Genomic DNA, 108,862 nt, shown 5'->3' on the forward strand with positions numbered 1-108,862 from the left:
GCTAAGGTGTTATGCAGAGAACGTTTTTCACGAAAATTATAACTTTAATGCAAACAAATACATTGTTTTTAAAGAACTCATTGTGTACATCTTTCTGGACGAACACTTTTACGTGATAAACCATCAACTTCGGATGCAACCTTCACGTTAATGTGTTTCTTAGATGTCCAATCATTTTTATTTGGTTGAATACTGTTATGGTTTTACTATCCAACTCTGATGGCTTATGATCAGGTTGAAACCAGTTTCGTTTTTATTTTAGGAGTTATACCATTACATATGTATTTTCACATACTTATGATCACCACAACCTTTTAAATTTTGGACGAACACGTAGACAACTTACACATATGGTGCGCAAAAGATCGCTGCTCGGAACACACTGACCGTTTTTCAGCATTGGTGTAACAAAATGTATCCGTGTATCATAATTTCACCTAAATGGTGATCACAATAGTTGGTGTAACAAAATGTATCCGCATATCATAATTTCACCTAAATGATGATCACAATATTGGTGCTACATTGTTTAGGTTATAGAATAGAACCTAATCTTTTTCGAAGTTAATGATTTATCACGTAAACGTGTTCTGCTCATGTGTAAATGTGTAAATGCAACTGACGCTGAATTTGCGTAGCCATTCTATAGAGTTTTGTTACAGTTTTTATGATAAACTCTGAACTGTTATGAAACAGATTGTGGATAGCTCATAACCAAGAGATTATGATTTGTAATCTTTCCATTTATCTATGACGGTCTAATCTCCTATATAAGGAACCTCTATGTTATGAATAAAGATAGACTTTTCTATTACTTTTATAACACGTTATCAGCACGATGCTCTAACCAACTGAGCTAAAACCAAATCGAAAAAAACCCTAACCCTAGCCGTGACCCGACGAACCCTAAACCCCGATCGCGTCTCTTGTTCCCGCGTCTGTTCCAGCTCGCGTCCCCGATCAGCTTTAGCCCAAGGCGTTCCTGATCCTAGCTCAGACGTTCGCGGCCCGAGAGTAGCTCCAGCACGCGACCTCTTCCTCGTTCGCGACAACATTAGACAGCTCGCGTCCGACGATCAAGGCGTTCCCAATCAAGCAACAAAGGACGTCCGCGACCCGATAGAAGCGACTCGATCCATTCCAGCTCGCGTCCCGTTCGTGTCCAGCTCGCGGCTCAACTCCTTTGGTGGTCCGATTCAACAATCATCTAATGTTAAAAGGTAATTCAAAACCTAAGAACCAATAATCGAACATGGATTGATTGATAAAGAATGAAACCCTAAAACCCTAATCTTTATGAATTAAAACCATAGGGTAATAGATCAAAAATCCTAATTGAGTAAATCGAAGCTCTAAAAGTTCGATACCCCAAACCCTAAATGATGTTCATACATGATTAAAACCCCAAATCGGTTTTTACAAGTTAAAATCCGATAAACCCTAACCTTATATCAATAAACCCTAAATAATATAGTATCAGAATTAATTATACTATAATTATCAAATCACATATTAAAACCCTAATCGAATATTTTGAAATCAAAACAGTTTTCGGATTTGATCATTGAGGTTTTAAATCTGATTGAATCTGATGTTATGTTGCTAGAATTGTTTGACCGTTAAATTGATAGATTTATTTTCTCATCCTGCTTGGTTAATTGTTCATCTGATTTAAAATTGTTTAAACCGACCAGCCTGTTAAAACATTGATTGAATCCGATAGGTTGTTAGCTTGCTTTTCTTATATAATCCGATAGGTTGATAGATTGATTGAGGTTTACTTGTTTAAAATCCGAATGATCTAATTGCATGATTTTTGAGGTTTAATATCATCTGCTAGGATTGATAGTTTTGTAATCTGATATGTTTTAAATAGAAACCCTAAATAATCCGTATGATAGGTTATATTGATCTGATTTGGATGTCTTTGAGAATTGAGAATCCGTATGCTAGGTTGATAGATTCATGAATAAAATCTAATGTCTTGAGGTTTAAGATTGTATGCTAAGTTCGATTAAATTGATTGATCTGATTATATGTTTTTGAGGTTTGATAAATTCGGATACTAGATAAATTATTTACACATGGTTTATGCTAAATACCAATCAGCCTTGAAACTGATTCATTGAAATTCATGCTTGAAATCTATATTCTACTATTGCTAAAATCAACCTTAAAACTGATTCATTGAAATTCATGCTTGAAATCTATATTCTAGTATTGCTAAAATCAGTCTTGAAACTGATTGAGTGATTAATAAATCTTTTTACTAGTCTTGCTAAAATCCATTGACTGTTAAACCTTAATTGCATGATTAATTGAATATGTTTTTGCTAGTCTTGATAAACCATAATATTATGAGCACATAGAAATAGTTTGCTGAGACTTACTAGAAATTGACTGATTGATTAAATGCCTTTAAGATTGATAGTCTCATTGTCCTCACAAGATTGAAATCCAAATTGATTGTTTTTAAGAGTAAGGCCGCATGAAAATTATACCTAAATATTAAGTGATATATGATTTGAGATGTCGAAAATCAACCTGGATTTTGTTGTCCTAAATCTCTCTGGAGATAATTATTTACGGTGGGCATTGGATACAAAAATTATCCTAAAGTCAAAAAGACTTGGTGAATGTATCATAGAATGCAATAATGCCAATGAGAAAGATTGATACATGTCAATATTAATTATTAGCCATCATCTTATTAAGAGTCTCAAAGATCAGTATCTGACTATAGAGAATCCTCTAGACCTTTGGACAGAGTTAAAAATCGAGATATGATCACCAAAGAACGGTGTTATTACCAAAGGTCCTATTTGATTGGAGGAATCCCAAAATCAAGGACTATAAGTCCCTGGATGAGTCTATTGCTAGATGGACAAAATAATGGATTACTGATGATAAAAGTGAATTGAGACCTCCTGGATTAACCCCATTACCTGATACCAATAAGGCCGCAGAAGAAAAAAAAAAAGGGTAACCACGTCCAGAATGATAGACCACACGGTCATGGCCGTGGAGGGTGGAAAGGACGTGGCCATGGCCACTATAACACATTTGGCCGTGGGAATCACTATGGCAGAGGCCGTGGGTATCAACCCAATTTGAGCTATGGTCAAGGCAGTGGTTGTGGTATATCCTTTAAACCACAAAGCTCGACCAAATCAGTGTGTCATAGATGTGAAATGGGGAACCATTGGGCTAAGATATGAAGGACTCCCAAACATTTTTGTGACCTCTATCAAAGAGAGTCTGAAAGGGAAGAATACTGAAACCGACTTGGTCTATAATGATGGTGAAAATAATTTCGAACATGATCAAGATGATCTTATGGAATATGAGACTTATGATTGCCTAAAAGAATCAAGTTGATAATCTGATTTCGACATCAAACTTGTGTGATTGCTTTGCTTGTATGCTTTCTCTGATTTTTATCTCCTTGACTTTATTTCTATTACATTGTCTGCTTATATTAAATGAATGAATGATTTTTCTATATGAGTACACTGAAAAACACCAATATAAGTACTAAAGCAGGTATCGCCAGTTTGAAAGAAGACTATGGCTAGGCTAATATATTATTGCCTAAGGGTATGCATCTAGAAATCAGTGATACCTTATATTCACCCAGCTCTAAGAGCAAGAGCAGCCTATTGAGTTTTAACGATATAAGAATGAATGGTTTCCATATTGAAACAATGGGCGAAGGAAACAAAGAGTTCCTTCAGATATATGTATAAAATCGCCCAAGGCCATAATAAGTCCTAAAGACTATACATGCATTCTCTACTGACCTAGATTATGCATAGATCAGTATGATAGATGCTAAAAGCCTGCGAAAATATACACTTTATGGCACGACCGGATTGGCCATCCTGGTTCAAACATGATGCAAAAATTGATATTCAAAAGGCACACATTAAAAGATAAGAAGAGTTATCCCAAAGAATCTCACGTGTGTAGCATGTACACAAGGGAAACTCATTAGGCCATCACCAGTAAAATGGCTACGAGCCCCTTTTTCATAATAAAGACTATATGTCTAGATAATAATGGTGAATACATGTCCCAAGCGTTTAAATGATTATGGTATGTCCTTGGGGGGGTAAGTGTGGACAATTCTGTGATACATGTCCATACCAAGAACGGATAGACCATAACTTATGAGGTCAAAACTCCCATTCACAGCTTGAGCCACACGAAATTTACATGCACCTAAGTTAATACCCATCAGGCAATTTAGTGAGTACAGATATCCCCTATCACAATTATTAAAGGGTCAAGAGCCAGACATACCCCATCATAAGACATTTGGATGTGCTGTCTATGTACTAATTGCTCCACCACAGAAAACTAAGATGGGACCTCAAAAGGAGGATGGAGATATATGTTGGATATGATTCTCGCACAATAATAAAGTACTTTGAGCCAACTATGAGTGATTATATTTGAGGCCAGGTACACAGATTATTTTAAGACCAGGAGGAGAAAACAAAAATAAAGCTGGTAAAAGAATGATAAAAGAAATAGAATGGAATCAACCATCAATGTCTTGGCAAGATCCTCGGACTAAAGAATGTGAAATAGACGTCCAAAGATTATACATTTACAAAGGTAGCTAATCAAATGCCAGACACATTTGCTGACCCGAAAAAGAATTACTAAGTCATATATAAACCATCTTGTAAAGCACCAACGAATTTGATGTCCAAGAAGAGACACAGTCAAGTTGCTACAGAGTCTAGACAACGTATGAAACGTGGTAGACCAAATAGGTTCCAAAAGATAAGACTCCTCGGAAACAAAAGAAAGGTGCAGAGAATGATAATCAAAATCCAAATCTGAGGTTACTAAGGAAACCATCCACTACAAATCTGACGGACATTCCGACGGAAAATGAAATCCTCAGAATATCCCGAGGAATTTCCGAGGAAATTCCGAGGAAACACAAAATTTGGTTTCCTCGGAATTTCCTCGGAATATACCGACGGAATTCCGAGGAAATATCAATCCGTCGGAATATTCCGAGGAAATTCCAAGGAAAAATGTGTTCCTCAGAAAAAACCAATGAATTCCGAGGAAATATTATAGCCGGTTGAGAGCCGTTGGGGGATTTTACAAAATTCCAAAGAAATTCCGACGAACTAGCCTTTTCCGTCGGAATTTACTCGGTCTGTCGGCAGGATTTAAACTATAAATACAAGCAGTCCTCTTCCTCTTCATTCACTCCATATCTTCATCCTCCCTCTTACTCTATTTACACACGAATTTGATTCATAAAAAATATGTCTTCTTCAAATTATTTTCGTTCTTGGATCGATCGACCTCATTTGGATCCGAACACGAGATTGCTTACGGAAGAATACCAACGAGGTATAACCGAATTCATGGGGTTAGTTCACCGACAACCGGAAGCAAAAACATGTATGTTAAGATGTCCTTGCTCTAGTTGTAAAAATAGAAAGGTTATTAAAGAGTGGGATGTTTGGACTCATCTATATTTGAGTGGGTTTACACGAAGTTACAAAATTTGGTATCATCATGGGGAAACTGATTATGAACATGGTAGTACTAGCGAACCTCAGCCAGCGGTTAGATTAGAAGAACCAATTAGAACGGATGTAGATTATGGTGTAGGTACTGAGCAGATGGTAAATGATCATTTTAGAGGGGAAGATTTACCCAATGCACAAGCTAGGAGATTTTATGATATGTTGGATGCTGGAAAGCAACCATTGTACGAAGGTTGCAGAGATGGTCATTCAGCTTTATCATCTGCTACAAGATTGATGGGCATTAAAACAGATTATAATTTGGCTGAAGACTGTGTGGATGCGATTGCTGATTTTGTAAAAGGTATTCTACCCGAGGATAATGTAGCTCCTGGTTCATACTACGAGGTTCAGAAACTCGTAGCTGGTCTTGGTTTATCGTATCAGGTAATAGATGTATGCAGCGACAACTGCATGATTTATTGGAGGGCGGATGAACAGCGGGTTACATGCAAATTTTGTGGAAAGCCTCGTTATAAAGATACGAGTGGAAGAGTTCCAGTGCCATATAAAAGGATGTGGTATTTACCTTTGACGGAAAGGTTGCAGAGGTTGTATCTGTCTGAACGCACAGCGCAACCAATGAGATGGCATGCGGAGCACTCAACAGATGGTGAGATCAGACATCCTTCAGATGCAAAAGCGTGGAAGCATTTCCAATCAAAGTATCCCGACTTTGCGTATGAGAGAAGAAATGTCTACCTTGGATTATGTACTGATGGTTTCAGTCCGTTTGGCAAGAGTGGAAGACAGTATTCTCTATGGCCCGTCATTCTTACACCATACAACCTACCCCCAAACTTGTGCTTGCGACGAGAGTTTTTGTTTCTCTCGATTCTCGTTCCCGGACCAGAGCATCCTAAGAGATCACTTGATGTGTTTCTTCAGCCACTAATATATGAGTTGCAACAACTATGGGCTCAAGGTGCTGAAACATACGATGTTTCGTGTAAAGAAAACTTTCAAATGCGGGCAGTACTAATGTGGACAATAAGTGATTTTCCAGCATATGGTATGTTGTCTGGATGGACAACGCATGGAAGGCTATCATGTCCATATTGTCAAGATAACACTGATGCTTTCCAACTAAAACACGGAAGGAAAACGTGTTGGTTTGACTGTCACAGGAGATTCCTACCACCTGATCATCCATATCGTAGGAGTAGGAATTTGTTTACGAAGAACAAGAGGGTGTTTGACAGTCCACCTCCGGAAATTTGTGGGAAAGATTTGAAGATACAACTAAGAGATTTTGGTGCAGAAAGGACGCCAGACGTCGGTGGACATGAGCGTTTTCCGGTAGATGCTGTTGGAGAACTACATAACTGGCACAAAAAAAGTATTTTCTGGGATCTGCCATACTGGGAGGATCATCTGCTAAGGCATAATTTAGATGTCATGCATATTGAGAAGAACTTTTTTGACAATCTCATGAACACGATCCTTAATGTTCAAGGTAAAACAAAGGATAATTTGAAGTCAAGACTGGATTTAGTCGATATATGTGCTCGTTCAGAACTTCATGTTGATGAGAATGGTAGGGCTCCTTTTCCCATATACCGACTTGATGCAGAGGGAAAGATGCGTTCTTTGATTGGATTTCAAACGATGTGGAATTTCCAGACGGTTACGCATCAAATTTGCGTAACTGTATCGACAGAAAGGAAGGAAAGTTTACTGGCTTGAAAAGCCACGATTGCCATGTAATGATGCAGCGCCTCCTTCCGTTCGCCTTCAAGGAACTATTAGCCCGAAATGTTCATGAAGCAATTGCAGGGATAAGTGGTTTCTTCCGCGATTTATGCACGAGATCAGTGACTCTTGAAGGTATTGAAAATTTGAAGACTAACATAGCCGTGATTCAGTGCAACCTTGAGAAGATATTTCCTCCCTCATTTTTTGATGTTATGGAGCATCTTGTTATTCACCTGGCAAGAGAATTGGAACTTGGTGGTCCTGTGCAGTATAGATGGATGTATCTGTATGAGCGGTATATGTTCCATTTGAAGAAGATGGTGAAAAATTTAAGTAGGGTGGAAGGTTCTATAGTCGCACAGATGATCAATGAAGAAACTTCAAACTTTCCGAGTACTACTTTCCAGCAGAAGTTCAGACCAAAAACAGAAGACCTGCTCGGCATGATGATAGAGGCGAACGGGCAACATATCATGTTACGGTTCCAGACATTTTCACAGACGTTGGACGACTTAGCGGAAAACCAAAGGACCGTCGACTTACTGAGCAGGAGCGCAGTCATTTGCAAACATATTTGCTCACCAACTGCGAAGACGTTCTTCAATATGAGAGGTAAATAAATGACCTTACAAAAAAATTTTTAACAAGTTGAAATTTAAATCTTAATTAATTACATTATTATCATCATATACAGGATTTTCATGGCAGAAAAGTGGTTCGAGTATAGATACGCCACAGAGGACGAACTAGAAGAAATGAAGCAGAGAGAATTTACTGGATGGATGTTTACTTATGTGAGTGCTTTAAACAAATTAAAATATATTTTATCACATATTTATACTAATTCACATTTAGTGATATAACATATATATATGTGCTATTAATAGGTGTCTGCTGGTTTGGCCAGAGGTGAAACATTTGACGATTGGATACGTGAGATGGTCGTTGGACCAAACTTTGTTGTGAAGTCATATCCGAGATTTTGTACTCGAGGATATGCATTCACAACTCAGAAGAGGAGACGTTCGAGTACGACTTATGATGCTGGCGTTTGTTCTGCATCAGGAGATGATGTATACTACGGACACATACATGAGATTTTGGAAATCAAGTATTTGGGCATGGTTGGATTGCGCTGTACTGTTTTCTATTGTGATTGGCACGACAACACTCCAGATCGAGGTGTGAGAACAGATGCATTTGGTGTTACATCAGTAAATTCGAGGCGAAAGCTGCAATATTATGATCATTTCATTCTTGCTTCTCAGGCCGATCAGGTAATTAAATGTTAATTATTCCGAATGATTCATCATCATGTGTATTAATTTATAATTTTTCTAAATGTTACAGGTTTGTTATATCAAGTACCCCCGGGTAAGGAACAGAGATGATCCATGGGTTACTGTTACAAGACTCAACCGAGAGGCCGAGTTCAGGGAAGTTCTGAGCTGGAAGACCCACTACAACCAAGCACATCCGGCAACTTAAGTGCAGCAGAAGATTTAGCTGGAGTTGGCCTTGTAGTCGATTTAACCGACTTCGGAGAGGAAGCCGTCGTTCACGTAGAGGATGAACCAGTGATTGGAGAGTTTCACCAAGATCCAGATTCAGATTCATCTGGTGATGATGACTCGGAAACAGACTACCATTGATTTTTTTTTTTTTTTTTAAGAAATACCGAGGAACACTTGATATAACCTCTTTCCTCGGATATTAGTTATTTGGTTTATCTAGCAAGGCAAAGCTGAATACGAATTAAAAACTACTCAAAACACAACCAAATAAAACGAAGAAACCATGTAAAAGAAATATGAACTCATAATTAAGAAAGAAATAAAAAAAACTAAGTTCAAAATTAACAGAAAATAAGACCATAAAACGTTAGAATAGAAAAGAAAATAAAATAGCGCGGTCGGAAATCAAATGGCAACACTGGCCGGTGATAGCTCCTACTCCTCGTCTCCTGCTCCAGATGTTCCTGCATCTTTGGGTCTCTTGGACCTCTTTCTTACCCTGTGTGTACCACTCGAACCCGAACCAGAGCTGGATGGAGAGTTGTCCCGATGAACTACATCATCCTTTTGGCAACAACACGGCCTGATACGTGAAATGGCAGCCCAGATCTTGTGTAGCATGTCGTTGTTTGTCTTTATGCTCTGATCTCTCCAATGTTGTTGCTGGCGCAAAGTGGCGTTCGGTGGAAGCTCTGGAAGCTCTTGCAGCTTGTACTGGCTGGAGTCTGATGGGAGTAGCTGATGGGGTTGTGAATCATCTGGAATGGCTTGTGCAGCCTCATCTTCTCCTTCTTCATCAACCACGGCCTTGCCTTTGGTCTGATATTTTGGCGTGAAGAAGGATGGCTTGTCTACTAGTGCAGTAGCAGGGGGTAGGAACTCAACTGCAGCCTCTGAAAGTAGAGCAGTCAGGCCGATCTGAGGCAGGTGGCAGTAGAGTGTTTTCTTCGCTTGGTCCTGGAATACGTAGACGTAAGGACCATCCCGATCGAACTTCGAGTGGGGACCAGCTATGAACTCCTTACTTACTAGAGAAATGACATCCAGGTAGTTCCAAGCAATGTTGTTCGATCTGTCCAGTGCTACCTGATGGTTCTCGCAGTCTACACCCACATGTGTAAGGATCCGAGTAATCACTGCACCAAATCCACATGCACTGCTCTTGGATTTGGTTACTTTCCCCTTGTATCCTGCTAAGTTTGCGGCCAGCACCGCTCCCATGTTGAAGGCAGTAGCAGGTGGGAATGTAGAGTTTCCAAATGCCGGTAGCAAATGCCTCACACCTTGGTACAGGAGGCACAACTCCCATTGCGTGACTGATGCGGCTGTGGTTGTCCCGTATAGCAATGAGCCAATGAGGCGTGTGGCATATCTCAGTACTGGGCTCCGGATAAGTGACTCCTTTGCCTGAGAAGATCTATAAACCCCTGTGCCAATCGTTTCCCAGAAGTTCAACAGCTCTGAAGTCCAATAAAGACCAGATGTCCTCTCCCCTGCACTCAATCCAAATAGTCCGCAGAGGTCTGTGAAAGATACCTCAAAGTATACTTTCTGCACTACGAATGCCAGAAAACCTTCCTGATGGCTATCATCGGGATGGCTGACGTATGCGGATGCTATGAACTGGCGTACCAACTCCGGATAAGTGGGTTCGTTGAGGTTGCATAGTTGGCCTAGACCCATGTTCTGGAATAGCCCTTCAATGTCTGATTTGATTCCCAATATTGTCATCGTCTCAGGACATGCTAAGTGTGTAGCCGGAACGGCTACCTTCTTCATGTTGTTGTAGTGGGTGGTATCAGACTTATCCCACTTCTTTGGCCTTTGCTTCTCTCGCTGAGACGAACCCTCTTCTTGTGTGTTCTTCTTTGCTGATGTTTTCGTGCGCTTCATTCTCTACAAAATAGAATCATTGCTCTCAACATGGTTATAATCAATTAAGAACTCAAATCAACATGAAAATGAAAGGCGAAATCGAGTTGTGATAAAAAAAAACCAAATTGAAAAAAATTCTCAATCCCTAAATCATCTCAAATCCTGTTCCAAACTCGTTGATCACAGACAATTGTGTTCTATTCCATGTTTAAACATCTGTTTCATGCATATTTGATCAAGGAATCAACACGGAAATAAGAAATTCACAAAACCCAAAAATTGCTCAAGAACACGATTTCAGAATGTGGAGATTCGCGGAGTATACCTGTCTTAGGGTGAAAACGAGTGTAGGAATCAGGTAGAGCTCAAAAATCAAGGGGAATAGAGCCCAAAATTGTTCAAATCGGATGATTATAGAGAGAGAAAAAGGGGGGGGGGTCGAATTATAGGGGAAATCGGAGGGGATGAGAGTTCTGAGGTTTTGATCCAAAAAGTTCGGGTTTTACCTTATAATTATGTTTCCCGCACACGCATCGATCGATGCGTTTTTGTACAAATACGGATCGATCGATCCGTTTAAAAAAAGGCTCCCGAGATTTTGTTCGATCCATCGATGGGATAATCTAATCGATCGATCACATTGTTACGCTTTGGTCCATCTTAGTGATCGATCGATGCGTTTTCGGACATATATCCATCGATCGATCCGTTTATAAAAAAACTTACACGATTTTCCGAGGACATTCCGAGGAACGTTTGAGATTCTCGATCGATCGATGGGATAATCTAATCGATCGATCACATTGTTACGCTTTGGTCCATCTTAGTGATCGATCGATGCGTTTTTGGATATATATACATCGATCGATCCGTTTATAAAAAAACGTACGAGATTTTCCGAGGACATTCCGAGGAACGCTTGATATTCTCGATCGATCGATGGGATAATCTAATCGATCGATCACATTGTTACGCTTTGGTCCATCTTAGTGATCGATCGATGCGTTTTTGGATATATATACATCGATCGATCCGTTTATAAAAAAAAAGACATATTGAAACCCCAAACACTAGTTCCTCGGAATTTCCTCGGAATATTCTGACGGAATTCCGAGGAAGAAGAGGGTTTCCTCGGAATTCCCTCGGAATAATTCGAGGAAATAGGGTTTTTAAACCGAAAACAACGTTTTGCGGTTTGAATAACACCTATATAACCCTTATTAAGTGTCTTACGTTCATTATGAAGTCAAAAATTTGTTCCTTACCGTATAATTAACACTTTTCCGATTGTATGAACGAAATCCCACAACATAAGAGAAACACTTATACCTTTTAATGAACGGTAAAGGGAATACTTTCAATTAGTTTTGAAATTTGTTATTTCATGGTTTATGCTCATCTATACAAAGAATCCTCAATGGTATGCATTACAATTGTATAAGAAATGAAATACGGCAAAAAAAATTGATGTTTTGAAACCCCAAACACTAGTTCCTCGGTATTTCCTCGGTATTTCCTCGGAATATTCCGAGGAAATTCCGACGGATATTTTACTATCCGTCGAAATTTCCTCGGAATATTTTCATTTTACCGGGCAAATATTTCGCGAAAATTGAAATTAGAATTCCGACGGATAATGTCCGTCGGACCCTAGGTTTTATAACCACGAGCCCCTTCTTCTTCCCCATTTCTCTCTTCTTCCTCTGCGCGACTCCTCTCTTCTCTCCGGCGATTTCCCCCTGAAATCCGACGATACCTCCGGCGATCTCCCCCTTCTCTTACACAAATCATGTAAGGACCCTATCCCACTCTCTTAGGTTCTATTTGTTAGGTTTTTGTGTAGTTTTGATAGATTTTTGTTAGGGTGATTGGTTAGGATTGTGATTTGGTTGTATAATAGGTTTAGAATTGTGATTTGGTTGAATAATTTGTTTTGTTGAATTGATTTAGAATTTTTTTATAATTTTTTTATTTTTTTTGTATTTATAAAATCGATTTTTGTATATAAAATCGATTTTTGTATTTTACAAAACGATTTTTCTATATAAATTCGATTTTTTGGATTTTACAAAATCTTTTTGTATATAAATTCGATTTTTTGGATTTTACAAAACATTTTTAATATCTATAAAACTTTTTTTGTGATTAAAAACTATTATTTGGGATTTAAAAATATTTTTAATATATATATATATATTATTAAAACTATTTTTTGTAATTATTAAACTATTTTTTATTTATTAAAACTATTTTTTGTTTATTAGAACTATTTTTATATATTTATTAAATATTTTTAATTTCTATAAATCTTTTTTGTGATTAAATTATTTGGGATTTTAAAAAAAAAATTAATTATTTTATATATTTCTGTATTTATTAAATATATTTTTTTAATTTACAGGTCTCATGATGATCAGACCCGGCCTCGACAGCGTCGTGGTCGTGGTGGTATGGGGAGCCAGTCTCGGGATTCCAGCCATTTACAGGATTCTCCTTCGCCCCACAGCTCCAACCATACATCTCCCTCTGCTGCACCCGCTCCTGCTCCTCTCGCTCCCGCTGCTGCATCCGCTCCTGGTCCTCCGGGTCCTCCGGGAGTGATGAGTGTTGCGGAGTTGGTTCAACAGCCCGGTCATGACCATCTTCCGTATCTCACTCCGTATCCACATGGACGGGGTCAAACATGGTAATTAAACATTTTTTTTCTTTAAATTTGGATTCATTATTAACTGTTTGTTCTTTTTATTAGGTTCAACCGATCCGGGAACGGGATCAGCGCATGGATCAACCGTATGATGTACTCGGCCCTCGACAGGGGACATCCGACTTTCACTCACTTCCCTACCGACAAGCAGGTTCTGTGGTTTCGTCAGTTTGCGGTAAGTATTCTAATTTTTTACTTATATTTTTAATCTTTAATATAAATTTTCTACTAATTGTGTTTTTTTTTCAGCAAGAGTTCAACTGGAATTCCGATGAGACGCTCTTTATCTATCACCACTTCGTCCATAAAGTTATGGACAACTATGGGAAGCAGATCCACGAGTGGAAGAAGAAGTGGGAAATCAATAAGGTTCGATTTAATTTATTAAACAATTTTTTAATTTATTAAACTATTTTTTAATTTATTAAACTATTTTTTTTTTTTATTAAAAGGTCCCAAAGTCGATGAACGACACGGTCTGGAAGGAGTTGTGTGCGCATTGGGATAAGGAAGAGACGAAAGAAACTTCTTCCACCAACTCCACCAACCGCAGGAGCGACCGTAAAGGGAAGGGCATCTACAAGCATAACTTGGGTGCTCAATCTATTGCCACTCTGGGAGATCGCATGGTAAGTTCAACCGCTTTTTCTTCAATTATTTGAGTTTCAGAATTTTAATTTATTGTGCATTTCTTCTAATTTCTAATGTTTCTTTAATTTATGTTTTTTTTCAAGGCGGAAGAAAATGATGGCGAGCCGGTTGATGATCTCGCCCTAATGAGGAGGGCGTATACCAACAAGAAGACCGGCCAGATTGATGACGGTCTTGTGAGGGACGTGGTCGACCTGGTCCAAACTCAGGTGGTAGACGAAGTGTCTCAGCTTCAAACCGAGGATGACGCTTCGACGGCTTCGACCAACTTGTCCCGGTTTCGAATCAACGAAATCGTTGAATCCGTAAGTTCTTTTTTTTTAAAGTTCAATTCATTTATTTCTTGGTTTAAATTTGTAAATTTGGCTATTTTCTATTCAGTCGGTTTCAAAGAAGAAGGGACGTTTGGTCGGTTTGGGTCGTCGCACCCGGTCGGTTCCTCCTTCTTCTGCACCACCGCCCTTTGTTGATCCAGAAGTACTTCCGGCTCAGTTGAAGGACAAGGATGATCGGATATCTTTGTTGGAGATCCAGATGGCGGCTCAACAGGCGGGCTATGAGGCACAGAGGAGGCTGAACCAGCAAATGATGGAGATGATGCAGAGGATGTACCCGAACGAGGTGTTCCCGGACGTGCCAGACCCGTAGTTTTTTTTTTTCCAAAAACTCGGAATGTTTTATTTTTATTTGTGAAACTTTGAATATTAATTAATATGATTTCAATTTTAATTTTAATTTTATTTTTGAATTTAAATTTCAAAAATTTTATTTTTTTAAAAAATTAATATTTTTTACATTCCGAGTAAATTAATTATATTTTTTACTTGATCGATCGATGCGTTTTTGGACATAAATTCATCGATCGATCTGTTTATAAAAAACGTTCGGAATATACCGAGGGACATCTTCCTCGGAATATACTGAGGGACATGTTCCTCGGAATATTCCGAGGAAGATTTCCCTCGGTATATTCCGATCGATCGATGGATATATGTCCAAAAACGCATCGATCGATGAACTTCCGAGGAAATATCCCGACGAAGTTCTCCCTCGATATATTCCGAGGAGATTTCCGAGAAACTAGTGATCCTCGGAATTTCCTCGGAAATTTGTTTCCTCAGAATTCCGTCGGAAAATTCCGAGGGATTTCCGAGGAAAGAAGAAATTCCGAGGAATTATTTCTGAGGACTTGTTTTGTCGGTATGTCGTCGGAATAAGGTTATTCCGACGAAATTCCGATGATTTTTTCCCTCAGTATCCTTGCTGTTTTCTTGTAGTGATCCTCGACATGGAGATAAGGCCGGCCGGCTCTAAGGTACAGGTACCAAACAATGTAGCTTGGGACGTCAAGCTGCAAAGTATTAAAGGTCCTGATAATAATGAATCTCAATCGATTATATCATGTCTGAAACATAATGGAACCAATAAGGAATGTCGACATAAGATGATTTATTTGCATACAAGGTAGCACTTGAATTTATGAATATAAGCGAGGATCATGAACCCACGTCAATATAAGAGTGCGCACTCGTAGAACAGATTGGATTGAATGAAAACGTGAGGTTAAATAGTTTAAAGAAGAAAATCGTATTTGGCCATATGATTAAGACGCCATATGATGTTAAAACCAGTGGATATAAATGGGTCTTGTGAGGAATAGAAATCGTGAGATATAAAGCTGATGTTGCACAAGGATTCTCACAAAGACCAATAATAGATTATGAGGAGACATACTCCCATGTGGTGGATACAACTACTTTTAGATTTCTTATAAGTCTGGCTATATAAGGGAGAAAATTAGACTTGTAGCAAATTGATGTAGTGACTGCATATTTATATGGTCCACTGGATAATGAAAGTACTAGAGGGTATTGAGCTGAAAGAACAGCAAGTTCTCGAGAACAATATTGATAATCATCAAAGTATATGATCTGAATATCCTAGGAACCTCTGAATACAATTTCTCAAACAGTTGAATATCTCAAGAAAGAGTTTGAGATGAAAGATCTTGGAAAAAAAAGTTTTGTTTGGGATTACAGCTTGAGTACATTAACAATGAAATCTTTGTGCATCAAATAGTATATACAGAAAAGGGTACTCAAGAGATTTAATATGGACCAGTCTCACCCATTATCTAGTACATGGCGTGAGATCACTTGTTTTGGACACTGATCCATTCAGTCCAAAGGTGGACGATAAAGAAGTCCATTTAGTCCTGAGATGGACGATGCAGAAGTCTTGTTTTAGACACTGATCTGATTGATCCATAAGAAGAACGATGAAGAAGCCTATTTTATTCTAACCAGCCCAAAGAGGGGTTATTTGGTTTTGTTGATTTGTTTTCAGACAGATTATGTTTTACACATGGTGGTACACACATATCACAGCAACATCATCCAAGATTTCGTGTGTGTGTATTTGAGGTCGATGACTCAATATGTTCGATCAGATTGTGGCATGGTCGATGGTAAAGAAGAACCAACTATCATGTTCGAGGACGAAGCATATTCTGCCCAAGATCTTCATCACCCACGGATTGCAGAAAATTGGAGAGGTCCAAGGGACCTTCAGTAATGTCCAAATCAGGGGGAGTAATGTGTGTTGTACTCTTTTTCCTTCACCATGGTTTTGTCCCAATTGGGTTTTCCTGGTAAGGTTTTAATGAGGCAACATTAGAGCACATTACAAGCTCTAAATGGTTATGGCATCCAACGGGAGTGTTATGAACCAGATTGTGGATGGCTCATAACCAAGAAGTTATGATTTGTAATATTTCCATTTATCTATGACGGTGTAATCTTCTATATAAGTAACCTATGTGTTATGAATAAAGATAGACTTTTCCATTATTCTTATAACATGAACACATTATTTTATTTTGGTGTTTGATATTTGATCGACCATTATGTTAGCTATATATGCTATTTATACGATCGAGTTTGAAATACTCATGTGCCTTCCTTCTGTCGTTTCGGTGGAGGATTATCCACACCATTTTCCTTGTCAGACTTATGTCTCTTTCGATTCATGATGGCTTTCATATTTTTTAAGATATCTTTATATATAAAGAAAAGTTTTTTCTCTCCTGGTGCTGCCACCTAGAATTCCAAGTCAGAAAGTCGTTTCTTGACGTTGCGACATGTGTCCGTCTTGCCAAAACGTATCACTTCATTAAACTATTTGTTACGTGGGTTTGTTTTATTTGACTTGGACCTTTCTTTTGTTTGATTATGCCAGCCCATCGAAGTGTTTTTCAGTTGGAAACGCGGCGTTGAACGTCTTTACGTATTAGGGTTTATTTTTTCTTCGTCTCTGTCTCAGTCATTCGAGAATGCGATAGAACCAGAGTTCTGAGAGATGTTTCAGCTTCTTATTATCAATCTCTACCAGTTCAAGTCCAAGTCCTGATGCTCCATTTCTGGGAGGCAGAAACGTACGATGCAGTGGCGAACTCATGGAAGTGGATATTCTTCTACTGGATTTTCTGGTTACTTTTAAATCTCTGCTTCAGTTCATATTGTTTTAAGTATCGGATCCTAATTGTTACGATCCCGTCGTGTTGAATCCTTATTACCAACATTTCCTGTTTAGATCTTTGTCTGACATAGATTTTTTTTCTTGATTAAGTCTCTGTCCTCTTCCCTTAATAAGTTTCATGAAATTTGGAATACTGGATATATGCGTTTATTAAACAGGAACGAAGATAGAGGTTTGGAAAAACTTCTAGCTCAATCTATAGTTGTTTACACATCGATTTGATTTATAATTTTGTGCATCTTTTTTGGTTGTTGGTGTTTGCTTGATTTATTAGTTTTTTTTTCTCCTAGGATGCATATAAAGATCAAGACTTAGTGGAAGCACACACTGAGATTTAAGCGTTTAATTTATCTGAGAGATAGGGAGAAAGAGCTCTTGAAGAGGTTTGCTGTTGTTGATGTATGTAAAACATTTTATTTTTGTCCTTCTCATGGTCAAACTAATAATAGCCTTATTCTGCAGGCTGCTGAAGGGGTTCCAAAGATCAAGGATGGATACAGTTGATGCTTGACGTCGCTACTTCTTCAATGGAGTCACAAATGAGTGTGATCTTTGCTCAACTATTCACTAACCCCTCTCTTCATCGGTATGTTAAAGTCAAACGTTAATATTAATATTAGACCAGAGTGTTACTTGACTTTCCTAACCTCAACATCGATGTCTACTTCAGGAGAAACCAGGAACTCATCAAAGAGCTCAATACTACACCACCATGATCAAAAGATCTCTACTTCCAAGCTAAGTACTCATAGCCATTTTGACTCAAATCATATCTTGCTTCTTGAAACAGTATTGGTCTAACTGGAGATATCTTCAGTACAATGCTATCCGGTTTCTCATGACAATATTAGCGTCATGTTTGGTTTAATTTTCTAGAAACTGGAACGAAAATGTAAGCTTGCTTCCATATGTTCCATTTTATTAAACTATCATCTTATTAAACCGTGAGTGATTCATCCCAAAACCACAGCAGAGAGAAGGAGCAGGACCTGAATAACTTCTTTGGAGTCATCAGTCATGTATGCTGATACACTTTTCCTCGGTGCCACTAACGCTGCAAACCGCTATTGCTCAATGGCGTACTGTATCTGCCGTGAAAAAGCTGCTGGAATGTCAAGTAGGAAAAAAAGATTTGATAGTGCAGATGCTGGTGTCGGAGACATGAGCCTTATAATGTTGCCGACAAATGGGTTCTCGAACATGACTTCTTACGAGTTGCAGCTGCTGTCCACATAGGATGGATACTACTCTTTGACTTTGTCTTTGTTTATTGTAACAAGTTCCTGAAATTTCAAAAGAAGGTGAAGGAGAAGAACCTTTGTGGCATAGTGTTTTGAAGGTGTTGGATTCATGTAATTTTCCTGTTATTATATGTACTGTTTCTATTTAATTAGTAACAACAACAATAATAACAGTTTATGTTAACGATATGATTTTTTTCCAAACCATTTAAACGTAGTATGTACTAATGTTATCTATATGCAAAGTTATACCTTTTTTTCAGAACAATTTATGTTTTCTCAGACAACATGAGCACGACACATTAATTTAGGTTTAACATATTTATTAATCTATCTTATTTTTTATACCAAATCTTTTAAAAAACGTTAAATAATTCATAAATAATTTTTATAATTGATTCGTTAATTTACTGACATCAATATATTAGCAAATATCATTTTTTCTAAATTTATAAAAAAATGCATAAATGTATCGAATTATTTTATATTATCGTGACATCATATTTACATTTAAAAAATTAAATTTATAAAGACCATTAAAAATCTAAATAAGAAATTAAAAATATTATAATAAACAAAAAAATATACCACATCCAAAATTAAAAATAAGTGGAGTTCAACTACATGATAAAATAATTTATATCTATCTTTATCGTTTTTATTGTTACTTGCGTATCTTTGGTTCCATAAAATATAACCTTATTTTAAATATAAAAAATTAACTACATTGAACAAAAAATAAAACATTAAAAGTAATAGTATTCATTTACAAAAAAAACTATAAAATATTAAATTAAAACTGTATAAATTAAGAAACTAATAGAAAAATAAAACCAAAATGTTTACATAATAGTAAACACATATAACTTAGCTTCAAAAATCGTAAATTACTTAAGCATCAAAATGTATTTTCTTTACAACTAGACAATGACCTTAAACGAATTGAAATATTTGAAATAGAATATTATAAATATACATTTAAGTGTTAATTTATAATATAGACAATTGACTTACATTTTCAATATTTTACTCAGGTCTTCATTATAATATTCAGCCTAGCATAAAACGTAACAATATGCAATCATCTTATGCTCAATCCTTTCATACAAATGATAATCATGAGAACCACAAATCTATTCTTGAGAGCCTAAAATATAAATTCACAATTAACCAACCAGTTATGGATTCATAATTATCAAAAAAAAACAAACAACAAGAACACCACCTACACCTCATCCACCCAATATAATATGTTATACGCCGCAACCTATTAATATAGACACAAACATCAAAATCAAATATAATTAATTTTAAAATTAATTTAATATAACATATTATAAATTTAGCAATCACTTGAACTATCTGTTGCAAAAATGTAACATTAGTCTGGTAAAACAATTATTAGAGCTTCATTCTACCTTTAGAAACTTATTTCCATATATATAAATCGGCTTAGAGCATAATTTTAATCTTTTTCTTTTTCCATGTTTATAGATTTTGTTACTTCTTAAAGTGACGATTTGACCATGTCCCCTCTCAAATTCATTTTTCTGGATCAAATTAACAATTCTTCGTATTAAATGCATAAATGTTTTCTTGAAAGAACATTCTTGCATTCATAGTACTAATAATGTAACCCCAATAAATGAAAGAAAAAAACATCATTTTTCTTGAAATCGTCACAACTGACTCCATAATTAACAACATCAAACAAACAGTAACAAAAAAACATACATAATATGTTCACATAAGAGTTCAAAATTGACAATCATTCATAACAGAACAAAACATCCTAACAAATAAAATATTTAGAAAACATGCCCAAAAGAAAATAAATCCACCCACTTAACAAAATCACCTTATAAACAGTAGTGATGGACTAATTACATGATGTGTCAAAGAAACGGGAAAAAAAATTCACTGATGAGAGAATAGTCACCTTGGTTTGGTCTTGGTGAGACACCTGAACAAACGCTGGAGCTGCTCTCAGAAACAAGTCTCAAAAACAAATATTTATGGATAGAAAAATAGTCAAATAAAATAAATCTACCATATATAATCCCTCATCCAATGAAACCATCCACCTAATCCATATCTTATGACATAAACCATTATCACCCATATCAATTCCATTCGCAATCTAATCACACATATAACAAAATATAACAAAAATAATACAAACCATAATAGATGGAAATTCACATGACCCCTAGTTTACTATATATTTATTTAAAATATGAAGATGATCACATTAAATCTAACAGAAGCCACGTTATGTAGATAACAAGTTATAATCCTTGGTTTACAAGTTTTCAATAAGTAATCAAAAAAAAAATATCAAAACTCAATGTAGATTCCTTATAGAATAGCATATTTAACATATTTTAGCTTTTGATTTATTATGTTCTTTCCTAATTAACAAAGTTGTAATATTCTAACCTAATGTTAAGAGGATACTATAAATTGATTAACCCGCACCTCTCTTAATCTCCATCCCAAAACAAAATACCCTAGAATATTGATAATAAAGAAGGTGGCAGCAATTTTTGACCACATTATCGAATTGAAACCTTGGAAAATGACGTGAAAAATTAAGGTCAAGATCATTCGTCTATGGAGAGAATACTCCGCACAAGGTATTGAGAATATGGAGATGGTGCCACTCGATTCAAGTGTAAGTTTTTTTGAGTGAGGCTTTATAGCAATAAGACTTATTTTTATTATGCGTTTGATGCTCAAACAGATAGGTAATTATACGGTTATAATTATATATTTGTCAGGGTGATACGATTCATGTGTTCCTCTTTTTGAACCATTCCTCCAAGAAGGTGACTCGAAGATTATGATTAATTTTTTACTTTCTCAATCATGTGGCTCCTATCCATCAACAAAACATCCTTACAAAATTTGGTTCAAAGCCACCACTCGGGTTCAATTTTGTGACGATTTGTCATTCAGATTGATTGGTTTCCATTTTAACCCCCTTTTTTATTTTAGGAGTCATATCATCCCTTACATATTAGCTGAGGAGCATTACAACATTGGTTGTAGCCATGTGTCATCGCTACGATGATTATTAGAGTCCTTAGAAAAATTAATTAGTCCATTTAAACATATATTATACTTTTTATTAAACTAATTATCAAATTGATTAATAGTGTACACAAGAATAATCTCATTTGTTGAAGCCTCCTTGGTCTAGTGGTTTGACTAAGGGTTCATTAATACTTCTATACCAGGAGGTATGAGTTTCGATCCCTAGAGAAGACAGAATTATGCGAATTAATGGAGAGAATGCTTACAAGAGATCTGCAGCATGGCGCAAGAAGTACCGTCAAGCGTGGATCCCATATGGCAGCTCAGGTGATGCAGGGTCTTCACCTAGTTTATCTTAATATGCATGATAATAAATTGCACTTTCTGAAATTTAAAATCTACATCTTTTGATGTAAAAACAATTATAAACTTTTAATCAACAATTTGGCCAAAAAATATTCTACTAACACCATTTTGTTTGATTCGAGCTTGTAACTGAAATTTGAATTCCCACCTTCGGCTTGATTGATAAAGTAATTTTTTTTAAGTGTTCTACTAACACATCTAAGCCATAACACATAATTTAGTAAAATAAGTTAATGAAAGTTGTAATTTAAACAAAAAACATAAACGAATTGTAAAAACAAAGAAGTGACTAGGGTTTTATTAAACCTTCTACAGTAGAAGATCTTAATTTTGAATCCCAACGAAAATGGAATTATGCAGATTAATGGAGAAAAGTTTATGGAGATCTTTAATATGGTGCAAGGAATACGGTCAAGGGTGGATTCGTAGGATGGCTTATGATGGTGCAGTCAAACATGAATACTCGAAAAACATGTAGAATTGTCATATGTTGAATCATTTGTAATATTTCTCATAGTTTTTAATAACATAATTATTCAGCTTTTTTGAAAAGACAAAGAAGTAACTTTTATATTCAAATTTGTACTCTAACCAAATATGTAATGTTTATGATATTTCAAATTTTTTGAAGACAACAAATATGAAAACCAGAAAAAAAGGAACCTAAATTCAGACGAAGAAAAAAACTAAAAACAAACTGAACATCCCTAAATGACGGATCTCATATTGGATTAAAAGACCTACTTTACGGCCCAGATCCAAAACTCTTCTTCCTACCTCTCTATTGAGGAAAATGACACTTGAAAATCAATAAATCAAGAGGTTATTTATTAGGGTTTTAGAGCATCATTATCTCTGAAACCTTAAATGGGGTTTCTTGATTTTTTTTTTTTTTTTTACTTTTTCTAATTTAGAGAAAAAAAAAATGAACCAATCGTGAGCCGCCACGTGTTAGTGGAGCCCGCGAACAGTGTAAAAAACCCTTAAAAACCGACTACTATTTAGTAGTTTTTGTAACCGGTTTCTTAAAAAAATGTGGACCCACACGCTAAGAAACCCTCTACTGTACCCAGATAAAGATGCTCTTAGAATCTTAGCCATGTTTTCTGGAATGTTCATGAAGAAGCCAGACAAAGGTTTAGCCCATAAGCAGCTACGGACCCACGTTCCTTTGTTCGGAAGCTGAGTTGTCGTTATCCGTGTTGTTCCATACATCCTCTCCTATTTCTCTGATTCCAAAGATGAGCTCAAGATCGACTTCTAAGACTCCATCCCACTTTTTCCATTTTCTGGTCAGCCATAGAGTTCGATTCTCCAATTCCGATCGCACCTTTTTTTTTATTCCGTTGACATGATTTTGCTTTCTCGATTCGGAAAGTTTTGAGCTTTGTATTAGCTATCGAATTTGTTTAGTAATCTTCGCTGATACTCGATTACGTTTGTAATTTAATAGAATATATTTTTGTTTGATGTAAATGCTCTAGGATCGAGCTCAGGTCTTGTTTGATGTTGCATCTTTTTGGGGCATACAATATCTTTCTTGTCTGTTGTTGGCTAGGTTTCACGAGAATGTGTTCTGACATAAAAGCATGATATGTTGAGTATTGAATATAGATATACTTAGGGAAGCTAGTTTACCCCCTTTTCTGTGCTGGCATGTGAGTCCTCTCTCTTGAAAAAATCTTCAAGTTTCAATATTCAGAACATGATAGAACGAACCATGTGTTATGAATTTGAGAGGTAGTCAAATTGGAGAACGTGTTAAAATGTTTATGTCATATAAATCAAATGTATATGATTTTTTTTTTTTAAATGGATTAAGCTTTGCTAAAAAGCCAATATCTTCTTTCATCTTTGTGCAGTGTTGAAGTGGTGGTGGTATAATAGATGCACTATGAGGCTGTGGAAACACTTTTTCCTACTTTACCAATTTTTAGGACCTGAAATAACACCAAGTTGTTAGACGTGAGGTTATATTATAGTGATGTGCTTTTGTTTGCTATTCGTTTTTAAATGTTCTCTTAAAGCCTTTCTTCTCATGCCTCTATATTTGCTCTTCTCGTTCTGATGAATACCTATCACAGCTCTTCCAACATGAACAGACTTCTCTTTTTCACGACCATTCATAACTCTCAGAAATAACGTGCGAACAAGAAACTCAAAATCTGATTTTAGTAATGATCTTTAATAAAGCATCGTGGTTTTCTCTGTTATTACTTACATGTGTGCAAGTAGTACTTAAGATCAATCTACAGGAGGAGAGATTCCTCATCTAAAACAAAATAATTGCAAAACACATGAGAGTCACCCACATATAACCAAATTCTTAAGACGACTCATGCACTGCATCACAATGTCTTCTCAATGAGGTCTGCACAATATGCAAACATATGTCCGCTATATCTAACAACTTACAAGTGAGAAGATGATATTTGATATTGCATGAAAGCTACACTTTAGTGTCAGCTTTGTTTGTTTCATATGTTTCGGAAGTAAGTAGACCAAGACGTGACAGTTATTTCACTGAAACCTCAGATGAGACAGAGTGGGGTGTTGGGTATAGTGATTTAGAGGAGAGTAAGTCGTGTCGGGTGTTTCACTGGAATCTCAGGTCCACTCCTGCTTAAGTTCTATCCAACCATATCTCGGCCACAAAGATATGGGAGGCAATGTCCCACCATGTATGGTACTTGATAACAAGACATTCCATAGAAAAAAAATCAATTCTATAGAGTACAAATGTTTAATATGGTTTAAGACTTTTAAGTGATCTAATAACAAGATTCATATTTTCATAGAAGAATGCTTATAATTTTATGACCCACAAAATGTCTTATTAAAAGAAAATAAATACAAAACAAAACGTGCATCCAAGTCAATTGTCATTGTAGACACATAGTGGTAAAGCTTGCATAGCTACAACATCCGCACTGATGTTTGCACAAGATGAGATTAAATGCATGTTGAACAAAGTGTTGGATGAAACTCTTACTTAATGAGAATATGTTCATACGAAGCCACTAACACAAATACCAAAATCTACTAGATTGTTAGAACAAGACTTTCGACTCCGATAGTTACTTAAACATGTCAATGCGATACAAGTAATTGATTCACGTTGTTAGTGATCCCACCATATCTCAAGGGACCATTAACGCTAAGTCTCTTTCTAAGAACATCTTTCCGAATTAGTTAACGTAGTGAAAGTTCAGAGAGAAACAATGAGACCTTCAAATAAATAAACCAAGAGTTGTAATTTAATAGTGTCTAGTCATAGTATATATATATATATATATATAATCACTAATCAAAAAGTGTGAATGTTTGTCGGGTTCCCTTGTTCACGAGCTGAAATGGATAGGGCCGAACTCCAGATCTGCCTCACCAACCGGGCCGAACTCCAGATCTGCCTCACCAAACCGGGCAAATCGGGACAATGTCCCATCACCTTATTGTCTCCACTTGGTTCACAAGCTTGTGTTACTAAGCTTAACATTAAATTCTTGTCAACTAAACTTATCTATCTATTACAATAAAATAGGCTTGCGTCTCTCCACAGCTCTCCACCTCAGCAAGTGAGCATGGGGCAAAAACCTCCACGTGGCATTCTTAAAAATTCTTCTATCAATTTGTTTTTGAAAATTTTTATCGGCTGGATCATTCGTTTTTATTATTATGTGCTGGGCCATTTGCCCATTTGTTTTGTATATTTGTTGGCACATTAAAATATAGGGTTAGCATCACCTTCTGAATTTCTGAGAAACATTTGCAGGAAACCTCTTCAGTCGATCATCTCAACGTAACGTTTCCAGTTTTGCATTAATAAGTCTTTCATCCTGAGCTTTAAATTCATTACCCCACTCTCAGTCGGACTCATCCTAACCGACGGAAGGTCTGACTATAAATCTCCGATCTCCCAGCGATAAACAACAAAACTTCAACCAAATCGAGAAGAGTATACTTGATAATTAGAAACTCCAATGATGAGCATGAAGAAAGGCGGTGAACTAATGACTCTTGACATGCTACTTATTGACGAGAAGGTAATCACATTAGTCTCCTACTAATCCTGACCATGATAACAGATATTCCATATGTCCGATCTTTTGTTTTAGTCCTTTTGAACCGTCAATTCTCATGCAAGGATCTGTTAGTGTGAATCTTCTTCTCTAAAATGGCAACCAAAATAAGAGGCCTTAGCTCATCATTTGGTCTCTTTATCTTCTTCTCTTATCGAAATCTTCTAAAATGGCGAATCTTCAATTGCTTCTGTTTGAGTTGAAGGCTGGTCGGTGTAAGGAGACTATTGTTACCCGTCTCTTCCGTTTCTTGGAAGCTAGGAATGTCAAGAAAAGTGGGGAGCTTATGGAGAACAATATGGTTTAGGTAGGCGATAAGGTGATTTGATTCTGCTGAATCTGTGTTTCTTTTAACTTATGAAGAAATTTTGCTTTCTAACGCTACAGTGTCTTAATCTTTTGATTCTTTAGCTCATTGGATAAAAGTCGATGTTTAACGTTTGATTGTTTTTTATGGTTGCAGTCCCTGATGATCCAGAGGCCCAGCTGTTTGTGTCAGTGATTTTGATGGTTTAGCAACTCTCCTTCATAACAAATTGGTGGTCTCAGGTGTTGAGCCAAAAGTGTTCGTCGCAACTAACCTCAATCCTAAGTTGGTCGGAGGATCTGGTTTCTCTGACAAATTTTCCAAATAAACCAATTCCACTTAGCAACTCCTGATGTGCTTATTTTTTCCATTCAGACAGGTCGTCTTTTCCTAAACACTACGACAAGAACCCATTTTTACTTTACTATTTTTCAAGTACGAAGGTGTTTAGAAGATAGAGACTGTGACGGCTGCTGAGCTTAATGCATATGTTCTGAACTCGGGCCCAAAGGTGCACACGTTAACTTATGTCCTCCTCTATTACTGCTTGATGTTTGTATTTCTAAAATGGTAACCAATCTAAAATTACGACAGTTGGTGGAGTTCTCCTGCACTGAAGTTTATAGTATTGACACTGAAAATGGGTGGTGCTACACCTCCTGCTCCAAATGCTATAGGAAGCTTCAACGTGTATTCTCTTCATTCACATGTGCAGCATGCCACAATGAAAATATAGTTGGGTGTTTGTCTGCATAAACTGAAATATTTTCATTTATAATACTGCAATGGTAAGCATTATTTAACTCAATAAACCTAAACAATGAACATGCTGTTACTTATGCAAGTGAAGTGTGTAGTTTTCGGTCTCAGATGGTACAGACTCGGGTGGGTTTGTTGCCTTTGATGGAGAAATGACTAAGCTAACAAATGCACATGCTTCAGAGGTTGCACAACTAATGGTAAATCTATGCATACCCTCTTAAATAATTGTGTTATTATTTCAAAAAAAAAAAATTCATAAACACTACTTAATATGTAAATGCTTTCTTGGTGCAGGACCCTGGTGGGGAGGACCCCGAGCAAAGATCCCTGCTACAGTGCTTGAAGGATATGGTTGGATGCACTTTCACTTTCCAGTTGAAGCTTTCCCCATCCAAATTCTCCCCAAAACATCAGTCCTTTACCATATCAAGGATCTTTGACCGGCAATCAGCGTCCATCACTTCCAAACTTTGCTCCACCTGTAGGCTTTACCACTTTCTAAACTTGCTCTCAAATTATAGTTCTGTTGTTCATCCTCTTATATGGGTTTATGCGCAGGGTGATGATAATAACCTTGGAGATGGCAGGCCTAGAGTAGTTACATCTAAGCCCTCCAGTAATGTCACCAAGGTCTCCCTTGCGAACGAAGCTTTGCTGGCGAGCTGTGGAGTGCTTGGGAAAGCTACAGCCGCTAGCAGTGTTGTCTACTATGAACATGTCATGTGGTTGGTGAAAGCACAGCCGAGGGAGCAGCCGAGCAGGACTTGAGGACGATGGGCGGACCATGAGAAAGGCTCGCAATGCTTAGCTTAGGGGAGTAGCCAAGACCAATGCCTACTACTACTTACATTAAGATTTTATATTTTTCTAAGCTTAAATTAACAGTTTCGGACCTCATTTGTTCTACGAGTCATTTCGTTTTTGTTTTCCTCACTTATTATTTCCTAGGCTTGGTCAGTAATAAATCTAATGAGCTCAAATATAATTTTAAAGGAAACAATTAAGAAAGTTTCTCATAAATTTCTAATTTGATATACAAACAAATAAGACCAAGTTTTAAAAAAAAGCAGTAACTATCTTCTCCCTTTGCCAACAAGCTTAGACCAACTCCACCCATTAGGAGTCCTAATGATTAAATTAGTGGGTTTTATGGTGATTTGATTAGTTAAGAATCTTGGGTATTGGAATTAATTTTTTCTTTCTCCAATGGGAGAACCCCATAGGAGTTCTTAATTTTTATTTTTTAATTTTTTTTTAATTAGAAACATATGAAAAATACAAATACAAATTGAAACATAAAACATATGAAAAATACAAATACAAATTGAAAACGAAAAAAAGCCAATTAGTCGAAATCTTGATTTGTTCCAAATTTTTGCCAAATATGCTCAACCAAATCAGCTTTCAATTGTTGATGTATTGTTTTATCACGAACTCGATTCCGCATGCTCATCATATTGCCGAGATTTGAAGGCATATCTGTAGAATACGTGAAATCCACATGGGAACTTCGGTTTGATTCCGGTTGTGTGAAAACTGATACATCAAACTGAGTGTACCCATCTCGTTCGTCTTCTACGATCGTATTATGTAGAATGATACATGCTCTCATTATCTTACCAATTTTTATTTTATCCCACAAAAGAGCCAGATTTTTGACTATGGCAAATCAAGCTTGCAAGACCCAAAAGCACGCTCGACATCTTTATGCACAGCTTCTTGATGTGTAGCGAATAAGGATGCATTCGGACCTTGCGGAAGTGGAATAGATTGTACAAAAGTTGCCCATTTTGGATAAATACCATCTGTGAGATAGTAAGCCAAATGGTACTCGTGTCCATTGACAATGTAATTAACTTTTAGAGCTCGGCCTTGTAATATATCATCAAAAACCGGTGATCGATCAAGAACATTAATATCGTTTAATGTACCTGGAGGTCCGAAAAAGGCATGTCATATCCAGAGATCTTGTGAAGCTACCGCCTCTAAAACAATTGTTGGCTTTCCCGATCCACGTGTATATTGACCTTTCCATGCGGTTGGACAATTCTTCCACTCCCAATGCATACAATCGATGCTTCCTATCATCCCGGGAAATCCGCGTATCTCGCCAATATCGAGTAGTCGTTAAAGATCTTCTGGAGTCGGGCTTCTTAGATACTCATCTCCAAATAAATCTATGATTCCTTCAACAAAATGTTCCAAGCATAAAAGTGCGGTGGACTCACCAAGTCGGAGGTATTCGTCGACCGCATCAGCTGGGCAACCATATGCCATCATACGAATTGCTGTCGTTGCCTTTTGTAACGGAGAGTGACCCAACCTTCCAGTAGCATCTCTTCTTTGTTGAAAGTATGGGATTTCAGCGGAGAGTCGTTCAACAATACGCATGAACAAGGGCTTGTTCATTCGAAACCGGCGTCGAAATATGTGAGAAGGATATGTTGCATCTTCACTAAAATAATCGTTCCATAACTGCATGTGTCCTTGTTCTCGTTGTCTTTCAATGTAGGCTCGTTTCTTCTTTGACCTTGATGCTTCTTGGCGATTCTCATGACAACCGAGGAGATGTTCGTAGTGTTGATAAAAAATTTGATCGAATTTTTCATCCATTTCATCATCGAAAGCATCGAAATTATTTGAAGAAGAAGACGCCATTATAAAATTGTGAAGAAAGAAATGTGAAAAATATCTTGATTATTTGGAGAGGAATAAAAAAGAAAGTTGTATTTTGGGTTTCGTTTATTTGGAGAAGAAAAAGAAAGAATCAAGGGTTTTGGATTTGGTTTTCTAATTTAAAGAAGCTCTCGACTTTGTAATTAAAAGAAGCAGTGAGAATGAGTTGAGAATGAGTTGCTCTCTCTCGAGGTTTTAAAAGAAGCGTTGAGAATGAAAGCTACAATCTCGGTTTTGGTTCAATATATAAAGAGTGACAACAACATTAACAAGAATATATGAAAATACATTGTCTTCTTGTGTCACAAGCAACAACAAGAAATGAGACTTGTCACGAGACTAGCGGCATCTTGTGTCACGAGAACTGAAACTTGAGACTTGTGTCACGAGAACTGAGACTTGTGTCACAAAAACTGAGACTTCAGAATTGTGTCACGAGAACTGAGACTTGAGACTTTCGGATTCTTCTGTCACGAGACTTGAGACTTGAGACTTGTGTCTTCTTTTGTCACGAGCTTCTGCAACACAAACATAAAGGCAATGCAAACATCAAACACTGCGACAGCAACAAAGACAATACAAACATAAAAAGAAACATCAAACGAGGAGACACCATCAAATATTCATGGAACCAAGAGAAACAACACTGATTACATTAAGGGAAATATTTTACACAACAAGACAACATCAGATATTTTACACAACAAGACAACATCAAAGACTGATACAGAGAGAAACAAAGACCGCTACTGAAGAGAAACATTAACCGCTACTAAAGAGAAACAAAGACCATCATACTAGATTGCCAACATGTCGGTTATAAGCTTATTTTTCAAAGCTATTTCTAGTTCCGAAAGTGGCTCAGTCTTGGCAATTAGACTATCAAGCAATTTCTGCTTGTTAAGCTTATCTTTCAAATCAAAGTCTCTCTGTTTAATCTCCCAGATACTCTTGAACTCCTTTCCTTCTTCTTCCAGAGACGCTGGCTTACTCACACCTTTTTTTCCTCTAGCCTTTGCAGCTTTAACACCTTCTGGCCGAGCCATTGCTTCATCATCTCCTGCAACAGAAGTTGATGACTGAGCCGATAGATCGTCTAACTTCCTCCTCTTGGATTGAACTTTATCTTTTGTAGTTTGTGTTCCACACCACTTCTGGTCATGGCGAAGCTCCAACCATGCGTGCTCCATGGTGAACTTGGACTTGTAATCATTGAAGAAAATCTCGTGAGCCATCTTCAAAACGTCATCCTCGTTCTGTCCACTCGATCTCTGTTTTGTTGCCGCTTCATAACATCCAACGAACTTACATACCCCCTCGTTAATCTTGGCCCACCTCTGTTTACAGTGCATTCCCTCTCTCTTCTGCATACCAGCCATCTTAGGACTCGCACCAAAGTATGCAGCAATGCGTTTCCAAAAGGCCATTGCTTTCTGCTCATTCCCGACCACTGCATCTTTGGAGGTGTTCAGCCATGCGCTTATCAGCACAACATCCTCTGTTGGAGACCATTTGCGCCTCTCTTTGCGGTCAGACACAGCCTCAACCTCTTCATCCGAGGCAGATAGTTCTACACTAGGGATTTGAGCAGACACAAAGGAGAAGGAGGTGTTTCGGTGTTGGTTGTTTAAGAGATTTTGAAAGCTACAATCTAGGCTAAAAGGATCCATAGCAAGAAGCAGGAGATACAAAGGAGAAGGAATACGAAGAAGAAGGAGATACAAAGAAGAAGGAATTAACTTGTTGAACCAAGTTAGACAGCTTTTATTAAGGATTTAACTTATTGAAACAAGTTAGATAGATTTGAAAAGGGAATTAAAGTCCCTTTACTACCACAACCACCAAACGTTAAACACATCAACCCAACTAACAAACACCATCAGACTTAATTCCATTAAATTACAAACCTATCTAACAAAGCATTAAAAGCGACTCAAATCTATCAGACTTGAATTACAACTCCATCAAATCTATCATTGCATTGAACCTACATTAAACCGGTGCAACCAACTCAAGCAAACTAAACCTAAAAACTAAGTAAAGTTATGCCACATTATCTCATCGTTGTTGTCTCTGCTGTGGTTATTGGCATCTCGTTTCACTATAAATGGCGCTATACGAGAGCCTCCTTCCACAAAAAAAGAACCAAGATTAAGCAAAGGCTAAACTAAATGTTCAAAAATTAAATACACTAACTAAGCGAAGGACCACACGAACCTTTGTTGAGTTGCTTGAGAGGACCATCAAGCAGAGAAGTTCTCGCTACTGTGTTTAAAACCTATCAGAGAACAAAATATTTAAAAGTGAGATTAGAACCATTAAGAACAGAGCAAAATGTATGTAAATTTAGAGAAAACTATATCGAATGAAACACACACAAGAACAGAGCAAAATGTGTGTCAATTTTACTGTGATCCGAGAGAACCACATTCCAATTAGAGGTAAAACTAGTTCAATACGGTTCACATACATCAATGTCATGAATCATGTGTCATGTTTGCGAGAAAACAATCAAACATGGATCAAACCGACAAAAGATTCTAAACCATTACTCTGATCTAAACAAGGATCAAACACACACAAAATCGTAAAAAAACTCTCATAACGATCCCACCTTTGCCGAGAAAACAGTGAGATCACAACAATTTCAGAAAAAACAAATCGCAATATATATTTTACATGCAAAATATATACACTTACAGATGAGAGACGGCGAGGAGAAGATCCGTAAAAGGGGAGGACTCCTTCTGGAAGAGCTTGCGGAAGATCAGCTTCGTCGAGGAATTGGGACTGAAGAGATCACCGCTTCACGGAGAACACAATGGGACAGAGCGAGAGAGAAGACGGCGAGACGGAGAAGGAGGACCGATCGAGACATAAAACCTAGTCAGACACACGGCGGAGGGAAAGAGAAGCCGGCGACGAAGGGAAAGAGAAGCTGGCGACGTCGAGAGAGAAGATGGAGTGAGAGAGAAGTCGGACAGTTCAAAAGAGAGGACAAGCTTTGGTTTCGTCGAAACCCCGTCGAAGAAGAGAGAGACACAAAAAATTACGGTCCAATACCACGCTTCCACGTAAGGGATCCTTACCCTCTCTTAAAATGCCATAATTAGAGGTGGTCCCAAGCTTAATTAGCCTTTTTCATTTATTTTTAATGTTTTTTTCTAAAGATCCCATGCATAAGATCCATTGATGGACCTGCTCTTAAGAATATGTATTTTAATGGAAACCAACTTGCAACCATTAAGCTGGGAACCAGCTATTAAACCATGATTTCATGAAAATCTACTATATGCCAACTTCTATTTCTATTTAACTCAAGTTGTTTCATAGACAAAAAATACAGTAGCACCACGCCATAGCAAAGGACGTTGGACTGACTTTGACGGCATTGACATTGAGATTCATAAGGTGAACAAAGCAGTTGAATAATTCTTAATGGACCCCCAGTAAGATAGTCAGTTTGATTAAAATATTCAGAGAACAGAAGGATATGGTCAGATACTCCTACGTTCTTCAATACTTTTTTCGACGAGTTGTGTATCCGGTTATGTATTTAGTTGGTTGTCTTGACCTAAATTAAGAGTCAGTCATGTTTCTCTTCCATAGGGTTGCATGCATACGTAACTTGCCAAATCCAGTCCGTAACCAAGAACATTGCTTTCGATTAAAGATATGAAACTTTTAAAAAATTATACTATATACTTATACATATTCGTGAGAAAACATTAAATGTAGAGCGTATTATAACTGAAGTCCTCAATTATAAAATGTCACATACTCTAGATTGTATGATCAATAAGCCATAGTAAATTTATAATGGCAAATAAATAGAGAGAAACATGCAATTTATCTATACGGTAAAACCATGTTATGTAAGGGAGATAAAAATGTTGGAGAAACATACGTTGATAAAATTGGTTGGAAACACGTCCATAAAGTGAGTGATCAGTGTGGGAACCGCATAAAAGCTCGACTGTTACTTCACCACTCTACAAGCAATGAATGCTAAATTATGCCACTTACACAACACTAACGGGCCACTTTCCAAACCGGATTAATGGGTCAAGATGTGGGTCTTCTCCTATACCATGATAATTTTTCTCGACTTCCAGCTTAAAACCAATTGGCGATAAATGGATTTGCCGATCTATCTTATATATTGTTTAAGATTTCTTACAATTACCGATGTGGACACTTTTTATTTAATATATGACAAGACCAGGCCACCAAAAGAGATATAGGATTAAGTGATAGAAAATAACATATTCTGCCATTGAAGAAGCTAAAATGTTACAGGAAGCTGTGACATAATCAGTGGACCAACAACCCAATTTTGGGAGGAGATTGGTGATACTGAAAATTAGATCCTGCAGTTCTGTGAAACGCTCCGGATGTAAACATATATTATAAGACATCATTTGTTGTTAAATAATATAGATTAATTGTTATTTGTGACATTATTGAAACTATTCATATATTACTTTAAGATATAATTTTTATAATTTTATCACATTACGTTATATTTTCAATTGATTTAGCTTGGAAGTGGATTAATTTATAATCGGGAGACAATTAATTATTGTAATAGTATTAAAATTATATTCTTAGAAATTAAAAAAAAAGTTATTCTTACTTTAGATTTTCTTCAACTATATCAAAGTGAAATAGAAGTAAAATAAGAAATATAAATCTTTACATTTTCTTAACTTTTTAATTTCAAAATTTTGTATTTTATAACCAAAAAATGGTAGTGGTCCTTTCAACTCAACCAACAAATTTTAATAAATACAATTTGATTTTAAAACAAAAACATATTATTATTATTTTTAACTCGAAAATTCATTTCATTCACTGAAAAGATACAAGGTGAAGTACAGAAGCCGGCAGAATATGAATAAATCTCCGGAGACAATAGCCCAAAAAAGGGAGACATAATACTAATCAAAACAACCGACATATTTTAAAACAGTAGACAATGGAACTATAGCTGGCACTGATGATCCAATAATTACTCACTACCTTTCTATAGAACACGATAACACTGAGCTGAACTAAGGAGCAAATGTCTTGAGCGATTCCAATCCTTTAGGGAACATCACCAAGCCAAACTAGAACATCAACATCAGAAACAATCGCAAGGTCAAATCTACATCAACTCCAGCAGGTACTATTCATCTGAAACTTGCATGACCAAATTCTCTCGCTAAAACTAAAGTACAAGAACCAAAGAACTTGAAACGTCTGAGAAAACGTCAAAGAAGACCACCATCTCTTACACGCGGACACTCGCAAGATAGCCAAGTGACGTATAGAACAAAAGCAGCCCACAAAACAAAAACATATTATATTTATTATTTTATTTTAAAGTAAATTTTCAAAAAAAAAATATAGAATTAAGATATATTTTCATATACAATAGTTTTAGCGAAAACTTCCCCGCCCGTAGGGCGGACCAACTACTAGTATATACGTGATGTAAAAACTTGTTTTTTCCGATGTGAGATTCGGTAATTGTAAAAAAAAAAAAAGCTAAACTCAGATTAAAACTCTACCAGATTAGGCCAAACTCAAAACTGGTTAAGTTCTGGTTTTATAAATGACAGTTTGATGAGAGAAGAGATTGACTTCTCTTTACAAAATGGTCGGTAAAGAGTGAGACTATGAGACCTTCATAATTTAACTGTGTTTAGTAATAAGCAGAGCAAAAACAAAACTCACAACTGTCATAATAGAAGAATGACCAGGGCCGGCGCAAAAACCTGGTCTTCTTTGAAGCCGAGGTCCCAAGGTCGTCTTCTGCTCTTCCTTCTCGCGTTCCAGATATCCATGAGTTGTACCAATAAATATTCCCGACTCCTTTGTAATGGATTTGGGTCCAAACAGTGACGTAAAAACTGGTTTCTTGCGATGTGTCACTTTGGTCATTCTAAAAAACCTAGACTGATATTAAAAGTGTACTAGATTTTATATACCAAATTCAAAACCGGTTAAAATTCTGGTTTTCATTTTACATCCATTTTCTAATACGACTATTTTTATAACCATCGATGGTTGGATGAGAAAAGAGATTGACTGAACGTGTTACTACTACAAAGACATGTAAGAAATGATCTCTCTCATAAACTGATTTAGTAATAATACTAATAGAGAAACAGAGTGGTTTCTCTGTTATTACCTGGTGCAGTAAGCCCTACTAAACAAATGGTCTAAGTTTATCTATTTGACAGTTCACTTATTGATGGAATAGTACACAAACGATAAACAAAAACCAAGCCAAATAAAGAACAAACAAGATCATTCTTCACAGCATTGACTGATGAGCCAACAACATCCTGGCGCCACTGTAAACCAACTCCGCATCATCTGTATCCAAAAGAGTAAACCGGCTCAGACCCAACCAAAACATAATTCAGACAAGAATTGTTAGTCCATACCAGTAAGAAGATCGAGGTTGAACTCAGGAGGCACATTATCACCTGACTCAACCGCAGCTTTAGCAGAAGCAATGCCAACCGCTAAACTCTGGAACAGATCTAAACCATCGCTCAGCGACGCAACCGTACCGCCTACTAGGCAATCCCCTGCACCAGTAAGCTTCTTGACTTTGGCTGGGACGGTTGGGAAATGCATTGCAAAAAGACTCGAGCCGTGACTCAATCCCGGTTCAGAAAACCGGTTCGGCGAACATATAAGTTGTACCCTTCTGAAAATCTCTCCACTAAACTTCCGGTTTATGTTGAGAGCCTTATTCGGGTTGCCCTTTGAGCACAAGAGAGCTCCATTGGAGCCAAGGGTTACAATAACAACTTTAATACCACTTTCAAGAAGAACCAAAATAGCTGGCCTCAACGCACAGAATACATCTTCTGGTAAAAGCTTGTTGTCTTCTGGTTTAAGGGTTTTGAACATGTTCCTTGCGCAGAGAGTGTTGGCCATCGCTATGAGCTCGTGTTGGTTTGGTGATACTACAGTTACCTATTCAGAAAACAAAACATAAATCCTTTTTTATTTCAAGTTAACATTGACGAGTATGGAGACATAACACTCACATACATGGCGATTGAGGCGATTCTCCGGGACTTTGTGACTGAGACGGGCTCAAACCATACAGGAACATTGAACTCTGCAGCCACTTCAAGAAAAAATCATCGTTAGGAAGAGAGACAATCAAACGGAGGAAGTATAAGAAGTACATTTGCAAGATGCTTCCAAAGCAAGAGTGCTAAGATTTGCATCAATCACAAGGACAGGAGCGGAGCTTATGTTTGGTTCAAACCGCTGGATCCACTCAGGTGTCAGAAACTTCTCCTGCCAGAGGAAACATTGTAAGCGAACGATAAAGTCATAACTGGCTGAGAATGAGAAGATACGTACAACAGCATCCACACGGGCAACGCCAGCAGAAACTTCTCCGTGAATGTCATATACAAGAGATACAATGGGAGTAGTGATGTCTTCACGTCTCAAGATTCCTGGAAAGGTCAAAAGACTTTTCAACTAAATCATGCATCAATCGATTTGCTTATTTAATCTAACCTTCAGTAGAGAGTTTCCAGTCTTTCAATAATACATTGGCTGTGAAAAGAAGCCATGTTAAGCTCTCAGAAGAAACAGTTCAATGAAGAGAAGAAAAGAAGAGAGTGCTCAAACAGACCTGGGCCACCGATCCCCAAAGCACCAATCATGAAGGGTCTTATTCCAAGCTTGTAGATGCATTCAGCTACATTTCTCGCTACACCACCAGGTGTAAACAACACCTTTTACAAAACATAAGAAGCATATATATAAACAACTATAGTCACACACATGAGGTTCGCAAGATCATTGACTTATGATTTGTTTTTCTTCCTTCAGATTCAATCATATGCATGATTGGATATTTGATTGCACACGAGAAATGAATCAAGAGAGACAGAGAGACTTATGAGAACCCAACCTGGCCTGGGACGGTGGTTCCGGAGATTGGTGCGGTTGAAGAAGGCTTTGCGTGAACATCCAGAATCAGAGCACCGACTACGACTGGCGAACCCACATCATCTCCCCCTCCCATTTTCCTCAGATTCTCTCGCTAATTGTTAGTATTCAGTACTCAGTAGCCTCTTCCAACAAAACTGATCTCCTTTTTTTTTCTTCTGTCTTTTTCTATTTGTCTCTCTTGTAAAAATGTTATGCTAGAAATGCCCAGCATACTTCTTGAGGCCGTTGAATTCGGCTTCATACTCCCTAACATTCATAGATCCCTGTTCCACTCTGAGAAAAGTTCCCTCGAGCTGGTCAAATGCTTCCGGCGGAAAATACTTCCCACGGAATTCGGTCTTAAAATTGGCCCACGTGCAATGCTCAGCACCAATCCGAGCCGCTACACCTCGCCACCAGAGGTGCGCATCACCGTCCAAGTAGTGGACAACAATGTCCTTCTTGTAAGCAAGAGGACAACGGATCGACTTAAAATTCTGCCCTATTCTGTCAATCCATTGATCTGCTTCCTTTGGTTTGGAACCACCGGAAACGAACTTAGTTTCTAGTTTCTGCATGTGGTCCATAACCTTTAGGTAAGACGGATTCCTAACAACGTGTGCCTCTTCTCCATCAGGCACCACGTTCTCCACTTCCTCCGCAACAGGTGGAGCCACTGGAGGTGCCGCCGCAGCAGGCAATCTTGCCAAGACTTGCGCCAAGATAGCCAAAACGGCTTCCAATCCAACCGGAGCAGCAACAGCTCCAGCAGCAGCACCAGCCGCTGCAGCATTGTTCAAATTCGCTGCATTCTGAGCAGCATTCCGAGCCTCTTCCGTACCAGCTTCATTCATGGCCACGTTGCTCGCAGACCCCTCAGCGGTCTCATTCACAGTCCTTCTTGTGTTACGGTTACTTTTTGCCATCTGCAACAAGATCACAGGCAGGTTAGTCAAAACTAACTTGGGATCAGGACTCGAAACACAGAATTTACCGCGAAACGTCAGGCTTGGAAGGATGGTTTGCCCCAGTAACCCACCATACTTAGATTGTCCTAGAACTCGACTCCGCTCTGATACCACTTGAAAGGACCCGACCCATTTTTTCGTAACATCAGTACGAGTCTGGCTCGACTTCCTCGATCAGACTTGGGCCGTTTTCATATTTTTCCATACTTAGAATTATTTCAGAGTGTTAGTTCTTTTTCAGACAGTCAAGTAAAGCATAATACGATTTGAATAGATAATCTGAGGTTCGAGTTAACAAGTCAGTTCGCTATAGGCCATTACATGTTAATCTCGTCCTATATCTACCCAAACCCACCATCCTTCCTTCCTGCCCTTGTCCCGCGTTCAAGCTATGTGTTTACCCTTTCGGGTCTGGTCCTGATCTGCATCCAAACAAGGAGGCATAAGCAAACAATATGCTTAGTGAGAGCGGTCATTCCGTCCCACTCAGCCAAGTAAAGAAATCGAGTCAATCAGTCAATAAACAGACATGCTTATCATCAGTCAGTTACTTAGCCGACCCAATAATTCCAAGCCAGCGCGCCATCAGATTTAGTCAAGCCCTAGCAAGCCAATACGGCTCTAGGCGCATGATCTGATCCAGATGCGTCGATGGAAGGAACCGACTGTTTGGACCAAGCCAGAACTTAGCAGATAATTCGAATTAGACAAGCAATCAGTAAATAGAACATTCCTATCAATCAGACTACGATTCAGTACGATAGGCTACGGTCACGCACTCACCTTTGTCTTAGAGTCGGTTTGTTCTGTTTGATTCGGTCTCTTCTGACACCTCTTGAGCGGTTTTCGTCGGATCTTCAAACGTTCTGACAGTCGGATTCACCCCACAGACGATCGTTCTTGACTCGGACTTGATCAATCCAGCCAAATATCGAAAACTCTCTCTTAATCGGACTTTTCTCTTTCTGAGTTTCTCTCTGGTTCTTTCTTTCTGTTTCACGTACAGAAATGTCGAAATAAGACAAAGGAGACGATTAAATTGGGCAGTTGGTCGGTTTAGGCCCGAGAAACTGCCAAGTTAACAATTCCCGCTTATTTTACACGCGGCTCTTAATCCGTAACCGCCACCCCGCGCTCCAAAGCGTTCCAGCGCGATTTTTCCCCTTTTCGGACTTTAACTGTTCCCGCCACTTTTACTTAGACGAAACTCGAGCTAGAGCTGACTGATCCAGTCGACAACTCTAACCGCCTTGTCTGAATCAGACTGATACTACTGAATCAGCTCATCTCAGCTTAGCCGACAGTCTTAACTGTCTTGTCAGATTTCAGACAATCGCTGTCTAGCCGACCAGTTCAACTGTATTGTCCGAATCCAACAACACTTGTCCGGATCCAACCATCGCTGTCCGAAAATTCCGCTTTGCCTGGATTTTCATTGAGTTGTCCAAACATCCTGAGTTTCAACAAACCGAACGGCCTGTCCAATAACCCGAGCGTAAGACCGACTGATGGAGCTTTGTTTGGCTCAAAAACAGATCCGTTCCTAGCTTTAATCGGGTACATGGTTCCGCTCTAGTCGCTACTAATCAGGCACCGATCCAAGTTCTCCCATCCACCCACGGAAAGTCCTTTGAACTCTGATCAGCTCTTTCTAGCATCATCCAATCCATTCAGTACGTTCTCACAGTTCGGCCAGTCAGTCCTCAGATCATCCTAACATCGATCTTCGGAACACGGTCGCTACAAGTTCTCCCCCACTTGGCTTAGACTCGTCCTCGAGTCTTTCTTCCTGAATCTTCCGTGAGTTTGTCAAACCACTTTGGAAATTCAGCTTTCATTCTCGCCTCTGGCTCCCAGGTCGTTTCTTCCTCTCCATCGCCGTCCCAAACGACTTGGATCATTTTGATATTCTTTTTGCCTTCAGGTTTGGTTTTTCTTCCAATGATCCGGACTAGTCGTCCCTCTACAGTAAGGTTCTCTCCCAAGTCAGATGGTGGTTCAGGAACCACGTTGTCTTGATTCCTTATGCATTTTTGCAGCAAAGATACATGGAACACGTTATGGAACTGAGCCATCGATGAAGACAGCTCCAGTTGGTAGGCGACCTTTCCAATCCTTTCCAGGATCTTGTACGGCCCCATGTATCTTGGACTCAGCTTGGCATTCTTTGAGGATCGGTCCTTGCCTTTGTAGGTGACGGTTTTGAGATATACCATGTCTCCTACTTTGAACTCAAGGTCTTTTCTGCGTCTGTCTGCATAACTCTTCTGTCTGTCCTGAGACTTTTTCATCTTCAGTTTCAAGACTCGGATTCTTTCAATTGTCTTTTCTACAAAACTCGGCCAAATATGTTGCGCTCCCCCACTTAGGTCCAGCATAACGGTGTCCTACACGGACGTCCGTACAATGCCTCGTAAGGCGACATTCCAATGCTTGCATGATAGCTGTTGTTGTAAGAAAACTCAGCCAGATGCAAGTACTGATCCCATTTGTCTCCCCAATCCAGAACACAAGATCACAGTAAGTCTTCAAGTGTTCGGATTGTCCTCTCTGACTGTCCATCCGTTTGCGGATGATATGCTATACTCATATGGACCTTGGTCCCCATCGACTTCTGCATAGCTCTCCAGAAGGCCGAATAAAACTTGGAGTCTCGGTCTGACACTATGCTTACCGGAACTCCATGAAGTCTGACGATCTGTTCCACGTACAACTTGGCTAGCACCGCTGCATTGTCTGTTTTGTTGATAGCCAAGAAGTGTGCGGACTTGGTCAATCTGTCCACTATCACCCAGATAGCGTCCTTGCCATTCCTGATTGGCAAGCCAGTCACGAAGTCCATCGTGATCTTATCCCAAGGCCATTCTGGGATGGGTAAAATCTGAAGTAGTCCACTCGGAACTTGATTTTCTGCCTTAACCTTTTGGCAGATTGGGCACCCAGCTACCCATTTTGCAACATCACGCTTCATTCCAATCCAATGATAGTATCTCTTCAAGTCTTGGTACATCTTATTGGCTCCTGGATGTATCGAAAACTTTGACTGATGTGCCTCCTTTAGGATCTCATTCCGCAATCCTTTGTCGTTAGGAACACACACTCGGCCGTTAACCAGAATCGTCCCATTGTTTGAAGTCTGATACTCCGCTTTCTCGTTCTTGGAAGCTTTGATCAGATTTTCATCCTTTTCATGTGCAAGGCGAACTCGGGACAACAAGTCTGCCTGATCCGCTGCATCAAGACCCAACGGTTCCACTTCGTCAGTCAAGGCAGCTAGTCGTAAGGTTCCAACCATGTGAACTAGTTCCTCCATGTCTTTCTCTGAAGCTGAAGCTACTCTCTTCTGCCTCAAGGTATCCGCGAGAAGATTTGCCTTTCCCGGATGGTAGGCAATATCCAAGTCGTAATCCGCAACCAGTTCCATCCAACGCCTCTGTCTAAGGTTCAGCTCTGGTTGAGTAAAGATATACTTCAAGCTCTTATGGTCCGTGAAGACTTGGACCTTAGCACCATAGAAATAAGACCGCCATATCTTCAGGGCAAACACGACAGCAGCCATCTCTAAGTCGTGTGTTGGATAGTTCCCTTCGTGTTTCCTTAGCTGTCTAGACGCATACGCGATCACTTTGCCTTGCTGCATCAATACGCACCCAAGTCCAACTTTGGATGCATCTGTGTACACCACGTATGGCTCGTTGTCCATTGGAAGAGCCAATACTGGAGTAGTCGTCAACATCATCTTGAGTTTGCTGAAACTCACATCACAGCCTTCTGTCCACACGAACTGAACATCTTTCCCAGTCAACTTTGTCAACGGTTGAGCCATGCTGGCAAATTCCTTAACAAACCATCGGTAGTATCCAGCCAGTTCGAGAAAGCTCCTGATCTCTGTTGCGTTCCTTGGTCTGGGCTAGTCCGCAATGGCCTTGATCTTCTCTTGGTCCACGGACACTCCCTTGTCCGAGACCACATGACCCAACAAACCAATTTCTCTTTGCCAAAAGCTGCATTTGCTGAGCTTGGCGAACAACTTATGTTCCCGCAGCTTATCCAAAACTATTCTCAGATGGTCCTTGTGCTCTTCCTGATTCTTTGAGTAGATCAAGATGTCGTCTATGAAGACCATAACGAATTCATCCAGGTAGTCTCTGAAAACGTTATTCATCATCTTCATAAAGGCTGCAGGGGCGTTGGTCAATCCGAAGGGCATGACCACAAACTCGTAGTGGCCGTATCTCGATCTGAAGGTTGTCTTACGAACATCCTCTTCAGCAATCGGAATCTCATGGTATCTCGAAGCTAAATCAATCTTGGAGAAACAAGTAGCACCTCGGAGTTGGTCAAATAACTCGTCAATCCTTAGAAGAGGGTACTTGTTCTTCACTGTGACTCTGTTAATCCCCATGTAATCAATGCATAGCCTGAAGCTACCATCTTTCTTCTTCACGAACAGAACCGGTGCGCCCCAAGGTGAACTGCTTGGGCACACAAACCCTTTCTCCATCAGTTCATCTAACTGTTTCTTAAGTTCTGTCATTTCAGTCGGAGCCATCCGGTACGGAGCTTTCGAGATTGGCTTTGTGCCCGGCTCAAGCTCAATTGTGAAAGGATCAGAACGGTCCGATGGTAATCTTGTCAAGGATTCGAACACGTCATCATACTCCTTTACAATCGGAATCCCTTCCAACTCAGCATCAGGTCCGACTTCCACAGTTGTGATTGAATCCAGATAAGCCTCACATCATTTTTCCAGCATTCTTTCTGCTTGAAGTGCTGAAATGATCAGACTCCCATTGGTCGGTCTGACCCCTTGATAGACAAGCTTTCCATTGCCTATCTCAAACTGAACTCGGCCACGATGACAATCAAGATGTGCCTTGTATTTGCTCAGCCAATCCATTCCAAGGATCACATCGTATGATTTCACTGGGCAAACGACCAAGTCGGCTGGCATGTTCACTCCTCCGATCATCACAGAGACGTTTCGGATTTTCCCTGAAGTGTACATGATCTGACCACCAGCTGCCCGAACCACTCTTACTTCTTCTTCTGGTTCTTTCTGAAATTCCCCAATTCCAATCATCTCGGGTTGCACAAAGCAGTGAGATGCACCAGAATCAAACAGAACATGGGTTGCCACTCCACCCATGACTAAGGTCCCTACATATTCACCCGGAACACTAAGGACAGACTCCACAAGCAAGCAATTTCACACAGAAATTCTTAAGGCAAAGGTGAGAGATAGGATGACTCACCAGTGATCGGACGAGACGTGCTTGGGTCCATTGACTCATTACCGATTGTGTACACCTGCGGCATGATGGCCTGCCTCTTTGCCGCCGGCTGAGGCCCATCACTCGGACGCTTCCCAGCAGATTGCGCGTCCTTCGGACACTGATTCTTGTAGTGTCCCGTTTTGCCGCAGTTGTAGCACACACGTTCCCCATCACCCTTGTTCTGGCTCTTCGGCCTTAGATCTTCCTCAGGGCAATCACGCACCATGTGATCTTTACTTCCGCAACGGTGACAAGCTCCCGTAGCAGCACGGCAGACACCAGAGTGCATCTTCCCGCAAATCGAACATGCACTGCGACCTGTTGCATTCGGCTTCTGGAAGAGCCAGCCTTCACCGGCTTTTGATTCTTTCCCGCATGCTTACCAGGATGGACATGCGCCACTGTGCCAAACACCTTGGCTTCCTCACTGATTCCAGCTTCCTGTTCTGCGGCCTTTTCCACCAGTTCGGCCACAGTATCATAGTTGCGGATCTTACAACGAGTTCGGAGATCAACCTTGAGTCCGCGCATGAATTTGCAGACCAAGGAGATTTCCGACTCAGCCTCGCGCCCAGCATACTTCTTGAGGCTGTTGAATTCCGCTTCATACTCCATAACAGTCATAGATCCCTGTTCCAGTCTGAGAAAAGCTCCCTCGAGCTGGTCAAATGCTTCCGGCGGAAAATACGTCCCACGGAATTCGGTCTTAAAGTTGGCCCACGTGCAATGCTCAGCACCAATCCGAGCCGCTACACCTCGCCACCAGAGGTGCGCATCACCGTCCAAGTAGTGGACAGCAATGTCCTTCTTGTAAGCAAGAGGACAACAGATCGACTTAAAGTTCCGCCCTATCCTGTCAATCAATTGGTCTGCTTCCTTTGGTTTGGAACCACCGGAAAAGAACTTTGTTCCCAGTTTCTGCATGTGGTCCATAACCTTGAGGTAAGATGGATTCCTAACAACGTGTGCCTCTTCTCCATCAGGCACCACGTTCTCCACTTCCTCCGCAACAGGTGGAGTCACTGGAGGTGCCGCCGCAGCAGACAATCTTGCCAAGACTTGCGCCAAGATAGCCAAAACGGCTTCCAATCCAACCGGAGCAGCAGCAGCTCCAGCAGCACCACCAGCCGCTGCAGCATTGTTCAAATTCGCTGCATTCTGAGCAGCATTCTGAGCCTCTTCCGTACAAGCTTCATTCCTGGCCACGTTGCTCGCAGACCCCTCAGCGGTCTCATTCACAGTCCTTCTTGTGTTATGGTTACTTTTTGCCATCTGCAACAAGATCACAAGCAAGTTAGTCAAAACTAACTTGGGATCAGGACTCGGAACACATAATTTACCGCGAGACGTCAGGCTTGGAAGGATGGTTTGCCCCAATAACCCACCATACTTAGATTGTCGTAGAACTCGACTCCACTCTGATACCACTTGAAAGGACCCGACCCATTTTTTCGTAACATCAGTACGAGTCTGGCTCGACTTCCTCGATCAGACTTGGGCCGTTTTCATATTTTTCCTTACTTAGAATTATTTCAGAGTGTTAGTTCTTTTACAGACAGTCAAGTAAAGCATAATACGATTTGAATAGATAATCTGAGGTTCGAGTTAACAAGTCAGTTCGCTATAGGCTATTACATGTTAATCTCGTCCTATATCTACCCAAACCCACCATCCTTCCTTCCTGCCCTTGTCCCGCGTTCAAGCTATGTCTTTACTCTTTCGGGTCTGGTCCTGATCTGCATCCAAACAAGGAGGCATAAGCAAACAGTATGCTTAGTGAGAGCGGTCATTCTGTCTCACTCAGCCAAGTAAAGCAATCGAGTCAATCCGTCAATAAACGGACATGCTTATCATGATTCAGTTACTTAGCCGACCCAATCGTTCCAAGCCAGTGCGCCATCAGATTCAGTCAAGCCCTAGCAGGCCAATACGGCTCTAGGCGCATGATCTGATCCAGATGCGTCGATGGAAGGAACCGACTGTTCGAACCAAGCCAGAACTTAGCAGATAATTCGAATTAGACAAGCAATCAGTACATAGAACATTCCTATCAATCAGACTACGATTCATTACGACAGGCTTCGGTCACGCACTCACCTTTGTCTTAGAGTCGGTTTGTTCTGTTTGATTCAGTCTCTTTTGACACCTCTTGAGCGGTTTCCGTCGGATCTTCAAACGTTCAGACAGTCGGAGTCACCCCACAGACGATCGTTCTTGACTCGGACTTGATCAATCCAGCCAAATATCGAAAACTCTCTCTTAATCGGACTTCTCTCTTTCTGAGTTTCTCTCTGGTTCTTTCTTTCTGTTTCCCGTACAGAAATGACGAAATAAGACAAAGGAGATGATTAAATTGGGCAGTTGGGCGGTTTAGGCCCGAGAAACTGCCAAGTTAACCATTCCCGCTTATTTTACACGCGGCTCTTAATCCGTAACCGCCACCCCGCGCTCCAAAGCGTTCCAGCGCGAGTTTTTCCCCTTTTCGGACTTTAACTGTTCCCGCCAGTGTTACTTAGACGAAACTCGAGCTAGAGCTGACTGGTCCAGTCGACAACTCTAACCGCCTTGTCCGAATCAGACTGATACTACTGAATCAGCTCATCTCAGCTTAGCCGACAGTCTTAAGTGTCTTGTCGGATTTCAGACAATCGCTGTCTAGCCGACCAGTTCAACCGTATTGTCCGAATCCAACAACACTTGTCCGGATTCGACCATCACTGTCCGAAAATTCCGCTTTGCCTGGATTTTCATCGAGTTGTCCGAACATCCTGAGTTTCAACAAACCGAACGGCCTATCCAATAACCCGAGCGTAAGACCGACTGATGGAGCTTTGTTTGGCTCAAAAACAGATCCGTTCCTAGCTTTAATCGGGTACATGGTTCCGCTCTAGTCGCTACTAATCAGGCGCCGATCCAAGTTCTCCCATCCACCCACGGAAAGTCCTTTGAACTCTGATCAGCTCTTTCTAGCATCATCCAATCCATTCAGTACGTTCTCACAGTTCGGCCAGTCAATCCTCAGATCATCCTAACATCGATCTTCGGAACACGGTCGCTACACTGAACCTATAACCAACCTAGCTAAGATCAATTACAAAAACAGGCTTACAAACCTAAATTTTATATTTAACCTGTGTCAATTGCACCCCCTTCTTTGTATGTAGGTCCGCCTCTGGATATACCAAAACACACAGAGATTTGGTTTGCCCTTGCAAATTGGAAACTATATGGCGTGACCATTTTACCCCTTCAGACTATACTCCCCTAGGGCGTGCAGCAAAACTGGCGTGTGTCAGTTACTCTCTCACACCCGTTGGGTAATTCCTAGCATCCTCCATTTTTCGAATGAAAACCGAACAGTCTCACTCCACGCTTCCTCTCTCTTTTTCGGAAAGAAGTCAGAGACATGAACCAGCCCATTTAATTTCGTCTTTCCAACTAACAATCGCTTCTTAAAGCACCGTTTCGCCTCTTTCAAGCCCTAAATCTCTCATATTTCACAGCTAACTTACTTCATCTCCCCTCGCGATGGATCCAATCGTTCTACCACCGAGAATGTTCGCCGCCAGCGAGGAACCATTGGGCGAGCGTAGCAACTCTTACCACAAAATCAAGAAGACGGAGATGATTATTGACGCTCTCGAACCAGAGGAGTTAGAGTTCTTGCGAAACTCCACCTTCGGGAAGATCCTTGCCATTGACGAGAATCCTCCATTCTCTGGTACGTTTGGTCAGTACATTATTGTGAGGCTCTTGAAAGTTAACAAAAAGTACGAGATCTGGATCTTGTTTGCCGGAACCCCTGGTAGGATGTCTCTGTGGGAGTTTGCGATAGTGACTGGTCTGAATTGTGATAAGAAGAAGAAGAAGAAAAACCCACTCAACGAGAAGCTCTATTGGAACGAGCTTTTTGGTTCTCTGAATTCTTGTACCGTCGACACTGTTATTGATATGCTGAAGAAAATGATTGTCAAAGACAGAGACACTAGGATTAAATTCGCATGCCTTGCCATCACGTCTTCAGTCTTGTTTCCCTCCTCGCATACTCCTCGTATATTACCGGAGCATGTTGAAATGATCAGAGACCTCAATGAATTTCTTGCATACCCATGGGGCAGAGCTTCATATCTGACGCTCATCACATCTATTATATCGAATGATGAGATAGCTCTATCTCAGATGTCTGTAGCTATAAGGGGTTATGTCGATGCTATCCAACTTGTGCTACTTGCAGCCACACCACAATTGAAGGAAGAAATTACATAGAACGGGCCGGTTGTAATTGTTGACTCCGATAGCGATGGCGAGACGCCTGACGAAGTGGCGGCTCCTGTTGAAGCTAATGTCTCGAGGGCTGATAAACCACTACATGCTAACAAGTACTGTCTAATTCCCGGGCATGCAAAAACCATTGATACCGAATGTCAGGTTTGTGTTGTCCTACTTTTCATTTCTCATAACTAAAGATGTGTCTGATAACAGAATAGTTAGACGATATCCCTGGTTTGTACGTTCGTAATTAAAGATGTAATTGCAAACATAATGTATAGATGGTATAACTACTAACTGGTGTTGCATACTAGATCATTTTATGATATCTTTTACTGTTATCTGTTAAAACATGCTATAACGCTCAAAGTTAACTTAGATTTGATACCATCGATGTTACCGTTTATGTTATTGAGTACCCACCGGGATATTTATTTTAGATTGGATACATTTGTAGTTTTCTGTTTAATCTATCTTTAACGGGTAACCTACACCATTATCCGCTAATATCACTGATATCTTGTTGATTACTCGTTAAGACTGTAGTTATATAATATCTCACTTATTTATCCGCTAAACTGCTAGTTAACCATTGTGGCTATATACTTGACGCCAACCTAACCTCATTTGTTTTTATTCAGCTCCCCGTGATGTCCCTTATTGAAGAACCGTACGAAGAATGGTCCACTGGTGCAGATTTTGATATGGTTGATGAAACGGATGACTTGGCTGTTGATCAGATGGTTGGCTTGATCGAAGAGGGATTTAAGTTCCGCATGGAGATGTTCAAAGGTGGGCTGACCGGGAATGATCTTTCACGCATGAGGTTGGTGAAGAAACCAAAAGAGAAAGAGCCGAGAGACAAGTTTGACAAGGAAAACGTTGTGGAGATGACAGATGTAGAGTCTTCCGACCGAGAAGCAATCGTTCAGCTGTTTGCCTCGCAGATTTCTGACAAGTTAAGTTCATCATCCCGCGACATTTGCCAGGAGATTAGCTTATTTGAGATTCGTTTAGAGAAGGCTATCCACGCTAGGGGTGGGCGTTCGGGTACCCGTTCGGGTTTGGGTCGGGTATTTCAGATTTTCGGGTATTTTGGTATAGAGGTATAGAACCCGTTCGGGTATTTCTGTACTTTGGGTCGGGTTCGGGTATTTCTAGTTCGGGTTCGGTTATTTTGGATCGGGTTCGGATATTTAGATTTTGAAAAAAAATTAAAATTTTTCATTTCTCAAATTTCTTGTATTTAAAAATATAACTTTCACTTAACTAATTTTTTATTTTTAATAGATTGAATGGTTATTAGATTTGGACGTAACATTTTGAAACTAAAAAGACATTAATTTGGTTATTGTTTTAAAAATTTTGGATGTAACTTTTTGTTAATTCTTGAAATAAAAAGTTTGACATGCATTTTAAGTGAGTAGCAAATCATTTTCTCTGTAATTCTATGTATGAACTTAAAGTATCTGTAGTATCAATATAAATACTTTATATAAAATGAGAGATGTAAAGTAGAAATATATGGTTAATTATACATATGTTCGGTTATCTTCGGATATCCATTCGGGTTCGGATATTACCCGTTCGGGTACGGATATCCAATCTCTCCTAATTCAATATCCGTTCGGATTTCGGTTCGGGTTTTTCGGATCGGATTCGGGTGTGGCTTCGGATATCGGGTAAAGTGCCCACACCAAGATGAAAAAAATTGAGAGGAAGCTCGCTACTGTTGTTGTTGACAATCTGATGCAGAGCGCAATAATCAAGGCGGTAACTGACTCTATTGGCATTCCAAAACCCAGCGGTGTCTCTTTTGGGGAGCCTAGTGGTGTTGATATAAGGAAGGAACTCCCCCCTATTGGAATAAATAACCCGGTTCAACCCAACCCCAACAACAACACTCCTTCTGAACTTGCTGACTCTCGTATCAACGAAGTGCTGGTGGAGTTGAACGGATTGTCTGATGCGCATCAAGCTACGGTGCAGGAGAAAGAATTGCTTGTACCCGTTAACACGAGCGTTGACAAGGTAAGTATAGCTGTATCAGGTATACATACTTCTATTTCGTTCAATATATCTCCTTGGTGATTATGCATGCTAACTACATTATCATGTCAATATTTGCCAGGACGCCTTCAACCCCAATCCCCAACCGCCATCAAACGCAGATTAATCACGACTTCCTGCTGAGCAGTTACAGTCAGCCGTCGAGGGCAACAACGCTGTGGATCAGGTAAATCTTTTAATTAGCGGCCAAGTTCGAGCATGTAATTGGCGAACTGTAAACTATATGGACTTGCTAATTTGTAATAATTTGAAGGTGCTCAATGACACTATATCCGTTGATTCGACACCGTCTGACCCCACATCAGAGGAACTGGAGATGGATGAGGTAAACCTTTTGCTTTATGCCACGCTAATTACCCCCGTCTTTCGTATCTTGCTGAGTTGTTACGCCTGTCAACACCCGATCAGATGCAAATACCTTATTATCTTCTCGATATGCCGTCTTTCTCACTCGGACTCTCGCAGGAGGATGCACCCGTAGCTGCCACAGAGAAAATTACCCCGCTAAGCTATGTCTCACCTGCTAAGGAACCGATTGAAGAGGCACCCGAGCTACGCAAGAGTAAAAGTTCGCGGATAATGCCCGATGGTCTTCAAGACTACAAGTGTGATCTGAAAGTAACAGAAAACCTCCCCTTGATCCCGGATCTTGAGGTTCGCTTCAAGCTCATGGAAGAAACTGTTCTTAATGGACCGTAAGTTGTCCATTTACTCTTGTCAAGTTTAAATAATATATTATCCCTACACACCATTCGTTAACGACTAACGTTATATCTTATAGGGTCGTAATTTTACGTAACGGGTATGGTGTGACTCCTGGAGAGATCTGTGATATTGCCCACCGCTCCTCAAGCTTGCCTTCTTGGGTAAGTAATGTTAGATCCCAAGTCACAATTCCTTTTTATGTTTTTGGTTAGTCTATGGTTATACTGAAACTCACATTTTATGTTATCTAATAGGTCATGGACACCCTGATTGAACTTGTTTCTCGGGGACAAGCTAATGCTCCCAATGTTGGTATCTACGACACCAGGCTTCCAGCAGCTCTAATGAACCACCACTCCCGCTTCCTCAATACGGCGTTGAAAGACCGTGTCAAACTTAAGTTCACTGACGTCCCGCTAGAGAAAGCCAAGAAGAAGTTGCCTGAGAGGATATATTTTCAATTCAACATGGACAAGCAACACTGGGTTGGTGTTTGCATCGACACCAAAGCATACAGTCTCCAAGTACTGGATTGCAACACCTCTTTTCATACAGACAGCTTGTTGAAGAAGGAGCTTAATCCCATTGCTAATCTAATCCCGTATGTCCTTAAATCCCTTGGTTACTTAGAAAATAATGCGGGCGTCAAGGCTTTTACGGTATCCAGATGCAAGGGAATCCCGCAAATCTCTAGTCAGACTGATGCAGCGGTCATGACTGTTTTGTTGATTCAAGCTCACATCTGTGAGGGTATCTGTGGCTGTAAGGCAATCACTCCTCATTTTCTTCCTGATGCCGCCAAGCAACTGGCTGTGAAACTACACGAGAATATCACCATGTAACGGTGTTGTCGTCGCACTACATTCAATCTTAGCACTTTCGCATCAGTTTAATTTTTTTTATAAAAAAATCAGACTCATGTACGAATAATCCAAACTTTATATTTCTATTTAGTCTACAAGAAGACCACAATTTCGATTTAGTTCGATTACAATAATCCAAACTTTATATATGTTAACTGATATACGTTACTGATAATGCTTACACTTATCAAGATAACAATAATGATATCAGTACAACAATTAAGTTATTCTATAGGCTCTTATATAACCTTTCATAATGCATTTGAAAATGTTTTCTTATATAAACTGCTTTTACTTTGAGTATGAGAAGTTCCCAATTTCCATATCTTATCTCTTAACTGTCTCACGTTATTTCCACCACTTATACTTATCAAGGATAACATAAATGATGTTAATACAACAAATAAGTTAGGCTGTAGGATTTTATATACCCTTCCAGAAAGCATTTTAAAACTATAGGATCTTATATTACCTTTCTCCTATATATTGCATTTAGTTTGGTTATGAGAAGTTCATAATTTCCATATCTTATCGATAAAATTAGTCACGTAACTGCTAACACTTACACTTATACTGAAACTCACATGATATCAGTACATTACATAAATTGCTTTCTAACACAACAAATTATGAAACAAGTTCTTACATAAAATGGGAGAGTCCTTATTCAGACCATCCATTGCACATACACTTGTGTCAATGTTTGCTTCTTAGGGGAACTTAGTTTTAACACATCATAACAAAAGAAGGTCGCCCCAGATCTGACCATTACAAAAGAAACACATATCCACTCACCCCTACATACTTAGTCTTGACCCCCAACTTCAGATAGGCATCTTACAGGTGACCCTGTTGTGGTTAGCCCCCCCACACATGCTGCATGACCGACGACGCTTGAAAGCCTTCCTCAGCCACATGTAATGTTTAAAATATATGTTAACCATTGTATTACATAGTAATAAAACTGGTGGCTGTTAAAATCATAAATTTTATTTGAAGATGGTACTAACCGTAAATTCACCACGCGATGGGATTCTTGCTTTCCTTGGCCTTCCAGATGGGCGGCGAGTGGCTGGAGGGTGAAGGTGTCTGTTTTTGCCATTCACACCAAACCTAAAAGGAACAACGTTGTTTTGATCCACTAGGCTGATGCTCCCACCATAAGCTGACGCCCAATAAGCGTTGCTGTAGAAGGCGTCAACCTTACTCTCCACCGACTGCTTTGCATATATAGCAGCAGCCACCGCATGAGTGCAAGGAATGGCCAGTGCCTCAAATTCTTTTCACGAGCAAGTCTTCCTCTCAAGGTCGACACGGTAATACATTCCATTGCCATCCACAACCTTGTACTCTTCGTTTATGATGACTTTCACCGCATATCCTGTCGAATCTGTGAAGTTCTTTGAGAGAATTTCAGCTACCTTCGGAGTTAGCGCTCCCACATTTCTTGCTGCTGCTTCCCGCCTTGTAGCGAACCATCCCATCATCATTGATCTGACATACTCCAGCAGTGGCACAATTGGATACTCCCTTGCTTCAGATAGCGCTGCATTCAGTGACTCTGCCAGGTTACTTGTCATTATGTTGTATCTAGCTCCCTCAAATAGCGACCTCGCCAAGTGTTCAAGCCCTACCCTGATCAGATAGTCTGCACAGGCGATGATGTCAACAACCTTTATCTCGTTGAAGTGCCTGTAGAAATCCTCCATCTTGTACGCTCTTGCTGCTTTTCTCAGCAGGTAAAGCAAATGTCTCTTCTTGAAGATTGTCTGCACGTTTCTCTGTAGATGTAGCAAGCAAGCACAATGCTTGGCCATCGGATAAACCTGCATAAAGATAAGCAACTCGTTAGCGGTTACATATAAGACGTTGTCGTTATCACACATTCATTATATTAACTGCTAAGTTATCTGTTACCAATATAAGTCTACTTTTATCTGTCAAGCTAACTGCTTAAGTTACATGGAATTTAATTCATTTAACTACTTTCGAATAGATGTTTACCCTCAGTATTCCCGAGTAAATGGCGGTGTGCCTGTCTAAGATGAAGACTAGGTCCTCAGCATCCGGAACCACCGCAAGTAGTTTGTTGAAGAACCATGACCATGCCTGGTTGTTCTCGCTGTCAACTACCCCAAAAGCGATGGGAAATATCTGGTAGTTCCCATCATGTGCACTTGCTGTCAGCAAGCACCCAACAAACTTTCCCTTCACGTGGGTCCCATCAATTATTATCACCTTCCTCATGTAAGGTAGCCCATGGATGCTTGCCCCAAACGAAAGAAAGAGGTACTTGAAACGCTGGACCCCTCCATAACCTTGGCTCGTCTCCAAGGCTACCAGTCAACCGGGGTTCGAAACCGCTAGCTGCTGCAAGTAGGAAGGCAAATTAGTATATGCTTCTTCTGCATTTCCCCTCCCATTCTCGATAGCAATCTCTCTTGATTTCCAAGCAGTCCAGTAAGAGATTGGTACACTGTGTTCTGTCCTCATCATCTCTCTTATACCTCCGGGGCGCGGGCCACTCCCTGTTCCAACGTATTTGTTCCTCATCATTCCTCCCACAATGGATGATGTCGCGTGTTTCATGAATTGACCTCTCTCATCCACTGTGCAGTGGTGTTTGTTTTCCATTGTCTTGATTTCAAGCTGCGCGCACCAAGGTATCTTAGCGGCGTACACCCTCCAGGAGCAGCTAATCCCACTGCACTCGAGTACCACCTTTCCGGGTTCTGACTTTCTGACGAAGTACTTAAACTTGTTAGCCAATGCATAGAGTGACATGTGTGTCTTGAGGGCGTCTCTGTCGACAAACACTTGCCCCACATAGAGATGATCGTTTCTTGACATGTCTTTACCATCTGTATTTTTGAGCCAAAACGAGGGTTAGCAAATGATAATATATTTAACTGCTAACTAACTAATTTTATATTTAAATAATTATTTATCGCTACACCTCCACAATATTGAAACATACACTGTTTACCAACCATGATGGATTTACCGTCTACATAACTACATGTCCTCTAAACAATTATTTATCGAAGGTAAAATTACTGCCTAGGAGCTGGCAGTCGTCATCCTCATTTCCCGCATCAGCCAAGCCGAAACGTGCATCACCGGAATCCGGACCAGTATGCAGATTCAAGGATTGGGTTCCATGTGTGTCAGGTTCCGTCGCTATCCCCTTGCCTTTGTCTTTTGCAGCGTGAAGATGTCCAACAACCCCACCAGTAGCTGCAAAAAGCAGAAAATTACAACTAAACTTTTAGTTTTCTGCTAACGCAACAACTACTTTCATACTTAAGGATGATGAACTTATTGTTTAGCAATACAAACCTATCGCTAATGTCAGGTTCTCCTTTTCCGGTGATGCAGTTGGCATCTGTGTCAGCCTGATAATCCCTTCACCACCTTCGGTGAACACATCCATTTAATCAGATGAGTCCGTTACTGACTCATTTCCATCCTCATCGACGATTGGCTGGTCAATCTCAGTTCTCACCACAGACACAGCGTCCTTTTTGATTTTTTCCATTTGCTCACTGCTGCAGATCCTCATGAGCTTTTCTTCGCTAATTTGCAGATATCCTCTGCGACGCATACCTGTAGTTGATACAAATATTAGTACCCGCTACAAAAAAGGTTAACGTGTACAAATTTTTAAAGAGTGTTTCTCCTCCTGGGGCATAGCTTACTTCTCCAAGGGATTGGTTTCGCCGGAACCACATCTCTCCCGTCTTCCGCGACGCCGTACTCTTCCCGGCGCATACTCATGTACCTGTCAACGTTCTGGTGGCCATAAGCCACGCATAGATGGAGGTCCACGAAATCCATCCTCACTGCCATGAAGAGCTCCACATCCCCGTCCTCGTGTATGTCGACAGGTGGAGTTGTGTAGTCTCCAAGGATCTTCATCCAGTCGAGGAAGTCATATGTCAGAGCAACTGGTTCAGAAGGGAGCACACGATACTTGTCCCTCACCATCTCCACTACAGATTCGTAAGTCTCATTCTCCTTCACAACCGCATCGTATTTCACTTCAACGTGGATCTCGAACTTCCATGTTCCCTGAGCAAGTCTTTGCCAGTCCCCAACAACTACTCTCACCAGATGTCCCATCTTTCATGCACAACATGCAAATATAAAGCTTGTCAATCTTTCAGACTTTTGGATATTTTAGATTAAATTGACTACAATTTGAGATAACAAAACAAAGCTCAGATCTTTGATAAAGTTTACCTTTCCTCTAAGAGAGAACGAACACTGTCAACGGAGTCCCTAGCCTCCAAACTCTCAATCACAGTTTTTCGTTTTCACTTTACCTCTCTCTGAAATCTCTTCCCCCTGCTAAGGTTTTATATTCTTCTCTATGAACCCTAGTACCAATCTCTTCTCCCGATACACACTCAAAATAACATTTACCGACACAATCACCATCATAACGATGAGGATTCACTTATTTATCCAGGAGTCCGTCGTCTGCCCCGCCGTCCATCGTCTGACCCAATTTTCTGAACATTTCCCCACCAAATCTGAGGTTTTAAGCAGTCTAACACACGCCTTGTACTACCGCCAAAGCTACCATCAATAAAGGAAGGGTATTTTGGTCCGTACGGGCACAAAAGGTCAGTAGCTTTTGGGGTTTTCGAGAGCAATGGTTATTTCGCCAATATGGGCCATTCTTGGGTATATTACGCCCATTGACCCTTGTATGGAAAAAAAAGACTTTTTAGATTTAATGTTAAGGCTTCAAAATAAGGAACATGAACATAAGAACACAAGATTGTTTTGGGTAGAAAAGTCTACCTCTTTTTTGACTTTTCATTGATTTAAATAGAAAACAACAGAAGCAAATGGAGTCATGGACTCCTTACAAACTGGAATAATGGAAAGTGGAGTTTAACAACTCCTAACAAAACGGTAACGTGAACAAAGTGGTGAACTACCTTCCTAAAGAATAGTTCTTATTATTGAAATAGTAAATCCCATGAACTAAAGAAGTCATGTGTCCTTCCTTAATTCAAATACTTCTTGTTTGAAAATCTTTGGCGGCTTGATCTCTTTCCCTCCACCTCTGTCTCAGTCGAACTCTTCACTGCAGTGATGTCTTTGTCTTGTGACATCCTATCAATACTCCCACGGTCCAAAAGAACCTTGCCCTCAAGGTTCGCATTTAAGTGAGGAAAGCTAACCTTGAGTTGATGATAATCTTCCCATGTTGCTTCTTTTATAGTAAGCGCTTTTTATTGCACCAACGCTTCAGTGATATGTTCCTCTGCAGTTTGCACCTTGCGCACCGATAGTATCTCCTCCGGCTCCAACGAAAAAGCACCGTTGCTTCGTAAGGGTGGTAGCTCAGCTGACACTGGGTCATCATCGACAACACGTTTCTTGAGTAAGGAGACATGGAAGACCGGATGAATTCTGACTCCTTCTAGTAACTTGAGAGGATAAGCAACCTGCCCAATACGCTTCTGAACTTGGAAAGGACCGAAGAAACGGTTTGCTAGCTTCTGTTAAGACCTTTTGAACACCGACTTCTGTCTGTAAGGTTGTAAGCGCAAGAAAACCCATTCGTCTACTGCAAATTCCACATCACGGTGCTTACGATCTGCTTGTTGCTTCATTCTGTTACTAGCTGTTTCCAGATGATGCTTCAGCTCAGTCAACAACTCATCTCTTGTCTGCAACTGTTCGTCAATCTCTTCAACCAAAGAGGAAGTGGAAGCTTGTGTTGTCCATTGAGAGCATGAAATGGGGTTGTACAGGTACTGGAGTGGAAGCTTGTGTTGTACCAATACTTGGCCCATGGAAGGAAAGAGCTCCACTGCTTCGGTTTGTGCTGCACAAAACATCGCAAGAACTGTACGATGCACCTGTTAACCACCTCGGTTTGACCGTCTGTTTGTGGGTGGTATGCAGAAGACATGCGAAGTGTTGTGCCCTGCCTTTTCCATAGTTCCTTCCAGAAGTTTCTGAGTAAGATAGGATCACGATCACTGAGAATAGACCTTGGCAGACCATGGAGTTTGACAACATACTCCACAAAGTTTGTAGCGACCACTGCAACTGTGTAAGGATGCAAGAGAGGGACTAAGTGAGCTGATTTTGTTAAGTGATCGACGATGACCATGATAGACGTGTAACTCAGTGATTTTGGGAGGCCATCGACGAAGTCCATAGAGACATCCTCCCAAAGCTGTTCGGGTATTGGTAATAGCTGGAGGAGGCTGGCTGGAGACATGGTTTAAGACTTTGCCCGTTGACACGTATCACATTGAGCCACATATGCTGCAACAGTTTTATGCATAAAAGGCCAATAGAATTGGCGAGACAGCCTCTTGAAAGTTCGTAAGATACCTGAGTGTCCTCCCATAGTGGTGTTGTGGTGCTCGTGAAGGAGTTGCTGTACCAATGGTGAGTTTGGTGGGATGACGACGCGGTTGCTGTAACGTACGAGACCGTCTTTCCAGGAGTACGGCCGGCCTGGAGCTGATTTTTCTGCTGCTCCTAGACGTAGCAGATATGGATCGGTTTGTGAGAGTGAACGAAGATCATCCCAAAATATGACTTGCGGTAGTGAGATGGCGTTAAGGATTGGACTGTCTGAAACTCGTGACAAAGCATCTGCAGCTGAGTTGGTGCGGCCTGGCTTGTAGATGATGTCGTAGTCATAACCAACCAGCTTACTCATCCATTTTTGTTGTTCTGGATTGAGGATGCGTTGCTAGAGCATGTACCTGAGGCTTCGTTGATCGGTCTGTATAGTGAACTTGCACCCAAGTAAGTAAGGTCTCCATGTCCTTATCGCCACGATAATACCCAGCATCTCACGAGCGTATGTAGACCAAGACTTCTTCCTAGGCCCGAGAGATCTGCTCATAAAAGCAATGGGCTGATGATTCTGAGAAAGGATAGCACAAATACCTTCTCCTGAAGCATCGGTTTCGATCACAAATGGCTGAGAGAAGTTGGGAAGCACCAATGTTGGGGTTGTAGTCATCGCAACCTTCAGTTTCTGGAAAGCTTCTTCAGCTGTAGCATCCCACACGAACTTTCCTTTGCATAAGAGGTTTGTTAGTGGTCTAGCTATGATTCCATAATCCCACACAAATTTGCGATAATAGCCAGTGAGGCCTAGGAAGCCTCTGAGGTCTGTTACTGATGTGGGAACTGGCCAATCCGTCATAGCTTTGATCTTGGAGCAGTCCACCTTTACGCCAGTGTGCGTGATGATATGGCCAAGATAATCCAGCTCCTGCTTTTCGAACTCACACTTCTTCAGTTTAACCGAGAGCTGGTGTTGGCGAATGATACTGAGAACCTCACGAACATGCCGAAAGTGTGTTGCCCAAGTTGGACGGTAGATTAGTATATCGTCAAGAATACCAATACTGAATTTCGCATCAGCGGCCAGAAGATGTCATTCATGAGAGATTGAAAGGTGGAAGGCGCGTTGCAAAGCCCAAAGGGCATCTCCAGATACTCGTAATGGCCGCTATGTGTGCGAAACGCCATTTTGTGTACATCTTGTGGGTGCTTTCGGACTTGGTGACATCCAGCAGTCAGATCGAGCTTAGTGAAGAAAGATGCACCGTGTAATTCGTCGAGAATGTCCTTCACTGTGGAAATACGGAAGCAGTCTTTGACTGTTGCATCGTTGAGAGCTCTGTAGTCTGTGCAAAACTGCCAAGAACCATCTTTCTTTTTAACCAGCAGTACTGGGGAGGAGAAGGGGCTCGAGCTAGGGCGAATGATAACAGTAGTAAGCATGGCATTAACTTGCCGTTCGATCTCATCTTTCTGGAAATACGCATAGCGATAAGGTTGGACGTTGATAGCATTTGTGCCTTCCTTAAGATTGATGTGGTGTTCAATTGATCGCTGAGGTGGAAGACCATCAGGAACACGAAAAATATCATCGAAGTCGTGTAAGATGACTCGCATATCATCGTTGAGAGGCGGCAGCTCCGGTGCGTCGAGAACAGAGCAAACGGCGAAGAGCATCTGTTCTTGTCGGCCCTCTTTTTCAATGTCTTGTTGCGTCGTGGGCTTAATTGCCGGAGGAGAGAGCCCAGTAAGAGTTATTGGGCCGTCCTTCCAAGTAAATTGTAGTGTTTTTGCCGTCCAATCACACAACACAGGCCCAAGGCTTGCCAACCAGTGGACTCCGAAAACCAAATCCAGGCCCGATAACGGAAGAGCATACAGTGTAATCGGGAATTGTGTGTCGCCGATTCCGATTACGACCCCGTGAACGTACGCCGACATCGAAAAGGGCTTCCGTCAGCCACTCTGACAGTGAATTGTTTCATTGGTGTCTCTGCCAGTCGCAAACCCTGAGCTATCTTCTCATTGATAAAATTGTGAGTGGAACCGCTATCAACCAAGGCAAGAAGGGATTTATGTTTGATACTGGTGTGGAGACCGATCGTCGTCGGTGAGTCCCAACCGGTGAGCGCATTGAGCTTAATTTCAGGAGTCGGTGCTTCGTCTTCAAGATCGTTAGTGTCTGAATCGTCATCATCCGCTCCTTCCATGATGAAAAGTTGTGGTTGCTTGCATTTATGGCCCGGTGAGTACCGCTCGTCACAGCTAAAACAGAGACCGAGACTGCATTTTGTTTGAGTTCCTCCCACGTCAATTTGCGAGGTACTGGTGATTGTGTTTCATTGGCTGGTGTCTGTGGAGGAGCCATGCGTGAGTTACCAGAAAAGGTGGTATTAGTGTTGCGCGTGTTGCTCCATCGTGTTAAGGCTTCAAAGCAAGGAACAAGAACATAAGAACACAAGATTGTTTTGGGTATATAAGTCTACCTCTTTTTTGGCTTTTCATTGATTTAAATAGAAAACAAGAGAAGCAAATAGACTCATGGACTCCATACAAACTGGAATAATGGAAAGTGGAGTTTAACAACTACTAACGAAACGGGAACGTGAACAAAGTGGTGAACTACCTTCCTAAAGAATAGTTCTTATTATTGAAATAGTAAAACCCATGAACTAAAGAAGTCAGGTGTCCTTCCTTAATTCAAATACTTCTTGTTTGGAAATCTTTGGCGACTTGATCTCCTTCCCGCCACCTCTGTCTCAGTCGAACTCTTCACTGCAGTGATGTCTTTGTGTTGTGACATCCTATTATTTAACCATTCAAAATAGAGAAAGTTATTTAGATTGTTATTTAGAGAAAGTTAGTTGGAGGTCGTTAAAAAAAAAGTTATTTAGATTGACTCAAAACTTTAAATGGTCACCGGTGTTTGGATTTAAAACGAGCTGAAGAGTTATTAACTACGGAGGATCAGGAATTATTAAATAAGCTCTATCTTGAAAGGGTTCCTACACAAGATAGGATAGTCTGGAACCAAGGGTTTCATCGACAAACTCCGGAAGAACTTTGGAAAACACCACCAATACCTCCAGGGAAGGTGCTCAAAGACAAAATATGAAAGCTTCCAATTATGCCAAAATTAAAACACTTTCTGTGGAGAATAGTATCTAAAGCAATTGCCACATCGACCAGACTCCGTTCTCATGGTATGAATGTTGATCCCTTACGTCAACGATGTGGTTTAGCTGATGAAACAGTAAACCATTGTTTTTACCAGTGCCCGATATCAATAACAATTTGCCGTGGAACAAATTTACCATTTACTTTTTTTTTCTCATCCGGATTCAGATCTTGAACTAAATATTCAACGACTCCTGGAAATTCAACATTATAATTCACTTACTACCTTTCAAAAACTTTTACCATTTTGGATCCTTTGGAACATCTAGACTTTTGGCAATTTCGCAATAAATTATTGTTTCGACTAAAGAATACAAGTGCAACTTCTTTGATTACTGGGCAAGCGCAGAAACACAAGAATCTATACTATATTAAAGCTGAGGCTATAAGCCATCGAGAGTGTCCACGTAAGATTTAAAACCACCAATCGTATTATGACAAATCAGCATTATAGTTTGTTATTTTTCGAAAATATCAATATTTTCCAAAATTGTTTACTTCAAATTAAAATAGAAATACATATCAAATAAGGTAAACTAACAAAATTAAAAATATTTAAATAAATAATGTTAATATCTATAATAATTTCGAAATTTAAAATGAATTAACTAATGAAAATAGTAATTAATTTTTCGAAAAAATAATTAAACATTTTGTTAACTTAATATAGTATTTATATTTTTGTACATTTACCTTATTCAATATTGATTTATATTTTAGTTTGAAATAAACATTTTTTGGTAATATTAAAATTTTTAAAAATAGTAAATTTAAATAATTATTTGTCATAATTTCCAAAAATTGTTTACTTCAAATTAAAATAGAAATAAATATCAAATAAGGTAAACTAACAAAATTAAAAATAATTAAATAAATTATGTTAATATCTATAATAATTTCGAAATTTAAATTAATTAACTAATTAAAATAGTAATTAATTCAAAATTTTAAAACTTTCAAATAATTTTAATATAACTTTAATACATGATTCTTAAAATTTAGGCTATAAGTTATACTTAATTTATGTTAATTTTCTAAAATAGTATCTATATCAAGTCAATTAATTTTAATGATTCTTTTGTTAGTTTACTTTATTTTGTTGGGATATTTATTTGATTTTATTGTAAAATATTTTTTTTGGAAATATTGACATTTTTAAAATAGTAAACTAAAATCTAATATGGACACATTCAATGGTTTATAACCTCAATACTAACCCTTAAGGAATTACATGCTGCTGTTAAGTTTTGTGAAAGGCCTCTACTTTCTGAGTACTACATCTTTGGGGAAGCTACAAACTGTAAGAAAAATCCAACAATATCTTCACTTGTTTGGTGTCATGAAGAATGTTGTAGCAGTGTTGTTTATGTCTTATTTATAAGGCTTTTGTATTTGGGAAGAATGCGGAGCTATGCGCTGCCTTTCTTATCCTAAATATATCAGTGTCCTGCCAGAATGCAAGAATAAGGGAACACTGCCAAGGTAAGCTCATACATCTAGACAATAGTTCATGCATATTTCTTGTGATGCATTCATTCATATTTTCTGATGTGGTTAGGTTAATAAGGGAACCAAGACAAAAAAATTCTTCTCCTCGCATGTGGGAGTAATACACAGAAACTATCCCATGTTTCAGCGAGAGGACAATAAGATCAAAATCTTGCTTGAACACATGAATACAACACAATATACTTCTGAGTTTCTGACTATCTTTGGCAAATATTTAGGTAAAGCCTATCTTATCTCATTACGTTATACAACATTAGTTAAATAGTATATGCTAGGCTGTTTGGGCGTGGAGATTCATAAGTTATTATGTTTATTTTGCAATACAGGTTTCAATATTTGAGTTCATTGTAGGTTCTGTCTGCTGAGCTTTCAAATCAGAGAGGTTTTTGCAAGAGAAAAATATGTCACTGATTAATGGCACCAATAGCATCGCATTACTCAGCGTAATGGTAGGATTACCGGTGAGCCTCAATCTTTTCTTATGAACTTATTGAGTATTTATTTGCTCCAAATAAAGTACTTCTTATGAGTATCTTTAACAAGTATCAAAAAACCATTTTGAGTACATTTTTTTCTGAAAGTTTCTCTTTATAACACAAAATTCAGGAGCCCATCTTGAAAGGAGAGTTGGTTGATCGCGGAGCGTAAGAATCTGTAATGGTAAGCATGCATTGTACTCCAACAAATATGTCTTGGGATATCAGGTAAAACTTGTGAGTTCGATTCTTCATTATAACTTTTTCTCTTCATGTTCACTGACACTGGCTCAAAACCATTACGGAGGTTGGGCTGCATGGAGAGCAAGTAAATGTTTACACAGATCACGGGGCAGCCACAAATCAGTGGAAGCAGTACACAGACTACAAAATCCAGCCTCTAACCTGGTACAAGGTATTGAAAAAACAAGCAGTACTAGGTCAATATATAACTAGGTTTTACACATATGATTTACAACCACTAATCATGATATGACAAATCATCATTTAATTATTATTTTCAAAAATTTAAACATTTCCAAAAAAAATGTTTACGTTAAAATAAAATGGAAATGCATATCAAATAACTAACAAAGGTAAAAACATTATAACATAATTAACTTAATATAGAACAATTTCTAAATTTAAAATAAAATCAAATTATGAAAATAGTAATTAATTTTAAAATAAAAAATTTCAATTTAATTATAACAACATACATTTAACACATGATTCTTAAACTTTAAACTATAAGTTATTGAAATATTAAAAAATAACATATAATATATATGTTGTGGATATAAATCATTAAGAGTGTCCACATATTATTTTAAAATATTAAGAAAAAAAAAATATATATATATATACATATACTTATATATATATATATCAAATCACTATTTTATTTATTAATTTTAAAAATTTTGAGGATCTCTAAATAATTTTTCTTTCAAAATAAATTGGCAAAAATATTAAATTTATAAAAAAATTAAACAAAATTATTTAATGGAACCAATTTGATATATATGCTAAATATTTGGAAGACTAGCATAAAATTAACTAACAAAAAAATCTTAAAGAATACAAAAATTTAAAACAATAAACAGAATTTGAATTTGAAAACCCATATAGCTTTCAATGTTAAGGCTATATATTATTTAAAAGGGAAAATCTCATTTTAAACACTGAGAGTGTCACTTTCTAGCACTTTAAACACTGAAGTTTTTTTACTATCACTTTAAACCTTCAAAGTGACATTTTTATCATGATAAACCTCCAAAGGCGTTTTCCTGTTCATAAATGACCGATACTGTTCATTTTACAGGTCAAAATGATGACGTGTCGGTTTCTTGTTTTTTTTTTTAGATAAAAATTAAAATACAGAAAAAATCGAATGAAATTGGAAAAAAATTGTAAAAAATTCAAAACAAAATTTAAAAAACACAAAAACTAAAATTTAAAACTTCAAAATAAAATAAAATATTAAAAATCTAAGAATTCAAAAATAAGATCTAAAATTAAAATGTGAAATTTAAAAAAAAGAATTTTTTTAATTTTTTTAAAAACATTTCTAAAATTAGATCTAAAATTAAAAATTCAAACTTAAAAATTAAAGTTGTAAAAAAAATTATAAATATTTAACCAAAAAAAATATATTTATTTTAAAATTTCATCCAATTAAAGTGACTGTCACTTATGATGATATCAAAACTTCACCCCATGTTAATTGATGGTGACCACACGCAGAGCTAATATTTCTCTCAAATAGATTATTTTGAGTTTTTTCCCTAAACGATTTTCTAAGAAAGAAAACGACCAAAATGTTTCATTAAAGATGCAAAAGACTCTTATACACTAAATATATTTTAGATCTTATTTTAGAATTTTTAAAATTTTATTTTTCATTTTTAAATTTTACATTTTAATTTTAGATCTTATTTTTGAATTTTTAGAATTTTATTTATTTTTAAGTTTGTAATTATAATTTTTATGTTTTTTTAAATTTTAATTTTTTTAATTTTGTTTTGAATTTTTTATTTTTTTTTCCAATTTCATTCAAATTTTTCTTTATTTTTATGTATTTATACGTATTTTTATTTTATTTTTTATTTTTAAGAAAAAAAAGAAACCGACACGTCATCATTTTATCTTGTAAAATAAACAGTACCTGTCGCCTATGAACATGAAAACGTCGTTGGAGGTATATTATGATAAAAATGTCAGTTCGAAGGTTTAAAGTGTTAGTAAAAAAACTTCAGTGTTTAAACTGTCAGAAAATGACACTCTCACATATCGTATATAATAAAAATATACCAAATCATCATCTTAATTTGATAACTTAGGCAACAAAATCTCAGAAACTTCTTTCTCTCAAAATGAAATGAAAATCAAATAAAGTAAACAAATTAAAGAATTATTATTAAAAAATAATAAACTTGATATACAAACTAAATATTTGAAAGTACAAATAAATCATTCTTACAAAAAAAATTTGAGAAATGAAGTTTAAAAAAAAGAATTTTTTAAAAGAAAATCATATATGTAAAAAAAAAAAAATCAATATAAAATAATCAATTAAAAATCATATATATACTAACTTATTGAAAGCTTAACATCATAAGAATTTAATCCAATTAACCGGAATTTTTTGAGAATTCATTCTTACAAAAATTTAATGATAATAAAATATATTTTCAGAACAATGTTAATAAAATATAAGAAAACCTATAAAGTCTAAATAGCTCACCAAATAATTAATTTAGTTTCTAATAATATTTACTATAACTACTGACATGAAAATATAGTCTCAGCGACAACATAAAAAATATGAAGAACATTAAATATATGTTTATCAGTTGAAATATATTAAAATATTAATCAATAAACTAAAACACTGTAATTTTAACAAATTTCAAACAATTGGGATAAGTATCTATGAACTAATAAAGTATCATATTTCCGACACTATTAATTTATATTGTAACTAGAACAAGTAGAAGATGAATGTAATATTATAGATTTATATTTTATTATTTAATAAAATAAAATATTACTTAACATTAGTTAGAATTATATATATTTATTTGCCCTTTTCTTAAATATAACAAGAAAATTTTAATGTTATTTAAAATTTAAAACATTTACGACTAAATATTGAATCTAAATATAATAAAATTCTATATAAATATAAAAATAAATAAATAATAGTATCAAGTATACATGCATGTAAAACCGTATAATAATCATAAGTTAATTGTAAAACTTTACTTTTTTTGTAACACCGTAAAACTTTACTTAAGATAAGGAAAACATAAAAAAATTATTAACATAGCTTAATCATTCACTCATTAAAATAGAAAAATAAATTAAAATATGATAAACTATTTATAACAATGTACTAGCAATTAATAGACATAGAAAAATCTAAATATGTTTTTTTAAACTTATATATTTACACATATAAGAATTTACAGAGTATTATTTAAAACATATAGTTTATAAAAATTTGAATAAGAAAATTTTAAATCATATTTTGAATACATTTTTGTAAGAAATTTATACAACTTAATTATTAATATATTAAAAATAAATAAATAAATTATTAATATAGTTGTGTTGAAAGACACACGATAATCACTAATTAACATATTCTTTAAGTCTGATATTGTCCTTAAATCTATCCTATATAAAAGTTGAGGCTACAAACCGTCGAGAGCGTCCACGTAGGATTTTAAACGATCAATCGTTTTATGAAAAGTCGACACTTTAATTTTTTATTTTCAAATATGTCAATGCTTCCAAAATATAAAAAAATATAAAAATGTCAATATTACCAAATAAATTGTTTATTTCAAACTATAATATAAATCAATATCAAATAAGGTAAATTTACAAAGATATAAATACTATATTAAGTTAACATAATGTTTAATAGTTTTTCAAAAATTCAAAATAAATAACCAAAAGAATAATTAAATTTAAAATGCAAAACTTTCAAATAATTATAATTATATAAATCTAAATTTAAACTCATGATTTTCAAAGTTTAGGTTACATAATATTGGAAATATTCAGAAATAACATATAATATAAATATATGTTGATATTATAAATCATTGAGAATATTCACATATTATTTTAAAGCACTAAAAATCTATGAATTGTTTTTTTTTAATTTTCTATTTCTAAAAATGTCAATATTACAAAAATAATATTTCAAAAATAAAATCTATATCTATACTATATAAAATTTGAGAATATAAACCATTGAAGACTTCCACGTAGGATTTTAAATAACCAATCGTATTATGACAAAAAATATTTAATTTGTTATTTTTAAGTATGTCAATGTTTCAAAAAAACTGTTTATTTCATAATAAAAAATCAATATCAGATAAGGCAAAATAACAAAAGTAAAAACGTTATACATATATTAACTTAATATATATATATATTAATAATTTCGAAATTTAACATAAATTAACTAAAAATAATAATTAATTTAAAATGCAATAATTCAAACAATTATAACTATCAATTTAACTCATGATTTGAAAAATTTAGGCTATATACTCTCAATATAAAAGTTGAGACTATAAGCCATCGAGAGCGTCCACGTAGGATGTTAAACGACCAATCATATTATGACACATCGACATTTTAATTTGTTATTTTTAAATATGTCAATGTTTCCAAGAAAAAATTATAAGAATATCAACATTACCAAATAAATTGTTTATTTCAAACTATAATATAAATCAATATCAAATAAGGTAAATTTACAAAGATATAAATACTATATTAAGTTAACATAATGTTTAATAGTTTTTCAAAAATTAAAAATAAATAACCAAAAAAATAATTAAATTTAAAATACAAGACTTTCAAACAATTATAATTATATAAATTGAAATTTAAACTCATGATTTTCAAATTTTAGGTTACATACTATTGAAAATATTCAGAAATAGCATATAGTATATATATATATGTTGATATTATAAATCATTGAGAATATTCACATATTATTTTAAACCACTAAAAATCTACGGATTCTTTTTTTAAAAATTTTTTATTTCTAAAAATGTCAATATTACAAAAACGTATTTCAAAAATAAAATCTATATCTATACTATATAAAAGTTGAGATTATAAACCATTGAAGGCTTACATGTAGGATTTTAAACGACCAATCGTATTATGACAAAAATATTTAATTAGTTATTTTTAAGTATGTTAATATTTCCAAAAAACTGTTTATTTCATAATAAAAAATAAATATCAGATAAGGCAAAATAACAAAAGTAAAAACATGATACATATATTAACTTAATATATATATATATATATATATTAATAATTTCAAAATTTAACATAAATTAACTAAAAGTAATAATTAATTTAAGATGCAATAATTCAAACAATTATAACTATCAATTTAACTCATGATTTTCAAAATTTATGCTATATACTATTAAAAATATTCATAAATAACATACATTATATATAAGCTAAGAATATAAATCAGTGAAAAACATTTCATTATATTTTGATTAGGATTTAGAAAATTCCATAAAATCATTTAAAATAAAATAAAAACTAATATCAAGCAAGGCAAGTTAACAAAAGTAAAACATCATAAATAAATTTATTTAATATATATAATATTTCTCAAAATGTAATATTAAAATAAAATACAAAATAAGAATTAATATACAAATACAAGACTTTCAAACAATTATAAGTAGTCATTAATTAACATTAAGTCATGATTTTCAAAATTTAGAATATATGCTATTGAAAATATTCAAAAATAACATATATTATATATGAGACTATAAGTAATTGACAGTATACACATAGGATTAGAAAAAAAATAATCAAAATATGAAAAATCATAATTATAGTTTACTATTTTTAAAATGTTAAAATTTCCAAAATTGATAATACAAAATGGAATTCAACATCAAATAAGGTAAACTATTAAATAAAAGTTGAGGCTATAAGTCATTAAGAGCGTACACATATGATTTAAAACAACCTATCATATTATGACAAATAAGCATTTTAATTTGTTAGTTTTAAATATATCAATGTTTCCAAGAAACTGTTTATTTCATAATAATAAGAAATAAATATTGAATAAGGCAAAGTTACAAAACTAAAAAAATCATAGATATATTAACTTTATATATATATATACATATAATAATTTTGACATTTAACATGAATTAACTAAAAATAATAATTAATTTTAAAATTCAATAATTCAAACAATTATAACTACAAATTTAACTCATGATTTTCAAATTTAGGCTATACACTATTGAAAACATTTATAAATAACATACATTATATATAAGCTAAGACTATAAATCAGTGAGAAACAATTTATTATATTTGGATTAGGAATTAAAATATTTCATAAAATCATTTAAATAAAATAGAAACCAATATCAAAACATTAACGAAAGTAAAACATTATAAATAAAATTTACTTAATAAATAATATTTCTCGAAATGTAACATTAAAATAAAATACAAAATAAGAATTTATATTAAGAATACAAGACGCTGACAAAAAAAAAATTAAGAATATAAGACTTTCAAACAATTATAAGTAAATTAATTTTACTCATTGTTTTCAAAGTTTAGGCTATATATTATTGAAAATATTCAAAAATATCATCTACTATATATGAGATTATAAGTCATTGAGAGCATACACATAGGATTAGAAAAAAAAAATCAAAATATGAAAAATTATAATTAGAGTTTACTATTTTTAAAATGTTAAAATTTCTAAAATTGATAATACAAAATGAAATTCAACATCAAATAAGGTAAACTAATAAATAAATAATTAAAATGCAATTAATTCATATAGATATATTAAATATTTGGAAATTTAACAAACAAATTAACCAAAATAATATAAAATATAAAGGAACAATATTTTTCCTTCCAAGAACACAAAACAGAAATATACTCTTCAAAATAAAATTTTAAAAAGTGTATTTTCATAATAAATTATAAATCAATATCAAATGTGTTTTCTTAAATAATATCCAAATCGAAAAACCAAACATAATCTTCATGAACAAGGAAAGCGTTAAGAATAAATGATTTGAAGTGAATGAAAAATAACGGTGAATGAGAAATAGTACAAAGAAAAATGTAAAACATCCGCGATGGATTGTAGACATACAAAGCCAAAGACAAAATCTAATAAACAAAAAATGTATCTTACCAAAAAATCGGATAGAGTCGAGAATAATACCAATATAAGAAAAAGATTTGAAATTTACATTCGCTCTATATGAAAGACGTTAAGTAAGAGAACATAGAGAGAGTCGCAAGCCACAATTTATTTATGAGTTTCAAATTATTTTAATCAATCAAAAAATTAACGAATTTATTTATCCATTAAAATTTTAAATATTAATCAACACTATTATTTTATGTTTGTAAAAATATTCTTTTAGTTAGTTACAGTCAAAATCTTCATAGAAAATAACAAATCAGCTATAATGAAATAAATCTCATATGATGTGATTCACAAGATTTTTAAAAATTATTTTTATTAAAGCAAACTAAATGATAAATTCTTATAATCATTAGTCTGATTCACCTCATATAACATATAAAGTTTAAGATGCTCCCTGTTGAATTATGTTAAATAAAATATTTAGAGAACAATTTTTACAAGTTAGAAAAAAATAAAGAATCTAAGAAAGCATGTCAAATAAGTTATTAAAATTAAGATTTTTAATAAAATTATAAGGACGACCAACAATAAATTAGCATGAAGGATAACATATAATAATGATAGAAAAAAGAATAAATATGAATTTATCATCAACAAACTAAAAACATACAAATTTACAAACTTATAACATTTAAAAAAAAATCTTAAGATTACAATGAGTACGCTATCTAAGACGTCTGTTATCTTATTGCCAGCATTTAGCAACTAGAAATATATTTTTATCAAATTATATAATAGTTTATAAAGGATCTTAAAAATATTCAAGGAAACTCTGAAACAAACATATATTATCTATCATACCAAAATAATATTTTTCATATAAAAAAGTAAATTATGATATATTGTAATGCATTATAAAATCATACAGGCTTCACTAGTATACAACTAAATAATTAGATTAAGTAATAGATAAATATTATACTTTAGGTTCTCTACATTATTAATTCAAAAAATAAAATGTTACTTACCATTTGTTTAATCCATTATATTTAATTTAAATTTATATTATCTTACAAAGATTATTTAATATTAATTAATGTTTATCAAAATATTTGTTGCGATTAAATTTTAAATTTAAATATTATACTATTACATATCTATATATATATGTAAAAAAATCACACATTAATTATAAATGTTTTTCTGAATGTAAAGAAAAATTAAATATTATGCAAATAGTTTAATCGCTTATGTTATTCAAACAAAATATATATAATTTTTTGATATTAACAGCTTACATGCATTGAGTAATGTACCTAATATTTTAAAATATAATTTAATATTTCCAAAACAATGAATATGTTTATAAACATGATTATTGTATCTATAAATATAAGTAACTAAATAGCTAATAACATGGTATAATTATAAATAAAAATAAATATTAAAATCAACAAATCATATTTTAAATAAAAAATTATATAAATCAATTAAAGTGTTAGTTTAAAAGTTATTATAAAACTAAATTAAATTATTAATACCGACTCGCGCGTAGCGCGAGTATAAAATCTAGTCTATACTATATAAAAGTTGAGGTTATAAGACATCAAGGGCGTCCACGTAGAATTTAAAACAATCAATCGTACTTTGACATATCGTTATATTAGTTTATTGTTTATAAAAATTTTTAGTATTTTCAAAATTATATTAAAAACGAAATTAATATTCCATATATAAATTAAACTAACAAAATAAATATTAACAGTTTAGAACTTGTTTTAAAATGTTAATTATTATAGTAAAATAGAAAATCAAAAGTAAAAAAAGCTATATAAGCCACTAAGAGCGTTCACATATGATTTAAAATAACCAATCATATTATGAAACATCATTATATTAGTTTATATTATTTCTAGAAAACATTAATATTTCTAAAATTATATTAAAAACGAAATTAATATTTCATATAATAACTTAAACTAACAAAATAAATATTAATATTTTATAACTTGCTTCAAAATGTTAATTGTTATAGTAAAATGGAAATTCAAAATTAAAATCGTAATATTAACAAAAAATTATTGTTTTCTTTGGTATAATAAATTTAAAATATATTTTATACAAAAATAAAATAGTAATCTAATGTTAAAATAGTAAAAGTAACAAAAAAATCATCGAAACCATGGGAAATTGCCAAAATACAACATTCATAATACTACTTTTCATGTTTACTTTAACACTTTGAACCTCATTTTAAAGAGGAAAAAGACATTTATAATCTTAAGGTTAACTAATATTTTGACAAATCATTGTTTTGATTTACTATTTTTTAAAAATGTCAATATTTTCAAAAATTATTAATTTCAAAATAAAACAGAAACCAATATCAAATTAGTTAAGTTAACAAAAGTAAAACATTACAAATAAGTTAACTTAATATATAAAATATTTTTTGAAATTTAACATTTATATATACATACAAAATAATTATTAATTTAAAAAATACAAAACTTTCAAAAAATTATAAGTAAATAAATTTAACTCATGAGTTTCAAACTTCAGGCTATATGCTAATGAAAATATTCACAAATAACATATACTATGTATAAGTTGAAGGTATAAATAATTGAGAATGTTCGCATAATATTTTTTAAAAACAAAATATGCTAAATCATCATTTTATTTACTATATCAAACTGAAGCTAAAAGCCATTGAGAATATACACATAGGATTATAAACAACAAATCAAAATACAAAAATCATAATTTTAGTTTACTATTTTGTAAAATGTTAAAATTATAAACAACCAACCAAATCAAAGAATCACATAATCCTCATGAACAATGTTTTCAGTAATTTTTGACATCAATTTATATCTATTAATATAAAATAGAGATTTATTCTCTTCTCCTCTTACCACCTAAGAAAATAGTATAAGGAGGAGCCGACACGTGTCTCTTATTGTTGCTTTCGTTTGGATTATTTGGTTTTCAGGATTTCCATTAGGCTTAAGGTCTTCCAGATCTTGTAGCAACTCCGTCGTCTTGACATCGATGTTCATTTAAACCGCCTCTGAAGCCCCAATGACGTAACGGCTGTCATTCGAATTCAATCAATCTTATTAAATTTCTTATTAAACGCTGATGAAACCATTCCTCCCACTACATCTTATTTAAACCACCTCCTCTTTCTTCCATATTAACGAGTCTAGATCTATAAATAAGGGTATTGGATTCTGTGAAATTCATCACTTCTCCCTTTTAATCATTAGAATCTTCGCAAATAACCAGACCAGGAATGGCAACCTCCTTCCTTCTGCTCGCCGCACCGACTTGAAAGCAATAAGTTTTAGGAACTTGAATCTATACGGACGTGTCAAGTTCGGTTCTTTGCTCTGTGTGTAGTGACGTAGTAGCACTTTGTCTATCCCTGAGATCTCTAGAATTAGTAAGCAGAATCGTCGCCGAGTCTGAGGTCGGTAATGTCACCGTCGGATACAGCTTATGGCGATGTTTCATCTGCTCTTCAGCTTATTAATCACCATAACCGACCAAAATCTCGGAAAATGAAAAACCTAGAAAGCTCGAGAATCACAAACGAAAATGCGTGCCGGAGAGAGAAAGGAGAAAGAAGCTTGACCGGGTGAAACGAACATGCTTTGTCGGGTGAGTATATTGTGACTGAAACGAGAGAGAAGAGAGGATGAGATGTGATGTGTATACGTATTTTTTTCCTAACAAATAAATAATTGAAAAACTTTTTTTTTATGCTAAGTAGTACGTATTTCCTTTAATTTAACAAAATATTAATGTAATATCAAAATAATGGAATTGATAGTGAAATGTGGATTGTTAACGTATGGTTTAATATATAATTTAAGCTGCCATCTCATCAAAAGACTTTCTAAAAATTTGATGCATGACAGATTCACTATAATAAGTTTTTAATAAATTTAACAATATTTTAATTCTGTAATAATTTAAAATAAATATATTAACAAAATATTCAATAATCCATTATTATCAGGCTTTTTAATTTAACCAAATGGTTGACATCAATTTTTCTATCAACAAATAATAATTCATTTAGAAATACATATTACATTTTAAAATATAAAAAAGAAATTTTGAAATACTAATACTAAAAAAATACATTTATAATATTATATTTACATATTTTATCAAACCCACATAAAAAGTGAATCTTATCTCAGAAAATTAACAAATAAAAAACCATAAAAAAATATTAATAACCAATCAAAACTTTTTAGAAAAGTAATTAAATATATATATATATATATATATAATAAAAATAATATTATTGTAAGAATAAATAATATTAACTTGAGCTCAATAAAAACCTTATTCAATAAATAATATTTTTGGAAAATAATCAATACTATTAAAACGGAAGGAATCATAAAAAAATATACTTAAACAAGGTTGTTGGACTATCTAAACTATTTATTATTTTTTGGTCCAACAATTATTTACTCTAACTATACACAATTACTACTTTAATTATACGATATATGTTTCATACACCACGAAACTGGGTTTCATTTTTGAGACTTTGAGATTTATATTACTAAACCAAATCTATACAATGATTTTCATGATTTAGTCTAACCAGTCCTCTATAACAAAACAATTTTTATTCTAGGCCATCACTTTGTTTGCGTATCTCATCATCTTCGTTCGGTAGCGAGTAGAAAAACCCTAGCCGACGGAGACGTCATTGAGTCGAGGCTTCTGGTAGGCCTGGGCAAAATAATCGGAACCGAAGATCCGAACCGGAACCGAACCGAAATACCAGAAACCGGAACCAGACCAATACCCTCAAATATCCGAACGTTTCCTATATTTTTATATCCGAAATAACTGAACCGAACCGGAACCGAACCGAGAACCGAACGGGTACCCGAATATATAAAAATATTAATTATATATACATATAGCATAACTAAATATATATTTTTAATTTAAAATTCTATTAAAAGTATCTGAAAATAGTCGAGGATAACTAAATTATCATAAAGTATCCGAACTACCGGAAAGTATCTGAAACTATCCGGATAGTTTTATCCAAAATATCCAAAGTAATCCGAAATATCCCAAATTTTTATCTAAATCATCGTAATTATTTGATATTTTGCCCTAAATAACCGATATTTTAACCAAATTATCCGAACTACTCAAACTATCCGAACCCGAAACGGATTCAAATGAGAACCAAATTTTTTCCGGGTATTTTCCGGTTCTTATATTTACTATCCGAACCGAACCGAACCCAAAACTATCCGAACCGAACCCGAAACTATCCGAACCGAACCGAAAATAGGTCAAGTAGTAAATGAATCATCTGGCCCCTATCCGAACTACCCGAAACCCAAAATATCCGAACCGAACCGAACCGATAACCGAAATTTCCAGGCCTAGCTTCTGGGTTTCTGAAGAATCCAGACCTTACTTAGCACTTCTTAATCTTCCCTATGATTACAACGTTTGGAGCTGTCGATTAGTGGTGACATATGCAGATTCTAAATTAGTGACCAGACGTACGACGTCAATTTGTAGAGGGACATCAGGTTCAATGGCGGAGGTCTTTAAAGGTGTTTTAACGTTTCCTTAGTTTAATTCTCGGATCATTTTTGTTCGGTCGGTTGATTTGTGATTGGTTGGATTGCAGATTTATATAAAATTTACGGCCGTTTGATGAATCGAGTTGAGCTAAAGAACTTTAGTTGTTAATGTAGTTGCCTTAGTAGATAAATCTGGTTTTGATTATTAGTATATAGACACTGATCGTTAGATGAAACCTCTCTCAGAGTGGATTCAAAGTTTGATCAGCAACATAAGTTCGCTTAGGAGGTATTTAAGGCTGCTGGGTCTTGAGCTCAGGACCAGATATATATAATTGACAGTAAACAAAATTTAGTGTAACTAAAGTTTTGGTTTGAACTGTCCTTAATGGTTTTCCAAGACACGATGGGGAAGCGAATATTTTTTTTTTTGTGTGCAAGAGAATGAAACTCATATGTTTATATATCTATTGTTGCAGGTCATGTGAACTACTCAATTTTCTAGAAGAACCTTGCTCCTATCAACGTGAGTTTGTATTGAGTGCTTAATGGTTTGTTCGTTTGTAACATATTTCAGCAAGGTTGTGGAGTGCCGCCGAAGGAAGCTCTGGATGGCGCCATTAACACTCACTTTGGCTCTTAGAAGGTTGGTGAGAAAGATGACTGCTGAAGGTGCTGCTCTGGATGGCACCATTAACACTCACTTCTATACTATACAAAAGTTGAGTCTATAAGCCACTGAGACTATACACATAGGATTATAAACAACCAATCAAAATATGAAAAATCGTAATTATATTTTACTATTTCTAAAAGGTTAAAATTTTCAAAATTGATTATTTCAATACAAAATTAAATTCAACATTAAATAATGTAAACTAATAAATAAATTATTGAATTGGAATTGATTCATATATATAATAAATATTTGGAAATTTAACCAAAAAATAAAATAAAATAAAATAAAATATAAAGAATACACGATTTTAACTTGCAAGAACACAAAATAAAATATACTCTTCAAATAAGATTTTAAAAGTATATTTTCAAAATAAATTAGAAATCAATATCAAATGTAGTTTCTTTAATAATAACCAAATCAAAGAATCACATAATCCTCATGAATAAGGAACAGGTCAAGAAATATATGGTTTAAAGTGAATGAAGAATAACAGTAAACGAAAGCAAAAAACATCCATGATGGAAAATAAATCATACAAGCCGAAGAGAAAATCTGATAGAAAAAAAATGTATCACACGACAAAATACCATATATATTAGAGAATAATTCCAATATAAAAACAAGATTGAAAATTTACACTCGCTCTCTCTGAAATATGTCAAGTAAGAGAACAAAGTGAGATACCCAAGTCACAAATTATTATGAGTTTCAAATCATTTTTAATCAATCAAAATTCCATTAATTTTTAATATTAATCAACACTATTATCATATGTTTTGACAAATATTCTTTTAGTCAGTTACAATCAAAATCTTCATAGAAACTAACCAAGTAAGCTATACTGAAATAAATATAACCTGGTGTGATTTACAAGATTTTTTTTTTTTAATTTCTTAAAGCAAACTACATGATGAATTCTTATAATTAGTCTGATTCACCTCATATAACATATAACATTTAAGATGCTCTCTGATGCGCTAGTCGAAGAAAATATTTAGAGAACAATGTCTATAAGATAGATGAAAAATTAAGAGCCTAAAAAATCATGTCAAATAAGTTAGTTAAGATTTGAAATAAAATTTATAACGAAGACCAATAATAAATTAGCATGAAAGATAACAAAAGAATGATAGAAGAAACAATCAATATGGAGAATATTCATTATATATTCGTCAATTAGAAACTATATTATCTACAAATATTAATCAATAAATTAAAAAATAATGAAATTTTGACAAACTTTTAAGAATCGGGAAAACATTTTGTGAACTATTAAAACATCATAATCCCACCATTAATTTATATTGTAACTATACCAAGTGGAAGATATATTTAATATTTTAGATTTCTAAATTTGTATTTTAATAAATAAAATATTACTTAATTTTAGCTTAAAATTATATATATATATATATATATATATATATATTATATTCTCCTTTTCTTATATCTAACAAAAAGATGTTTACTATTATTAAATTTCATCAAAATATTTATTATGATTTAAACCTAAATCTACATATAAAACTATCAGATATGCATTGAAAAGAATTAAATAAGAGTATTTCAAATACAAATATACATAAAATAAGTATATAGTAATCAGATTTTCATTCTAAAATGTGGTAAATACAAAACAAAGTTAAATATAGTGCATAAGGATTAATCTTTTATGTCATTCAAATTGAAATACATAAAAAATTATAATAAAATATTTATAACAATGTTGTATTAGTTAGTAAGCAGCGAACAATCTATATAAATTCTAAAAGTATATTATTAAAAAACATTATAAAAATGTTTATAAATACATTTATACATTTACATATACAACCAAAATGATGTGTAAATATTAGTTATTTAAAGGGTAAAACTGTATAAAACTTAACTATGAAAAATAATAAAGCATACATTGAATAAATTTCATAGAAATATGTATATAAAACCATTTATATTTTATTATACATAAATTTCATAAAAATATGTATATAAAACCATTTGTATTTTATAAAATATCCAATCATATTATAGTCAAATAATTTATTTTAATTTATTATTTTAAAAATATTAATATTTCCAAATTATTTATTTCAAAATAAAACAGAAACCGAAATCAATTTAGTTAAGTTAACAAAAAAAAAATGAAAGTGGAACATTAAAAATAAGTTAACTTAATATCTATAATATTTTTCAAAATTTAACATAAAATATAAATACAAAATAATAATTACGCAGAATGAGTATAAGGAACTCAAAAAGGATCTTTTCGTCCTATGAACCTTAAGGTGTAGCAAGTTTCATATTTGATTTTTTAATCAAGATGTTAGAGACTATATTTAACTTAAGTTGATCTAGACCAAAAGCAAACCTACGTCAAGAGAACCCTTCTTTCAAACACTTTGGCAGTTCTTCTATATTGTATTAGAATTAAAAAATAATCAATCAGAGTACTTGGAACCATTTCTTATCTTTTTTTTAAAGAAAAAAAATGGTAGACTAACTGATCTTTCTATCAGTTAATGAAAGAGCTCAATGCAAAAAAAAAATGCATGTTGGGTCTTTGAAAGAGTTCAAATCATTTTGATAATAATAAGTTCGATCTCTTTTACCGAGCAGGTCTACGGTTTGAATCCGTATAGCCCTAACTAATAAATTTATTCTAATAAATGACATTCAAATCCAAATAATTGGATAATTTTTTACTTATTATTGTATTCTTTATTTCTAACTGGATACTTTCAATTTGTTGGTTCATAAAAAAAACTCTCATACCCTAAACCATAAGTCTTGGAGGTCGTTCAGAATAAAAAGGAAAACCAAATTTGATTTCATTTTATTTCAGTGGATCCAATCACTATCTATCGATATATCTTAGATAGATACTTATAATTTAGAATAAACGTTTTTTATTCATTCATTTTCATAGTCGTAAGTGGATTTTTTTATACGTCATAATTTTAAAAAGAAGATATTTTTATCAATTTGTTTTATTTTTAAATAAAACATAAACCAAATTTAAGAAACAGAACTAAAAACAATAACTAGTTATTAATCATATTAATATTATATTATTAATATTAGAAACTATTTAGTAATAGAAACATGGAAATATTAAGTAATAAGTGTACTGAAAATAAAATTACAATCAATACATCTTAAAAGGAGACGTCTACCACAGCAACCAAACGAAAATAAATGATTCGATTAACCTGATTTTTTTTTTGACGCAAGAGTTATATATCCCTTTCCCAATCCACTCCGATTGGAATTGACTAAGCGGGTATTTTTTTCCACATTTATAGGAGTTCGTCTATGTTTCTGCTTTACGAATATGATATTTTCTGGGCATTTTAAATAATATCAAGTGATATTCCTGTTTTGGCATTTCTAATTTCCGGGGTTTTATCTCCAATTACGAAGGGGCCGGAGAAACTTCTAGTTATGAATTAGGTATAGAACCGATCGGGGATGCTTGGTTACAATTTAGAATCCGTTATTATATGTTTGCTCTAGTTTTTGTTGTTTTTGATGTTGAAACCGTTTTTCTGTCTCCGTAGGCAATGAGTTTCGATGTACTAGGGTTATCCGCTTTTATAGAAGTTTTCATTTTCGTGCTGATCCTAATTCTTGGTTTAGTTTATGCATGGCGAAAAGGAGCGTTGGAATGGTCTTACTCCGTTTCCTGAATACTTGTACAATAACAATAAAAAAGTAAAAAAAAAACCATTGAAAGAATTATGAATTACATTAAGTTTCCCGTACTTGATCGAACAACAAAAAACTCAGTTATTTCAACTACGTTAAATGATCTTTCAAATTGGTCAAGACTTTCAGCCTATGGCCGCTTCTTTATGATACCAGTTGTTGTTTTATTGAATTTACCTCATTAATAGGCTCCCGATTTGACTTTGATCGTTATGGGCTAGTACCAAGATCAAGTCCTAGACAGGCAGACCTTATTTTAACAGCAGGTACAATAACAATGAAAATGGCTCCTTCTATTGAACAAATGCCTGAACCAAAGTATGTTATAGTATTATATTGCTATGGGAGCGTGTACAATTACAGGGGGGATGTTCAGTACCGATTCTTATAGTACTGTTCGAGTGGTTGATAAGCTAATTCATGTAGATGTCTATTTGCCGGGTTGTCCACCTAAACCAGAGACTGTTATAGACGCTATAACAAAGCTTCGTAAGAAAATAGCTAGAGAAATCTATAAGGATCGAATTAGACCTCAACGGGGTAATCAATGTTTTACTACCAATCACAAGTTTTTTGTTGTACCCAGTACACAGACTAGAAATTATGATCAAGAATTACTCTATCCACCATCATCTACTTCAGAGATCTCTACTGAAACATTTTTTAAATACAAAAGCCCAGTATCTTCCCACGAATTAATGAATTAGGGAGGATTTGAGAGAATAAGAAAAAAATCTTCATAAATTAGAACTCATGGTAAATGTGAAATACTTAAATTTATATAAAAAAGGTGTGGGGGAAATAAAAAATATGCAGGGCACTTTGTCCGTTTGGCTAGCCAAACGCGGGCTGGTTCATAGATCGTTGGGCTTCGATTACCAAGGAATAGAGACTTTACAAATAAGCCCGAAGATTAGCATTCTATTGCTGTAATTTTATATGTATATGGTTAGAATTATTTACGTTCCCAATTTGCCTATGATGTGGCACCAGGTGGCCTCTTAGCCAGTGTATATCATCTTACGAGAATAGAATATGGTGTTAATCAAGCGGAAGAAGTTTGCATAAAAGTATTTACTCACAGGAGTAATCCCAGAATTCCATCTATTTTCTGGGTTTGGAAAAGTACGGATTTTCAAGAACGGGAATCTTATGATATGTTAGCAATCACTTATGATAGCCATCCGCGGCTGAAACGGATCTTAATGCCCAAAAGTTGGATAGGGTGGCCTTTACGTAAGGATTATATTACCCCCAATTTTTTATGAAATACAAGATGCTTATTGAATGATAAAAAATTTGAATGATAAAAATGAGTCTTAGTTTCTACAACTACGGACCTTCGCGGAATATTTTGAATTCGGGTCGTTTTTAGATCAAACAAACAGAAGAATTAAGGTCTTATTCATATTATTATAGATAGCTAAATCTCCATTTTGAAAGATACTTTTTTCCTAAAAGCCGAGCCAATAGGATGAACTAAAAAAAAGAGTTATGCTTTATGAACTTTATATCGCGCACATAACTTAGTCAACTTTAGTCACATAACTGGGAATGAATAAAAAAGATAGGAAAGCAATACAATAAATGGGGGGGGGGGGGGGGTTATAATTCTATTTCTATTGTATCTAATCTAATGAATCTTTGGGGTATTTTTGCCCTTCAACGATACATACTATAGATATAGATAGATATAGATCTTTTTTTTTACATTTTTTTTTATTCTTTCAACCAGAACTTTGTATGATATATCCCACAAGACTTGTATATAATAAGAAAAGAAATCCGAGTTTGTAAAAGTGTCGGATGAATGAAAAAAGATAATGAATTCTTGAATAACTAAAAAAAGGGTAAGGTGTCAAACAGACTTTTTTAGGGAGTAGGTTTGGGGATAGAGGGACTTGAACCCTCATGATTTTAAAAGTCAACGGATTTTCATCTTACTATAAATTTCATTGTTGTTAGTATTGACATGTAGAATGAGACTCTTTCTTTATTCTCGTCTGATTAATAAGTTCCACCAAGGATCTATCAGACTATGATGTGAATCATTTGATTCAACACAAGGGATTAAAATCCATTTGTTAGAACAGCTTCCATTGAGTCTCTGCACCTATCCCACTTTCTAAACTCTGGTTTGTTCGCGTAACCCAGGATTGCCCATTGTTAATTCAAGGGTTTCTCTGAATTTGAAAGTTATCACTTAGTAGGTTTCCATACCAAGGCTCAATCCTATTAAGTCCGTAGCGTCTACCAATTCCACCATATCCCCCTTTTTGCTTTGAGATATCTATCTCATGATGATATCTTTCCACTTTTTCTTATGCCGAAACCTTGGAATTCATTACATATAGATACTTATTTTATTTATTTGGTATCTTCTTGCATTTTTTTTAGCCCCATCCATATTGATTTAGTTTAATCAACAAAGATTCTATCATTTTTGTATTTGCAATTCAATATGGTTATATATTAAAGAACATATATATGTTCTTCCTTTTCTCATCGTTGTCTTCAATTTTAAGAAATAGTCGAATGTTTGATTCGTTTTTTTTACTTCCATGAAAAGAAATTTATGATCATTATTGAAACTTAGAATTCTACAATGTGCAATGGAAAAAGACTATAAGTCTACTTCGTAGATTTGAAATTCGAATAATTCTAAAAAATTATATTCGAAATGAATATTCTAATATTCATTCTAATAATTCTATAAAATAATAAAGAAAATAAAAAGAGAAAAAGAATAAAATAATAATAATTACATGAGGTTAGAACAAAAAAACCAAGAATTTTAAATCAGATATCATTTAACTTTACAGTGTGGAGATCAGGAGGAATCAGTTAACCATGTTTTCTTTGAATGCCCCCCAGCACGACAAGTGTGGGCGCTATCAAAGATACCATCAAATCCGAATTTATTTCCTACAAGTTCTTTTTATGCCAATATGGTACATCTCTTTTGGAGAGTTAATCCAAAAATGGAGGATCATCAGTTTGCATGGATAATATGGTACATCTGGAAAAGTCGGAATAACAAAGTGTTTAGTAATATTGATGTTGATCCGAGGGACACTCTTAAATTAGCAGAATTGAAATCAACACTTTGGGCTGAGGCGCAGGTATCAAGGAATCAGAGTTTGGTACAGGAAGTACAGACAAGACCCACTCAAGTAACTGCAGGAAGATGGTGTTTTACAGACGGTTCATGGAAGGATAATGACCATTTTACAGGGCAAGGCTGGTATAGTACTCTCCCGGGTTTTGATGGTTTGTTAGGGGCAAGGAATGTACGGGCATGTCTATCTCCTCTCCATTTGGAGATAGAGGCATTAATATGGGCAATGGAATGTATGAAGAATTTAAGACAGTTCCAGGTCACGTTTGCTACGGATTGTTCTCAATTGGTGAAGATGGTTTCGGAACCTGAAGAATGGCCAGCATTTGAAGGCTACCTGGAAGACATTAAGCTTCTCAGAAGAAGTTTCCTCAACTCAGAAATCATTCATGTTCCTCGAACGGCGAACCTCAAGGCGGATAGCTTAGCACACAGTGCTAGGAAACAACCGTCTTTTGTCGTAAATATGGATGCAGAGTTACCACTTTGGTTTACAGAGTCATCATGAGTCTGTGAATGTTTGCTATAAAAAAAAAAAAACTTTTAAAAAAAAGCTTTCCGGTCTAATTAAAATTTTCTTATTTAAAAAATCATGAAATCAAAATTAGAAAGTCGATATATTGCTATATTATATTAATTCATTAAGGTTTTGTTTTATTTATTTAATGATAGTCACTATTTATTCGAGCTATATTCTGTTCTAGAATATCGAAAATATGATGAATTCTAAATAGATAAGGAAAAATATGAATAGAATAGTAGTTTAGTTAATTTGTTTACACTATTTTAGCTGAGCCCGCTTAACTCAGAGGTTAGAGCATCGCATTTGTAATGCGATGGTCATAGGTTCGATTCCGATAGCCGGCTTTTACATAGTTTTTCATTTTTTACATGATTTTTAATGTACTTTCAAAAAAAAAGATTGAAAAGACTTCTTTCACCTTTTTCCAAGAGTTACCACACCATTTATATTATGTCATATAAACTTCCATATATGAATATATTTTGGGTTAAAAGGGTTGGATCTTTCCAAAATAAATAAAGAAAATAAAGGAATTTTTTTGTGATTTATTGATTTATATATATTGTATATACGATAAAAAAATCTGTATATTGAGAGAATATATGTTCGGACTCTTTGTATTCCAATAGTTTATTGGAGTGGATTTTACGTTATTTATCATTATCATTTAGTTCAGTTTTAATTTTGTTTAGTTTTTGTACAATTTCAATAAAAAGGAGTCTTTATGTCACGTTACCGAGGGCCTCGTTTTAAAAAAATACGCCGTCTGGGGGTTTTACCGGGACTAACTAGTAAAAGGCCTAGGGCAGGAAGCGATCTTAGAAACCAATCAAGCTCCGGAAAAAAAATCTCAATATCGTATTCGTTTAGAAGAAAAACAAAAATTGTGTTTTCATTATGGTCTTACAGAACGCCGATTACTTAAATATGTTTGTATCACCGGAAAAGCCAAGGGGTCAACGGGTCAAGTTTTATTACAATTACTTGAAATGCGTTTGGATAACATCCTTTTCCGGTTGGGTATGGCTTTGACTATTCCTCAAGCGCGCCAATTAGTTAACCATGGGCATATTTTAGTTAATGGTCGTATAGTTGATATACCAAGTTATTGATGCAAACCCCGAGATATTATTACAGTGAAGGATGAACAAAACTCTAGAACTTTGGTTCAAAATCTTCTTGAGTCATCTGCCCCCGAGGAATTGCCAAACCATCTGACTCTTCACACATTTCAATATGAAGGGCTAGTCAATCAAATAATACATAGGAAATGCGTCGGTTTGAAAATAAATAAATTGCTTGTCGTAGAATATTACTCACGCCAAACTTAAAAAACCTAAGTGAAGTAAAAAAAATCACTAAAAACAAGAGTTCGGACAACTCCCCTTGGCCCGCTTTTTTTTATTAAAACTAAAAAGGCACAAGGTAAGGGATTTTGTCGGAGAATCTTTTTCCTATTCATGTATCATAGATTGGTAGGGAGGTTTGGTTCCCTTGTTTGCTCTTCCCAGCATTTTCCATAGCAAAGAAATGTAGATTTTATATCTATTTTATTTTTTTTTATTTGATACGTTGTGGTCAATCACGTAAGATTGGTTATTTAGTTGAAAGTACGGAAAGAGAGGATTCGAACCATCTGTAAACAAAAGTCTACATAACAGTTCCAATGTTACGCAAAAAAACTAAGTGTAAAAAGCCATTGAGAATATACACATATGATATAAGCAACCAATCAAAATATAAAATCATAATTTAATTTAGTATTTTTAAAATGTTAAATTTTCCAGATTTATTATTTGAATACAAAATGGAATTCAATTTAAAAAAGGCTATACTATATAAAAGTTGAGGTTATAATCCATTGAGAACGTTCACATAGGATTTAAAACATCCAATCATATTATAGTAAAAAAAAACCAATATCAAATTAGTTAAGGAAAAAAATCATGTTTACCATATTCATCGTACCACTTTTCATCTTTACCACCACTAAGGAGACATTTTGAAAAATACATTTTTTATTAAGTGGCAAAAAACTATTATACCATTGTTATCTATATATATAATAAATCATCATTTAACTAAATAAAAAATAATAAAATAAATAAAATAAAATTTCTTCTTTATGTTTTCGAATTATACATTTTTCAAATTTGAACATTTTTTGTAATTTTTTTTTATTGCATATCTTTTTAATTTTTTTTTTATTTTTTAAGTATTAAAACTAGGGCAAATCTCCAAAATAGCACATTTCTAAGTTTATATCACAAAAATAGCACTCCAAAACTAAAATGACCAAAATAGCACATTTCTAAGTTTATCCTTTGAAAATTTTAATTTTTTTATTTTTCAAAATTTGAAATCTTATCCCCAAAACCTCATTTCTCAACTCTAAACCCTAAACCTTAAACTCTAAACCCTAAACCCTAAACCCTAAACTCTAAACCTTAAACCCTAAACCCTAAACCCTAAACCCTAAACTCTAAACCCTAAACTCTAAACCCTAAACCCTAAATCCTAAACCCCACCCTTTAACCTTAAACCCTAAGTTTGTGACTTTTGATAAAACATTAACTGCTATTTTTGTGACTTTTGACCTTGAGTGCTAGTTTGGGAACAAAAACTTGATTTAGTGCTATTTTTGTCTTTTTCTCTTAAAACTAAGGCTAAATAGCCATTGAGAACATACAGAGATATATGATTATAAGCAACCAATCAAAATTTTAGTTTATTATTTTTAAAATGTTAAATTTTCCAGAATTATTTTTTGAATAAAAAATTGAATTCAATATCGAAAAGGAAAACTACTAAATAAATAATTAAAATAGAATTGACTCCTATATACGTACAAAGTATTTGAAAATTTAACATAAATCTATATTATATCGAAGTTTAGGATGTTATAAAAAAAAGGTTGAGGCTATAAGTACCGAATGTGTCCCCATAGGATTTAAAATCACCAAATATATTTTGACAAATCAATCTTTTTAGTTATTATTTTTAAAAACGTTAATATTTCAAAATATTGTTTATTTCAAAATAAAAACATAAACCAATATCAAACAATGTAAGTTAACAAAAATAAAATATTATAAATAAATTCACTTAATATATATAATATTTTCCAAAATTTAAAATTAAAATAAAATAATAAATAAGAATTATTTTTAAAAAAATACAAGGATTTAAAAAAATTATAACTAAATAAATTAAACTCAGAATTTTCTAAATTTAGGCTATATGCTATTGAACATATTCACAAATAACATGTAATATATATAATTTGAGGCTATAAATCATTGAGAATATTTACATATTATTTTTTAAAACACCAAAATATGCTAAATCATCATTTTATTTACTATATAAAAGTTGAGGATAATTATTAACAACCAATCAAAATATAAAAAAACATAATTGTAGTTTACTATTTTTAAATGGTTAAAATTTTCAAAACTGATTATTTCAATACAAAATAGAATTCAACATCAAATAAGTCAAACTAATAAATAAATCATTAAAATCATATATATACTAAATATTTGGAAATTGAACAAAAATTAACTATAATAAAATAAAATATAAAGAATAAACGATTTTAACTTGCAAGAACACAAAATAAAAATATACTCTTCAAAAGAAACTTTCAAAAAATTTATTTTTAAAAAATATTAGAAATCAATATCAATTGTATTTTTTTTAATAATATCCTAATCAAAGAATCACATAATCCTCATGAACAAAGAACACATAAAAAATATAGGGTTTGAAGTGAATGAAGAATAACAGTGAACGAAAGCGAGCATCTGCGATGGAAAGTAAATCATACAATCAGAAGCCAAATGTGATAGATAAAAAATATATCACACGAGAAAATACCGGATATACTAGAGAAAAGTTTCAATATAAAAACAAGATTGGAAATTTATACTCGCTCTCTCTCAGAAAGATGTTAAATTAGAAAATAGAGTGAGAGCCCCAAGCCACAATTATTTATCAGTTTTAAATTAATTTTAATTAATTAAAAGAAATTAACAAATTTATTTATCCATTATTTTTTAATATTAATCAACAGTATTATCTTATGAATTGAAAATTTTTATTTTTGTTAGTTACAATCAAAATTTTCTTAAAAACCAACCAAATAAGCTATACTGAAATAATTCAAACATGGTGTGTTTTACAAGATTTTTAGAAATTATTGTTCTTAAAGCAAACTACATGATGAATTCTTATAATCATTAGTCTGATTCACCTCTTATAAGATATAAAATTTAAGATGTGCTCTGTTGAGTTATGTCGAAAAAAATATTTAGAGAACAATGTTTATAAGATATATGAAAAATAAAGAGCCAACAAAATCATGTCAAATAAGTTAGTTAATATTTTAAATAAAATTTATAACGGAGACCAACAATAAATTAGCATGAAAGATAACATAAAATACTGATAGAAGAAACAATCAATATGAATTTATGAATATAAATATACTGATAGAAGGAACAATCAATATGAATTTATGAATATAAATATACTATCTAAGTATTAAAAGGAACAATCAATATGAATTTATGAATATAAATATACTATCTAAGTATTCAGTATTATAATCAACAAACTAAATACACACAAGTTTACAAATTTTGAACATTTAGAAAAACAAATCTCAAGATTACAATGAATACATTGTCTAAGACTTTTGCTATCTTACCATAAGAATCTAGAAAATAGAAGAAAAAAAAAATTATCAAAATTGTGTAATAGTTTTCAAAAGATCTTAAAAATCATCATATAAACTCCAAAGCAAACAAATATTAACTGTTAATCCAAAAAATAATTATAATATATTGTAATACATTAGATGATCATACAAACTTTACTACAACACAAATATAAATTAGATCAAGTAGTAGATAAATCTAATACTTTAGATAGTATTACTATAATAAGTAAAATGTTACATCACATTAGTTAAATTCATTCTATTTTTTTTACTTTTTATATTATCTTACAAAGGCTATTTAATATTAATTAAAGTTCATTACAATATTTATTGTGATTAAATTTTAAATCTAAATATTATACTACCCCTCTGATGTTTTAGTATAAACACACAAATTAAGAAAAATATACTTTTGTAAAAAGCACTCAACTACAGCAAAAAAAAAAAGTTATCAAAATAACTAATCATTGCTATTTTGAACGAATAAGACAAAAACAATATATTAATTTTTAATATATTAATCAATTGCTTTATTAGTTTTACATAAAAAGTTTCAAAACATCATACAAATTGAAACTAAAACACCTCCTAACAAATCATACAGTAAAAAACGGAGGGAGTATCACATATATATAACAATCATAAATTAATTGTAAAGTTTTTCTAACAACAAATCAAAATTAGATATTATGCAAATAGTTCAAACGTTTATGTTATTCAAAAAAATATATATGTAAAATGTATGGTAAAATACTATAATGTATTAACAGTTTACATGCATCAATCAATTTATATAATATTTTAAAATACAAATTGATATTTTTGAAAAATATGAATATGTTTATAAACATAATTATTACATTTATATTAATATTTTTCAAAAATATGAATAATTATTATATTTATAAATACAAATAACTAAATAGCTAATAAAAGGGTATAGTTGTAAGTAAACATAAATAATAAAATCAACAAATCATATTTCAGATAAAAAAAAGTATTTAAATCAGTTAAATAATTAGTTTAAAAGTTATTATAAGACTAAACTAAATTATTAATACTTGTGCGTAGAGCGAGTATAAAATTTAGTGGTTATCAAATACTTCATTTACACCGAACATCTCTTGAACCATTCAAGATCTACGAAAACAATCGGAAGCAAAACATTGGACTCGATCTCCCTTGGCTTATGTTAAATGTAATTTTGATGCAGCTTTTAATATGCAAACACAAGAAAGAAACGCGGGATGGATTATATGTGATGATCAAGGTAATGCAAAATATTGGGGAGCAGCGGTCTTGCCACTTTCTTCCACAAGCTTGGAGGCAGAAGGAAAAGCTCTTCTTTGTGTAACTCAATTATGTTGGAGTTTAGGATATAAATATATTGTTTTGAAAGTGATTCTCAGTCCTTGGTTTATATACTTCAGGATCTTCACTCTGACATATTTCCTCAGCATCTAATTAATGATAGAGTGTTTTACACTATAGGACAGTTTCCAAGTTTTTATTACATCATAAAGCAGTTTCAGCTATTAGGGTAGTTTATTTTGGTTGTTTACCTTGATGCCCTCGACTAAGACCAAACCAAAGTTACATTTTCTAAGCAGTGGGATCTATCATTTCCTCTCTCCTGACTTTCTTCTCCATTAATCTCGTTCTTTCTTTCATTTCTAACAAAAAATTGATTTTAGAAACTCATTCTTCAACCCCTTCAAAACATAAATCTTAGATCTTTTGATTTTCTTTGCATCGGTTTTCTTCTCCCAACCTAGATAAGTCAATTATAAAAAAAAAATCCAGTAAGTTATGAGTCACGCAGTTCCGCTAGAATTTCCGTCCAATCGTTAGCTTCTTAAAACCCATTACCATCCCTAAGGTGAATCACGTATCTGTCTCCTCTGCTTTTCATGTCTCTGGTTCTTTTTTTGGTCAACTATATCTCTAGTTCTTTCTGGTTGAAGAATCATGCTTTCTTTCTTCCTAAGTAATTAAAGGTGATTCATTTATCTTAACTTTCACATTCACATGGCTATTTCAAAATTAACTATCCGTTGATTGGGATATTAAAACTTGTTTTTTTCTTGGTTTTGGGCTCTAATCAGTTAATATATATATAATATTTGTAACTTTTGGAGGTAAAAACACAAAATATAATGAAGATTGCATGTTAAAAATCAATGGCGGCTCTGAGATATATTTACAGAAAACTCAGGAAACCCTAATACGAAAAAGATGAAAATATTACAAAATTACCACTCATTAAAAATAAAAAAATTAAAATAAAATTTATGTAGATTTAGTGTACATGTAAACATCATAACTGTGGACAACATATGAATTTAATGTACATGTGTACAACATAGGTTTGTGGACACCGAAACAAAATAACCCAAAAACATGTCTACATATATATATATATATATATATAGATTTAGTGTACATGTAAACATCACAACTGTGGACAACATGTACATGTGTACAACTTACGTTCGTGGACACCGAAACAAAATAATGTTTCTTTCTATATTCAGAAGATATGTCTACCACTGTAGCTACGCAAAAGTCGATTACTTTTCTACCATTGATGTTGTTATCATAAAATGTCACTATTACACCATCATCAGAAGATATGTCTTGACATATCTTAAAAGATAGATTAAGAAACATAGACAATAATTATATGCAAGTTCTTTTGAAAAAATAATATGAAGAATCAGATTTTAATTTAGAAAAAATAGAAAGTTTGGAAGAAGAAAGAGGAAGAAGAGAGAGAGAGAAGAACACAAAAAAATAATAAAGTTAATATTTTATTATTTAGGGGGGGAGGGTTATTGGAAAATGAATTTGTGTAGAGTTTGTGAATTTTGAGAGTTGATAGATTTAAAAAAGTTATGTGGATTGTGAAAATTTATATACATTGACTTATGAAATTTGATCATAACTTTTTTAGATTGATATAGATTTTCATGAATTTGTATTACCTCTTTTCTATCATTTTTTGTAAAATAAATATATAAATTTATTTTCTAAATCATATAGCATGATTATTTATTTTTTGCTTTCAAATTAAAAAGAAAATAATACTGATATATATAAAACTGAACAATTTTCTTAAATAGCCATTTTAAAAGATTTTGTTACAAAAAGAGCATTAAAAAGAGAAAATGACCAAAAGAAGTTTCATTAAAAATGTAAAAGACTATTTTACCCCTTACGGTATAGAAGCATAAGTAATAAAAATTAAAAAATAAAAAGTTGTTTTATATATATATTTTCCAAATTCGAACATTTTTATAATTTTTCTATTTTTTAAAAAATATTTTTTTCAAATTTTCTTTTTGAAATTCGAATTTTTTTTTTGAAACTATTTTTAAAATTTTTTTTTTTTAAATTATTAAGATTTGTAAATCTAATTATTATTATTTATATTAAAAAATATAATATTTTTAAAATAATTATATATTCAAAAATGTAAAAGTATATAAGTGTAATGAATTATAGTTTCGAACATATAATTTGAATTTAAGGTGCAATAGATATTTGGTAAGAATAATTATTTTGTTTTCTAGTATTTTTATTACAAGGATTTTGAAAATCATATGGATACATATGATATTTTGAAAAGTTGAGTCTTATGAGTAAAAATGAAAAGAATTCATCTCCCAATAACACTAGATTTAGTTAGAATTAGAGAATCAATAATAACTAAATTTTTTGAATAATAAGAGATTTGAATGGATTTTGAAAATTCTTAAACCAATAATAATAGATTCTACTAAGATTTTTTAAATCCAAAAACCAATAACAATAGATTTTTAAAATTCACAAACTCTACACAAATACTTAGTTAAACTTTAGTTAGATTTCAATTGATTCATTAATTGGGAAGAGTAAAATGTGTGTTGGAAGAAGAAAAAGCGTCGTATAATGTTATTAAAAACTTAAAACTGTATCACGGTGTAATTCTTTCTTAATGATATCAAGTTCTGGTCAAGCAACTTTACTGACTGTACTTTCAACTTTGTTCGTCGCATGTTTTATAATGTAGCACATGTATTAGCTAAATATGGTCCACCTAATGGATTATTTTATAATGATTGTATGCGTCTTCCTATATGGTTAACACCATCACTGTATTCTGACTTACAACTTTCAAGTTTATTTTGTCGTAAAAAAATTATTTAGATTGACTATTATTTTTTAATTGATTACTAGTCTGACGTTGTGTCATCTATACATTGTAAAATGAGTGGACAAAAATTAAATAACCTTCCTAGTTAACAATTATTACAACATTTTACACCAAAAAAATTATTACAACATTACCATTAAAATTAATTTTGTTAAATAATTAAAAACAGAGAAAAACTTTATAGGATCTCGAACTCTTGACAAAAAAAATCTCAAACTTGAAGGTACATATAGTCCAAATTGCCATAATTGGTTGCCAAATTTTAGGGTTAATGTCGAGGGAAACCCAATCTATATGGCATGGGATTTCATAGACGATGAATTTGATGTTATTGTTGATTGTTTAATTTGAATTCGGCATGTACAAGAAGTATGAACGAATTTGATGGTGGATTGTTTGAAAGATGGTTATTAATGATCAAGAAGACTATCACAAGAGAACAGTAACACTTTATGAGATTTAGGTTTAATCGGCAAGAAAAAAAAAGAATAATATAAACCTTAATTATGTGCCGATAAGTGTGTGTATTTGCGAATGATCTTCTCGGTCTTCGGCCATCTCCTTATATACAAGTACTCTTTCCTTTTTTTTTTTTTTTTTTTTTTTTTGAAACACACTAGTCCTCTTTCCTATTTCTCCCTTAATTCGGTCCAAACTTATGCCGACATCAAGTCAACTGATCTGACTTCAACTGATTTAGGGCGAGTTCTGTTTATTTGATGACACTTGTCTGAGTGATGAAATTCATCTCCGACAATAAGGCCCCCTAGTTCACTGTGGAATGCGTAACCGGTCTCATGTATTTATAAGAATGTGTTTTGAGAATAAAGAACTCGGTGCATGTCTTCCAAATAATTTGGGAAATCCATATAGGCATTCACACGGAGTCAGACAATTTAATTTTGAACCGTAAGAATCCTTGTTTATCAGTACCAATTTTATCATTCCTTCATTTATTTCTTCAATCGGAAGGTATTTTTTCTCTCTAACTTTTTTCCTTTCTTAATCTCATATTCTATTTATTTTCCAGCCTGCCACCATGAATTTTCCAGATTCTTGAGTTATTCTTCGGTACTTTTTCAGTTATTCGAGTATATGTCTTCAATTCATAGATGCTCAAAGAAAAGAAAAGAAATATATGTCTCAAATCCTAATCTGGACGTCTCCGGCAGATCTAGTCCTGTCGACCAACAACAATTAGTTTTTCATGCTGGCAGATGTTTAGAGAGGAAGAAGATTGTCTGAGAGATGTTCATTCTGAAGAAGATTTCTCTGGGGTATGAAAATGAAGAAGGGATCTGATACCCGTCAAAAAATCTTATCAATCCAATTCATCGTCACCAAACTGGATGCTTTACAAACCAACCACATCTTTCCGAAGAGAAAATCCGGTCATAAAGTAGTTGAACGAAAAAATTGGGTGAACAATGGGTCAACATGGTCTGACTTCTCGATTGTGACAGTGCTTATGTAGGAATCTCAGCGTTTCTCTCAGCTTCCCATTTATCATTCCATGACCCGATCAATGAACATGGACTCCTCCGGTGGGGTATGTTTTGTGTATGAGTACTGAAAGAATGCTAAGTTGTGGTTTCAGATTCTACGCCTCATCACTTCATACTATTTTGGGAAGATTACTTTTGCCAGCTTTCGGCAGAATTACATGGTTTGTTTTTTGCCAAGATACATCATGAGGGCAATTTCGTGACTTGTCACCCTTTGAAGACTCGAGACTATCATCGATATTACGTGAAACTTAATGAGATGGCCTTCAGAACCCTCCTACTGACGTTCATGTGTTATGGAAAACTAGTTGGCAGATAACCGATTAATCTTCTATATTTAGATATTGATAATAATTTTATTCTTGCCCTCAATTTCAGTTCGACATCCGTGATTCTGTGGTCGTGGGTTCAATGCCCATAGAAATGTGAGGAACCATTTAGACATCTCAAACAGTACCTGAAAACTCTGCATGTGTTAGCAAAACCCGAGGAAAGGAATCAATTGCAGTTTGGCACCAGTGACTCATCAACTACCCATAGAACTTTTGGGAGCAAGAACTTCTTGTTGTAGAATTTAGTTAACATCAGAAGTGGCCTTCATTTGACAACAAGAGGATCCATCGTCAATTAAACAGAATCAATAGAGGTAGTCTAATTTATTCTCGTCACTTCTTCTTTTTAGTTGATCATCGGCCTCACATATCCACAGTTATTTTTTATGGGTTACTGGGCAACATCCCTTTTTCTCGTGACCGTGGAGTGAAGCCAAGTACTTCTGGCCGTAATGGGAAAGATGAAGAGGAAGATTCCTAACTACTCTTATTTCTTTCATTTGGAAAAGGGAGGAGTTTCGCGAAATCCATTACAGATCCAAGATACCATGGATTTGACTGGTGAAGATAGGAATTTTCCTTACTGCTTCTCTCTGTCCCCTCCAACATCCCCCCCCCCCCCTATATTTCCGGTGCATGATTTAGAATCGAAACAATCACAAGTGATACTAACAGTGAGCAAACCGCCTCTAAACGAGTATATAAGTACGTCAAGGTCGAAGAGGCAGAGGGACACAATTTTTCTACTCAGAGCAAAAGCTTAGCACTTAGAGCATTTAGGCAATTTCCACTTTTTGTTATCGAGCTGCGACTCAATTAGGTTTCCGCAGTCTTAGGTTGCTAGAACTAGGAATCTTGCCGACAGCTCTTGTGACCAAGGCTCTTACCTTGTTGTAACGCTTAACACAGATTCAGAATAAAAATCCTTCTTTCTCTCTTTTCGATTCACACACTTACTTTCGTTTATACGTTCGTGTTCTGATTGCTTGGCGTGTGGTTTAGCAGATATATGTGACCTCTGGGAAATTAGGGTTCTCCTAACTTTCCTTATTTAAACAGAAAACGACAATGCTAATTTCGGTTCCCACAGTTTGGCGCTAGAAGGAGGGGGAGGGGGGGGGCAGACCAATCTAGCTTTAGCTACCAACGCTCGATCAGACATATCATTTCAAATATCAACCTTAAATATGTATCACAAAACACCTTTGTTGGGGTCAAAATCAGTCACGACGAAACCAACGTCAGAAAACTTCCGAAGAAGTGTCCCCTTTCAAAAGAAGAAGTACAATTCAAAAGAATAGAGAGGTGTGAAAACTCGAGATCAATTTCGTAACAATTCCGAAAAGGATTCACACGATAAATATTCGAGAAAGGTTACTCAAGGCCTCAGACAACGGATCCCGAACAACAAAACACCCATCGTTAACCTCGCCGAAGGGGCGAGTTTGACCGGATGCATCTACCAACTCGCCCTTTCGGCGAGTTGGATCAGTCCAACTCGCCAAACTGGCGAGTTGGATCGAGCAAGCCATCCAACTCGCTGAACTGGCGAGATGGATCAACCGAGCCGTCCAATTCGCCTGTTCGACGAATTGGATCGATCAACCTGCCTTTGTCCCGTCCTCATAGCTTCCCACTTCGGGATTAGATCGAACCTGCTCTTGTTTCATCTCGATCGGAGTCATTGTTGGAATTCTAAGATTTAGAAACCGCAAGAACTCGTTCTCTCGAATAACATTCAGATTAATCGTATAAAACGGCAACGGTTATCGGAACACCTTGGATTCCCTACACTATACGAGGAATTTAAATTTTCTTCAGAATCAACGTCGTTTTGAAAGCGCTCTTTTCGTAAAATCGTAAAAACACCTAAGTGCCGAAAACGGCCTGAAAGGGCCCAGAACGCGGCGAGGAGCCCACTTGCGATTTTGTACGAAATCAAGCCCAATCGTTATGGTGGTTTATCTTATCTTTGGTTACGCAGGAGAAGACAAATGTCAAATTCGGAAGATAAATGTGAAGTTTCCGAAGATAAACACAAAGATCAAAGAAAAATGGAATATTTCCGCAAAGTGATAAAATCGACTGAGGGCAGAAAGGGAAAGAGAAAACCGCCTCTAAAGGAGTATATAAGGACGTCAAGGTCGAAGAGGCAGAGGGACGCAATTTTTCTACTTAGAGCAAAAGCTTAGCACTTAAAGCATTTAGGCAATTTTCCATTTTTTGTTATCGAGCTGCGACTCAATTAGGTTTCCGCAGTATTAGGCTGCCAGTACTAGGAATCTCACCGACAGGTCTTGTGGCCAAGGCTCTTACCTTGTTGTAACGCTCAACACAGATTCAGAATAAAAATCCTTCTTGCTCCCTTTTCGATTCACACACTTACTTTCGATTATACGTTCGTGTTCTGATTGCTTGGCGTGTGGTTTAGCAGATATATGTGACCTCTGGGAAATTAGGGTTCTCCTAACTTTCCTAATTTAAACGGAAAACGACAGTGCGAATTTCGGTTCCCACAACCTTCATAGTAACTTACTTGTTCATCAACTCAAACGAATGAAACTATTCATTTATCCGTAAAAATTGATGAAATGTCGATTTTAATTTTTATCTGTATATTATAATGATTTGGTTTAAAACTTAAAGACAGAAAAAATGATGAATTAACTCATTTTAGTTATAAAATATCCTAAAATTTAAATCAGACAGATGCATCTTTTCAACGAATTTTGTTTAATTTTACCAAATATATATTACAATAAGTTATAAACTCCATAGACTGAGCATATTATATTTTCTAACTCCATAATTTTAGTCCAAACCAAATTAAATGCTTTTAGTAGACAAAAAAAAATGGTTTACAAATATAAGTTAAAGTTTACATATATAATTAAATATAAACAAATATAAGAAAATATACGAAAAAATAAAGAAAACCTCTTTCTTGGAATATGTGACCCTAGTTTTGGATCAACAAGTTCTAACAAACGTTATTTATCAGCAAAACGTAAGGTTGTGGTTAAAGCATTAAGCATGTCAGTTTGTTAACTTGACACAGGTGTCGACTGATACCAAACTGAGTGTCGATCGACACCATAGTGACAGATCGACTCCGACTTTAACTTTTCAGCATCAGTTGTTTTTATGTTCCAAATATCTCTAGAATCTCCAAAATGCTCCAAATCGTACTTGAACCTGCAAAAATTCTAAAACCAACTCAAAAATAATATAAAAACTCTAAATAAGGACTTATACCATGGAAAAAATCCATAAAAACCATGATATATATTATCAGATGTAGATTAATACATTCTTGACTTCAAACATCACATATCACTTGTTTTACCTCGTGTTGCAGCATCTATCTATTATCATATCTAAACATTTTTCTTCACTATATTTAAATGAATAAGTACTAATAAATAATGGCCGATTATCAGAACCAATCCAAGGTGGTTGATAAATACAAGCAGATGACTACATATCAATGCATTCGTAATTAGCTACTGCTTTATAAATCTGAGATTTAATTTTGAACTTAGATTTATTACCAACTAGGGTTTGCCGGCGCGTTCGTATAATTACTTGGATACATATTTTTGTAGTTTTATAAATTTAGAAAAATTTAAATAAAAATATTATGTTGTATATAACGTTTACACATAATAGAAACAATGAGATATGATAGTAAACATACCTAAAGTCTTAAACTCGATAAATTATTATTAGTTAGATAAAATGACTTCTTTATTTATCGCTAATTTTGCATTGTTATTTGAAATCAGATGAAAATTTTAGCTGTCATCAAGATTTCCGTACAATATATTAGTAACATATTACTTTATTGGTTCAAAATTTGTTGCGGCATTAATAGATGTTCCAACACATATAACAAACCATAACACATTGCGTAATCTGTAACACAAGCTAATACAAATGAGGAGCCCCAAGCCATAAGCTTGGGAAATATTTGCTTGCTAGATGGATCTTGGACGTCTTCTGCTAACTTTAGTGGATGCGGATGGGCGTGGATGGATGGATCTGGGAATGCACAGCTATGGGGACAAGGAATTTCCCTCGGCGTGAATCAGCTTTGCACTCGGAAGTAGAGGCACTGCGATGGACGATGGAGAATATGCTGCAACATTCGAACTGCCAGAGCTTCGGGACAGATTGTAAGGAACTGATAGCAATGGTGAGGGAACCTCAGGCGTGGCCAAGCTTTGCGACGGAATTGGAGAGGATATAGACGCTACAGATATGCTTTCCGGATTTTAAAATCGTTCACGTCCCACGGGCACGCAATCAAACGGCTGACTTTTTGGCTAAGACTGCTAGATCCTTCCATAGGGAGTTATGTTTTAGTGGTTGTTCTATTCCGGTTTGGTTACCCAGGCCACCTCAAGTTTGAGTAATAGAATAGCCTTTCGACGAAAAAAAAAAAAAAAACACATTGCGTAATCTTATTGTGAAGAGGATGTCGAAAAAAAAATTTCTTATTGTGAAGAGAAGTGAACGTAATCTAGTAATGCGCTAAAAACAATAAATTTTTACTTTTGATTTGTTAATCTTAACTTAAAAGATTTATTTTATTATTGTTGGTGCGGTAAACTCTTTTACTTTGTTTTAGGAACAAAAAATATTTTACTCTTTACAATTTGCTTATGCTACAAAAGGAAAACATTTGGACATTAATATTTTTTAAAATGGTTATTATATCTGTGAGTGTAGATTTGATTCCAATTCTTATCATCTAATCTGGTTTCGAAAGAGTTTGTTGGTAAAGGCCAACTCTACAGATATCTTTAATCTACCAAAGAAGAGAGGCACATATATATATTCAGTACAATAACAACAATTTAAGGTTACTTCAAAAGTAGTCAATCAAATCTGGGCTAGTGTTGGTGGCATGAAAAGAGAAGGAGCACATTGGGTAGAACCTAAGCTATCTACATGTGTTCTTAAGGTAATGGAGTAGATACAATTGTCGTACTGAAAATATTATAAAGAAATTAATATGATATCACATATTTAGTGCGCCGTGGTGGAAATTACAGTTTTTTTGTTCTCTGTCATATTGTAATTACAATATATACGACCAAAATGAATTCCTTTGTCAAAAATGATCAAAATGTTTTAAGAAAAAAAAAGAGATAAAAAAGAATAGCATGTATATAAAGATAACGGAAGTGTACAAATTACAGTCATGGAAAATCAAATTGCTGCAGACAACTTAAAAACGCATTGTAATCACATGTAACACATATAATTCAGCCAAACCGAAAGCTAGGTCATCATTAATAAGAATGGAGAGGACAAATTTATGTTACATCATGCTCCAAGTGAATAATTGTTCAGGAAATCCATAAGTTCTCAATTATATATTCGCCTGAATCCATAAGTTTTCTCTATATTTTCTATTATAAGCTTTATTCAATCAGCCAAAGATAATCAGCAGCAAATGTGAAACAAACAAAACTCACAGCAAATGCATCCTCTCAAACATAAGACTGAAGCAATCAGAGGCTCACCACATCCAACTAAACAACCTAAGTTTTCATTCTCCATGACAAACGCTGAGCCAAAGATGTAGAGAAGCTCTTCAACCGCTTGCCTCCTAATTTCTGTAGCAGTAACTCTAAAATGTCTATCCCAAGTGGTTACATATCAATCCCTACAGGGCCGGAACCTGAGACTAACATCCGCTTAAGGAACCAAGCAAGCATCCTAGACTGCACCGATTTTATAGTTTTTGTGACTACATGGAGATTGGTAAGCTAGTAGTTGCTGCTCTTCTTTCCTTATGCATCATGGAAAATGTGTTTTTTCTTCTGCAGCTTCTCAAACATATCCGGCTTCTTCTTTTAAGTAAACAGAGGAAGAACGTTAAGAACTTGTTCCTGATCACTGCAAGAAAACTAAGAAAAAAACTCATTATGTAGGTTTAAATATTTAGCTCGTACATGTTTAAGTATCTCAGGTGGTACCGATCCCTGTCTTTGTTCAACGCAGTCACGGAAAGCCAATCACGGAGATTGTACTTTCTCAAATATTTCTGGCCAGATACTTGAATTAACTCGAAATGAAAATCGTGATGTACCGTTTGGAGAAGTTGGAATCGGTGGTGACGTTAACAGTGATCGTTCCTTTGTCTCGCGTAATGGAACTGAGTCACTAAGAACTCCGGGTTTGCCGCCGACTTTGATTTGTTCCAGAAGAAACTTCTCAAGCATGGAGATATCCATGTTCTTATCATCAACTGGTTTAGGTCAATCAATTACGAACAACACTCACTTGACTTAACAGCCACTCCTCCAGCCATCTATGTACACGACAAATTGTAACTCTGGCTGAAACGCATAACCCTGTAAAGTTGATGGAAGGTTACAGAAAATAGTATCCTAATTTTGACCCTGAAATAATCTTAATCTCACCGTTTAGTAGCAAATTTAACTAAAAAAATTACCAATTCTCTCGACGACTTTAGTCGTGAATAAGATCTAGATGCTCATCACTGTTTATTAGTTAAAAGTGTTCGATCCAAAGTCAGGCATCAAATATGTTGGCTCACACTCAATCTACAAAACAAAGAGAGACATAGAGAGAAAACTTAGAAACTCAAGAACATTCATTTCCATGCAACGCCAAACAGCAACGAACTTTTTCTTGCTGAAAGACCAAGTTAATAATGAAAGACCGAAAACGTCAAAGGTTGTTGAGAATCATGCAGGCATACACTTGAACACTTCAAGGCCAGCAGAACATATCATGAATTAGTAGTATTAATATCTTGTTGCCTTTTTATTCATTATATTCCTAATACTAATTGCATAAAGTTTATAAGACAATCATCAGAACCAAAAGACATAAACTTTACCATGAGATTAGTACCTAGGCATCATGATGAGCAGTAGAAGGCAAAGCTGAAAACCTTTCGCAGATACCCTCATAAACTTCCTTCTGCTAACTCATGTAAAATCTTTGGTCCCATTTCTCTCAAAGCTCGTGTCAGCTTCATCTTCTGTTTTTCATCTCTTAACCCTTTTCCCCCTTACACCGTTCCCTTCAGATTCACCGTGGGAAAGCTGGGTCCTTGCTCTTCTTCCAGCCTCTTCCGAACTCAATTGGGGCGATGGAGTTTCATCCTTGGGTGGTTGAACTCGCTTCTGCTGTAGCTTCGGAGGCTGAGTGCGATTTTATCTCTTGTTATCTCTGCATCAAGTAATACACTCTTCCCGCTTCTGAACAACCTTCAGATGATGTCCGAGATTGTAGAAGGTGAATTCGAAATCCCTCAAGGCCCGAAGAACAAACGGCTCAGCCCACTCAGGACGAAACGATGGCTCGGCGTGATGGCTCAAAACGCGCGTCTCTCGGCATAACGTGGGAAAGCTTTCGGTCGACTTCCCGGCTAGCATCCCCGACTTAACGGCCTCTCGAGACAGCATGGGCTTCTCGGCCCAGCGAGTTAGAAGCCCACGAAGACGATGCACACTAGGTCATGGGAGAGCACGAGGTCAACTATATAAAGGGAAGGAGACGCAACGAGAGAAGGATCCGAAATCACTGACACTCACTGGGCGGCTAGATTAGGGTTTAACCTTTGTTATCTCGCCTTGTTGTATATCTCCGGTAAAGCCTTCTAGTCTCCGATACCTTTCTTTTCTCGCATCTCCTTTCCTTGTAACCAACGAAACGCTCTTCTGACCGTTAATAAGACGTCTTTGCTTAGCCCACATCTAAAAACTGAACGTTCTCTCGTTTCGTACCGTTTCCCGATCAAACAGTTGGCGCCCACCGTGGGGCCTTTAGCAAAGTAACGTCGACAAGATGGCGACGAGCAACGACGGCTCTTCCTCTGGAGAAGATCGTGAAGCCGCTTAAGTAACGCCGGCGTCTTTCCCTGTGACTCCGACACCACTCCAACCCGCTTCAATAGAAACTATCATGGCGCGCCTTGCGCAGCAAGATGCAGCCCAGAAAGCGGCGACCGACCGCAGCGCTCGCAAAGATCTTAGCCCCCCTCGCTGCGAACGTGGAAGCTTCGACGGCGCAGTACCGAAGACACCTGTTTAACACAGAGAGAACGACTGGTGCAGCACCAACGCAGACTGCCAACCAAGATGTCGCCGATGATGACGTGGCCCAAACCCCGGTGGGTCTTGATGCGCAGACGATAAACGAGCTCGCCGCGCTGAAACAGTCGGTGCTGGATATAAACTCCAAGATTCATCATGTCACCACGTCCGCTTCTCAGATCGAGCGAGTCCTAGCATAATCTCTCCGGACACCGTTCACCGAAAAGATAACGAAGGTCCACCTCCGAAAGATGGAAAAGCTCCGTCTTCCAACCTTCGACGGTGTATCTGACCCTTCTCCTCACGTCACATCCTTCAATATCGCGATGCGACGCGCGAACCTCTCTGATGAGGAAAAAGAAGCCGGCTTTTTTTCAACTTTTCGTCGAAACCCTAGAAGGCATCGCTCTTAACTGGTTCACCGGTCTTCAGGAGAACTCCGTTGATAGCTTTCACGACCTCTCGACGGCTTTCCTCAAAAATTACATCATGTTCACTCGACAAGAAGCCACCGCCACGGATCTTTGGAATCTCAACCACACGAACGGGCAGAGCTTGAGAGATTTTATGGAGAAGTTCAAATCCATTGTCTCGAAAGTCGACGTACCAGATCATATAGCTGTGGAGTCGTTGATGAACACCCTCCACATTAAGTCACCAATTCGGGCTGATCTTTACCGACACCCGACGAGATCAGTACCAGATGCCATCGCTCGATCCAATAATTTCATTCGAATGGAGGAGGATACTAGGGCCAAGGCGGCCAAAGAAGCTGCAGGGAAACAGACTCCCGCCCGGACGAACGACGCTCGTCAAGAACCGCGCCAACATTCCACAAGTGGCAAGCCTAACCAGAAGAAGGGCTACATGAATGCTATAGACGACGGCGAACCATCGGGTTCCGCCGCAATGGCTCGAGAGGAGGGGTGGAATCATTGGGATCGAGATACCAGCCAGCCAAAGTCTAGTTCCCCCGAACCAGCAAACTCGAACGCCGTCAAGCTGAGTAAATGGTGTTCCTATCATGGGGTCAAATCACATGATACGAAGGATTGCAAAGTCTTATACGGACACTTCCTCAAATCCATCGAAAGCGGGAAAATCGAGATTGAATCTCCGCAGAAGCCGAAAAACAATAAGAGTTGGAGCAAAAACAAAGAGAAGAAGATTCAGAAGTCTCAAGCAAAAGCCCCTCAGAGAGAAGAGCAAACTAATCCAGAGAAAGCCACAGTAAACAATGTCAACCTCGAAGGCAAATTAACTGATGAAGAACCACCTAAGAACCGGCGACGGGTGGAAATGATACTCCCCCGACAGGTTGATTCCTCGGATGACGAAATTCCGCCGGTACCAACGGACTTGCGCGAAAAATTGGGCAGAAAAACAGATTCCAAGGACTTACGCACATTTCAGAAGCGGAAGGCCGAAATGGTACAAAAGAACGAGGCAGACCTCAGGACGTCCCTCGACGAGTCTAAAGCAAGAAAGACTACCCGCATCGGAGCTGCTCTACACCTTCAACCTCAGCCCGCAGATTTACGTGAGCAGATCAACTCCAAAGCCGAAGACTTGCGCGCCAATAGTCAGCCCAAGCAACATGATTTGCGACCGTGCCTCGAAGCGAAACGAGAAGCGCAACGGGAATTGATGAAAGTTACGAATACCCCGCACCTCAACGTCATAATGGGTGGTTCACCTCCTTGCGGGGATTCGGTAAGAGCAGTTAAAGATTACAGGCGACAAGCCATCACCGCCCAAAAGTGGCCTTCGCAAGTCGAAGCAGACCATCAAATCTCTTTCTCGACGGCCGACACTCACGGCATCAGCATGCCGCATAAAGACCCACTCCTAATCGATATCAGAATTGGCGAATGCCAGGTCACGAAGGTTCTCGTCGACACAGGCAGTTCAGTCGACCTTATCTTTCGGGACACGCTCGACAAGATGGGAGTCGACCTGCGCGACATGAAGCCCTCCTCACGCACTCTCACGGGATTCAATGGCTCCTCAGAACAGATGATTGGGACAATTCGTCTCCCAGTTTACGCAGGTGATGTGACCCGCACTGTTAAGTTCTCTGTTATCTGGGCTAGGGCGCCCTACAACACAATCCTCGATACGCCTTGGTTACACTCCATGAAATCCATTCCCTCCACCTATCACCAATGCGTTAAGTTCCCTGGGAAAGATGGAACAACGTAGACAATCCGCGGGGACCAACGGGTCGCGAGAGAGCTACATATCGCCGTGGTCAAGCTACAACAATCACCTTCTCTCGTCAACGCGGTCACCAAAACAATACATAAGATCTACCCTCAGAAGGAAGAAATCCACGAGGTTCCCATCGATGGAGCTGACCCATCAAAGGTCGTGCGCATTTGCGCTTATCTCTCCGACGATCTGCAGTCATTAATCATTTCTTTCCTCAAAGAGAATGCCTCAACCTTTGCATGGGTAACTTCTGATATGAAGGGTATAGACCCCGCAATAACATCTCACGAATTAAACGTCGATCCGACGTTCAAGCCTATTCAACAGAAGAGGCGGAAGCTCGGAACTGAACGGTCTAAAGCAGTAAATGAGGAAGTTGACAGGTTGCTCGACGCAGGTTTCATCGCCGAATTACGGTACCCGGAGTGGCTAGCAAACCCCGTCGTCGTTAAAAAGAAAAACGGGAAATGGCGCATTTGTGTTGACTTCACGGATTTGAACAAAGCATGTCCAAAAGACAGTTACCCTCTCCCGCATATCGACCGTCTGGTGGAGTCGACTGCTGGCAACAAGCTCCTAACATTTATGGACGCTTTTTCCGGATACAATCAAATCATGATGCATATGGACGTTCGCGAGAAAACGGCGTTCATAACGGACAGAGGGACATATTGCTACAAGGTCATGCCTTTCGGCCTAAAGAACGCAGGAGCGACTTACCAGCGTCTGGTCAATAGAAAGTTTGCCGACAAACTTGGCAACACTATGGAAGTTTACATTGATGATATGCTGGTCAAATCAATTCGCGCCAAGGACCACCTCAACCATTTACGAGACTGCTTCAAAATGCTGAACGAGTACAAGATGAAGCTCTACCCGGCGAAATGCACCTTCGGCGTCACGTCTGGAGAGTTCCTAGGTTACATTGTCACCTAGCGAGGCATCGAAGCAAACCCAAAACAAATAACGGCAATCCTCGATCTCCCTAGCCCAAATAACACCCGCGAGGTTCAGCGTTTAACCGGAAGGATTGCGGCACTAAACAGGTTCATCTCAAGATCCACAGACAAGTGCCTCCCGTTCTATGAACTCCTGCGAGGAAATAAGAGATTCGTCTGGGACTAAAAATGCGAGGAAGCCTTCAATCAACTCAAGCATTACCTAACGACACCTCCAGTTCTGTCGAAGCCCGAAGTCGGGGACACTCTATCCTTATACATTGCCGTCACCTCCTCGGCCATTAGCAGCGTCCTAATACGAGAAGACCGTGGCGAACAGAAACCTATTTTCTACACCAGCAAGCGGATGACGGAACCGGAAACGAGATACCCAACCTTAGAAAAGATGGCTCTCGCTATCATCACTTCGGCAAGAAAACTCAGACCTTATTTCCAATCGCACACTATCGAGGTACTCTCCAACCAGCCCCTTAGGACGGTAATGCAAAATACCAACCAATCAGGAAGGCTTACAAAGTGGGCAGTTGAGCTTAGCGAACACGACATCGTGTACAAGAACCGCACAGCAGCTAAGTCGCAAGTTCTTGCTGATTTCCTGATCGAGCTAACGCCGGAGCTAGAACAAGATCTTGTGCTGCCAAGTCTGAACTGGATACTGCATGTAGATGGTTCATCTAAGAACAAAGGTTTAGGGGCAGGCGTACAACTCCAGTCACCAGCAGGCGAACTAATCCGACAGTCGTCCAGTTTTGATTTTGCGGCGTCCAACAACGAAGCCGAATACTTGTCTCTCATCGAAGGCCTTCGTCTCGCAAAAGCAGTAAAAGCTAAACGAGTCAACGCATACTGTGACTCCCAACTCGTGGTGAGTCAATTTCTCGGAGACTACGATGTCAGGAACGACAAAATGGATGCTTACATGAAACTCGTCAAAGATCTTACACAAGATTTCAAATTCTTCGAGCTAACGAAAGTCCCTCGCGGAGAGAACGTATGTGTGGACGCACTCGCAGCCCTTGGGAATAAACTACACGATCAGGTGAAAAGGAAAATCCCAATACATAGGATTGAAAAGCCTAGCATCAGCCCAACGACGGAACAACTTGCCATTGCAGCATCTATCACCGACGCCATGGACATCGACGAAGGGGAACCTCACACGACGGAAGGGCAACTCGAAGATTGGCGAACGGAATTCATCGCTTACCTATCCGACGGGATACTACCTACAGAGAAATGGGAAGCAAGACGACTCAAAAGATGCAGTGCGCATTACGTCGTCATGGATGGAACACTCCATTGATGGACTGCAACTAAAGTACTCCTTAGGTGTATCTTTGGAGACGAAACAAGGCTGGTCGTGGCCGAAACACATGAATGAGCAGCAGACAATCATTCAGGAGGACGAGCTCTCACACTAAAAGTGAAAAGCCTCGGTTTCTATTGGCCAACAATGAACGCAGATTGCGAATCCTATGTCAAGAAATGCGATAAGTGCCAGCGACACGCTTCAACCATACACAGCCCGACGGAATTGCTCCATACCTTGACGGCGCCATACCCCTTCATGCGATGGGGAATGGATATCATCGGGCCAATGTCGAGCTCTTGACAGAAGAGATTCATCCTAGTCTTAACAGACAAGGAGGTGCAGAAGTTCGTCTGGAAAAACATCATTTGCAGGCACGGGCTCCCATATGAGATAGTCACAGACAACGGATCCCACTTTATCTCCCACAACTTCAAAGAGTTCTGCGACAGATGGAGAATTCGGCTCAACATGTCCACACCGAGAAACCCGCAGAGCAACGGTCAAGCCGAGTCTACTAACAAGACAATCATCGAGGGACTCAAGAAACGACTCGACTTGAAGAAGGGTTGCTGGGCCGACGAACTGGATGGGGTCCTCTGGTCCCATAGAACAACACCTCGCGGAGCAACGAAAGCCACCCCCTTCTCGATGGCCTATGGAGTCGAAGCAATGGCACCTGCTGAGGTAAACGTGAAGAGTTTACGACGTTCCAAAATGCCGCAGAACATCGAACTTAACCAAGGTATGCTCCTCGACGCACTGGATGATATAGAAGAAAGACGCGGCCAAGCAGTGCTTCGAATCCAAAACTATCAGCACCAGATCGAAAGCTACTACAACAAGAAGGTTAAGTCCCGCCCCCTTGAATTGGGAAATCTAGTCCTCCGGAAGGTGTTCGAAAACACTAGGGAGTGGAAGGCCGGAAAACTCGGAGCCAACTGGGAAGGGCCCTACAAGATCATCGAGGTCGTGAAACCTGGAGCCTACCACCTCGAAACTTCAACCGGCGAAGCGGTGCCACGAGCCTGGAACTCAAAGCATCTCCGACTCTTCCACAATTGAAGGCACCAAAACCAAATGAACGACCAACGGTCACGTTCACTTGCTAAAAAAAAAAATCGAGT

General features: G+C 36.1%; 7 protein-coding genes and 1 pseudogene across 8 annotated transcripts; 3 read left to right on the forward strand and 5 right to left on the reverse strand.

Moving 5' to 3' along the window:
• The first annotated feature begins 23,210 nt into the window (after window positions 1-23,210).
• Window positions 23,211-24,224, forward strand: LOC106454950 (annotated as a pseudogene).
• LOC106453718 (glutathione S-transferase T3-like) lies at window positions 24,039-32,328 on the reverse strand. Its single transcript, XM_048759111.1, has one exon. It carries the CDS (start codon window positions 31,669-31,671, stop codon window positions 30,799-30,801), a length of 873 nt encoding a protein of 290 aa, XP_048615068.1. The 5' UTR covers window positions 31,672-32,328; the 3' UTR covers window positions 24,039-30,798.
• Window positions 29,453-29,983, reverse strand: LOC106453719. Its single transcript, XM_013895937.2, has one exon. It carries the CDS (start codon window positions 29,981-29,983, stop codon window positions 29,453-29,455), a length of 531 nt encoding a protein of 176 aa, XP_013751391.2.
• Window positions 32,329-36,104: 3,776 nt separating the features above from the next.
• On the reverse strand, window positions 36,105-38,188 carry LOC125587845. 2 transcript variants are annotated; one of them, XM_048759109.1, is made up of 8 exons: window positions 37,941-38,188; window positions 37,659-37,761; window positions 37,541-37,579; window positions 37,379-37,476; window positions 37,198-37,312; window positions 37,054-37,136; window positions 36,439-36,979; window positions 36,105-36,367 (listed from the first exon to the last, which is right to left on the reverse strand). In XM_048759109.1, exons 1-8 carry the CDS (start codon window positions 38,052-38,054, stop codon window positions 36,306-36,308), a joined length of 1,155 nt encoding a protein of 384 aa, XP_048615066.1. In that variant the 5' UTR covers window positions 38,055-38,188; the 3' UTR covers window positions 36,105-36,305. The 2 variants fall into 2 exon arrangements, with proteins under 2 accessions (XP_048615066.1, XP_048615067.1); XM_048759110.1 differs by lacking the exon at window positions 37,541-37,579.
• A 4,650-nt stretch (window positions 38,189-42,838) lies between these two features.
• Window positions 42,839-45,664, reverse strand: LOC106373112. The gene is made up of 5 exons (XM_048757375.1): window positions 45,590-45,664; window positions 44,588-45,476; window positions 44,184-44,522; window positions 43,717-44,088; window positions 42,839-43,632 (listed from the first exon to the last, which is right to left on the reverse strand). Exons 1-5 carry the CDS (start codon window positions 45,662-45,664, stop codon window positions 42,839-42,841), a joined length of 2,469 nt encoding a protein of 822 aa, XP_048613332.1.
• Window positions 45,665-47,732: 2,068 nt separating this feature from the next.
• LOC106453716 lies at window positions 47,733-49,768 on the forward strand. Its single transcript, XM_013895934.1, has 4 exons — window positions 47,733-48,385; window positions 48,503-48,632; window positions 49,115-49,523; window positions 49,764-49,768. Exons 1-4 carry the CDS (start codon window positions 47,733-47,735, stop codon window positions 49,766-49,768), a joined length of 1,197 nt encoding a protein of 398 aa, XP_013751388.1.
• A 406-nt stretch (window positions 49,769-50,174) lies between these two features.
• LOC125587187 lies at window positions 50,175-52,090 on the forward strand. Its single transcript, XM_048757376.1, has 5 exons — window positions 50,175-50,504; window positions 50,797-50,868; window positions 50,952-51,238; window positions 51,325-51,409; window positions 51,503-52,090. Exons 1-5 carry the CDS (start codon window positions 50,175-50,177, stop codon window positions 52,088-52,090), a joined length of 1,362 nt encoding a protein of 453 aa, XP_048613333.1.
• Window positions 52,091-53,394: 1,304 nt separating this feature from the next.
• LOC106453715 lies at window positions 53,395-54,358 on the reverse strand. Its single transcript, XM_013895932.1, has 2 exons — window positions 54,116-54,358; window positions 53,395-53,937 (listed from the first exon to the last, which is right to left on the reverse strand). Exons 1-2 carry the CDS (start codon window positions 54,356-54,358, stop codon window positions 53,395-53,397), a joined length of 786 nt encoding a protein of 261 aa, XP_013751386.1.
• Between the last annotated feature and the right edge of the window lie 54,504 nt (window positions 54,359-108,862).

Source organism: Brassica napus, chromosome C5 (assembly GCF_020379485.1).
Source record: "Brassica napus cultivar Da-Ae chromosome C5, Da-Ae, whole genome shotgun sequence".
Classification (NCBI taxonomy): Eukaryota; Viridiplantae; Streptophyta; class Magnoliopsida; order Brassicales; family Brassicaceae; genus Brassica; species Brassica napus.

Excerpts from the sequence above, each read along its gene's own strand:
- LOC125587845 (XM_048759109.1), bottom strand. The coding sequence starts at position 38,054 with ATGGGAGGGGGAGATGATGTGGGTTCGCCAGTCGTAGTCGGTGCTCTG. Across the intron at positions 37,477-37,540 it reads CTGGAAACTCTCTACTGAAG|GAATCTTGAGACGTGAAGAC; the intron begins GTTAGATTAAAT and ends TGACCTTTCCAG. Across the intron at positions 37,313-37,378 it reads TTGCCCGTGTGGATGCTGTT|GAGAAGTTTCTGACACCTGA; the intron begins GTACGTATCTTC and ends TTCCTCTGGCAG.
- LOC106373112 (XM_048757375.1), bottom strand. The coding sequence starts at position 45,664 with ATGTTACGAAAAAATGGGTCGGGTCCTTTCAAGTGGTATCAGAGTGGA. Across the intron at positions 44,089-44,183 it reads CACGTCTCGTCCGATCACTG|GGACCTTAGTCATGGGTGGA; the intron begins GTGAGTCATCCT and ends GTGAATATGTAG. Across the intron at positions 43,633-43,716 it reads GGTCAGACCGACCAATGGGA|TCGGACCTGATGCTGAGTTG; the intron begins GTCTGATCATTT and ends CAACTGTGGAAG.
- LOC106453719 (XM_013895937.2), bottom strand. The coding sequence starts at position 29,983 with ATGGCGTCTTCTTCTTCAAATAATTTCGATGCTTTCGATGATGAAATG.
- LOC106453716 (XM_013895934.1), top strand. The coding sequence starts at position 47,733 with ATGGATCCAATCGTTCTACCACCGAGAATGTTCGCCGCCAGCGAGGAA. Across the intron at positions 48,386-48,502 it reads GAGATAGCTCTATCTCAGAT|CGATGGCGAGACGCCTGACG; the intron begins GTCTGTAGCTAT and ends TGACTCCGATAG. Across the intron at positions 48,633-49,114 it reads CCATTGATACCGAATGTCAG|CTCCCCGTGATGTCCCTTAT; the intron begins GTTTGTGTTGTC and ends GTTTTTATTCAG.
- LOC125587187 (XM_048757376.1), top strand. The coding sequence starts at position 50,175 with ATGAAAAAAATTGAGAGGAAGCTCGCTACTGTTGTTGTTGACAATCTG. Across the intron at positions 50,869-50,951 it reads AGGAACTGGAGATGGATGAG|ATGCAAATACCTTATTATCT; the intron begins GTAAACCTTTTG and ends ACACCCGATCAG. Across the intron at positions 51,239-51,324 it reads GAAACTGTTCTTAATGGACC|GGTCGTAATTTTACGTAACG; the intron begins GTAAGTTGTCCA and ends TATATCTTATAG.
- LOC106453715 (XM_013895932.1), bottom strand. The coding sequence starts at position 54,358 with ATGAGGAAGGTGATAATAATTGATGGGACCCACGTGAAGGGAAAGTTT. Across the intron at positions 53,938-54,115 it reads TTTACTCGGGAATACTGAGG|GTTTATCCGATGGCCAAGCA; the intron begins GTAAACATCTAT and ends ATCTTTATGCAG.
- LOC106453718 (XM_048759111.1), bottom strand. The coding sequence starts at position 31,671 with ATGGATCCTTTTAGCCTAGATTGTAGCTTTCAAAATCTCTTAAACAAC.